This window comes from Microtus pennsylvanicus, chromosome 15 (assembly GCF_037038515.1).
Source record: "Microtus pennsylvanicus isolate mMicPen1 chromosome 15, mMicPen1.hap1, whole genome shotgun sequence".
Taxonomy (NCBI): Eukaryota; Metazoa; Chordata; class Mammalia; order Rodentia; family Cricetidae; genus Microtus; species Microtus pennsylvanicus.
Window position 1 is genome coordinate 35,166,416 of NC_134593.1, and position 121,896 is coordinate 35,288,311.

Consider the following 121,896-nt stretch of genomic DNA (forward strand, 5'->3'; position numbering starts at 1 on the left):
AGAGGCAGGAGGATCTCTGTGAGTTCAAGTCCAGTGAGTGAGTTCCAGGACAGCCAGAGTTACACCGAGAAATCCTGACTCAAAACACCAAAAAAAAAAAAAAAAGAAAGAAAAAGAAAAAAGTTTGGTGTCTTGTGCAATATAGTAATAGTGTAGTATTAATTATCCTTAGTTGCTTTAAATAATGACAAGATTTTATAATTTTATTAATTTAGCAGTTTGATTTTTCCAGATTTACAGAAAATCCTGCCTTCTTTCTTCTGTCATCCTTAGCTGCATTCAGATAGACTCGCCAGGGTCTTGTGCAAATTCACTAGTGTGGCCTCATTCATTAACGTTGCCATCAGCATTTGGTTAGTGTTTGTTGCTACTCTGCTTATCCTTAAGCCATTGTTGTAAGCTGAACATTTATAAGTTTGGAAAGTTTCCACGTAGGGTAAATAATTGATGAAGAGTTTTTAAGATATCAACAATAAAATGAGAACATTTTTAATACAAAATAGAAAAATTGGCACCCCTCCAATGACAGGAAATTCATTCGACTCCGCTACACCGGAGGAAGAGAGACAAGAACCTCTTAGGCATACTTTGCTGCTTGCCCTTTTCTCCTTGGATCTGAAGATTGTTACAGCAAAAGATATGCAAGTGGACACACAGCCCCTAAAACTAATGCTTTGGTTTCAACTGCTGGGTCCTGCTCCTGCGTTTCCCTTACCAAATCAAATGGTGCTGATCTGGGTTCATCTTCCGTAAAGACAAGAGCACAGGTCATTCTTCATTTTACACAATTCTTATAACCCATATTAACCCACAACTGTCTTTTATTTCCAGCTGCTGTTTGTTTGTTTGTTGTTGGTTTATTGCTCTCTTTGTTAATGTAAACCAGTTTGACTTCTTAAATCTCATGGTAAAAGTCTTGGATGGTAGACAAGGACATACCACTAATGAAATGTTGCCAACTACAGTTCCCAGGACCCCCCGGGTACACACTGGATGCCGGCGGTTACAAATAGAAGCATCTCTGGTCTCCTCGCTCTGTCTCGTGGCATTTGTGCTTGTCTCTTCTCCTTGCTGTGGCAGGACCAAGAAACTTCTGGCTAAGAAACAAAGCAAAACCATTCAACTTTAAATTGAAAACAGATAATGAAACTAGAAATAGCAGGCATGGTGGTACAAGTCAGTAACCCAGCATCCAGGAGGCAGAGGACAAATCTGGAATTTAAGGTCAGCCTGGGCTATATGAATCTCCATAAAAAAAGAAAGAACAAACAAAAGTCAGTTATAATCCAGTCAGTGAATGAGAGCCAAGTTGGCTTTAGAAGGGATTGCATGAAAGGCACCCGTTAAAGCCACATTAAAATCATTATCATCATCATCAAAAAGAAAGAAAGAAAAAAAGAAAGAAAGAAAAATAGAAAAAAAGCCAGGCAGTGGTGGTGCACGCCTTTAATCCCAGCACTTGGGAGGCAGAGGCAGAGGCAGGCGGATCTCTGTGAGTTTGAGGCCAACCTGGTCTACAAGAGCTAGTTCCAGACCAGGCACCAAAGCTATAGAGAAACCCTGTCTCGAAAATTTAAAAGAAGAAAAAAAAGATCAGTATCATCTTACCATATAAAGCTGAAAATGCCACCTCTGGACATTTGGATGTGTTGAACTGGGAGTTTGGTTTTCCTTATCTATGATCTGTACTCCCAGGTTGGTTCAGTAATAAATACACGAAAAATCTTAAAAACCAAAAGTAATACTGGATATCAATCTTTAGAGTTCAAAACTTCTGCCTGATGATAGCACCTTCTGTGGGTTCAGAACTACAGTGTCATCAAGCACAACAGCCACCAAGTCCTCAATGAACAGAGTTTGATGACACATTGAAAACCTGAGCTGTTCTCAAGCGGCAATCCCAGCAGTGGATAGTATGTCTACTAAACTAATACTAAGCTCTTAAGTTCTATTGTGGGAAACAATTAGAAAATAAGAATAAATAATTAAAAGCCAGAAGATGTGAGAACAAGACACACCCTTTCCCGTAAATAGTCCTTGAACTTCTACACAGAAAAGGGTGAGGAGAAACAGATGTGGGCGGGGACAGATGACCTCATCAGCTTACATCAAGTGTCTGATTGGCACAGACCGGGGTCTTGTGCTGGACCACGCACACAGCATCAGTGCCAAGCCTCTGGTTCATAATGACTTCACTGCTCTCTAAGCAGGACTTAATGAAAGACAATGACCCCCCCCTCCCTGCCAGAGCCTATTGGACCCTTTCATTTGGATGCCTCAACTCAGCAGTGGGAGGGCCATCAGGAACCTAAATTGTGTCCCACCAAGTGGTACCCAGGGGCCCCATTCTTGACGACAATTCATACCAGACCACTAGGTTTACTATTTCCCTACTTTCTTTTTTCTAGGTTTTTTTCTCAGCCGACTACTGGTTTTACTAGTTTAGTTTTTACCTGAACCTCAAATAACTTTAACTGCTTGACATTCCTTATTTTCAATGTGCTTTTTTGGACTTTAAACCTAGCATCCCTGAAAGTGAACAGGGAAGAGCGTGTCTCTGCTCTGAAGAAGGAAAAGAAGAACGTGGAATAACAAATACGGACTGCAAAAGAGGAAGGGACAATAAAAAACTCACTTCTTTATAAGCTGAATTTGGGAGGTTTTCTGTCTTTCCTCAGACATGAACTCATGCTCCTGAGTCTTCCAGGAAGGTCTATTATCTTATGGAGGTGCATGGGAATTGCATTCCATCTGAAAATGCTAGAAAAGAAAGAGATGGATTCCATGTAGGTACAACATTAAATGGAGAGCAAAACACAGAATAGAAATACTTCACTTTCAGTTGACTTGCTCAAATAAAATTATTACTATTATTATTATTAGGGTTTTTTTTTTCGAGACAGGGTTTCTCTGTATAGCCTTAGCTGTCCTGGGAACAGCTATCTGTAGACCAGTCTGGCCTCGAACTCACAGAGATCTGCCTGCCTCTGCCTCCCAAGTGCTGGGATTCAGGCATGCACCACCACTACCCAGCAACAAAAGTTATTTTTATGAAATATTTTTTCAACCGAATTAATTCATCATTCCATAAAAGTAATTATAATCTGACCATTTGGTTTTCAAGTCCCATGATATGATGATTAAAGAATGATAATTTGTTGCAATGTAAAATAGGGTAATTTTGTCATTAAAGCCCACCACATGTGAGAGGTAAACACAAAACCTCAGCAAGGTTGCTGAGAAACAGTATCAGCCAAATTAATAGAGGCCAATGAGTACACATGCCTCATGGTACACAAAGTAACCATAATAATATTTTTCAGTGAGCTTATAAAGCTCATTCTTGAGATGATATCTTTTCTTCAAGAATTCACAGCAAGGCAAAGAGAATTTTACTTTAACACAGTTTTTTGGTTGTTATTTAATTTTTGAAACAGGGTTCTGCTATGTAGGCCAAGCTGGACTTGAACTTGCAATTCCCCTGCTTTTCTTAGCCTTTTGAGGGCTCCCACTTGAAAGAAATCGTGTGTTTGTGTCTGTTTTGCCTTTTTTTTGCCTGGTTACAATTTATTATTCTCAGAATAATCCTTTAAATATTTACATGATAATCACTTTCTGTCACGCTAATTTTGATCTTTCTGCGTCTGTATCTTTTGTTTCTTGGAAGCACTATATATATTGTTAGGATTTGTTTTGCTATCCATTCCTCAAAATTTCACAAAAGATTTACTTTTTATCTTATGTGTATGCATGTTTATTCACGTGTATCCAGTATGTGCATGCCTGGTGTCCTCCAACCCTTCCTAGGCATCCTTCCTCTCAAAGTTACGGTCTCCTTCTTTCACTATTATTGTTACACACACATGGATGGAGAGTGAGATGCACAAATATGTAACTACAACCTGTCAGCTCATTTTTGTGGTTTGTGACCACTTTAAATGGGTACCCAGTTGAAGGGTTCATTCCTGGGATAAGCTAATTCTCCATCACTCAGCAGTCATTAGCTGCTTAGTGTAATTCTTTGTCTAGGGATGGGACCTGGCGAGCTTTTTCTCCTTCTGCGTTACCACGTCTATTGATACTGTCATTTCTCCCATCTTGTTTAGGCAACCGTTTCTAGTAAACAGTCTCATAGCTGACTTCCTAGTCTTTTGGCTCATAAGACCTTCCTCCCTCCTCTTCGACGATGCTCCCTAAACCTTAGGTACAGATCTGGGGGCTGTGCTCCGCATGGTCTGCTGACCTCTCTACTGTGTCCAGGTATTGGTTTCCACTGGCTGTAAAGAAAGCGTCTATGATGCTAGACTTCAGAAAAGAGGATTTCAGGTTAGAACCAGTTCAAAGCATCCAAATCCTGGGTCCTAAGTGTGTTTCTAATCATCAGGATTAGAAACTTATATTTAACCTTGGGAGGCAACCATGGGAAACAGCAATAGCCTTTATTATTTGGGGAGTCACTTAGATTACCTAGATCAACAACTTGAAAGGGGGTTGCTCATGCGTGGTACCAGGGTTTTTGTTAGTCTCTGGCTCCTGCGGGGAGCATTATCAGCCCAAGTGTCATAACTTAGCATGATCTGAATCTCAAATACTACTCACAGACTAAATCATATAGTGCCTAAATCATTCACGTGTATTATTTCAATCTGCAAAGATCTTCCATGTGAAACTATATACAATTAAATCTTCCCAGCAGACTTGTAAGGTGGCTCAGTGGGTAAATGTGCTCGTAATGCAACCTGGCAATTTGAGTTCAATCCTCAGAGCCCACAGAACCCATATGAGTGTAGAGAGAGAACCTACTCCACAAAGCCGCACACATGTATGCCTACACACACACACACACACACACACACACACACACACGAGTTTGTCACCAAGCAAAACCATGTTTCTTTTCCTTACACAAGTATAGAGCTATGACCTCTTTAATAAAATCCTCTTTGGCTATGTGTTAGTTTGCCCTGAATCCCAGACTTATCAACCACATATCTCCAGTGACTTCAACTTGACTGGTAATACTTTCCTTAATTAATTCATTTCTATATTACATTGTATGAGTGCCATTATCCATAGACCTTAACGAGTATTTGATTTTGGTTGATGCAGTCCCTGTTTTCTCCACTGTATCTCTCCCAGGGAGTTTAGCAGGGGTGGGCATAATAGATGTTCATTCAGTATTTGTTAAAAAAAAAAAAGAAAGACTTTAGCCAGGCCTGGTGGAGCAGGCCTGTGATTCCAGCTACTTGGGAGACTAATGCCGAGAGTATCACAAGTTCCAGATCTGCCTGGGTCACAGAGTTAGGTCAAGGCTTGGCCAACAAAGAGAAAAAAAATGCATAAGATGAGGATGGTTGTTGAGTTTTGTGCTACTACTTAAAAAATAGTTCATTAGCGCGCGCGCTGTGTGTGTGTGTGTGTGTGTGTGTGTGTGTGTGTAGGGGAGAGGGGGAGGAGGAAGGAGAGGGGCTGGGGTGTATCTGTGGGTATGAGTGATAGAGTGGACAAGTGGAGGTCAGAAGACAACTCTGTAGACATGATTCTCCCTTCCTATCTACACATCAGTTTGAGGGCTCTAACTCTTGTCACCCAGCCTGTGAGGTTGAGCCTCGGAACCATCCTATCGGCCCTTACTTCTTATTCACTGCCGTTGCCCAGCAGCCAGCTTCTTTCAGTTGTAACATCTGTTTGGCTGTCATCTGATGGACCTGCTGTTCACATGGCCATCTTCCCTCCAGCCCAGGGAAGAGGAATTCACTTTATTTAACCCAGTTAGGTGCTGTCTTCCGGAGGCATTTATTCTGTACGGGTCTGGTATTCATGGTATGAGACCTACGTGAAACGCCTCATCTCCCTTCCAAGTGTCAGTTCTTCAGCCTTCTCTTCAGTCTCTTGCACCTCCTATAACTGGCCCAATAAGTGTCCCTGCTTAGGTCTACAGCTACTGCAGCTTGCAACCCAAAAGTTAACTGATACATCTAAGGGAAATAACTTGGGATAGATGCAAAATAAGGCTTGGGATGAGATCCATTGAGAATATATTTTCAGTTCCAAAGACAGCCACGGAGAACAAACAATTCCAGTTTAACCCTGAATCAAAATGCAAATTAGCATTCAATCATCTCAGCACACATCTAGGGGTAAAAATAATCATGCCATAAGGCGGCAGAGGACTTCCAAAGACAAGAGTAATATTCCTTTTCAAGAAGAACTTGCTGGGAGTGGCAGTTCAAACCTGTAATCCCAGTACTAGAGTTTGAGGCAGGAAGATTACCAAGAGTGCCTAGACAGGTTGGGTTATAGGACAAGACAGTTTCATAAAAATAAAATAAATAAACCCACAGCAAAGGTTATTGCAGCATTTATAATCACATCTTTAGGTTCCAAGGAATAAAATCTGTTTCCTGCAAGGCAGAACTTTTGCTCTGTTTATACAACATAAATGCCCATTTCTTTGATAATTACACATCTTTGGCATAGCTAAAGGATTTTCAGTTTGAATTAAATCCCTCCAACTTGTCTAGTCTCTCTCCTTTCCCTACTGATTTGACCCTTTGGGATTCTTTCTTTTCACTGCCAAGGATTAGCTTCTCTGTGAAAGCCTTGAAGGCAATAGATATCTGTCCAGAAAAATGAGATACAAAACTGTCCAAAGAGAGAAAAGCAATGCCAAGGCTAACACGAGAAAATAATTCGACTCTCATTCACACTGGGACAAAGTCTGGTTTCAAACTGAGTTTCTTATTGACTTTTTGGGTCATCAAAAGAATCATCATTTATGTCTAACAAGAAACTGTTACTCTTCCTTTGAAAGAAGATCCCAAAGTTTGGCATATTTAAGTACCAAACAAACATCTCCATAGAGAATGGCTTGCTGCCAATATCTGGTATGTCCAGGAATCCTAAATGATGTCATCCAAGGCTCAACCGAACATGCTAGACTTTTCATATATTGGAACAACGAACATGATTTAACCTATTGTCTAAATGTTTTTTAAAGTCAAAGCAAATGAAAACGTGGAAGTGGGTGGCTGTTGGTTCTTACATTCACTGCACAGTGAAGATGTCTGTTTGCCCCACCATGAGCATGAAGCAGTCTCCACGGTATGATCCACCTGCTGCTGGCTGGTTTGACAGTTTAGCTGGTAAGTGACTTCAGCCATTCTTGGCTGAGTTAGAATTCAGCCTTAATTCTGCCTGTGGGTCTGGCTTTATTGACTTCTATCTTGTTGGTGAGAGCTGACTCCACGTTCTCTCCACACACCAGTGACACCAGTGTTGGTGTTGTGCAGACATGAGATGTGTTGAGCTTAAAGACGATCAAACCACAGTGTATGGCTGCTTCTTTACCCTTTACCCTTCACTCTCAGACATGCACTGTTTTCCAAATTTTATTTACTCATAATTGGTGCGTGGAGTTCTGAGCTGTACCAAAGGAAACGATGGCCCATTTAGACTTCATGACGAGGCAGGTCATGCTGGAGTGATCAAATTGTATCATTTCAACTTTAATCAGCTATTAGGTCTATTGGTCCAAAAGAGTGTGGGAAGCCAGAGGCTGAATTTGGGGGAATATGGTTTGATGGACAGGAATTGAACTCTGGCTGTTAGCTCTTGTAAAATGAGCTCCTTGGAAATATCCTATATATATATATAATACATGTATGTATTAATTTGCTATGTGGAATGACATCAAATTTTTCTGTTCAAGGAAATGTAGCTTGAGGGGAAACCACCTAGGTCAAGGCTCCCTTCAGTGAGAAAAGTTTTGGGGGTCCTTTGCTTTTCTTAAAATTGCTTGGGCCTCCATTCTACAAAAGCAATTATAAACATCACCTTATGAAATGACTCATTAATAGTTGATGAATGATTCCATGTTATGGACCAAAATGGTCACATCCGTAAAGTTTCTCAGCTATGCCAGATTGCATTCACATGGGATAAACACGAAACAAACTTTGAAAGACGACTGTAATTCCCTTCTTTTGTTTTATTTCCCAGAAAGAAGAGCAATGGGTAAGTTCGGAGGGAAAGTTAAGATAAAAGGCCATGCAACACACACACACACACGCACACGCACACACACGAACACGAACACAGACATGTGTACACCTGCATGTAGTACAAATTCTAATTGGTCTTAATAACAAAAACCCAGACTCAGCTATCATGGGCAAATGCTGAAAGATCAGAGAAGCAGAGGAGCCAGTCACTAGTTCTTAGCACTATGTTTGCTATTCACTGTGTAGCATAGGCCAGCTTCCTGGCAATGCCCTTACTTCAGTCTCCTGAGTCCTAGATTACAGGACTCATATAGGCTGATAACTGTTTTAACTTGAAAGCCCAGTAGTGCTATGGAGTTTGTGGCCTCTGGGATAAGAACATAGACTCAGTCAGGATTAGAATTTGTTAACTTTACTGATACTACTAGCCGGAAAACAATCTCTGATCCAAACTTGAGACTGCTGTATGAAGGGGGAGGGACAGTTGAGGGAAGAATTGTTAGAAGTAAAAACCACAAGAAGACCTTGAGCATCAAACCAGCCAAGAGCTGTTTTGCTCTGAGAAGGCTAGGTAGTCAAGGTGACCTCAATATACTCCTTCAAGGTTGGTATAAGCACTTTACAGAAGCCAAAAGGCAGTCAGTCAGCTATATCATGACAAGCAGATAGTTGCCAGGTGGTGGTGGTGCATGTCTTTAATCCCAGCACTTGGAAGGCAGAGGCAGGCAGAGCTCTGGGGGTTCGAGGCCAGCCTAGTCTACAGAGTGATTTCCAGGACAGCTAGGACTGTTACACAGAAAAACCTGGTCTCGAAAAACAAAACAAACAAACAATTAAAAAAAAGCCAAAAAAAAAAACCAAATAGATGCTCACAGCTACACATTTCTGAGTCGGGGGGGGGGGTCACTGGATCAGAGTTACTGGGAACTAGAGTGAGAGATAAATGGCTAATGGGTACCAAGCTGAATGTCTAGCATAAAATGGAGTTTCTTTAGCCATCACAGTAGATGCTGAATACTAGAAGTAATGTCTAGAAATTAGTAAGTCCTGATGCACCAAAAAGTCAAAGAGAAAGTGTTGTAGAATATTAGTTGAAGATGTGTTACATTAGTTTATACTGTGAAACACTTGTTTCAATGATACAAAGATGTGTTGCATTCTTTTATTTTGAATTTGTTTAACTCTGTGAAGCTGTGTTACTTTGCCTGTCTAAAACACCTGATTGGTCTGAGTAAATAACTGAATAGTCAATAGCAGGCAGGAGAAAGGATTGGTGGGGCTGGCAGGCAGAGAGAATAAATAGAACGAGAAATCTGGGAAGAGAAGATGGGGGAGTGAGAAAAGGAGGAGGATGCTGAAGCCCAGGCACCCAGTCACAGTCAGACATGGAATAAGAAGGAAAAAAGAGATACAGAAATAGAGAAAGGTAAAAGACCAGAGGCCAAAAGTAGACAGGATAATTTAAGTAAGGAAAAGCTGTCTAGAACAAGCCAAGCTAAGGCCGGGCATTCAAAAGAAAGAATAAGCCACCAAGTATTTATTTGGGAGCTGGGTGGCTCCCAAAGAAAGAGTAAAGAGTAAAAGCAACTAACTACAAGAAAGTTGTTTCAAGACACCCTGAGAAAGAATCAGGCACATATGAGGAACACAAACGACAGTGTTAATGAAAATGTGGAACTCTAGGTTCAGTGGGTTAAAGACAAGGACCCTGGGTTTCAGAAAGCTCCCAGATAGGAAAAGAATATGAACTAAGCAAGGGGGGGCACATCACAAGTAGAAGAGCAATTGGAAGAGTTTATATTTTCAAGTTACATGTGTTGGGGACTGCAGACCCTCAGACCCTGAATTTTCTATGACCCCTTGCCTTTCGGTGTAAACAGCTTGTCTTCCTGTGCTTACAGCTGCTCTGGGCACGAGACCCTCATGAGTTCCTGATGGCAGCAGAGTGGATTCTGGTAGGCTTGCAGCTGAGAAATCCCAAGAGCTGGAACGGGGCCATTAGTCAAGGGGACTCCTATATAAGCTGCCCTGGAACACAATTTAAAGTTGGCATTCTTGTTTGAAGGATGACCCAAATCTCTCTCTCTCTCTCTCTCTCTCTCTCTCTCTCTCTCTCTCTCTCTCTCTCTCTCTCTCTCTCTGTGTGTGTGTGTGTGTGTGTGTATGTTTCAATCTTTAGCCCCATTGCCCGACTCGCGAACCGTCCTGTGGTAGGCAGGTGGGACTATACACATGTGTTCTATACAAAATTTTGAGCAAGAATTTGGTTACTCTCAACTTTAATTTTTTTGTTTTGTTTTGTTTTTTTCGAGACAGGGTTTCTCTGTGGCTTTGGAGCCTGTCCTGGAACTAGCTCTGTAGACCAGCATGGTCTCGAACTCACAAAGATCTGCCTGCCTCTGCCTCCCCAGTGCTGGGATTAAAGGCGTGTGCCACCACCGCCTGGCCTCAACTTTAATTTCTTTACCCGTAAAATAGAACGCTGGGCTCTCAAACAAAAACAGAAAGTCTCATATGGAATTCCCAGACTCGAGAAAGATTATAGCAGAAATTGCAAACTACTTTTACTTGGATATTAAATAGAAACTTGTGGGTTAGGAAGACAACAGTAATTATTGGTAATTAAAATTAAATACATAAGGGTACATGAACTCATTTTAAACATAAGACAAATTGAAAATAATGAGCTGCATAAGAAATTCAAACGTCAGAAGCAGATGTGGTGGGTTGTGCCTTTAATCTTACTTCTGGAGAGGCCAAGGCAGAACTGTCATGAGTCTAAAGTTAGTCTAGGCTACATAGTGAGTTCCAGGCCAGGCTGGGCTTCAAAATGAGACTCTGTCTCTAACCAGCAGCACTGTGCGTGGTGCGGCACGTCTGGAATCCCAGCACCCAGGAGACAGAAGCAGGAAAGCCACTGCAAGCTTGGGGCCAGCCTGGGCTACACAGTGAGTTCCAGGTTAGCCGGGACACTGTCTCAAAAGCAGAACAAAACCAAGCAAACCCCACAGCAAAGGAACAAAACGAATAGAAAAGGAAAATCATGGAATCTATAGTGGGGACTATGGACACAGAAAAAAATACTAGAAACTCAGATAATCAACAAACCTGAAAGTAGTATATGAAAAATCCTAGAAAGAAGATTATGAACTAATTTTGATGGTGAATTTTGATGTACAATTTTAAATTTGAGTACTACAAAAAAAAAAACAAACAAACCATGTAGTTCCAGCTACATCTGTCATTCAAATCACCCAATGGTCTTTCAGGTCTTCAGGTCATGGTTATTAGGAAATCAGCTTGGGCCTCCATGGCAGACAACAGAGATGTAAGATTATGTTCAGGAGTCCGAGTACACCTAGGCTTTGTGTTTAGTTTATGAAGGCACGGTTGTGTTCCCCTGAATTAAAACAACAACCAGTCAAGCCAGGGAACTTTAACTATGAAGGGGTTTGTGTTGACCAAGGTGGATCTTCTTCCATTTCCACAGCCTTTAGGACAATCAAATGAGTTGTTTTAACCTTAAATACTATGCCCAAGGGAGCATTTCCTGAAGGTAGTCAGTTCCACAGCTCACCCTCTTGGCTCAGTCTAGGTGTCTGCTGGTTGCATAAGCATAGAAGAGCCTAAGGAAGTGTAAGGCTCTCGCCATCTTATAATGATCTCCAACAAAGTCTGTAGGCACAAGCAGTTTTCTGTTCCACGTTAAAAATGAGCTACATTTTGTCAAGTCCTTAGTAAAAGTCTGATGACAGAGAACCCTCAGGACAATGCCAAATCAACTCTTTGTTTACTTTACTATTAGAATAAAACATTCATGGAGTTTTCCTAAAATGGGGTTAAGCTATAATAGAATTTGAAATAAATTTACTGGATTCATTCTTACTCAATGGATTTGCTTGCCTAAACCTTTTCTTTGGGTCTAGATCATACTTGGAATGATTCCACATTCTTTGCGTGCACATAGCATGTGATGGGGGGGATGGGGGACCCGACTGGTACAGAGAGCTTCAACGTGTCTGGTGTGAACTGCCCATGGGGAGTTGACATTCAGAGACTGAGGTTGTGGTCTATGCTAGTTAGTTTGTTAGTTGACACAAACCTAGACATATCTGGGAAGAGGGAATCTCAGTTGAACAGTTGTCTCAATCAGATTACTTTGTGGACAACTCATGGACAACTCTGGGCATTTTCTTGGTTACTATTAGGATGTGGGAGGGCTTGGTCCACTGTGAGTGGTCCCACTGTGGGCCAGAGTACTGGGTGATATGAGAAAGCAAGCTGAGTAAGTCCTGGAGCAAGCCTGTAAGTGGCATTCCTCCTTGGCCTCTGCTTCAGTTCTTATCTGCAGGTTCCTGCTTGAGTTCCTGCCCTAAATTCCAGCACGGATGGATTACATAGGTATCCAAACAACCTCCCTTCCCCCAAATTGCTTTGTGTTAGTGTTTTATCACAACAGTAGAAAGTAGACTAGGCCGCGCTTGTCTCCAAAATGCAGATGAAAATGGAGCTGAGTTGAGTTTGTTCAAATGCTCTGATCTCTTCCTGGACTGCCTTGGTGAGCCCAGTCAATGTCACAGGGCTTTCCTTAAGAGAACAAATGGGTCTGAACATCTCTGATGGCCCCGTCCCTGTTGAGATTGGAGGAAGACTTCAATCCAGTGCTTTAAAAATGCGGTTGATAACTTAAGAGTAACTTGTAAACATATCCCACTTTCTCCTTATGGAACATTCTCTCATTAAACAAAAAATACTTTGCCATGGAATAAAATTGGTGATTGCCTATACGAAAAGGATATGATTTTATTCTCTGCACAGTTGTATATTGTCCTGACATTTAGCAGCCTCGACTGTCCTGAGTCCTTCAGTGGCTGTCAGTGGCTCTGTTTCCTACTATGTGTTATGTAGTTTCCTGGTGTTACAATATCGTTACATTTAGTTACATCACAAACAGAATCTTCTCTTGGGGTTTTCTCCTCCCGGGTCATCAGCAAGCGAAGAGTGAAACAGCACAGGGTGACAGCTAACAGACTCACCCACCGGCTCGGACTCTCGAGTCTTCCTAAGCTGTACCAGACTCTCCCGTTTGCGCACTCCCTAGCAGACCTGTGCACCGATGAGGTCTCAGCATCATGGTCTTAAACAGAGTTGCTATTGTTTCCCATTAAAACTAACCCCATCTAATTTCCAAAGATCTGTATTGTACGAGTAGGCGATTAGCAACTCTAGGGTTTGTGACGACTTGCCAGTCTCCCATTGCTTGCAAGAAAAAAAAAATGTCTTGGGGGCAACTTGAACCAAATCATTCTCCTGCTGTTTTCTGTTTGCCCTGTATTTACAATAAGTTTGTGCAAATTTTGGGGGTGGACCAAGAAGGCTGCCTCCACGGTACATATATATTAAAATAAAACAAATCGCCGGGCGGTGGTGGCGCATGCCTTTAATCCCAGCACTCGGGAGGCAGAGGTAGGTGAATCTCTGTGAGTTCGAGGCCAGCCTGGTCTACAAGAGCTAGTTCCAGGACAACCTCTAAAGCTACAGAGAAACCCTGTCTCGAAAAACCAAAAAATAAATAAATAAATAAATAAATAAATAAATAAATAAAACAAATCATGGACACAACTACCAAACAAGTCAGCAGATGCTATGATTTAATAAAATAAAAATTCGATCCATCTTATCAGTCCTATTCAGGAGTTTTATAAAGAGAATCAAGTTGTGTATTTCCCATCTTCTAATCTTATTTATGTAGCAGCACACAGATTATTATATATTTTTGGCTAATTCAACTGACTTTGCACTGGGGGGAACATATTGTAACCTAATAAAGTAAAATAGCTCCTGCAATCTGATTCAGATGAGATCAGCCAGTGCTGTCAACATGTAGTTTGGAGACGTTTAATGTTCTTTTCAATAATTAATACATGTCCTTTCATGTTTTCCTCCCCCATGCTTCTGCGGCAGTACCATTCTTGAAACACAAGTGATGTCAGCCATCGTGGACCGCAGCTCAGCGCGCACCTCCGATGAGCAGCCTGGCGAACGGCGTCGGAGGTTGAGTGCCGTGGCACAACCAGCACAAGGCAGGAAAGAAAGTACTACTGTTCTGGGGTTTTGTCAACATGAAAACTGTTCTGACCTCAAATTTGGAGGTAGAGTGAGGGAAATTACAAGGAAGGGAGTGGTGTGTACAGCAAGTCAATGGGAAGCAGAGCAAAGTGGGGGCTTGAACTGCCTCTCCTAAAATCTTAAAAATTTAACATCCAGAGGACTGCGTCTAAGCAAGTGGTTTTCAACCTTCCCAATACTGTAACCCCTTAATATAGTTCTCCATGTAGTGGTGACCCCCAACCATAAAATTATTTCATTGCTAATTCATAACTAATTTTGCTACTGTTATGAATCATGATGTAAATATCTTACATGCAAGAGATCCGACATGCAACCCCAAGAGGGGTCATGACCCCTCTGAGAACTAAATTCTAAGCTGTTTGTAAGCATATTAGCAGTTAGGTGTTCAATGAGCTACAATTCAGTACAAGTAGTAGTAAGATGAACGCTGAATTAATGTGTTCCTAGAACAGAGTCCTGATAACAGGGTCAAATGCCATTATTCTGTTTTGACTTTTTTTAGTAATTCCGAGCAGGGCAGAAACAGTGATTTGCTTCCTTTGGATCTTCTACATATCTAGGAGGTAGTTTCTTTAGTCTAACTTTAGTTGTATAATAGAAAGTAGTTTACAATATTTCCTTTAAAATTTACATTTATGCATTGTTGTGTGCGTGTGTGTGTGTGTGCATGTACGTGCATGCATGCCTGTGCATGTAACTTCCACAGTGGTATGGATGTGTGTGTGTGTGTGCACACGCGCATGTATGCCTGTGCGTGTAACTTCCACAGTGGTATGGAGGTGAGAGGAGAACCGTTAGGAGTCGTTGTCCAATACCATCATGTCGGTTAGAGGACTGAATTCAGATCATCAGGCTTGCTGACAACTGTCTTCACCTGCTAAGCCACCTTGCTGGCCCCAAAGTGGTTTTTATTGCACTGATCATAAATGACATACAAAAAGTTCTCCTGTGAAAACGAAACGAAAAATAACAGCAGAAACTTCATTTGGTAACACTACACAATGGGACTTTTGCCCCGCAAACAGGTGGTAAAAGGTGGTAAAGGCTTTAGACATGGTGACTAAGTCATTCTTCTCTAGTGAGCCACTGCATCTGCAATCACTGTTTCTTGTGGGCTTCTTGTGATAGGTATGACTAGCCACAACAAAGATTACGGAGGGCGGGGTAGCACACACCTTTAATCCCAGCACTCAGGAAGGCAGAGGCAAGAGCATCCCTGTGAGTTCAAGGCCAGCCTGGTCTACACAACGAGTCAACTCCTTGCTCAAGATGCTTTGCATTATAAGTGTTTCAAAACTTCGCTTTTATTTACCCATCAGTTAGGATCGACACTGGGGCAGCAGAGAATGTTGCCCCTTCTCCACCCAAAGTAAACACTGAGGTCACTGTAACCTAGCTTTTGTATCTCACTTAGAGTCAAGCAGTTCTTTGAAGACATCAGCATTAAACCCTTGGGTGGGAATTACCACGTGCGATCGGACTCATCTATTCCTAATGGGGGCAAGGCAACTGGGCTTTCCCCGCTAGTTTTTGACGGAAAGCTTTGCTGGCATTTTGCAATTAACTTTAACTCAGTGAAGAGACTGAGTCAGTCTGACACCTAGTTTTCTTGCACTTGACAGGTATCTTTATGTTGCATATAATGTTGTTGAGCGTTTCTTCCTAAATCTTGCAGTTTCTTCAGAAATTTCGGCATTTTATGAACTCTAATTTATCATTCATATAGAAAGACATTATATAAATCGCCTGCGTGTGAAATAGAAGTTACCTCGAAATGTTAGTGATATTAACAGAATTTTATTGTATGCTTCTGACTGCAATTTAGCTTGCATATATTTAAGGTATTTTAAAACTTATTTATTGGAGGAGTGTAGCACACTGTGTGTGTGTGTGTGTCTATGTGTGTGTGTATGTGTGTGTATGTGTGTGTGTGTGTGTGTGTTTGAGTAAGAGGACAGCTTGCAGGAGTCCATTTTCTCTTTCCATTACGTGAATCCTGGAGATCAAATTTAGGTCCTCAGGCTTGCGGCAAATGCCTTTTCCCTCTAAGTAATGTTGCTTAGTTGTTTTGTCCACCATCTTTTTCTTTTTGAGACAGGACCTTCCTTTGTCTCCTCCGCTGGCCTGGGAACTTTGTAGCCAGGTCTCAGACTCTTAGTGATCCTCCTGCCTCAGTATTCAGAATACTAGGATTACAGATATGAGCCACTTTATTTGATTTAAGATTTTCTTTACCTTTTAAAGGCATTAAAACAAACAGACAAACTATTCTGGCCCTTAAGACTACTGATTTTCTATTTTTCTACTACAACAAAATTAAATGAAAACAATAATTTGAATATGCTACTTAAAACCTTATCAATCTTCTTCTGAAAGTTAGGTTAGAGCTGAGGAGAAAATGAGTGACCGAAAGGCAATTCCTAAGCATATAACATCATCTTCTTACTCCTCCCCCTTACTGCCCTCCCTAACTCCTTTTTGGAGACAGGGTATCTCTGGCTATCCTGGAACTCACTAGTAGACCAGGCTGGCCGCGAACTCAGAGAGATCACCTGCTTCTGCCTCCCAAGTGCTGGGATCGAAGGTGTGCACTACTACACCCGGCAATATCCATTCTTGAGGGTTGAGATTGATGATGAACTTTGGTGTTTGAGAAGATGATTACTGTCATGGTTGCTTTGGATTATTTGTGGTGCTTGGACCCACTTTTTGTTCATATTGGGCAGGGTCTTGTTAGAATCATGATACAAGCAAGTATGATGCATGCGTTTCTGTAGTTAAAAAGACACACAAATATAAATGGATCCTTTGTTTTTGTTTTTTTGTTTGTTTTTTTTTGGTTTTTCGAGACAGGGTTTCTCTGTGGTTTTGGAGCCTGTCCTGGAACTAGCTCTTGTAGACCAGGCTGGTCTCAAACTCACAGAGATCCGCCTGCCTCTGCCTCCCGAGTGCTGGGATTAAAGGCGTGCGCCACCGCCGCCCGGCTTAAATGGATCCTTTGAAAGAACATGTAAGGACGACACGATTACATCTCTTCTATAGGCTCTTATGAGAATCAGAATGCTAAGTGCTCAAATAAAAAGGCATTTATCTTGTCCTATACAGAAAATATTTCACTTATGAGCAACATCTTTCTTCCATGCATTTGACACCTGCTTTGATCAGAAAATAATCATTCAACTTAATCAAATTATTGTTCTGCTCATTTATGCCCAATTCCTATGTGGCCACGGTAGGTCCCTACAGGAGAGGCATCCTTTCCTGGAATGCCTCTGCACAAGGAGAAAACAGTGCTTGGAGATTCTTTGGAGATGTCTGGTTAGAAAAATTCATACACGGGTCTCTAGCGAGTTGACAGGATCCTGAATTACGTGTTGGTGGTAGGTTATGCCAGGGCGGTGGACTCCTGGGGTTTTCATCTTGGCCTGGCGACTAGCCAAGCTAGAAGACCACAACTTCTCCGAACTCACTTTCCTCATTTGTCAGATGGGGACAATTACAGCTCCTATTTTATACTACTGTGGGGGTTAAGTGAGCTAAAACTCTTAACACAGAGAACAATGGTGTGGTTATAGTGAGCCATAAGCATGAGCTATTATTATTGGTGAGACCTGGAGGGCTATTGGAGTAAGCACTTGTTTTTAATCTTTATATCTGTGGTTTTAGGGATTGCATCCAGAGCTTTCTGTACAGTACAGAAGTGCTCTACCAAGGAGCTACATCCCTATGCCAGGATTAAAGCCTTAAAAAAAATTGTCATTTTTTGGTGGTGGTGGGGGAAGGTCTCACTCAACAGTCCAGGTTGGCCTGGATTTCACTATGTAGTCCAGGTTGTTCATAAACTTGGGCACTCCTGCGTTGGTCTCCTTAGTACTGGGATTATATGCATGGGATACCATCTCAGCTCTGGACTTAACATAGTGTTTCTTTTTTTTCCATGTTATTTAATAGGTGTGTAACTGACATAGGAATAACAAGGTCTTACTATGTAGCCCTGGCTGGCCTGGAACTCCTTATGTAGACTAGACTGACCTTAAACTCAGAGATCCGCCTGCCTCTGCCTCTTGAGTGCTGGGATTAAAGGCATGTGCCACCACACCCAGTTAAACATGCAGACAGAAGTTTCTGTCCCACCAGGTCCCACAGCCATTCAGTCCCAAATAAACACACAGAAGCTTATATTAATTATAAACTGTTTGACCTATTGTTTAGGCTTATTACTAACTACCTCTAACAACTTACATCAACCCATAATTCTTATCTATGTTTAGCCATGTGGCATTCTCATCTTGCTTCCTCTGCTTTTGGATGATTGGCATCTCTGCCTTTCCTCTTCCCAGAATTCTCCTAGTCTCGCCCCCCCACCCCCACCTATATTTCCTGCCTGGCTACTGGCCAATCAACATTTTATTAAATCCATATGAGTGACAAATTTTTACCATGTACGATACCATTATCCCACAGCATAAACGTCTTTAATTTTCTTTTTTAAAATATTTATTTATTTATTATGTATACAATGTTCTGTCTGTGTGTACACCTGCAGGCCAGAAGAGGGCACCAGACCTCATTACAGATGGTTGTGAGCCACCATGTGGTTGCTGGCAATTGAACTCAGGACCTTTAGAAGAGCAGGCAATGTTCTTAACCACTGAGCCATCTCTCCAGCCCTTTAATTTTCTTTTTAAACATTTCTTCTGAAAGGAATTCCTCTTCCCAAGCCGATCACAACCCAGCCCACTGCTGGATGATCAGAATGAGTTCTGCTTCTGATAGGGCCCTTTCTACAAGGTTTCCATTTTGCCAACTTTGCATAGAACGTTCATGACTTTATTTTACGTTTTAGCGCTATTATCAAAATAACAGTAGGCGTTACAAAAGCCAAGGGGTGACAAACTGCCCTTTGCCATTTAAAGCTTTGGCTTGAGGCAACGTTTTGAGATACCAGGGACATTTTCTTCCTCACTACCGTCCAAAGAAACAGCTTTCTGTCAGTCTGCGTCCTCTTGCAGTTTCAAGCCATTAGGACAGCTTCTATTTTCTATTAAAAAAAATTGCTGAGAAAGCATGCCCAGTATGTACTTCAGAAACTGGTGAGTCACTTGCACCAAAAGCCGCTGGGGGTTATGTCCACGAACACAGGTGACATCCAAATAGGGCGCTTCAAAAGATTTTCTTTGTTTACAGACTCAATCTCCCTATGTAGCTCAGGCTGCCCTGGGACTCAAGACCCTCCTGCCACTACCTCCTCAGCACTGGCGTTACAAGAGTTATCTCGCCACACTCAGTGCAATGATTATTTTTGTAAAATACTCCGATGGCCTCAGCTGTCTGAAAATACAGGTACTCACATACTAATTAGAAGACAAACCCAGTCTCTTCCCCCCATCCCCGAATTACCTATCAGGGTCTATTACTTTCAGAATTTGTGAGCACATACTTTGTACTTAGCCCAGAGCCCTTTACATTAGCAAGTAGGCACGCTGGTGAGGGCTTGTAATTACAGCACTTAGGAAACCGTGGCAGGGATACAAGGGGTTTAAGGTCACCTTCGGCTTCAGGAGACCCAGTCTCACTTAGAAAGAAAAAAGTAGTAACAACGTGAATCTTAGGTGACAGTCAGGATTTTCATGTATAGACTGAGGGGTGCCAAGCTAAAAGAAAACCGAAGGTAACAGTTTTTTTTTTTTGGTGTTAACCTCCCAATATTAGATGGGTAATTTCCTGACTGGGGGGTCTATCTTGCAAACAATCTGTATCCCCCACCTAAGTTAGAACAGAAATAAACCGGTTCTCAAACGACTCTTTTCACATTTACTTGCTTAAAAAAAAATTCTAGGTTAGAAGCAAAGCCATGTTTAGAGAGGTTTACCATGTAATACTTAACAGAAGACTACCTCCAAGCACACCTAAACCTAACTACTTTACATTCAGGAAACGTAGTTTTAGTTTAGTGGGGTTTTTTTGTTTGTTTGTTTGTTTTTGTTTTATTTTAAAGAGGGAATTTCAGCTGGCCCTTTCCCTTTTCTAATCCTAAAAGGCATTCTTCACTAAATTCCAGCAAGACCTCGCCTTTACCCCAGAGGGCCACGGTGTGGACACAAAAAGACAATGAATGGCTGGAGGGAAGCCCCACCTGTTGGTTAGCTGGCTGGCCCAGCAGGGTGGCTTCTTCCCTCCAGGTACCGAGGGACAGAAAGGACCACTCCCTCAGGAGCGAGCCTTCCCCCGAAGGGGCTCGGGCGGATCCCGTTCAAGAACCGCAACCTCAGCTAGCAGCCTCGCCCCTCCAGTCCGTCGAAGGGCGAGGGTCCCTGCGGTAGCCACCACCGCTCTGCACAAAAGGTACCACTGGCTTGGGGTGGGCTGGGGGAGTCAGTCCTGGGGGATCCGCAGCCCGGGCATCCCCGGAAGAGGCGAGGGCGGTGCGGGTTGAGGGGGGAGCCCAGGTGCGGCAGGGAAGAGGAGATGGAGGAGGAGGAGGATCTGCCACACGCCGGGGAAGAAAGCCTGACTCATGTGGCAGCAGCGGAGGGCTCCTGGGAGCTGCAACTCGTGATGCTGTTGCTGAGGAGAAAAGCCTCATTAGCCATTCTGCAGGCCGGGGGATACCGCCCCGGGGCGCGCACGCCCGAGACCTAGCACTCCTCACCCGCCTCGCTCGCTCGTTCCCTTGCTCACTCGCTCGGGTCGCGTGGGAGCCGGGAGCGGACACGCCTAACCCGCGCGCGCGCGCCGCGTGGCCCCCCGCGCCCCACCCCGGACTCTCCACGCGACCCGGATTCGCTCGCGCGCGCGCGCCCGCGTGCCCCACCCCCACCGCCCTCAGGCGTCGGCGGCTCCGCCGGCCTTCGGCAATTTCCGTCGTAGCCCCAGTCGGGAGCTCGGCGGGGCCCGAAGACAGGCCGCCTCTCCCTAGTCAGACCCGGCTTTATGTCTGCAGCGCCGGCGCGCAGGCGCAGACGCCATCTTCCCTCCTCTCCTCCGCGACCCCTCCCCCCCGCCGCCTTCTCCTCCTCCTTCTCGGTCGGCGCTCGCTCGACCCTCCTCCTTTTGCGTTGGGGCGCTGGTCCCTCCTCTCTTGGTGCCGCGAGAGACGGGGGATACTGAGCAGCTCGGGAAGAGCACTAGTAACAACCACCACAGCCCCCTCCTCGCCCGACGCCCTCCCACTCCCCCGCCCCGCGCCGCCACCGACCAACCCCACCTCCCATTTCTTTGAACGGCGTCGGCTGCAGTCGCTGCACCAGCCCCGTCTGGCCGCCGCCGCCACCGCGAAAGGAGCTGCCACCACCACCGCCGCCGCCGCCGCCCGCGGCCCCCTCCCTCCCTTCCTCCCTCCCGGCCGCGGGAGCGGCGCTGTGCCGAGGCAGCCGGCGGGCTGAGAAGAGGACGCGAGCTCGCCCCTCGGCTCCCGCGCACGTCCCCGTCGCCCGCCGGAGCGGCCCGGGCGCCGGCGCCCTCTTCCTCCCCGAGGACGTGTGCCTAACCGAGCGCCTGCCCCGAGGGAGGAAAATGCTCGGGCTCCATGGCTGCCAGTGATGGAGCGGTCCCTGGGCTCCCGCTGCCGCCGCCGCCGCTGCCACCACCACCGCCGCCGCCGCGCCCCGGCCGCGCTCCGCGAGGACCCGGCGTCTCTGCGCGCCCGCCCGCGCCTCGTTGCTGGGTTCACCGTACCGGGCGCCCCGCCGCCGCCGTCGCCGCCTCCTCCTCCCCGCTCGCAGCCGCGCCGCCCGGGTCCCAGCCGCGGCCAGTCTTTGCTCCCGGAGCAGCCGTCGCGAGCCCAGGGGGTTTGAGAGGGGCCGCGGGCCGCGGGGGGAGGCCCGAGTGGGGCCGGCCGCGCCGGCAGGGGAGGTTGGAGCGACGCTGAGCTCGGGGCTCGCCGGCGGCCGCGGCGCCGGGGGTGGCTAGGGCCGGCCGACCGCTCGCTCCGCGCTGCCTCGGTGCAGGGCGAGCGGCGAGGCTTTGCAGTGGCCGCCGCCGCGGGAGGAGGGGGCTGAGCTGGCTCCGGAGTTGGCCAAAGAAGGTGGGCATTTCTCGCTTCTCCTCGCCTCCCCCGCCCCCTCCTGGGTTCCCCTCCCTCCCTCCTCCCGCCCCGCACCCCACGTGAAGCGGAATATAAAGGGGGGTGTGTGACTGGAGGGGAAAGTGAATGGCGAAGGACTGAAGGGGTCCCCCTTCGGTTCTCCAGCCACCTGGTTCACCCGGTTCATCCTCCCTTCCCGAAGCTAGCCCTCGAAGGCAGGAGCAGCCGGCGCCTTCGGCCGAGGAGGAGGAGGAGGAATCGCGTCGGGCGGAGCTTCAGGTCCTGTTCTCCTCTCCGGCTTCTCCATACAAAGATTACGGTGCAGAAGGAAATTGCACTCGCCTCCTCCGCCTCCCGGTACCCAGCACAATGCACCAGCCGCCGGAGTCCACCGCCGCGGCCGCCGCCGCCGCAGACATTAGTACTAGGAAGATGGCGCACCCGGCGATGTTCCCTCGAAGGGGCAGCAGTGGCGGCGGCGCCTCTGCACTCAGTGCAGCAGGTACCGTCGTCAGTGGTGCTGCTCCATCTTCTGAGGATTTTCCTCCTCCTTCGCTGCTCCAGCCGCCGCCTCCTGCTGCATCTTCCACGCAGGGACCTCAGCCTCCGCCTCCACAAAGCCTGAACCTCCTCTCACAGGCTCCGCTGCAGGCACAGCCTCTTGCGCCGGGCGGAACTCAGATGAAAAAGAAAAGTGGCTTCCAGATAACTAGCGTTACTCCGGCTCAGATCTCTGCCAGCATCAGCTCGAACAACAGCATAGCGGAGGACACCGAGAGCTACGACGATCTGGACGAGTCTCACACGGAGGACCTGTCTTCTTCCGAGATCCTTGACGTGTCTCTTTCCAGGGCCACTGACTTGGGCGAGCCTGAACGCAGCTCCTCGGAAGAGACTCTGAATAACTTCCAGGAAGCCGAAACACCTGGGGCAGTCTCTCCTAACCAGCCACACCTTCCTCAGCCTCATTTGCCTCACCTCCCACCACAAAACGTTGTGATCAATGGGAACGCTCATCCCCACCACCTCCATCACCACCATCACCTTCATCACGGGCACCACCTTCACCATGGACACCACCATTCGTCCCATGCTGCTGTGGCCACTCCGTCCATTCCTGGAGGGCCACCCTCGAGCCCAGTGTCCCGAAAACTCTCTACAACTGGAAGTTCTGATGGCGCTGTGCCGGTTGCCCCTGCTTCTGCTGTATCATCCAGCGGCTTACCTGCGTCCGGGATGCCGAACCTCCGTGCTCCAAGTACTGCAGGCAGCATAGGTATAAATTCTGTGCCTGGCACGAATGCGACGAATAATGTTAGTGTTGCTGCTGCTGCTGCTGCTGCGGGTAGTTTCAGTCCTCAGGTGACAAGCGGCGTGCATGGTAATGCTAATATAAGTACAAGCAATATTCCTAGTGCTGCTAGTAGTGTAGGGCCTGGAGTTAGCAGTGGTGTTAATGTGAGTGCCCTGAGTGGCATGGGCAATGGTACTGTCTCTTCCTCTCCTGTTGCTAACAGTGTCCTTAATGCAGCTGCAGGTATCACTGTGGGAGTGGTTTCAAGTCAGCAGCAGCAACCAACAGTTAACACGTCAAGGTTCAGAGTTGTGAAGTTAGACTCTACTTCTGAACCCTTTAAAAAAGGTAGATGGACTTGCACCGAGTTCTATGAAAAAGAGAATGCCCTGCCGGCCGCAGAAGGCGTGGCCATAAACAAGGTGGTGGAGACCGTGAAGCAAACCCCCACGGAAGTGTCTTCGGAGAGGGAGAGCACTAGTGGGAGTTCTGTGAGCAGTAGCGTCAGCACACTGAGCCACTACACGGACAGTGTGGGAAGCGGCGAGATGGGGGCCCCTGCTGTGGTGGCGCAGCAGCCGCAGGCGCCACCACCGCCACAGCCAGTTCTTCCAGGTGTGGCCCTCCAGCAGATGGATTTCAGTAGCCCCGGGCCACAGAGTATTGCAGCAGCTAGTATACCGCAGAGTATTTCTCAGCCACAGATGTCACAAGTTCAATTACAGCCTCAAGAATTGAGCTTTCAGCAGAAGCCGGGTCTTCAGCCTGTACCTCTGCAAGCCGCTAGGAGCGCAGCCGGTATCCAGCCTTCGTCTGTGAACGTGGTCGGTGTACCAGCAGCTGGAGGTCAGCAGCCCTCCATTTCCAGCTTGGTTCAACCTCAGCTGCCGTACACACAGACAGCTCCTCCAGTGCAAACTCCTCTTCCAGGGCCGCCACCCCAACAGTTACCGTATGGGCAACAGCAACCAATGGTTTCTACACAGCTAGCTCCAGGCCACGGCCAGTCGATGACTCAAAACCCTTCGTCAGAATACGTACAGCAGCAGCCAATTCTTCAAGCAGCGATGCCCTCTGGACAGGCCAGTTCCGCAGGATCGGGAGCAGGACCATCCGTGATTCCTGTGGCCCAGCCACAGGGGATCCAGCTGCCAGTGCAGCCCACAGCAGTACAAGCACAACCTGCAGGGGCATCTGGGCAGCCCATTGGCCAGGCTCCAACAGCAGTGTCTGCTGTCCCAGCTGGCAGTCAAATTGCAAATCTTGGTCACCAGGCCAACATGCCCACTGCAGCACAGCAGCCATCCACCCAAGTTACACCTTCAGTTATCCAGCAAGGTGCTCCTCCATCTTCACAAGTAGTCCTACCTGCTCCGACTGGGATCATTCATCAGGGAGTTCAAACTAGTGCTTCAGGCCTTCCTCCACAACTGGTTATCGCACCCCAGAGTACCTTGTTAACTGTGCCTCCCCAGCCACAGGGAGTAGAAACTGTGGCCCCAGGAGTTGTTACCCAGCAGATGCCCGCAGGTAGCTCTTTGCCCTCCGCTAGTAGTATTTGTGTTCCAAGTCAGGTTAGTTCAGCTGCTCCTTCTGGAATGCCTTCCGCCCCGACAAACTTAGTTCCACCACAGAATATAGCACAACCCCCGGCTACCCAAAATGGCAATTTGGTTCAAAGTGTTAGTCAATCCCCCTTGATAGCCACTAACATAAATTTGCCTCTGGCACAGCAGATACCACTCAGTTCTACACAGTTCTCTACACAATCATTAGCTCAGGCCATTGGAAGCCAAATGGAAGATGCCAGGCGCCCAGCGGAGCCCTCCGTAGTCGGCTTACCTCAGACTCTCAGTGGTGACAGTGGGGGAATGTCAGCAGTTTCAGATGGGAGTAGCAGCAGCCTAGCAGCCTCTGCTTCTCTCTTCCCGTTGAAGGTGCTACCGCTGACAACACCCCTGGTGGATGGCGAAGACGAGAGGTAAGATCACGGGTTGCTGTAGAACTGAGCAGTTCAGAGTCAATCTCTCTAGCGGCAGTGTGCGGGTACCGTTAGTCTAAAGCATCAGACCTTTGCATTTGTATGGCAAAAAGTGCATATGCATGGTAAGTTCTCTAGAGTCAGTGTTAAGGAACGGCTTCAGAGAAGGTGGGGAGTAGAGTAGATTATGAAAATAGTGTTCACAACAGCTACAGTGTGTATGTTACAGATAGGTTTGGCTGTCAGGTAGATTTTATTGTTCATAAAATGCTTTTGAAAAGATAATTTATGAAAAGCAGCCTACATTTTGTTACTCCACGAAAGTGTTAAGCACTTCTCTTGAGCTCCTAAAATCTTTATGATCATTTTTTTTGCCGGGTGTTGTGGTTCCCACGTTTGTTCCTGCCCTACAGCCCTTTTCTGTTCTGGGATGTTTGATCTTAGGCTGTTAAAGATCCTGTTACCTGCTTGTCCTCCCAAGGCACTGTGGGAAAGATGACCTAATCTGGGTGATATAGGTTGCCCTCATGCTGTTAGTAACCAACTCTTATAGACTTAATGTAACGGTTACTTTATTTGAACAAAAGAACAATCCAAGTTCAACAGCATGTATTTCAAGGGCAAGATACCTGGATTTATGCTTGGTAGTGAGGAATGCTGTAGAGTTTTTCTTTTGCTAGGGAGACGAAGGTGGTAGCCATTTTAAGGAGTGAAATCAGTCTTAAAGGGCTGATTTTAACAGGCTAATCTGTCCCACCTGTTTGTATTCTCGCCAAAATACAGAAAGTCTAAAAGTTAGTCAGTACTAAGCCAGCATTTTCTTTTCCATTTATATTGGCGATAATATGCTGATCACACCTAGTGAATGAGTCTGGCTAGAAAAACTGTTTCTACATTGCTTTAAGATTAAGGGTTTGTTTTGTTATTTAGAGGAATGTTCTTTTTGCAAGTTTGCCAGTATTTACAGCGATCAGAAGTATAGGAGTTGTAAAAAGACTTCTTTTTCACTGGAGTTTTGAAAAAGCATTAAGATACTTAAGTATTTTAGTATCTTTTGGAGATTTGACATTTTCATTATTCCAATTGAAGTGTTTATATGTGTATTTGTGGGTTCATTTTGAAAAAACTGAGAATATTGCAAAAGAATTTTATAAAAAGAAAACAAGGCCAATTGTGTCAGTGAAATTTTCATGATTTTTTTTTCCCCGTGAGTTTAAAAGATAAAAGGTTGTGATATTGAAACATGTGAAAATACTTTTTCAGGGTTTTTGTTTTTCTGATAGTCATATATTTAAATTTTGTTACTAACAGTAGTTCTTAATCATTGTACAAAACTACCTCACAAGATGGATTTCTAAGAGGTAGTTTTCTGTAATAGTCCAATTATAATTATTGTTCAGCCTTTAATTTTGTCTTTATCATTCCGATCCTCACCCGTACTTTCAATTTAAGGAATTATTTACCCTGATTTTTGTTTCCTAAGTCAAAAGGGTAGGAACGGAGTGAAGTTCTGTTAAAATAATGTACAGTGTAGATGCTGACTTAAGAACAGTGAAAGACAGGTGCCAGAAATGAAAACCGCACACTGATTACCAACCCGTGAAGGTTTTCTTAATTACTGTTTGTGGGCTCCTGGGAGGACTTTCTTTGTTTTCCTCCTCTCAGTGGGGAGGGTGGCAGGCCTTTGAAAGGCTGGCTGTCACACAGTTAAGTCAGGGTGCCGCCTGCACACTAGCTCAGTCATCGCAGGTGGCGATGCTGCAGAGCCATTTTCCTTGTAGACAGACTAACTGAGATAAAGGTAGACCAGGCTCCTGTGATGGAGAGTTATGTTCTGGGAAAGCACAAGAATGAATATAAAATATTTCTCTCCATTATTATCATAAGTTATCTTCAGATGGCATTTGAATTTTATCCCACAAACTTGTGTTAATTGACGTCACTGTTGAGTCATCAAAACCGGACACACTTTTTTCCAGGTCTCCTTCAGTTTCACTGAGGTCTGAGTCTGCTACTAAAGCACATGCAAGACCAATCAGTGAGGTCTGTTTTAATTGTGTTTTATTGCAGGGTTTTTGAGTTGTTTTTTTTTATCTCAATGTAGTTTGGTTTAGAAAAAAATGTTGAAATTTGCCTCTGGGAGATAATTGGGATACCTACAAGAGAAAAAAGGGAATAAATATCACGTTTACCTTTCTTCATGCCAGCCTCTGTGTCCTTGCATCTTCCAGGCTTTTCACCATCCATCTCCTCTGGAAGAAAGGGTTGTGCCCTCATTTAAGTTTATGACCCAGGAAGTACGTTAGCATAACATTTTTGGTGGCAGAAGAGAGATCACCCTTGCATATATATTGCGATGTACTGTCGCTCTTTAGATCTAAATGCCTGCTTAGTACTCGGGGAGAGTGCTTTCTCTTGCCCTCTTGTCGTCTGTAAAGCAGAGAGACGATAAACATTACATATAAATAAACATAAAAATAAGGACCGAGGTATTAAGATTATATGACTTCCTTTTTTATAGATCATTTTTATTATAAAGATCTCAATGTCTTGGCCTTTAATGTGAACTTAACCTTTACAGGAATGGGGACATACAGTTACTTTATTATAATGTTTTGTGCTTGTTATCAAAGTATTATGTGAATTTCTATTCTCTTGTTTTTAGGCAAAGCTCAGATGTTCCCTCTGAAAGATTTTTCTTCCCCAGGGGGTGTTTCCTTAGCACGTCTTACTGTCCCTCTATTTAAGTACTGTATATTTGGTGATAATTATGTTTACCAGTCTTTCCCACAAGGGGAGGAACTAAATATATTTTTTAACAAACTTTGTGAGCAGATCCTTTTCTGTTTTCCTATCATGACACAGTTCATTCTGTCATCTTAAGCGCACAGAAATGCAGGTGCTAAAATTTCTCTAACAAATGGAAATAGCAATATGACTTGGTTAGCTTCCTGCTCCTTAAGGTGACATGGCATTAACCTTCTAAAGAGTGTCTGCTTTGCAGTAAGTTCTCAAGTATCATATGTTTTTGCTTTCATGTTTATTTTTGTGTGTTGCATGTGTGCATGTGAATATGGACATCAGAGATCAGTTTCAGGTGTCTTCCTCAGTTGTGCCCACCTTATTTTTTGAGACAGGATCTCACTGAATTGGAGCTCACTCTATTGGCTGGACTGGATAGCCAGTGAGCTTCAGGGATGCACCTGTCTCCGCTTCTGTGCCTCTGCATCAGGTTTTTATGTGGGTTCTGGGGTCCAGACTCCGATTCACGTGCTATGTATAATACACATAGCAAGTCATCTCCAGCCTGGAATTGAGTGTTTTGCAAAAGAAGGAACAATACTTGTCTTACTTATCTACTGAGAATGGTAGGATGCATGGGTTAAAATAATGCAAAATACTTTTAAATGCAAATGTCTTTTAAAAGGTTTTTGTTTTGAGACAGGTCTCTCTCTCTAGCCCTGGCTGGCCTTGAACTCAGAGACCTTAGTCTGCTTCTGCCTTCCGAGTGCTGGGGCTAGAGGTGTGCGCCATCACACCCGACTTGAAATATTTATTTTTTTACCTGCACAATTTAAAGAATCAAAGTCTGTACTTGCTGCCTTCTTCCTTCCCAGGTTTTCTTTCTAGAATCCCTCTAATCTCTTGTAGATGATTCCTCTTTGACAAGCCAGTCTTTCTACTGGACAGGCAACAGGAGCAACTCTCAGCTTTTCTTTTCTCTGTCCTCAGCTCCTTTCATGGGACTTTGGGCTTTTTAATTTGCTTTTGCCTCAGTTTCCTCATCTGAAAACAGTGAAGGCAATAGCGTTTTTCACAGAATTGTTACGTGAATTAAATAAACTTAGGAAACTCTCAGAACTTAACTCACTGTGCTCCTAAGAGTTTATAATAATAAAACAGTCCTCCCTTGGTTTTTGCTTGTGTTTTTAAATTCCTTGGATGAAATGGATCTGCCCTGCTGGTTGCCCTTGTTCCGATATTCCTTTCTTCCAGTAGTTATATCACTCTTGAATATTCATAAGTCTTGTAAGAGTATGCCTTCTGTCCACCCACAGTACCGTGTCCTGTGGCTGCCTTGCTCCTCTCCTTGTCCCTGGCTATTTAGTATATTGAAAGGGGTGGGTCAGCCCCCCTCCTCCCCTGAATTCCTTTATCAGCTCAGTGTCTTTTCTCCAGGTTAACTGTCCCGGTCCGGTCCCGTCCCCACCTTGATAGAGTCCTTCCTCAACTCTGGTGATTTCGAGGTTCTGTGCAGTCCCTGGGGACTAGAGAGCCGCTTAGAACGTTGGGCTTCGTTCCCATCACGCCCTGTATTTAGGTTCCTCTTCGTTATCACTAATGTTCTGGATCATCCGCCTCTTCATCAACCTCAGGGTATTAATTAGTTACTAAGATTAATTTTCGAGGAAGCCTAGTATCACCCCGGCCTCTCTTCTGGACCGTGGCCTGGTCTTCCACTCATTTGTTACTCTAGGATCCCCTTTTTAATTTTCCCCAGTGGTCCGTCTTCGTTTTCCACTGCCAGTGTTGACTTCATTCTTGATTTACTTGCTATTTTTAAGTGGTGTCAGCTTACCTTGCACTCAGTTGATTCTTTGTTTAGGTAAAGGCTACCAGGCTGTAAAAATCGTTCTCTTGCAACTCTGCCACCACTTGGTAGCTTCTATATTGCTTTTGAGGATTCTGTAGCCACATTGGTTTCTCAAGCCGATTTGTGTTTGCTTGCTTTCTCTCTCATTTTTAAAATCTATGAAAGCTTTTAAGTTGCTTCCATTGTTTTAAATTTTACACGGATTGCACGCATGCGTGTGGTTGGGGGAGGATAGGGGGGTGGAACCTGCTTTTACTCAAGCTTTTGATGGGTGTTGTTTCTGCCTGGAAAGTTTGTGATGCTGAGACTGAACCCAGGTCTCATATAGCCTTGGCAAACACTCTGCCAAAGAGCTCCTCCTCAAACTTACCTGCATCACGGGCCTCCTTGGCTGATCTTCTGACTTCCTTCGTTTTCATCTCTTTTTCTTTGCTCTGTTTCTATTGATTTTTTCTTGTAATTTCCAAGAGCTTTTTTTTTTTTTCTGGTCTTTCGTTCTTGTTAGCTGTGTATTGCCCTAGTTTAGCAATAGTGGAATAGTGGTGCTTTCTCTTAGCGCTGCGAGCACATTAGACTTGGTTGTCTTATGCTCTCTGTAGTCCAGGCTGGCCTTGAACTTGCCATCCTCCAGCCCTAATAGTATGTTTTTCATGGGTAGCTTGAGCAGTTTTCTTTCTGTGCACTCTGTTTTCTCTAGATCCTGCTTCCTTTCTTGCCTTGATCCTTTCTCTTTCACGTTCTATTCCTTTACATAGTTGGCAGCTGTATGGTAGAGTAAGGGGTGGAAATACTGGTTACAGATTCTCAGTCAAGTTTCTTAGCCATTGGTCTCCCTGAATGGTAACCTGACTGGGCTGGTTGTCTTTGTATTGCCCTTTAGTTGAGTTAGCTCCCTGTCAGGAGGGTCTTCTGTGATTAGACAGAAAGGCTTGTCAGCAAGGGCTCCAGGAAGGGAGAGGGAAGTGAGGAATGAGAAGTCTTGCAAGTCTTGGGCTTCCCGGAGCTTGTCTTCCTTCAGCTGTGTTTCTGTTCTCCCTCTTGCCCTCCTCAGACTGCAGGTTTGGGCTGGCTGGTCTTGGGTGAGGAGCAGGCCTGGAGAACTGGTGAAGCCTGTCTTCTTCAGTCCTGGGCCTTTGGGGCCTTGCGAAGTTTAAATTGGGCTTGCTCTTGGCTTTCTCTGCTGTTTGCCAAGTCATTTGTCACTCAACATCTGCTCTCTAGCTTCCAGATTTGTGCTACTGTTGTCTTCCTGGCTTACGTCTTTATACCTTTCCTTTCATTTATACGAGATAGGGCCTTAAAATTTTATTTTGATAGCAAAAGAGTAGATGTGATTTCTTGTTTAGAAACTTAACTTTAAAACATGAAACTGAAAAGACCTGGTCTTGGAGCTTCCTTCAGAGTCCTGTGCTGGGTTTATTAGTCACTGTCAAGACTGGACAGCCTAGTAGAATACTGCTTGCTGTTTTGTGTAGCAGAGACTAGCCTGTGGCAATTCTCCTGCCTCAGCCTTCCAAATGCTGGGATTCCTGGTTAGGCCTACCACACGTGGCTTCAACGTATCTTTTAATGTCTCTTTAAAAGGAAGGTACAGGAGAAGGAAAAAGAACTAAAGCTTCTTTACCCACTTGTAAAATAATGGTTTATGATCTCACGTACAGAAATGCCTTTTCTTGCCAACACTTCTTCCTTTCCAGTCAGCTTGACCAGAAAGCTGTCTTAGACTCCTTCCGCTGGCTGACCGAGCTTCCTCCTCAAGCGCTCTGGCTATCTGTGCCGCCCTCCTTTGTTTTTTGTTCTTCTGTTTTGTTTTGTTTCCTACTTTTCTTGTCGTTCTGTGCTGGTCACTTTGAGATCGTTCTCTGCCAGACTGTCAGCGGCAGCTTTCCTAGCATTTCTCGTTCTCACAGGCTTCTTGGCCTCAAGCTTGAGGGAGACAGTTGTCCTGCCTCAGCCTCCCAAGTGCTGTCATCACAGGCCTGAGCTGCTGTGCCGGCTACAGCTTTCTGTCTACCAAGGCCTTCAGATTGCCCTCTGACACCTAGAGTCACGTTCTCCGTATGTCTTCTTCCTCACCGAATTTTACATCCTGAATGTAGCGTTCCTCTTTATCTCCCATCCTTTCTCTGCGGGCACAATTCTAGTCTAAGATAAAACAGCCCTGACTTAAAAAGTGTGGTGTGCGGTAGCTTTCTCCCTGGGTCTTCTGCACACGGCCTGACTTTCCCTGGTACTCTGTGATAGATAGTCTTAACGTGGGAGTCTTTTATGTAACTCACCTGCCCAGATCCCCTTAAAGCCATTTGCTGTAAGGCAATCCCTTCATCTCAGCTCATTCCTGGCCTCCTATCAGACTCCCATTCCCCTAGGAAAGGTTTCTTTTGGCTCCTGGTTTCAGAAGGTTCTGTCCTTGGTTGTTTGGCCTCATGCGCTCGGTGGTGGGAGCATGTGGCAAGGGCTTGCTGTTCTTGGCAGACAAGAAACAGATAAAAGGGAAAAGTAAATTCTCTCTTCTTTTAGTGCTGGGCAGAGAGCCTAAAGCCTCAAGCATGTCAGTCAAGGACTCTGCCACCCAGCCAGGTCCCCAGGCTTCCACCCACTCCCCTCCTTTCTGAAGTCCTGATGACATTGACCTTCCAGAAACTGTCACCTGTCATCTACCTCTGGGCATTTGCACCTTGTTCTTGAACATAAACATGCCCACAGTCACCTCCCTAACCCTTCCTTAAACTTTAATTGTCAAATTTTTTTTCTTCTTGTTTTGAGACATGGTCTTGCTATGTAGCCTAGGCCAACCTTGAACTAGCTACATAGCCCAACGTGGCCTTGAATTTTCGGTCCTCCTGCGTCAGCCCCTCGAATCCTGGGATTACAGGTATGTACCACTACACCTGGCTAAAGTGCTCCCATTTTGAGAGGCCTCTGGCATAACGGTTTAAATTTAGGTTGTTTGCTAAAACTGATTGAAAGCATCTTGTTGTTGTGTTTATAATGCTTGCTACAGTTTATTAGTTTTGTGATTATGTGATAAAACATAATAATATTTGGGATTTACTAAGTATCTAAACCTATTTCAGTGTTTATAGAAATGGTAAAAGTTTGTTCAATGAAGAAAATCTGTTATTAATTGTGACATAAGATCTGACAAGTGAAATGTATCCTTTTAGAAAATAGAATTTCAGTTCTTTATAGGTTATCATGACATCAGTTTCTCCCTTAATGGATATATGATTGACACTTGGTTTACTTTTGGCTGCTTGGGAGGTGGCTGTTCTCTAAACAAGCCTTTTGTTTTATTATGTATTCACTTAAGATTATGCCATTAAGAATTCTTAGATCTTACTTCCTAATTGGAATGATCAGTATTTTTTTTTCCTGCTTTTGACCAGAATAGTATTTTCCATAAAAGCAATTCTAAAATACCTAGGTATTATCTTGGAAATCTTTTGATTCAACCTCAACTGTTCAAAACAGGCTTTGAGCTTATAGACCGCCACTCATTCTGTTGGGGTTTTTTTTCCTGCTAACCAGTTTATTGACTGTTTACAATTTCTGTGACCTGTATTAGTTGTGGTCATTATCAGCTGCCTGTTATCCAAAATAGGAAAGCAGGGATAATAATACTAACAATAGCACCACCAGAAAGAAACATTTAACGGAGTGGTCACCATCATCTCTGGGAACCTACTGTGGTCAACGTGGTTGCCTGCCCGAGAGCTGTTTTGTGTTGACTGGGGAGACTTACTGTCACTGGTTTCATACAGGACTCATGGTGCATGGCATGGCTTTGCTCATCCATGGAGCCACAGAGCAGAGGAACTCATAGCATTATGTGGTTAAGATAGATGAAGCAATGACTTGCTTTCTTCCCAAGGCTTTCAGATTGTTTTTGCAGTAACATCTGACTGCTTAGTTTGGGGAATTCTTGATATCCGATTACATTCCTGAGGATTCTTTGATGAGTTACTTACAAATTCAAGTTGTTCATTGTTGGTAAGACTTAATTCTCTTATATCTTGTTCAGGTTATTCAATTACCCTTTTTGTCGTTTTCTTTCCTATTGTGTGTATACATACTAACAGAGTATTGGCTAGTTAGGAGTGCTTTGAAAGTGTGCACATACAGTTATAATGATATTTGCCATTAAAATCACCATGAGATCATGTTGTATCTTAGTGCTGATAGTTATAAGGTTACTTTTCATATGCTTTTTAATTTGCTTTTGACTAAATCTAACTTTGAATTAGATTACGCTCTCTTGAGGCTTGCTCCTGTCTTGTAGGTGGTAGTTTTTCTCTGGTCGCTTCATGAAGAAGTGACAGGTTCACTTGTCCAGTCTAAAATGAGACATCACAGTTCTGCTGTGTGGTGGGTGTCGCTAGCACGGTCAGACCGCAGTGATGTCCTTGGCGGTGTCTGAGTAGAGTACTTGAGAATCAGCACAGCTGCTCCAAGTGGTTCTGAGCATAGAACTCATTCTGGATTGAGTACCATTATCCTCATTTACAAGTGAGGAAACTGAGGACGGAGACTGGGCTCTTTATTCAAGGTCACCTACCTGTTAGGTGGGGTTTGGGATCAAAATAGGAAATTCTGGTTTCAGAGTTTGGACTTTGGCTTGACTGCCGCAGAAAAACTGACAGAAACAGTTGAGGGGTTGCTGGTGAGTAGGGCTGAGGCTTCTCAGTTCAGGTCCCCACTTGATTCTAGGAACCCTCTCATGCCTTAAGACTGTGTTCCATGGTCATCTAAACCTGAAGATGAACTATCACACTTCCGTGGCCTGGGGCCGGAACTAGAATGTCCCCCTTCCTCGAGTTAAAGTACACTGTGAGGTGCTGGGCCTTAGTCCTTCTGTTATCACAGGAGAGTTACTAATAAAGATATTTTGATGTAATAGAGGTGCCCTTAGGTTTTTCTTCTTCTGTGATTTGCTGTGTTGACGAGGGTGGCTAGTGAACATCTTTCAGATACCCTCTCACACTTTAGTCTTTTAAATAAACGAAGATTCCAGTTAACTTTTTTCATAAGGAAGTGTTGTTTGCTTTCTTAACTGTGCTCTCTGGATAATTTTGTTGTATTTTTGATAGTTACACATCGTTATCTTTTGAGTATAGTCCTATTTTAAAATTTACTTTAAAAGATGGTATCTGATGGTTACTTAATAAATATAGCTTTTAAAATATGCCAAGTGAGCATTTTGCCTTAAATGTTTATGTGATTGCATGTTTCTTCAAGTATACTCCTTTGGGGACAAAGATAAGGAACTAGTTGACACACTCCTGGTTTTGTGTGCGTTAATTCCACAGCCCAGGTACATGAGCGCCAGTGACGGGAAGCTTTCTTCCAGTACTTTGAACAGGCCTTCTGGTCACATCGCACCACGTTTCTCAGGTTCAGCTTGGCGCTTGGCTTCCCATTAGACTCTCAGCTGATGGTCGGGCAGCATTTTGATCATCTCCATTCCTTTCCCCTCTCTCCCGCACACACCCAAGCTGCCGTCTTTACTGTTCTCTTCCGTTGTGGAGATCCACCGTGGCACACCCATCAGTCACTCTCTGAAGCAGGCTGTGCGCCTTTGTACAAGCTGTGATATCTGTAACGTTTGTTTTTCACTAGCACTTGCACCAGTTTTGAAGGTCCAGGCCAAAAGGGTGGGTTGAGAACCAGGAGGTGTGAAAGTAAGAAGCCCTTTGTCTTTACTTCCACCATACGCCTGTCATGACAGACATCACCACCCCACACTCTGGTCCTTTTAGCTTCTTCTCTTGACAGAATTGTTCATTGATGATACATTCGTAAGGGCCGTGGATGCCTGAGAAGGGACAGTGATGACACGCCCTTTGCTGTGGTTAGCATTTCCACGTTCATAGCTCAGTATTCAACTTTGAAGTTGGGATTGTGTGGGGCACTGGAAGACACAGTTTTGTGCCATGAACGATCAGTAAATGAGGTTGGTAGCCGTCTGTGGGTCTCAGAGATAAGCTTATGGTATTTTCTTTAAGCTCAGTATATAAATTACATTAAAATACTTTTAAATGCAGAAATCTCATTCTAATTAATTGAATCATAATAGCATGTTTATGACTCAGGTCTTTAATTTTGAGTTGTTGCAACTTATATTCGTATCACATGTTTGTTACTGGAATGCAGAATTGCTAATTTATATGAGTGTTTAATATGCAGCTGAAAAATAGAATTTATGATTTGCTCCTTCATTTTGGAATGTGAATTTTTTTTGTTGGAACGGTTTCATTAATTATCAGTTACTCAAAAGTTGTTGCAGAAGTTCATTTGTTCATTTTCATAATGAACATTGGAGCTGGGGTGTTTGGGGTGTGATGGTGCAGCCCTGAAAAGAAGCGAGTCCTTGCGTCATCTCTGGATAGCGGTTACCTCTTACCTGGGTCCCCAGTCCCCACTGTCACCAGTGGGAGGGAGCTACAGCTGCTCAGTTTACTTCTGCATGTGGACTGCTGCTAGACTTGCTGTCTCTAGGCCAGCAGTTGCACAAGAATGTTTTAATGAGGTAATTTTGTGGACGTTAAGGCTCCTTTTAGATTTTTTCTTAAGAGTTTCCATTATTTTCCTAGTGGTACTTGGAGCCTAAGCGACTTTACAGCGGCTTAGTATAAATAGATGCAGTGTGTAAGAGGTGGTCTGCTCTAACAGAGCCAAGTGTGCTCTGTTTGAGCCTTCGAATGGGACACTTAAATACCGTTAGTACTGCCAGGCCGAGTTAGGGCATCATCAGCACGTGGCTAGGAGATGAACAGACAAACAGGGAAGCAGGGTGGATAAACTGTCGTAGAGGGTGGGAGAGAAAGAAACAGGTGTGATAGTGGGTAATTGTGGAAAAGCTTGGTATAGCCCACTCTCCAGGGGTACTTTCTCCTCATTGCCTACATTTAGAGATCCACCCTTGGGAAGTAAAGAGGATGCCAGCTAGCTTAAGGAATTGTCTGTCTCGGAAGCTCTTTACAGTACTCTCCGTGGAGAGATGTACTTGTTTCAGAATATCGAATGCTTGATACATACCTAGGGTTTAGCAGAAGTGCTAAGGATATGGGGGGGGGCGGGTTAAGATCTTCATGCGTTTTGAGCGTAGTAGATCTTGATGGCGTCCAGGTTAAGTATATACTCAGGTGTTGTTCCGTTAGAGTGTGCATGACAGCTTTGGCATTCAGATTAGTTGATGGATCACAGCTTTCAGTGCTCCCAGCATATAATGAGATAGATTTTTACTGAGAACCAGTTTTGACTTCAGACCTGGTATCTCACCTGTTTCTTCCACCTCTTAATTGCATGACTTCTGTATGTTAAGCTTCTACGTCCAGTTTCCTTGCCTGTTCTGTAGAGAGACCACACCCAAGTACTGTTTGGGAAGATTAACGGAGACAGCAGCCGGCTCAGTTCTTTGTAGCTGTGTATGATAGGTGCTCATACTGTGCCAAATAAGAAGCCCCCCTTGTAACATTGTAAATTAAAGAAGAAAGATTGCCTGCCAGGGTGAGACTCCTGCACCCCCACAGCCTGTTGAGAAGATGGTTCTTGGTCTTTGTGATGTTTGGTATAGTCCGCATCATCAGGATTATATGAAAGAACTTCTAATTTCTACAGTATAGGTCTATTGAATGCCTCCATTCTATTAAAAAAAAAAACCAACCAACCTCATTCTGTTCAATGGAGACAATGGGGTTGATTCTTTTCCTGATTCCATTCGCAAAGGACTATCCTATAACTTAGTAGGAGCTCGGGAAAAGTTCATAAAAGCCAAAGTTGTTACAAAACATGCCTTCCATTTTTCCTAATGGGAGCGAAGGGTGGGGGGAACCCAGAGAAATACAGTGTCATGTGGCAGTTTAATACTCCAAAGTAGAGTCATGTTCCAGACGAAGCGATCTGAAACTTTGTAAAGATTGTTTAGATGGGCACAGTGCCCTGACGACCATCTGTTCCGTTCTCAGCCCCATATGGGACGGTAAACCATCTCACAGAATGAATGGAACCAATCAGTTTGGCTTAATAAGATAATGAGTCAGTATCAGGCGTTTGCAGGTTCACAGATTCATTGAACTGAACTTTGATGTTCTCTATAAACTTTCAAAATGAGTGTTTTTGTAATACTAGTTTGTCACATGGGAAAAGGAAAGTTCTAGAGCACAGGGCTTTTGCCAAATGCTTTTTATATCTCTGAGCCCATTTCGGTCTACATTTATTATCCCACCGTAATAGTTGGCTTGCTTTCTATCCTGCTTTTGTAAGTATCCGTTCGTATCACTGTTGCCATGAGAACGCACCAAAGACGTGTTTGCCAGGGGCTTGGGAACATGCTTCCGGAAGGTGCTTCGTCGACACACCTTTGTAAACAGTCTGCAGTCATTAGGGATGGAATCTGTATGTGGTACTGTATTCTTGAGGAAAAGCCAAATTAGGTTACAAGGAGCTAGCTGATAATAAACAGAGATAAAAGAAAGCATTTTATTAACTTGATGTCCTTGGCTCATCATACTGCAGGTGGTGTTAGCTGAGCAAAGAGGGTATTGAATCTGTCTGTCAGTTTCCTCGTGCGTTCATTTGAGAACTGGAATACAAGACAGATACAAGAAAGGAGATCAGATTCTTACTTTTACTGTTTTTTGTTGTTTATTTTCTTGGTCTAACCTGGTCATACTACTCGTTTCTATAGCTCAGACTATATGAAGTACTTGCCGTGTGGTTCAGGCTAGCCTCCTGCAATGATCCTCCTGATGCAGCCTTCTAAGCAGGGAATTAGAGGCTCGAGTCACCATGTGTGGTTTAAGAATGCCAAATTTGGGGGATAAAAATTGAAGTCCTTTTTGACCTGAGAGATTTTAAAGAGGGGAAGAATTTATCATGGAAGATGTTTTGTGAAGGTAAAAGTTCCTCCGTGTTCAGTAGCATATATCCTGGGCTACCATAAAACTGAGATCTCCGGCCTTAAAGCATTAGGTGAACTCAAAATTGGAGGACAGAATGGATTTCTTTTTCTTCTTAGAAATGCCACAGTTTGGTACTACTCCTGAATAGTATACAGTCAGTGACTTTCCAGAACGTGTGAAGGATGCCAGATCGCTTCATTTTATTTTTTTTTAATTTTTTTTATTTTTAAATTATGTGCATGTGTACATTTACCTGAGGGCAGAAGAGTTTCAGTTCCCTAGGGTTGGAGTTGCAGGAAATTTTGGTAAACTCCAGATGGAGGTGCTGGGACCTGAATCAGGTCCTCTGGAAGAGCAGACGGTGCTCTTAGCTGCTGAGCTATCTTTCCAGCACCACACTGTTTCTTTATGGACATTTAGCTCTTGTCCTTGGTAAATGTGAAGAAAATGAGCTTGTGTAGCAAGGATTGAAACCAATAGCTCACGTGACTTGAAATTTTACTGGTAGCTGACACACTGAGAACTAAAAAGTTGGCCGGTCTGTTTTTGTTTTTGCTTTGTCTCCTGTATCAAGACTGGCCTTGAACATCTAATCTTCCTGTTCCTATCCTCACAAGTGTTGTGAACCTCCCTCCCTTTTTGTTTTTCTGAGACAGTGTCTCAGTGTAACAGTCCTGGCTGCCCTGGAACTCGCTTTGTAGAACAGGCTGGCCCGGAACTCACAGATCTGCCTGCCTCTGCCTCCCGAGTGCTGGGATTAAAGGTGTGCATGTGTGCTACCAGCCCAGCTGCCTCTTTTTTAAAAACGGCTTTTCACTATGTAGGCCTGGCTGGCCTTGAACTCACTAAGGACTGCTTTCCTCTGCCTCTGAGTGCTGGTATTGAAGATGTAGTCTATCACAAAAGCCCTAAATCGTATTTCTGGAGTTGTGGACTTGATGGTAATAGTGTTTTTTTCACCGTATTCTTTTTTGGCAGTATTTTCCTTTTTAGACATTAATTGTTAGCATCAAAATTTTGTTCTCAAAATGTTTGAAAAGTAGAAACAGATATGAAAGCTTTGAATAGTTAGCTTTGAATGGGATTTTAAATACAGAAAATCAGGTTGGATGTTTTTAGTGTGTGGGGGTGTTGCAGTCTGAATGCTGTGTAGGAGTCTATCTTGGTGAGCAGTAGGCAAACACAGACTTCTTTTAGTTTGTTATTGTGGACTTTCACGGTTCACAATGACATACTGTTGCTATTTCCATTAGGATTAGCTTTTACAGAAATAATGGACGAAATTATTCTGAAAAAAATTATACCTGAAAAAATTGATTTTTTTTTCTAGTGAGAATTACATGGGTATAGAAACTGGTTCAGGATTTTTGTTTTGTTTTGTCTTTTAATTTTAGCCTTTTGTTTTGAAACTGGAGGAGTGAAAAGCCTTTTCAAAAACTCCTATCCAGCTTTCCTTGTTATTTCTCTTTTACACAGCCTTACACTAATTTAGAAATTAGGAAGTTGGAACCAGTCTGTAAGATGGCCTTGAACTTTGACATAATGTTTATTCTGCTCTTTGTAGGTTTCAGTCTAGATTCCCATTGTACTTGGTAGTCATGTCTCTGGGATGTGCTTCCTCCCATGTTGGGTGTCATTGCCCATGATGTGTACCAACTCATTCGATGGGCTTTTGCTTTCTGTTCACCTGCTGTGTTCCTAGGATCAGATGGGGCAGAGTGTTGGTGCCAGGAACGGGAGGTGCATGCTTGCCCTCTGGCTTTACTGCTGAGTTGTTAAGTATTCTATTACTTGTCCTACTGTCTTTTGATTTCAGTGCCTTTGGCATCCTTGCTGCATCAGGGCATTTTAAGTTTTATTCTTCATCTTTTGTTGCTGTTGTTGACTAATGGCAGTTTTTGACGTAAATGGATAAAGATACCAAAGGAATTGATGTAAATGTAATTAATGAAACAAGACTATTACACGTTGTCTTTTTTTTTTCACTTTTTCTGCGTGTATTCATATAGTGTACAACCCAGGCTCCTAGGATAAAAAGAATATAGTAGAAGAGGTGCTTTATCTTAAAGTAATATATATTTCCAAGTCTCCTGACATCCTAAGGACAAAGCCAATACATTTATACTAAAAAAACATGCAGACATAGGAGCTGTTGGACAAGGAAAAGGTAGGCTAATTATAAAAGTCACAGTTGGGTAACTTGATCTAAAATGACTTTTAATTATTAGGGTGGATCCAATAGCCAGTTTTTATTGGTTTATTTTTTGGGGTTTTTTGAGACGGTGTTTCTCTGTGTAGCAGCCTTGGCTGGCCTGGAACTCACTTTGTAGAGCAGGCTGGTTTTGAACTCAAAGAGATCTTCCTGCCTCTCCCTCCCAAGTGCTCAGATCAAATGTGTGTGCTACCACTACCTGGAAAAACACGCTTTCATTTAAAAGAGTCAGACAAATTTAAGTATGTTTGTTTTGTCTTTCCTTTGACGTTGCCTTTTACTATTGGTTGGTAGAATTTAACGGTTTGTGATTGCTTTTTGCCTTTCATTCTGTAGTAAGTTGGCTGCTGTAAATATATCTCATGTTATGGATTGTTTATCTCTTTTCTTTTAATAGAACTTGGCATTTACATCTAGTGATCTGACTTCAGTCCCAGTAACATTTTGGACGGTAACTTGTTCAAAACGATGAGAAAATATAATGGGATTTTGTTAGGTGTTGAGGGGGTTTTGTTTTTTGGTAGGTGGTTTGTTTTGAGTTGGAGTCTATTTAGCCTGTCTGGTTTGGCACTTGGTAGGTAGCCCCGTCTGGTCTCACCTTCTGTCTCAACTCTGATACTTTGGATAAAGTCGTTTCCACTGGAATTAAAGCTGAACTATGTGCTGTCTACCTGTATGTTAGCCAGGAAACCCGGTGCTCACTTTCTTACTGTTTCAGCAAGCTTCGTTTGGAAAGCATTTACTGAATTACATATTCAGAGTGCCACACACTTTTCTACGGGCCGGAAAGACAGAGATAGTGCTTTTGTTTTTTTTTTTTTTTTTAAATACTCTTTTCTTCTGACAGCCAACCACGACTGTTTGTCCAATGGACAGAGGAATCTGGGAAGTTCATTTTCAGATAGAAGTTCTTTTGAACCAGTAAGAATCAGTGATAAAGTACGTAAGGCAGGCTACTAACTCGTTTCTGTTTTATTTTATAAATTACACATTTGTAAGCAGTGGTTTAAATTTAGGTCAGCCATGGTCCAAGTCTTTTCGGTCAAATCTCTCTCTTGGACTGGGAAGGACTGTGTGTGTTCCTAGCAGTAGGGAGGCAGAGGTAGGAAGATGAAGGCCATCCTGAGCTATGTGAGGCCCTAGCTCAAAAACAACAGAAATCATGTTATTTTAGTTCACTGTTTATAATTAACTAGGTATAGAAATGTTTAAAACGAATAAGCTCTATATCCTCATTATTTAATAATTTCGTACTGAGGACAAATTTCACAAATAACCTCATTTGATAGGCATTTCAACAGAGTTTCTCTTTCTCGGGGGTATGTGTGAATGTATATAACAATAAATAAGTAAGCATTTCTTTTTGATTGGACCATAGCTGGGTTTTTTGGGTTTGTGAGAGTCTTTAGAAGCGTAGATGGTTGCAGAGTACACTGACCACTTAGCCTGCTGGTGGAGACCTCCCGCCCCCATTTGCAGTCACATCGCAGCACCGTGGGTCTGGTTGCCTTTGCTTTAAAATTTATTCTCTAGTGATTACATTTGGTTCTGGCAGAATACTTAGTTCTCTCCCATTGAAGCAGCACATAGAGTAGCGGTTCTCAACCTGTGGGTCGCTACCCCTTTCGGGTCAAGCTGACCTTTCACCAGGGTGAAGGGTATCAGATATCCTTCATTGTCAGGTATTTACATTACGATTCATACAGTAGCAAAACAACAGTTACGAAGTGGCAACGAAAAGTCTTATGGTTGGGGGTCATCACAACATGAGGGTTTCAGCATTAGGGTTGAGAACCACTGTCCTGAGGAATGCTGTTGGGGAAAGCAGAGCGAGACTGTCTTCTGATGAGCTATAACATTGGTGCTCTTAACTCATGACCTTGTTTTGAAACTGTACATTTGATAAAATCATCAAATCCAAATTTTTAACTTGTAGCACTTTAAAGATCGCCAGGTTCCTCGAATGTTTCAAGTTTTTATTTAGCAAAATCTGTGTGTTTACTGATTGCCGAGTAAGTCTACTGAAGGCCTGATACCACAGGCAAAATAAAGAAGCATTCTGAATGGAATCTCACGTTGGGAAGTTTACAGATTGCTTGATTTCTTGAGCCAAGTCATACTGACCTTGCTTTGTAACCTAACGTAAAGGTTTATGGTTTTCTTTTCTTTGGCTTTGTTGTTTTGAAGCTAAGAACGTGTATTCTGGAAGGTACAAAAAATAAAGCTTTAGAGATTGTTAGTTTAAAGTTCCTGCTGAAGTTGTAAACTTAACCTAATGCTAAGCTGAACAAGTTGGTTCTAAACTTAAAAAGATTGTTGTGTGTTTGTTCAAAAGGCCCTTTACCTTTTTCTAGTTCTCACCCAGCTGTGTGTTAGGATTGGTTATTATTTGACAATTGGGGAGAAATTTGGAAAAATCTCAACCTTTGTTTATATTTCCAAATAATTTTTTAAAAAACATTTAAAAATTTTTTGATTGTTACAGTTAAATTTACTTCGATTTCAGTAATGTAGAATTCTTAAATAATTTTCAGTTTATATTGAAACAGTATCACAAAAGAGGGTTTGCCCATAAAATTAGTTAGAAAAAATTAGAGGGTTATTGTCCCGTAATGTTTGCTGCATATTTCTCTAGCACCTAGCTTGCGTTGCAGAGGTAGAAGGGGGGGTATGAGGCAGCTCTCTGACATGCTGTCCTCATAAGTTACCAGGAAGGTAACGCATGTGAGTAAGCTGTGGGATACTTTTTCTTATTCCTAAGACCTACCTAACCTAGAGTACGTTTGAGATATTCCACACTCAGGTCTTGGTTTTAACTCACTCCTTTGCTGTCGTCGTGCCCGGTCTCCCACCCCAGCGTAGTAATGGGACAGCACTGTTTAGAGCTCCCTGGTACAGATCCAGCTGCTGGGCTCTAAGGGAGGACGGGGTTTTGCCACCTGACTCATGGAGTGCTCTGTGGTTGTTTATCCCATGTGTCTTTCCTGGGTGGCAACTCTACCTTCTCTGTTACTTTCATTTTTTTTTTTTCATTTCTTTTAACTTTTAGGTAATTATAGGTTGGTTGGTTAAATTCATCACAGGTTTCTTTTTCCTGGGCCAGATTGTTTTATTTCTCATTTGTGCAGAGATTTGGATATGTTCCTAAGGAGAAGGGCTCAGCTTTCTCTTTATCGTCAGGCTTTTAAAATTCATTCTGAATGTTGTTAGATAATGGAGTAACCATTCCTTTTCAGCTTTGGTTTGTTTCCAAACTGGCTGCCAGAGCCAGGAGGAAGTGAAGGCAGTGTCACTAACTGTTGGTTACTACCTCCTTAATGCTGAGACTATACCCCTTGTTGGTTTGGTAGAGAACAGGAGAGAGCACAGTCCTCGTTCCACTAACAGGTAAGGAGCCCCTGTGATCATCACTAGTCCACACGAGAGGGAAATAACTTAGTAGAATTCTCCCCTTTCATTTACCCAAAATATAGCATGCCCCAGAAGTAGGACCCCTTGCTGACTAATCAGAGAGCAAGGACGAATGGCACCTTTATAGTCAGCGGAAGATCTTCAGATTCAACAGGAACTTATCACTCTGTACCACAAAGATGATTGGTCGTTTCCCCCAAGGCAAACTATTTAATCCCTATAACTTTAAATGCCTGCCTGCCTGCCTCTCTGGTTCTCCTTTCAGCTTCTCCTTGATCAGATGCTATGTGCTTTAACTTCTGTCCTACAGTAAAGCTATTTTCCAGGGTCTTCAGCATCATCTACTGTTTGCTGTGCTTTGATGCTTTAATTCCTATATTATGGCCACTAATGATTTATTCCTGGTTCCTCTTGGCTCCAAACAAAATGATCATGCATTTGAAAACTTTAAGTATCTGTTATCTATGAGCATTATCCTGCCCTCCAGTTACAAAGATGAATGCTGGAAAAGAAACCCTTGTCAGAGCTTTGAAATTTAACCTTTTTTGGCCATAATTTTGACCTATAGTGTGGATCAATCTCTCTAAAGTACTGGAATTTAAACGGTTAAATTGAACTTTTTAGATATTCCTGAAGTGTAGTATTCTGTTACTGTGATTATTCTGTTTCTCCTTTCTGATCCATCTTCTTCTCTTTGATGGAAGAATTAACAGGGTCTTTGATGTATCTGAGGTTGACTGCCTTCTCCCTGTCCCTTTAAGACAATTATGATCTTATTTCCCATCATAATATATGATTTTTTTTTTTTTGCTTCTATCTTCTATTTGAAGTTGAGTGGTTTGTCACAGAGTATGTTATGGCTTAGACCAGTACAGGTCCCTTCTTAATAGCTACTAAGGTATTAATCATTGTGGTAACAGACTTCTAAAATTCAAATTAAGATGGTACTCAAGAAAGTTTGTCCCAAGCTAGCTCCTTTTTGTCCTGAGGATAAGCCATTGCAAACTCAAAATGACCAGAGTATGTAATTTTTTAATAAGAATTTTTTCTTAAATCTATATTCAGCTCTATTCCAGTGCTTCTCTCCTCCCAGAGGTGCAAGGAGTGATCCTAGAGCCACAGATACAGCCAAGACCACGGAGAGCTTTTGACGTCAGGGGTCCACTTTCTCCACTGAACCCTTGGAGACAGAATATCCAGCTTCTGGAGAGAGTGGGAAAGGATAAGAAACAAGTGGGTGCTTTCCGTTGTTTACTTGGGTGTATGTAGAGTGGAGTGTCCTTAACGTTGCCCATTTTAATCTGTTGGTAATCTCCTTGGCTCCTTACGAGAACCAGATGGGACTGCAATCTTGGTTTTTCTGAGAGTACTATCTAGTGCCCATTCAAAAGACAAACTAAAATTGATTTAATTTCTCTCCAGATAATTAAACCAGTGGCTAATCTGGGGCAGATACATTATTTGGTCTATGCCTGTGTAGTTCACAGGAATTTAAGAAAAGCGGTAACTTCCCGCTTTGGCCTTTATGGTAACAGTGGACTGGATAGAGTTCTCTTAGAGTCCAGAAATTGAAATTCCTGTCCTTCGTCTTTGGGTGAGGTGAACATCTGAGATCTCCTAAGTTATACAGTTGAATGTCCAGGTGTCACCCTGCCCTGTTAGTGAGGACGTCTTGGTCTTTTCCTACTGTACATGTTAGGCCCTTCCCACTCAGTCTCTTAGGGGATGGAATGATAGTACTGTTGTGGCTTTACTGTCAAATGTAGGCTTCATTCTTTAATAAAGTAAATATGAAGGAACATAAGTTCTAAGATTTAATGTTCCTGAAAGTTATATGTAATACACTCCCAAGTAGTTTTCTAGTCCCTAGGAATGACTAGGGCATTAAGATGGTTCTTTCTTAGTCTCTTTGATGCCAGGGGTAGGGTGTGAGTCCAGGCAGTTCTCACCATCTACAGTGGGTAGAATGTGAAGTTGAAGTTGGTGCTTTGGCAAGTTTTCATTGTTTCCTTGGTGGCTTCCTTCTGTGACTCCAGGTATCTTGATAATGGGAGACCGGTTTATTTGTTCTCTAATTGCCCAGATTTCTTTCAACTGGTAAAACATCATACCTCTTCAGCAAAAGGAACTCTTCTAGCAGAGCCCTCCTGGATGGTGTGTCACACATGCCAGGACCTGCAGTGTGGAAGGCAGTGGTGAATGGACCCATGCATATGTCTACAAGACACAAGGATGAGCAGCACCCCATCTTGTTGCTTACAAACTTCTTAAGAGTCACTCTGCTTTATTTTTGGTCTGAAAATGGAAAGGCTCAAAGTGAAGTAATCTTTCATTAATTAGAGTTTTATATGGCCATAAAAATATTTCTTATTCTAAAGACTGAAATAGAGGAAGCTTGAGAGTCTTGTCTTTCAGAGCAGCTCTCTGTATCTGTTTCACTTCAAAAATTTGTGGGACTGAAAACCATTTTAATCAAGTAGGCGACCCCCACTTTAAAAAGAAGCAGAAAAAATATAAAAAGCGTGATAGGCCCTCTCCACCTCCTCCTCTTTGTTACCCAATGCTAAAGGGGACTAGCAAATAAAGGATGAACCCAGCTCAGCTCTTCAAGAGTCTGTTAATGTTAAGATGTACTCTTAGCTCATCTCTTGCTGGTCCTGAGCCTTATCTTATTGTAATCTGTCAGACTATAACAAAGTCTAGAGCTGTCTCAGACCAATGGAATCCTGTCTGTGTTCCTAAGTAGTAAGTGCCTGTTAGGTCTCCTCTGCACTGACGGCATAGACACGTGGATGAGGCAGAGCATTGGTGTGGGACCCAGCTAATCCAGAGTTCTGAGCCTGCCGGTGGGAACGAAATCACCTGTTGACAGGAGCTTTCAAAAGGCTGGTTTCTTTGGTTATCTACTAACTCTAGAAACCAGTCAGAGCTATTAAGGAAGACTCTTTAACAGTCACCTGATGCTGCCAGTTCCTTTTAATTTGGAGTAAGTTTTATAAGAAGAGAAATTGTAGAGTTAATAATAGAAAAACAACCGAGATGTTAGGCTCTCAAAGTATAATAGCTACATTTGCTAAAAATATAATCTGTTCTTAGTCTTTCTTGACTATAAGAACTATTTTTTCTTAGATATTATAAATCATTTTTCGAAAGTATAATCCTTAAAAGTACATGTTAAAGATAATTTTGAACGGAAAATTTCCCCCAGAGAACTCTGAATTCCCTTGAATGATTACAGTTTTGTATTCCTGACTTAATAAAATACTTTATAAGTACATATAAACAAAAACCAAATTACCTGACATTTTAGTAAGAACTCAGGGAACTGAAAGTGACATTTGCCTAGAAATTTAGTTGCATTCTTTAAACCACTGTAGAAACAATTTTATGGCCTTTTGTCTCAGCACTGAAGACAAAAAGTGGTTTAAGCTCGGGATCTCAAGCTTGAGTTAAGTTCACTCTGTTCTTAAGTATGCAAAAGAGATGTCAGTGCGGTTCCATTACCTCATGCACGGCAAGCTATTGCAAAGTGAAACTTTTTGTATGTTACTGTGTACTGATTTGTTGGAAATTTTAATTTTGATGCATTTTCCTTTCAGATTTTAAAGAACAATTTCGTGTTACAATATGCAATCTTATATCATTTCCGTGTTTATTTTATGAATATTAATATAAGTTATTTTTCTAGAATGATTAATTGTGTAATATTTGTATTATGTGATCATTTGAAAACTAATAAATATTTTCTCCATGGAAAAATGCACTTACTGATAAATGGCTGATTTTTGTTTCAGGAATAGAAAGTGAAAATTGCAATCATATTTTTAAGTGTAATTTAATGTGTCTTTTGCTAAGTATTTCTAATTTATATTGTCTTCCGTCTAACTTTTTTTGATAAAAAATTCCTCTAATTGTTAAGATTCTAGAGTCAGTATGATAAATAACAGGAGTAATTTAGTCAAATTTCTCAGATTAAATTGATCAAAATATAACCCCTTACAAAATAGTATACATAAATAGTCATAAATAGTCCGCTCAGAGCAGAAACCATTTGAAAATGAAGGCCGATCGGAGAACTACCCAAGTCATGAGTCATTCCCAAGAAAGGTGTTTTCTGTTTCCTGTTCGGCTTGAACAAATACCAGCTCCTGACTTCACAGTCTGTTGCTTTTAACCTTATCTAGACAGCGTGGATGATACACTCACTCACCTGAAGCTGGCCGCCAGAGCAGTCACCCCTTCACGTGCAGAGTCTGTCAGAACGAGGTTGCCTTTAGATTTGAAGTGCAGTTCAGAGCGTGGACTCCAGCAGTTTAAAATCACATAAGATGGAGCCCACCCCAGAAATAAAGCTCGAGACTCGACAGCCAGGGACTTTGGGCCTCCCAAGGAAGCAATACTCTGAACAAAATGAGTGCTATAAATGGATATTTTAATTTGGAATAGCTCTTACTTTGGGGCAGGGGAAATGAAGCCAAGTTTTTTTGGTTTTGTTCACCTGGTAAGTTTGGAAAAAAATGAGTCAAAGTTTGTACTAAAGTGCAAAGTTCCTAATGCTGGGATTAAATTGTTGTAAGGTTCACAGCCCGGTTCCAGCAGAAGGCTGTGTTTTCTCCACACAATCTTTTCTATGTGCATTGGAAATTTCAAAACCATTGTAAAAACAGTGGTGCAACAAGAGCTTTACATGCTTCTTTTACATGAGCTCTTCCTTCAAATACAACATTGCACAGTGGGAATGTTTACCGATATCTCCAGGATTCAGGCACGAGCTATGGCTTCACCACCACTGATGAGCTTAGCCGTAGTGCAAACATGATTTTATTTATTTATTTTTTTCCTTTTTGTCTGATGAAATAAAGGTTGGGTTTTTGGTTATTTGTTTTTGTTTTTTTTGGTTTTTTTTTTGTTTTTGTTTTTTTGAGGGGGATGGGTCTTTGGAAGCTGCTTTCCTATGAAAAGTCACAAGCCAGTGACTGGAAAGTACTGACCTTTGAACTCACAGCAGATGTGCGCACCTCTCATTTTCCTGTGCTTTGCCGAGCAGTGTGGATGCTCGAATGCCCCAAGCAAGGTCTTTTTTCATTCAGTTATTTTTGTCACCTGTGAAGATTTCATATTAATTGGGTTCTAAATGTGAAAAATTCCTGTTTCAAAGTGGTCACACAGGTGTCCTGGAGTTTTTCCACTAATACATACACCTAAGGCAAATTAGATTCTTAGGAGTGAAAGTTCTACAGAAGTTTGAAATGTGCCCTGGAGTTTTCAGACATTCTGGTGAAAGGGATTCCCAGCACAAGAGGTAAGGCACGGTCCAGATAGAGGAACCTTCAGGATGCGGACAGTGCAGTGGCTGCAGGTGACGTAAGCCTACCAGGTTGGCTGCTCTGCAGACAGGTAAAGAGGTAGGAAAGCAATCTTCCCAGAAACTTTTCCAGACTACAGAAATAGACAAGCCACAAATTTGCCTTTACATATTTGGGGTTTATTGAGAACTATATCAGACATTGTGTCTTCTTTTGTGCACACATAGCTTCTAATCTCATAAGGTACCAAGGCAGCTTCTGCCTTTTCCTCTGTCAGTGTTTATGATCCATATTTAATGTAGTGGGTTTTATTTGAGACACAGCCTTCCTGTGTGACACAGGCCATCCTCAGCTTGTGATCCTCCTGCCTCAGCCTCCTGAGGACATTACAGGTGTGTTTCACTGTTCCTGGCCTTTGATGTAGGGTTTTGCATCCTGTGGGACTGGGAAGGTCCTGCACCTGGCATGGGAGCTTCAGTATTCCTCCATTATTGCCTGGCTTCAGTCTGCCTGTGTCTTCCTGGTTCTCTTGCTTCACACTTACGATTCAGAAAAATACTAAGTCTTTATTTTGGTTGATAAATTAAGGGGTTTTACAAGAATTCACTTAAAGTAACTTGGGAATCCTTTATTTCCAAGATTAAGAAATAATATCTAATATATAAGAATAACTGAAAGGAGAAAGTTATGCCATTACATTCTTTAAGGACAGCTAAATAGGCTCAAAAATTTGAATGTTATTACAGTACTTAGTATATCTGAGAAATTAATTCTCACCTATGGATGAGATGGGAAAACAGGTTAGACTTTTTCTTAAGATCTCCAGTCAGTGTCATTGACTCATGAGGTACTATAGAAAACAACATGATCTTACATCGCATTTGAGTTTTCTTAGGAATTCCAGCTTGTTGACATTTTGTTTCTACTTAAAAGGATTTTTTTTTTGTTCTACTTTGAATGTAAACCAGAATAATTGCTGATAAAATCAGTCACCATTTCATGGCTCTGGTTTAGAAATAGTTTGGGAAAAAACTTGACCCAGAATTTGCTCCTGTGTACTTTTTAAGCTTGACCTTCAAATTGACCAATTTATCACCTCTCTACAGGCTTCTTGACTGATATATAGAAACAGTATATATAGCATTTCTAATTCCACACCATTGATAAATAATAAATGTGTGGAAGACTCGGCTACAGCTGGGACGTAGGTGTCGTATTACCAGGTCTTGTCCCGCTTCTGGATAACAAAACAGGTTTGGTCCTTTTCATACACGGCAGTCTTGTACATCCCCTGTCGTCTGAGCCCCCTTTCCACTAGATCAACCCCTACTCGTGAAGCATGTTTGAGAGTCTTAAGTATAGCTCTGAACATGATTTGTTTTTCCTCATTGTTTCTCAGTGTTTATCCCATCACAGCATAGATGTGTCTGACTTTTAAAACCTGACCTTGTTTGTCCACAGGCTCCTCTTGTTTCCTTGCTCTGACACTTAATTTCATTAGCTAAGGCTTTCCTAAGCAGATAATGTTTATAGTGATGCACAAGGAAATTATTCTGTTTGTAAGAACCAGGTCAGTAGTCAAAGACTGTACAAGGTGCATAATTTATTAAAAGAAGAAAGTTCAGGTGACAGCTAAGACCTTGGAAAATCAGATTACAAAGTATAATCTCCATTTAAGGTCTTTTTGGTTTGCTTGCTTAGTTCTGACATCAATAACTGAATTATGTATTAAGTGACCTATATAATATAAAAACGTTACTTTTCAGGGTGTCCTTGCAGACTTAAAGGTTAATCAGGCCTTTTGGATCCAAACTGTTGTTACATCCCTGGCATTGAGAAGAAGTTAGGCTTGTGTTTAGTAAGAGAATTACAAGTGAGAAGCGGTGCTTCCCTGGGACAGTTTGGGAAGTGTACCAAAGCCCTGAAGATGGTGAAGAAGGAGACATGGAAACCTGAGCTCCAGTGCAAATGCAGTCCTATGCAGCATACCGAAGCGGGCCTTGATGCTCCACAGGGCAGCATCCTTGGAGCCTAACAGTATTTGTAGTTGCCAGTTAGAATAGTTTTCCACCAGAATAAAAAGTGACCTCCAGGAAGACACACGGCACTTACCAGTCTCGGGAGTACAAGTGGGTGCCCAGATCCACGGATGCTCAAGTGCCTTTTATAAAATGACAAATGTGTGTGTAACCACCCGCATTGTCCCATGTGTTAGAGATCGTCTCTAGCTGATACACTGTCGGTGTTGAAACCCATAGATTCTTAGGAATAACAACAGAACAGGACCACACGTGTACAGCGAGACACTGTTTGCCCTCTAGTGTTTTCAGTCTGAAGCCTTGGAGCCATGGGTACAGAGGAGGCCTGTGTCCTACTTTAAGGGAGATAGAATTTTGGAGAAAAGAAGAATACTGTTTAGGTACAGGTGACACCCTTTTTGGGTCCTTCACCGATGCTTAGCCAACAGTTCAGCTAACCTGTGAGAGTTAGTATTGCCATTTTATATGCCAAGCAACTCCGAGGTTACAAAACCTGTCCAAGAGCATGCCGTCCGTGGGCAAAGGAGATGGCATTTGAAAGCAATCTGTTAATCTAAAGAATTCTAATGTCTTTGTTTACCAAAAATCTTTGCCCCTAAAAGGCCAATTCTCAGGACAATTTTCAGTTAGAACTGTAGTACCAGGTCTAAAAAGGTGCACTTAGACTTTCAAGAGCTATTTTGGAATAGTAGGAAAATGTACCAGACCATGAAGTGGCCATCTCCTCTGTACTGCCCTTCCCATCTTATATCAATGTGGCACACTTAAAACTGATGAACCAACTTGGGCACCTTGTTAACAGTCTACGTTCCTGCCCCTGCTGTGTCCCTTGCCCTATTGCACAATGTCACAGATGGACTGACAGCATCAGAAGAACTTCACTGCCTTAGGAGCCTCCTGGGCTCTCCTGCTCACGGTGTGACTGGGTCTTATGGTAAGCCTTGCTCAGCTCCATCCTACACAAAGTGCCAGACTGTTCCCAGGCAGGCGCTTAACTGACTGGGCTAGCCCCCAACCCAGGAAGGATTTTATCTATACTGATAGTTTTTGCCTTCACCAGCAGTGACTGTGTTGTGCAGCCCCACCTAGGTGGTGTCTGGTTCTGGCTGTTCTAGGGGTGCGGTAGTATCTCACTGTTTCAGTTCATAGTTTGCTAGAAATATTCCATAAGGTCCTTTTCATCTCTGTTAGCTTCTTTGGTCTTAGGTATCCAAAGGGTTTTGCCTCCTGGAAAGTCAGCTAATTGATTTTGCCAAGTGTCTGGTGTGTTTTGCATACCAGTCCTTCATCAGATGTATGTTTGGCAAAATTTATCCCCAGTTCTGTGGCTTGTCTTCAGTCTCTTTGATGATGTTCTTTGCAAAGGGGTGTTTCCTTTGTATTTGTTTTAAGGAAAGTCCATCCTGACACTTTCCCTTCAATGAGTCATGATTTGGTAGTGTTTATAAAACTTTGTTGTAAATCTGTTCACATAGATGTTTTTCCTCTTGGGTATCTCCCCAGAGTTTGGCATTTTACAAATGTGAGGCTTTTCTCCCTGAGTTGCCCTTGTTGCTGTCCCTGGTTTCTTCTCTTACCTTGCTGCTTTGTCCCTGGTGCTCTGCTACCACCTTCGTCTCAGTACTGACGCCTCAGGGAAGATTGGGAGCCATGGTGGTGCTAGCGTTTGCTTATCTGCGGCCTGGCTCTATTTTCCGTCTTTGCTTTTCCAGGCCAGGCCTCATAACCTTTCAAATCTCGTAGTCTCCACCCACAAAATAACCTGAAGAATTTGATTGGCTGTGTTGGATCTAGTGTCAGTTTGGGATGAGCTCATATCCTGAACAGCTTCAGTCTCCCTTCCATGAAGATGGGACCTATCTCCGTTTTCATTTTTCCTTGGCACTTTTTTAGTCTTTGCCCAGGTCTTATATGAGATAGCGTTTTACAAGATTCAATTCTCATTTTAGAAAACGAGACAAGGTCTTGTTAGGTAGCTCAGACTAGCCTCAAATTCAGCCTTCTGCTGTAGCCTCTTGAGGTCCTTGATAGATGTGTACCGCCCATTTTTACTTTGTTTTAATGTAACAGTGAAGCGATTTCTTTTTAAAAAAATTTCAATGGCTCATTGCTTGAAGTGCTGTCTTGTCTTGTTCTCTCGCTCTGCACTCTTGCTGCAGTGACTTGCAGAGTTGAGCTCCCTCCCCCCATGTTCTCAGGGACTTTCAACGTGTGGAGTGGTATCTGGGGACAAAGACAAGTGTGATTTGTTCCTCTTGAATCTACCTTTCTTTTCTTTTACCCATCGCCCTAGTTAAGACTTCCATCTGATGCTGGATAAGTGGGAGAGATGTCCTTGTCTTAGTGTTAGGGAAGGCGTTTTGAGGTTAGCCGTAGGGTTTTGTAGGCACTCTTAGTGATTGACTTGCTCCCCGTTCCAGTTTCACCCGTGCTTTTAATCCTGAGTTGATGTTGAATCTTGACAAATGCATAAGAAGCATTTGTTAAAGGGGCTGGAGAGATGACTTAGGGGTTTAATAATGCCCTTGCTACTTTTCCAGAGGAACCAAGTTTGGGTTCCAGCTTAAAACTGTCTCTAACTTCAGCTCTAGAGGACCAAATGCCCTCTTATGGTCTCCAAAGGCTCCCACATACTAGTTACACATAACACAGAGACACACAGATTAAAAAGCCATAAAAAGCACATCTTTGAAATAATGAATACCTGTTCTGTGACTGATTTTTCTGCTGTTTCTTTTTCCCATTAGTTCTCTTCATTGGCATCTGAGTTGAGCCAGCCTTGCATACATCAGATGGCAATAAATCTCATTTGCCATGGGTTATAGTTCCCTTTATGTGTTGTCAGATTTCATTTGTCAGGGATTTTTGCCTCATTCTTGGTAATTTCCCTTCTTGTGTTACCTGTGTTTTAGATGCTAATGTCACACTTAGCATCTAACAGGTAGCAGTTTCTACCTGTTTCGTCTTTTTGAAGAGACTGCGTGAGTACACGTGGGCACACCACACATGTCCACAAGCCAAACAAACGGTAGAGAATATTGTTCCTTAAAGATTTGGTTGGGTACAGGTGTACAGTTTTCAGTATCTAGTGCTTGCTTCTGTTTGGGAAAGTTACTAATTACTGCCTTCCTTTCTTTAGTAGGCACGGGTCTGTCCATTTAGAAACATTTCCCCTGTGTGTTAGTATGTTGTGTCATTTGATCTATTTCATCTAAGTTGCCAAAGGAATAGCTTACCAATGCTCTCTGTCCTTTTCGTGTCTGTGGGATCATGTGGTCTCAGGTGTGTTGCTAGTGTGTTTTCTCGTCCCTTGTTGGTGACAGTCAGTGCATTGATCTAAGAACTAGACTTGGGTTTTGTTGATTTTCTTGATTTTGGGTTGTTGGATTTCTGATCAAAAAATTTTACCTGCCTTTTGCTTTAGGTTTACCTTCCTTTTCTGTATCTAGTTTTCCTAAGATGGAAGTTTAGATTATTGAATCTTTTTCCACATGAACATTCAGCACTATAAATTTCCTTAGGTATTATTTTTGTTGCACTGATCCAGAGGTCTTGATGAATTGGTTGGCATTTTTTTTAAAAAGATTTCTTTATTAGGTATCCAGTGTTCTGCCTGCATGTATGCCTGCATGCCATAAGAGGGCACCAGATCTCAATATTGATGGTGTGACCCACCATGGGGTTGCTGGGAATTGAACTCAATGCTCTTAATCTCTGAGCCATCTTTCCAGCCCAGTTTGAAACATTTTTGAGAAGTTTTGTTTATATTGATGTGTGTTCAGAGAACGGCTTTCTGGAGTTGGTTTTCTGGGTCCACCTCAGATCCCCAGGTTTGTCCAGTCGGAGTCTTGACATGCCGAGTCATCCTGTCAGCCCCTAGTTTGAAACAGTTTTTCTTGAGACCACTTCTTTGACCTTTGAATTCATGTTGAGTTGCCAAGTACTTGAGCTGACTGGAAATTAGTGGTGAGTGTTACCTTGCCTTAGGTTAATTTCATCAAAGAAAACATTTGAATTCTTTTGCGTTTGTTGCATGTTTTACTGCTCAGGATGTATGTGGGCTGGGTGGACGTACCATGCTACAGAGGAACTTCAGTTCTTCCTCTGGGTGGAGTGGCCTGTAGCTGTCATTTCGGTCCTGCCGGTTGATGGTGCTGTTAGGTTGTGTCTTTACTCTCTGATAGGTCTACTAGTGACTTAATTCATGTAAGTCTTTCATGGTTATCGAGGATTTGCTTGTTTTTCCTAATATTTCTATCAGCTTTTTCTTAAGTATTCTCATGTTTTTAGTCAGGCACATATATACTACAGATGTTTGCATCTTAGACTGCGACCTTTTTAATCAGTGATACGTAGCTATATCTTGACTCTTTTTCTGTCCTCCAACCTACTTTGAAGTGAATATAGCTACTTCCACATTCTCAGGTTTTCTTTTTAAAAAGATTTTTTTTTTATTATGTGTATGTGAGAGTCTGCGTGTGGTTTGGGCATGTGGATGCAGGCACCTATGGAAGACTTTGGGTGCCCAGGAGCTGGTCTTGAGGCAGTTGTGAGTCACCTGACTTGGGTGCTAGGAGCCAAACTAGGGTTTTCTGGAAGAACAGTGAGTTTTTAACCACTGAGGCAGCTCTCTAGCCCTTAAAGTTCCTTTTGTATTGGATGGTTGGCCTTAAGCTCAATGTGTAGTCATTGATGACCTTGATCTTGTGACGCCATACTTGGTCTATGTGAAGTTGGGGCACAAACTCTGGGCTTCGTGTGTGATCAGCAAGGCTTTCCGCCAACTGAGCTACGTCCCCAGCTCCCCAATTTCTTTTGATTAGTGTGAGCATGGTATCATACTATCTTTCCTCTACTTTAAAAAGTGTGTTTCTGAGCGTAGGCGCACATCTTGGGGCATGTTTGGAAATCAGAGGACAGTGTTCGGGCATCAGCTGTCCCCTTTTATTTTCTGTTGAGCTGCATGCTTTAGGCTAAGTAGCTACTCTTGAACTTGGCGATTCTGTCTCTACCTGCCACCCCCCCACCCCCCCATGGGGATGCTGAGACTACAGATATAGAACGCTGCATCCACCTCACTCAGAGGGGCCTTTTACCCTATCTCTCCAGCCCCACCCTTCCCCCTGCCTTCTGTGTAGGAGCTCACTTTGTAGTCCCAGGCTAGCCTCGAACTCAAGATCCCTGGCGCTACAAGTATGCACTGCTATGCCTCCCTCTTACCGCTCAATTCCTAGTCTGTGCGTGCTTTTGAATTCAAAATGTCTTGTAGATCGCACATATTTGGATCTTTGTACTTGTTTTCCTGGGAGCATTTGTCCTTAAGGGGCTTACTTACACAGCACTTGCAATGATGGCTGAAATAACTTTTTATTTTTTTTATGTTCTTTCCATATTACTCTGCCACCCCCTTCTTCTGTAGTAATCAAACATTTTATGAAATTCTACGTATCTTTTCTGCTAGCCTTATCCTTCCAGGTTTTAGTCCTTGAATTTACAGTTCCGTGGATGGCAAATCCACCTCAGGTAACTGACTCTTCACATCCTGAGCCCTGCAGCTGCCTTATCGTGGACGGCACGCCGTCTTGCGTTCACTTTTCCATAGTGGTGCCGTCGCCATTTCACAACGACTCAGACCAGCCGAGAACGGTAGAAATAACTTACATCGTCTCACTGTCTCTAAGCTCTCCTTTCTCTGTGGAGATGTTTGTCGCTCTCCTTTTACAGGGCTTTTCACATTCTCAGGCACATTTTTGTGGCCATTTCTCCGTCTCTTCTTGTCTGCCAAAGTGTTGTTTGACTTTTCAAGGGCAGTTTGGCTGGACCCAGAATCGTGGGTTCCTACTTTCTGTTCAGCCTCTTAAAGAATATTTCACGGCAATCACCCTGCTCGTGTGGCCCCTGGAGAAATGCCTGCCACTCCCAGTTTCATATCTTCAGCCTTTTCACAGAATCACGGAAGCATCCATCAGCTAGTTAGTGTTAGAATCGAGCTACACTGTGTGGGTTGAGCCCATGCTGGCTGGCGTCTGGACAAACCCTTTCCCCTCTCGTCGCCATAGGGAATCTTCACTGAGTGGGGAGGCTATTCTGGGAACGTAGCTGTGGTGATTTTTCCTTCTCCAGAAGCCTGAATTTTGTATGTTCTTTACCACCAGAACCTGGACGTGTTTCTGCCATTAATGATCATGTAGGTGTGAGTTCCCCACAGGGCTGTGCTAGGGTTTTTTCTCTCCTAGTCCCTACTAGCTACTCTCTCGTGCCCTGGTCTGCACCAGCTGTGAAGGTAGGCAGCGGTTGCCGCTTCTGCATTTGCCTGTTCAACTTGGTTGAGCTGGAAACCCAGAGTCAGAACCCTGGTTGAGCTTGCCTTGACTCTTATTTGGTCCCCAGCGTGTAGGAGAGCTGCTTCACCTTGGCAAGTCACCACTGTGACTGAATTTATTTAGTCTTTCCTGAGCATCCTCCCTCTATCCCATGTGCCTTTCCAAGAACATGAGAGGCCGAGCTGCTTTCCTCCCCATCCTCCTCTTTCCAGAGCTCCAATCCTTGTTCTCTGCACTTCAGCTCTGACTCTTGTTATTCTACTATCAGATTGCCCTCTCTGATAGATATTTGCTATGAGTATCTATTTAAAAACTATGTGTTTTTAATTTTTTAACTCTCTCCCTCTCCCCGCCCCTTTGTGTGTGTGTGTGTGTGTGTGTGTGTGTGTGTGTGTGTACGTGTGCAAGCATGCACCAGTGAAGTGCCTCACGGAGGCCAGAAGGGGTCGTAGAGCTGGAGTTACAGACAGTATCAACCATCCGCTGTGGGTGCTGTGTTCTGCTCTGTAAGAGCAGTCTGCGCTCTTCGCCGCCACGCCATCTCTCCAGGCCCACGAGTGTCTTTGTGCCTTCATAACCACATTTTAATAAGGCAGGCGTATTTAGCCTGAGGGTTAGGAAATGAGTGGAAACCACAGGCGCTAATAACTCTGACAGTGTCCCTCGGAGAGAACGTCTCATGTGAATTGTTGAGTCTGGTTGGCTGGTTCCACCTGTGATTGGGACCAGAGGGTGGTACAAAGCAGCTCACCTTATAGTGGACTTGAAGCAGAAAGCCAGGCGCCATCTAAAGAAAAGAAACCAGTGCGACCTTTCCCTCTCCACCAGTGTCTCCGGTCTCTGCCCTTTGCTCTTTGGTTCCCCAGAATCTGTTTGTGCTGTCACAGTTTTCCAGATTCTGTTTCCTCTTCGGTGTGTTCCATCCTGGCTGTAGCTTCCTGCACCACTGACCACTCTTGTTAAAGTCATCAAGGTTCCGTGGCCCCCAGCCCACCCCACGCCAAACACAGGAGAAAACGGCCTGCTCCTACTCTGTGTCTGACCTCGTACGAGCCCAGCCCTCTGCTGAATGACCACGTCTACCTTCTGAGGTGCACGTTCTTGGCTTCTGGAACTGCATTTTCTCCCCAACTCTTACTAGTGTCTTTCCGGTTGTCCTTGTTATCCCACCCCGTCCAGAGTGTACCTCAGCTCGTGGTGTTCTCTGTTCTCTCTGCATCTATAATGGCTTTACCCAATCTGGTGGTTCCCTTCTGCTAGCCATCCATCAGTTTTTAATCTGCCCTTCTGAAATCCTCACTCAGGGGAGAAAGGTGATGTCTAGCTAGCCCTTGGCTGTTTTCTGGAAGTCTGCCTCATCTCAGAGTAGCTCCTAAGCCCTTCTCGGCTGTTGCCCCGTTACTCTCTTGTCTGAGGTGGCATATTTGTTCCAGCTAGTGAAGCAGTTCTGTACACAGACAAGTAAGTTGCGCGATAAAGTTGAAAATACATGTTAGTCACCCCGCTGTGACTCTGACTCCCATTGGTCACCTTACTGTCTCTAGTCTCTAATTTTGCCTGACTTGAGTGAGGGGCAGACTGGCTGTTTTTATGACCATAAGGCTGCTGGCTGCATTTTGTGGCAGATAACTCCTTTCTATCATGCCACGGTTTGTTTGTGTATTGGATGACATCTTGGTTGTTCCCGGTTTGGGGCTGATAAGACTAAAACCTACATGAATATTCGTATCCTGCTTTCTTTATGAGGCCCCAAGTCTCAGTTCGTGTGGGGAAGTGCCCGTTCTTGACTTTGACTCTATAGCACCGTCTGCCACCATCTTGTAAAGTGGCCATTTTCCCCGTGTCCAGCCCGATTTGTCTATACATACTTGGAGGGGGGAGGTGAGGACTAAGAAAAAAAAACGGACAAGAGACAGCAGATGAATCAGGCAGGCGTCCGGTGAGTATGGCAATCCGCCCACGTTTATTTCTTATAGCCATTATGTGCCCCTGTCCAAATGGGGAGAAGGCAGGAGACTTGCAGAAGCCCACACCATCTCTTTCTGCCTTCTTGCCAGCTGTGGCCTCCAGTTCTGTCGCTTGACGTTGTCACCATCATCTGGCAGGGCCAGTGTGCGATCCTGTCAGCCCGGGCTGTCATGTGGCCTTTAGCCATTTCAATCTGCAGTTCCCTGGTCCATACTGGAATCTCTGTCAAAGTCTTGTCTCCCTCTCTTTGGTGAGATATTTATAACTTTTTAAATAAGTTGTTTTCTTAGCGACTCCGAAGAGTCCTAGTTCAGCGCTGCTTCTTTACCTGATGGCTGATACTTCCTCCCATCCTGTGGCTTGTTCTGTCATTCACTCCGCAGAGCCTGGTAGAAGAGAGGGGTTTAAGTTTAAATGAGCTGTGCCTCATCAGACTTCTCTTTAATGCACCATGAGTTTGATTGTTTCTATTAAAGTAACAACAACAAAAAATTAGCTTCCAAATTCAAGGGTCCCAGCATTGTCAGTATTGCCTGACTTCCTAAAGCCCAGAATGTTGTCAGGCTTATCTTTGTCTAATAACTTAGCTTGAAGATGGTTTATATGTGTGTATGTGTATGTATATATACATATTTTATATATGTGTGTGTGTGTGTTTCTGCCTGCCTGTATGTGCACCCTGTGTTTGTAGTTACCTGTGGAGTCTAGAAGGCTTCAGATTCTATGGATCTGTAGCTAGAGGTGATTGTGCGCTGCCCCATGTGGGTGCTGGGAACTGAACTTGGGGTCCTTGCAAGAGCAGCAAGTGCTCTTAACCATTGGGCCACCTCTCCATCTTGAAAAAGTTTTCTCTAGAACTGTGGCTCCCCCAAACCCCTCTTCTCTCCAGTTACTGGTATACACACGCATGTATATACACATGTATGTATGTACATATATGTGTGTGTGTATAATCTGGGTGTTTTCTTTTTCAAGACTCTTGGCATCTTAAGAAAGTGATTAGCACTTTTTAATATTTCCATTTTTCAAATTTTCTAGAACTGAAAATCTAGACTTGTTTCTAACAGAAAGGAAAGTATCCAAACTAGATTGGTGGGTTTGGCTGTCGTGTGTCAACTGTAGGCTGGGATGGTTGTTACCTGGCAAGCTGGTAAGGTATTTTTGATGAAAAGCCTTGTACGTTCAGGTGAGCCTGTGACTCCCACATGCTTCCCTGACTCACTCTCCCTCCCCCTAGTGCTTTTGATTTAGAAATAAGATCATTGTCGTATTTGTATTTTCTCTGCTGTGCTCCAGCCCTGGGGGTGACAGTGGAGAGTCGCTGCAGTTACAGCTGTAGAGTTCCCAAAGAAACATAAAAACTCCTTTGGAGCCTTTAGGGCGACCTTCTTGCTAGGAACCTGTGTGACAGAATCTCTTGGTAGTCTCACATTTAATAATTTGGAGTCAATCCCTTCAGCCTTTTTCAATCACTTAAAATACGCATGGCGTGAGTCATGGTTTTGACGTCATCTACATTGTAGCTCTTTTGTTTTTCTTGCTTGAATTGTCTTGCTATGTGGAGCAGTTTTGTGACAATTGTGAGTTTAATGTGTTAAACCCCCCCCCACACACAACTGAATAATATATATTTCTAGAGCACAAACTGCGTTCTAACTGATAATCTTGTCTGCAAGGCATCCCTGGGAGAACACAGTGTAGGTTGAAGTCTAGTACTGTCCCGTATTCAGGCACAGACAAGTTTATTTTAGGGAAAAAAAAATATCTATAAAAGTGGTTAATAGGTCTCTGATCCTTTCCAGCTTTTTGGAAAACTTTTAAATATGTCTTTTTTTTTTTTCTTACTAAAGTTAGAGAGAGGCACATTTATTTTTACACTGAGGAAAATTTCTGTGCAAAATAGGTTGTTACATGTTTCCTAAAATTTCTAATCACAAGGCAGTTAGTTTTCCCTAAGTACTTGTTAGGGAAATGGAAATATCTTAAGTATGTACTTCCCCAGACTTGAAGTTCCCCAGCCCAACCTTCCGCCAGCGTTTACCTGTCGCTTGTCTCTTTTTCCATGGAAAATGTGAGTGTGATAATAAGGGACTGGTTTTTCATCAGTTTTGTTTTTTTGTTTCCTTTTTTGGTTTCTCAAGACAGGGTTTCTCTGTGTAGCCCTGGCTGGCCTGGAGCTCACTCTGTAGACCAGACTGGTCTCGAACTCACAGAGAAGTCCACCACCTCTGCCTCCCAAGTGCTGGGAATTAAGGCGTGGGCCACCACACCTGGCCTTTCATCAGTGTTTTAATAACAGTCCTGTGGTGATTGGGTTTTCTCATGTGAGCTAATAGCCCAGCTAGCATTCCTTTCTCGGATGACTGTTTCTAGTAGGATGTGGTTTATTCCCATTTTCTAATTAGCATACCCTTCCACAATCCAGCTCAGCTCCATCGCCCTCCGTGGATGAACTAGGTGGGTAGCACGGCTTTGTGTTTAGATTGTCGTCTTCACCCACTCCACTGAGAAGGTCAAGTTATTCAGAGATTATGCTCAATGAATTGTGTCCCTTGAGAGCTCTATTAAAAATGAACAGGTTTATATAAATTAAACTCAATCTTCCAGTGAAAAATTAGATGCTACTTATTGGATGTACTTTGGGCATCACCTTCATGTTTTTAATTTTTTGGGGGGGAGGGGGGGAGCTGTTTGTTTTTCAAGACGGTTTCTCTGTAGCTTTGGAGCCTCTCCTGAAACTAGCTCTGGTAGACCAGGCTGGCCTCGAACTCACAGAGATCCGCCTGCCTCTGCCTCCCGAGTGCTGGGATTAAAGTCATGTGCCACCACTGCCCAGCCTCATGTTTTTAATTGTTAGAGAACCAGATTTGTTCCCTAGATTCATTTTTACTGCTGTGTGTGTGTGTGACTTGGATTTTTTTTTTTTTTTTAAAGCTCACCACTCATATTGTCTGAGCAGACATCAGGGACTTTCTCTTGTCACTCTGACATCTCAGTACAAAACAGAGACAAATGGCATTTTTAAATACTCATTTATATATAACGTTTGAATTAAAGTAATTTTATGAGGAAGTGGCAGTATGGTTTGTGGCCCTCCGAGCCCGGTGGCACCGAGCGTGCACCTCAGCTATCCAAGGTTTGTGTGAGGTGCATTTCTCTGCTCTGACTCCAGTTTGCTCTCCCTCCCAATCTGAAAATCTTAAGTTTCCATCATCTTAAGAGATAAAACCCTAGCCCGGGGAGAGAACTCAGTATGTGCGGCCAAGCCTGCTGGCTGACCTGCGCTCCTTCCCTAGTACACAGGGAAGGAGAGAACCGGTTCCTAGAACTTGTCCTCTGACCTCCTCACACTTAAACTTAGAAATAAGGGTCTAAAACATTTTTCTTTAAAGAAATAAAAGCCTAATATGAATGGGTTCATAAAGCAGTTTAAAATTCTAATTTTGACTTTGGAGTATTCAGATGAGGTTTTAAGAATTACCTCTTTGGTGTGTTTAATACAAATCCCCTTTATTATTATTTTCGAGACAGGGTTTCTCTGTAGCTTTTTGGTTCCTGTCCTGGAACTAGCTCTTGTAGACCAGGCTGGCCTCGAACTTCCAGAGATCCGCCTGCCTCTGCCTCCCGAGTGCTGGGATTAAAGGCGTGTGCCACCACCGCCCGGCTTGATGCTTATGTTTTAAAGCATCTATTCTTAAAGATCTCTTGGCAATAAAATGCTAGAGGAGCACTTACCCCTGAACTGTTGAAGCATTTTCTTTACAAAGGGGTTAACAGCATGCTGTTAAGATTTATGCTGTGTAAGAGAAAAACCAATAGCCTAGCTTTTATTAATTTATTTTTTTATTATTTTTACGTGCATTGGTTTCTTGTCTGTGGGTATGTCTGCATGAGTGTCAGGTCCCCTGGAACTGGAGTTACAAGCAGGTGAGCAGCCATGTGGGTGCTGGGAATTGAACCCTGGTCCTCTGGAAGAGCAACCAGTGCTCCTAACTGCTGAGTCATCTCTCCAGGCTCTAGCCCTGGCTTTTACATCACACAGTCTTTTCAAGTTATTTACACTACGTGACTGGTGAACTATAGAAGAGAGGAACTTTCAGCTCCGTCCTCTCACTTAAAATGTCCTCAAGATTCCTCTGTTTAAAGGTCTCCCGCATGCATGTGCACAGATCTGTGTCTGTCAACGACATGATGGGTTCCTGGACCATGGCACCTGTCTCGGGCTTCTCTGCTCAGTGACGTGTATATGGCTCAGTGAGTCCCCGGGTACTTATAGTGGCTCTCTGTAAGGTTTCAGGGAATCACTTCAAGTTAAAGTGGAAGTTACAGGTACACAGTGTTTCTGTAAAAGGAGGAGTTGTTAGTGAGTTTCTATCAGTAAAAGTTGTCCCCATCACTTACATACACACTGTTTAGTCTACTTTAAAAACAACGTAGCAAATGCCAAAGGCCGTGCTATCTAAGAAATAGGTCTTAGTTTTCCATTAGGCCCTTTTTGCAACCTGGGTTAGTGTGCCCCCTCCCTCCACCCCCTACCGCTTTGGGTTGGGGGTGATTACAGGTTGCAGGGTCACATTCAGGCCCTTGTACCTTCTGTATAGCCCACCTCCTGTGTCTCCCAGTTGTCTGTTTCCGGGAACACTTCATCTATGTTTGCTGATAAGCAATTGCATTTTAGTGTCGGTGGGATGTTTTGTATAAACAAACAGCAAGTTTCCCCGCAGTGTTAGTACTATTTAGCACGTACTTGAAAATGCTAAGCTAACTGCATTGAGTATTGTGTGGCTTTAGTGGAGCGCGTCTGTATAACTTGGATGTTCAGCTTTTAGGGCTTGTTGATTGTGATGCTTGTAGCATCTGAAGACTGGGCTTAGGACTGAGTATCATTTCATTAGCCGGGCGATACGTGTTTCGTATAGAATGCTTGACGGTTTGACGTTCTTGTTGTCTTCATTAGCTGCTGAGGCGAACAGGGAACTGGGGCCTGATGTGTTCCTTTAATATTTCCAGCCCGACCTTAGTGACCCTGACCCTGTGTCGCTGCTTCCTCATTAACACCTCGGACAGGTGCCCACCAAGTGTGAGCCAGGAAAGTTGTGTGTTTATGCATTACACCTACCAGAAAGGGCTCCTGGAGATCCTACACCCTGGTGAGGCCACTGGGGAAACCAGCTTGGACAGGACTTGTGGTTAGGAGACCAGACAGAGGATGGACCAAGAGTGCAGTGCCGGTTTGTGCCGGTTTTCGTATTAATAGCACAGCGTTATTTATTTTTCTTTATTTCTTTTGTCCTTTTGATTCTTTATTTTTCCCCCCTCGGAAAAATAAAGGTTACCGAATAGAAACACCACAACCTCAGCTTGTCAGTGACTCTCCAGCCGAACTGGCTAAACCTAGGCAAACACACTTTGCATGGCAGTCTCCTGGGCTTCTTGTGACCTGTCTTTGAACATCCCCGTGAAGTTCACTGAACTTGAACTGTAAATGATTTGGTGGATGTAGGAGGACGTCCACATTCCCGCTTTATATCGGAAGAGCAGGGAGCTGGGCCATTTACTGTGCTGACATAGGAAGGAAAGTATCTGTCGGCTCCTCCCAGCCTGCAGCAGCAAGTGCAGTGCTCCCCTGCTGCCCCAGGCATGTCGCTCTGTTCTAGGTGGCTGGGCTCTTGGCAACATTTGGGGTTTTCTTTCATACAGTCCTTCAAAGTCAAAATGATTTGTATATCAAAATTAATTCCAGCCTTACTCGTCCATAATGTTTGCTATCATCTTAATGCCATGATTTAAAAAATAAAAACAAATCCAAAAACAGGGTTAGATAACTCTCTTGAATTATAAAATATTAGGTAAATATTCAAGCAAGTATCGTGGGCATCCTCATTAGGGTCTTTAGTTATGCCTCTACATAAAAATGAATCAAGGCAGCTTGTTTTTAACTTTGTCCTTTTTAAAAACTTTTTTTGAATTTTTTTTGTTTGTTTTTGCTTTTTATTTCTCAAGACAGGGTTTCCCTGTGTAATAACCCTGACTGTCCTTGAACTTGCTTTGTAGACCAGACTGGCCTCTGACTCACAGAGATTCCCTGCTTCTGGCTCCCAAGTGCTGGGACTAAAGGGGCGCCGCCACTACTCCCAGCTCTTTAACGTTGTCCCTTTTGAGGGGACACCTGGGATCTCATGGGAAAAGCTATTTGTAAGTTAATACAGAACCCAGTCGTCTCCGCTTGGGCAGAAAAGATTTTTTTGTTGTTTTTTCTTTGTGTTTTGTGAGACATGGCCTCACTCATGGCCCAAGCTGTCCTCATTTAAGATTCTCCTGCCTCAACCTCTTTTGTTCTGGGATGGCAGGTGTGTGTGTTACCACATTTGGGTTGCAGGAACTTCTCACTTTTTTAAAAAACGTATGTGTCATTGATAAATGTTCCATTTGCGGCATTAGGCTGCCGAGCGAGGTGCGCATAGGTAAAGGGATAGTGTGTCTGCATTTCCAGCTATAAAGGTAAACCATGCTCTATGATGTCGCTTCCCAGGAACTTTCTGCTCCTGTCTCCTGGTCATTTTCTCTATTTTTGCTAATATTTAATGAAAAGGGGGTAGTTTTTTTAAGTGGCAATGGTTGTCATAATTTTCCTGAGTTCTGGGTTTACTGAGCACAGATAAATAGTGAAACCAGGCCACAGACCAGTCTGCACACATACATATACATACACTCTATCAAATGCCTGTGTTTGTACGCACATGGGTTTACACACACACACACACACACACACACACACACACACACACACACTCCATCCCAGGTCAGAAGGGGTATGCTGGACCCGACAGCTGCCATTGCCAGTTGCTTTTTATAGCGTGATGGGCATGGTAGAGCTCGGAGATCAGGAGGTGGCAGGAAGAAGAGGAGGGTGACAAATCTCTGCACAGACTCGCGGGAGACTGCTGTCCCAACCCCCTCCTCCTTCAGGTCATGGAGCAGCCTGATCCTACGTGTTCTGTTTTCTGCTCTGAGACGCTGCTGTTGATAGTGGTATTGCTGTCTCTAAAGAGGAAATCGATAATGGGAAGGCTGACTTAGAGGGAGGAAGCTGTCGGAGTCCTGGCCAAATCTTCCCTTAGTGGGTTTTTGCTGAGGGCCTTTCTCGGGTGGCTCTGTACATGCTGAGAGTGTTTCCACAGACAGAAATGAGGTGGCATTTCACTTGGGACTATTGCTCCTCGTGACAAGGAAGAATATCTTTATTGTTATAACGTAGCCATAGGTGGAGGGTGGCCCAGTTGTGTTTGAGGTCTGATACCCTGGCTTGTAATCTGCTGACTGCCAGGTGAATGGCACTTGTCACCCGCCCAGCTCCACACCTGCAAGAGCCTGAGTTCAAGTCCTTGGTACTTTTCCTTGGGACATTAAGAGACCTTTTAAAGTCGGGCAGCTAGAGTGAAGGAAGATTGTCTGTGTAGAGGAGAAATGGAAGTGTGTGCCGGCCTATTTCTAGTACCTTCCAAAATTCTTGGGCACACTAATGATGTTCAGCATGAAATTGATCTTGTTTTTAATTAATTTTTCTAGGAGTATAAATGCCAACATTCTGTAGGCTGGGTAAACACACACTGCATACTAGCTGAAGTGTTTAGAAACTACTTTTGAGAAATGGGGCTTTTTTTTGTACATCTTTAGAACCGGCCTTAATTTTAGCCACTTGCTGATGGCGTACGCCTTTAATCTCAGCACCCGGGAGGCAGAGGCAGGCAGCTCTCCATGAGTTTGAGGCCAGCATGATATAAGAGTTAGTTGCAGGACAGGCTCAAAAGCTACAGAGAAACCCTGTCTCAAAAGAAAAGAAAAGAAAAGAAAAGAAAAGAAAAGAAAAGACCTATTGTAGAGCGAGTCCATGAGAAGTGTTTGGCTACTGTGTGTTGTTGGGTTGTTTTCTGTCCACACTCCAGCATTTAGCAATCCGTAGGCTTTCATCTAACAACTGTACACAAACGATAGCATAGCACATTCGTCATTCTGCCCCCTCCCTAGTCTTCACGTATGGCTTTTGGGGCAGCCTTTACCGATATCGAATAGCTGCTTAATTAGTTTTCGTTGTGCAGCCTCGGCTGGCCTGGAAGTTGCAGCGATGATCCTGCTTCTCTGCCTGTCCTGTCCAAGAATTCGAGCATGCCCCTTCACAGCTGGCTCTTCCTGGCTCTTCACGGTTGCTAGTCCTGCACGGGCCATGTGTGTTCCTAACCACCCTCTCATAGTTAGACCATCTTTTCCATTGCTGCCATAGTTCTCCGATGAATAACTTCATACACGCCATTCGCTGACTGTGTGCATATCTTTACAAGTTAGGTTCCCAGGAGAACGGATGGCCCTTGGTACACTGCCCTTGGCGAGGGTTGTAGCTTACTCCGGCGCTGGCAGTGCACGAGAGAGAATCCATTGAAACTCTCTGTAGAGTGTGTATTGTATGTTCCTTAGTAAATGGTCAAGTTCTTTTTATATGCATAACTTTTGTGTTGCCAGGATTTTTGTTGGTGTTGGCCCTTTTAACTTGATAGAAAGAGTAGGAAATATCCCTCCCTGTTTGACAGTTTACCGTCGTACGTTTATGGTGGGCGCTGTGTTTTGGATGTGCAGGTTTTGGGTTTTTTTATATAGTAAAGTTTATCCACGTTTTCTCTGATGGTTGGGGTTTAGAGTCGGGAAAACTTACTTGAAGGATATAAAGATTACTTTGAGCATATAAGGAAATTATCTTGTTGTTTTCCTGTATAAATCTTTGGCCCATTTGGGGTTCACCTTGCTACAAACTCTCTCTCTCTCTCCCACTCCTCAGGGATTATCTACCAAACCATTTTGTAATTGATCTCTGTAGTTGTTCCGGCTTTGTCATCTGCGTCTGCGGCACGTGGCCCTTGCTAGCAAACCCCAGCTCTGAGAAGCGGGTAGAGGAGGCGAGAGGGTCCCTGCCATGGCTCCTCACGGCACTGGTTGATTCGTGGAGACTGGAGTTGCGTCTCTTGATAGCCATTGTGGTTTCCAGCGGTTTGCACAACTTCGGGATCAAAATGAGACGGACAAGCAGCGTGGCTTCTGAGATGGCCTCTCTTCTAGCCAGTTTATGTTGCTGGCGGGCTGTCTGGTTACCTCTAGGTTTGTGACCTGTGAAGACCTATTTCTTGTGTTGAACCAGTTACAGTTCTGTGTCTTCCATGCAGTGGCTAAAAGATGCATGACACACATTGCTCTCAGTGAGATTTTAGTTGGTAGACAAAAAAACATGTGCATCCATTTGAAAATATAAATAGGCTTGTGGTTGAGGTTTACGGAGTGAGGCCTCTCAAACTGCCAATCACGCATGATCAGTGGCTCTCAACCTTCCTCGTGCTGCGACCCTTTCATTAGGTCCTCATGCTATGCTGACCCCTAACCGTAAAATTGCTCATTTCTACTTCGTAACTGTAATTTTGCTGCTGTTACGAATTGTAATGTAAACATCTGTGTTTTCCAGTGGTCTTAGGTGACCCCTGTGAAAAGGTCATTTGACCCCAAAGGGATCGTGACCCACAGGCTGAGAACGACTGTGTTAGATCTTGACCAATGAGCCATTTTAACCAAGACCTTGGGGAGTAAAGGGGTTTTCCGTGTGCTGAAGCCTACTTCTTAGGAGTGTTGGGGGTGGGTGGTGGAGGAACACTGTGTGATCCACGTCAAGTCTAGCCTGCTCTGGAAAATGAGAAGACCTTTTTTGTTAAAAAAAAAATTATTTATTTATTATGTATACAATATTCTGTCTATGTGTATGCCTGCAGGCCAAAAGAGGGCACCAGACCTCATTACAGATGGTTGTGAGCCACTATGTGGTTGCTGGGAATTGAACTCAGGATCTTTGGAAGAGCAGGCAATGCTCTTAACCTCTGAGCCATCTCTCCAGCCCGAGAAGACCTTTCTGAGAAGGCCATTGCTATTGTGAAGTTGGTTCCTGAGGAGGGTTGGTGAGGATTAGGACTGGAGCAAGATCAGCTAGCGGGCAGTTCTGGGGTTCTTGGAAAATATCAGCCTTGCACTAGGCTAGGGTTTAAGTATAGAAGCGAACCTAACTTCAGAGTACTCTGACTTCCTAAGACTTATCAATGGATGTAGATGAAGTGAAGGGGCTAAGAAGGACCTGGTTTTCTGTATGGGAACTTGGTTCTGTTTCATAGAAATTGAGGGCCCGGGAAGAATCAGTTTCCAGAAGGAATACTAAATCCATGTTGAGTGCATTGAATTTGAAACATCCGCGTAGAGAAGGTTGAAGGGCATTCAGATTTGAGCCCCAAGTTCGAGGTAAGAATTTGGAATGAAGGCGTGTGGTTTGGGAACTGTCATCTTAACGGTGATAATTCTTACAGTGAGAAGATAGACATGTGGCTGCCCAGGCCGCACGTGGAGAAGGCAGGGGGTGGAACTCCAGGCTGCCGAGAGGAGGCTGCTGCTGAGAGCTGCAGCCAGGACCGTCTTTATCGGAATTTCCTTCCAGGCTCTGTACCCAGTAGATCAGGTCTGCCCCGAGTGTTTAGAGCCCGTGCCCGTTGTGTGGCTGCGTTCGCCTTTTCAGGACGCTTTCGCAAAGGGCACATAGGGGAGTCAGCCCTGGCTTTTAATGACCAACTCTACTTCCCACAAAAGAGTTTCGACTTGGCAGGCTTGTTCCCGACTGTTTAAAAAAAGCATTTGTGTGTATTTTTGCTTAGAAAGCTGGCTGCGTGAGGGGGCGTGTGTTTGCACATAGTCACGTCGGACAACTCCTGCTGGCTGTGCGTTAGATGTTAGAGAAATCCCATTTCATGCTAACCTTACTGTACCAACAGCTTAGTGATAAAAACAAAGAGCTGACGGATAGTTTACAAAGTTCCTAGCTTCCCTTTTCTCCTCCCAAATATAAGTTGAACTTGATTGTTAAATTCACTGCACCCCCCCACCCCTACCCCATGGCGGTTATGTGAGCTCAGCTGTAGAAACTCAGAACACTGGGCGAAGATTTTGTGCGTGTTGTTTGGAAATGTTTGAAAGTACGCTTGGCATATACAACTCTGCAGAATTTTTTTTTTAGCCTAAAAAAATGTCTCGGTGTTATCATCGCAAGTTCCTCGGAAACATTTTTACTTGCTACTTGCTGCATAAAAACATATGGATGCTCCAGCGTTGTGTTCGCTGGTGCCAAGCGTTGATCTCATTTTTCACTCCTTCCCTATGCCGCGTGCCGTAATGAACACCCAGCGCTCATGCGTTTGTCTGCGGACGCTGTCAGGTTTGCCTCCTTCGGTGAACTTGTGGAGACGGGCGGGAGACCATGACCGTGTCCTGTGGCCGTGATCCTTTTATCGAAGACTCTTGGCTTACCAACCAGGTTCCTTTCAGACGCCCTAGGGTCACCTGCCCTGAGTTTTAGCTTCAGCGACCCATCCTCTCTGTTGCTGTTTGTTTCTGATAACCTTGCAGACTGATGTGGGGCGGAAATGCCATTGTCTTAGTTTATATTGATTGGGTCTGGAGCTGCTGCAATACTTTAGAAACCTTTGTTCGGGGACCATGACTTGCTGATTTTATTTTTCCTGCCTTCTTTGGCACGTCTGGCCAAGGTTGTCCATTTGTAACCTCGTGCTTTGGACGTGGGTCTCCTGGGGCTTTCTGTGGTTTCTTGTTGGGTTTGAGGAGACTCCTCGTTCTCAGAATTGTATCAGAGGTCGGAGGCTGTGTCCGTCTCCCCTTCTGTAGAGGAGAAAGCCCAGGAGAGACAAGGGCTGTGTTGGAGGAAGGAAGTAGATTTGCTCAGGGTGCAGAAGCGAGGCCAGGGTGGCTGGAGCTAAGAGCCAGTGACTGAGCCAGCGTGGCAGAGGCAGGAGGCAGGAGGGCCATATGCAGAGATAGGGTCCCTGTGCTTGCTGGAACCCTGCTGAGGACTCTGAGAGCAGCTAGGAGTGGAGGCAACAGTCCGTCAAGGTCTTTTGTTTGTTTGTTTTGTTTCTTAAGAATCCGGCTGCCGAGTTGGAGACAGTAATCGTTGACAGTAATCGTAGAAGCTGGGAGCTATGTTGGAAAGTGACCTCTGTTGCCTTGGTGACAGGGTTATGCTGATCTAGTCACCTCTCCTCCACTTTTAGCTAGACTCCCATTGTGACCAGCCACAGCGTAATTGAAGATGACTGCCAGGTTTGCTCCATGGAAAAATAAAGCTTACCAAATAGAAACCCTGCAACCTCAGCCTGGCAGTGACTCTCCAGCCTAACTGGCTAAACCTAGGCGAACACACTTTGCTTGTCAGTCTCAGGGGCTTCTTGTGACCTGTCTTTGAACATCCCCGTGAAGTTAACGGAACTTGAACTGTAAATGATTTGGTGAATGTAGGAAGACGTCCACATTCCTGCTTTATATCGGAAGAGCAGGGAGCTGGGCCATTTACTGTGCCCACATAGGAAGGAAAGTATCTGTCGGCTCCTCCCAGCCTGCAGCCCCATTTTATCAACGTCAGACGCCGAATCTCTCCACATCTGTTGTAACTTCAGTCCGTAGATGAGCTCAGAGTGCTTGACGTACGTTTTGCTCTGTGTTATTGTGACAACTTCATGTATTTACCTGACTCCCAGGGCACAGGGACAGGCTCTGCACTGGTACTGTCACAAGCCCTGTGTGGTCCCCTGTGAGCAGCCACCACTCTCGGTTACATGGTGCTCCCAGGACAGAGATGACGTTGGCAGAAAGTGTGAGCCCAGGGAGACTTGGGGCGGCACACCTGGAGAGACTCAGGCAAGACTGTGATGTCTTCGAAGGCTTGTGATCCGTTTATTTCATTCTGTCACAGGTGCATCTTTTGTGGGGAGCACAGGGGTCCCCGTTTCCGAAATGGAGAGTTTTGAAGTTCTATAGAGTTCTGGTTTCTTTTAAGTTGGCATCCAATTACTGAGCTTTGAAAGTTTAAAAAAAAATACAATTTCATGTAAGGCATTTAAGTTGAATTTTAAACAATTCAATTCTTGATTCTTTCATCCTGGTCTTCTTTGATCCAGACCAGGTCTCTCTGAGCTTGGCCTTTCTTGCCTCATCTGGGCTTTGCGCTGCTGTAGCTCCCTTCTTGGCTGTTTACCTCTCTCCATACACTCTTTCTTTTCGTTTTGTTTTTCAAGACACGGTTTCTCTGTGTAACAGCCTTAGCTGTCCTGGAACTAGTGCTGTAGACCAGCTTGGTCTTGAACTCACAGAGATCCGCCTACCTCTGCTGGGATTAATGGCATTGACCACCATCACCCCGTGAAGAAATGTTTCTTAATCTAGATGGGGGGGGATCACATATCAGATCTCTCCATTATGATTCATTTGTGGGTGTCATTCCCATAGTTCAGTGTCTTTTCTTCACCCCCTGTACTGCATGGATGCCCCCAACCCTTTTCCTTTGCCTCTGCCGCGTCTGCCCCATGGCCCTGCTCTCAGGAGATTACTCTCTGCCTCCTGGTGCCTCGGCTCCTCCCCCAGGGGTAGCTCCTCCCCTACCTGTAGCTCCTCCCCCACGCCTGCCTTCCTCTCATGATTGCCCTGGTTTTCCAGTCACCCGCGCCCAGCAGCCTGCTCACCTCTGCCTCCGTTTTCACTTGCCTCCAGCGGGCTTGTTCCCCAGCCGCTGCACCGGGACACAGTAGGCAGTACGCAGGGCCCCAGTTTCGTAACTGTTCCGACGGGTTGGCTTTTGCCTTCTCAGCTCTTTACCTACTGTCTCTGAAGGGAGAGCACAAAGGCTTCTGATCAGCTAGGGCCAAGGCCACTTTCCTCCTTCCCAGCTGTGGCATTAATCTTATTAAAACACTCTCCCGGTACCCAGTTCAGACAGTGGTAATGGCGCCCCGCCGTCCCCTCTTACTCACATCTGACACACCCCCTCAGCGCAACCCTTTCTCTCATCCCCTTTGCCCAGAACCCCCCCCCCCTGCACCCGCCTCCCTCTTGGGGACCATTTTGAGGTTCTGCCCACTGATGTGCCATCTTCCTTTGAAACCAACCATGGCGTCTATTATTGCTGCACTTTGAACTAGTTCCACCCACGCTGCTTCATATTGGTCTCTCCGCATTTTCCACCCTAGGCCCACCTCTTGCCAGTGCTGGGCCCTCAGCTGCTTATCCAACCTCTCTGGGCCTTGATTTCCTCAGCACTGAGTTGGGAGCAGTAATAATACTTATCTCTGGGCTTTTGTGGGGATTCAATAGTTTAATAAATACTTGAGCCACCACTCAGCAGTAGGGAACTGTTTGCATTGTTATTACCCTCCCGTGGCTGTGCAGGTGTGTGTGTGTATGCATGTGCACAGATGTGCGCATGTGGAGGCAGAGGAGGATCATATATGACCTCGTTTAGGAGCCCCTACTTAGCGTTTTGAGACGGCTTGCTGATAGGCCAGCCATCAGTTTGCATCCCATCACCGGGATCATGGGTGCCAACCACCACACCCAGCTTTTTCCCAGGGTGCTGGAGGCCAAAGGGCCTGTCCCTGTGCTCAGGTTTTTGAGTGGATGCTGGAGATCTGAGCTCAGATCCTCTCTTGTGCAGTAAGCACTGTATTGATGGAGATGTCTTCCTAGGTCCCTTATGACATGCTGGAAAGCAAAGGGACAGGGAGGTGCTCGCTGTCCTGGGGAGAGCCCTATAGAATCATGCATGGTGCCTTATACGTAGACGGGATATCATGAAGTATCTTTTGAATCAAATTGAAATTTATCAGAAAGCCTAGTTACCCAACAACAGCGACTAAGCGTGTTTTGAAATCCAGTCATTTAAGCCAGTACGGAGTAGTTTCGTCAGTCAGAGTGAGGTCACTGAAGTTTTCCAGGACAGTTTAACACAGAGCGTATGATTTCCTTGTTTAATTGTATGGTTTGGATGAAACGAACCTAATGTCATTTAAAAAGTACGTGTTTTAACCGAAATCATACAAAGATGATTAATGATTGGAACTCTGAACGCTGAAATAACACACAGTTTTATTGTTTGGAAAATGCCCCAAACTCTGGGACTCTCAACAGGTTGACTGTTTCTGTGTGGGACCCAGCCTTGTGCGGGCATGTACGCAGGGCACAAGTGCCCAGTATCCGTGTGTGACTCTCTTCAAGGATAGCGATTTCCAGCCCCCTCCTTTTCTAACCGTCAACTAGAGTGTTTGAGAAGGCATTTATTTCCAGGGTTAAGGTTTGCCACTGACCTCGATGCTAAATTTGTGTGACACTTCAGATTTAAATTTGGGTATCGGTTTTGTTTTCTATGATTTTAAAGAGATGATAGGCATTGTCATTGGGGTAGATTATTTTTTTTTAGCAGCTCAATACTTTGAATAGGGACTTCTGGAAGCTTTGAAACTAGGTGATGGGTGAAAAATACTGTTAGTTTTTCCTGGAGAAGAATTTTCACCAGTAAGCAAAAACCTGATGAAATGTTCTAGGCGGTTTTTTTTTCCTCTTTTGAACAATATCAGGTTACAACATACGCCCCCTTCCAGCCTGGAGGTTTTCCACGCTCTTGGAAGCACTTGCATGAACTACCAGCAGGGGGCGCTATTTTACACTGTTCCGGATCCCTAAGTGAAGTGGTTGTCCTGAAACACTATGTTTATATTAATATAAACTCTGTTAGAACTGACTCTAATTCTACTTTTTCCAGGATAGTATTGAAGTACTTTTAATGGTGAAGCGACCCCAAGTGTTTCTAATTGAAATAAAAAAAAAAAGCTGTATCTAGGAGTCCAAAGCTGTATTTGCAGTAGAGCTGTGTGTGTTCTGGTAGCAGGAGGGAGGGAGAGGATCGAGTGACGGCGACGGGATACTTACGACCCACTTAATCTGCTTGCCAACTCTGCTCCTGTTTCCTGTCTTTACCACCTTTGTCTTAGGAGCTAAGATGTCTCCACTGCAAACACTCGTGTCTTCCCTGCATTAGAAGTACAGAGAGAGTTCATATTGTAGATTTTATCTTCACCCTCTTTTCTCAAAGTGACGAAATCTTGGGGCATCGGGATGATTTGCAAACCTATTAGCAACGACCACTGTGTGAAAATTGAAAGGTATTTGCGTACGGCTTTCTGTAGTTTGGGTAGACACCAAGAAAACTAGGTTTATCGATTCCGTAAGGTTTCCAGAGGCTTTGTCTTTGTGTTCTCTGCTTTAGTTGGTTTCTTATCTGCAAGGGAGCATTCGAGGTGAAGCTTATGTGCTAGCAACCTTTGTACTGTGTTCCTGTAACTTGAAAAGGATTGAGTATGGATATTTGTGGTGTGCGGCCTGTCCAGATCTCTGCAAGCTCCAGGGTGTTCCCTTGTATCCATTAGTGCTCCCGGTGGCTGACTTCACCTGAGGAGTGCTTAGGTCCTAAGCCCTGCCTGTCTGGTCTCACTCACTTTCCTGTAACTGTTATTAGTCGCAATGATCAATCAGGCCAGTCCTGAATGCCCTTTGTAAGCCCAGAACTGTGGGAATCCAGGGGAATCTTATTTTCTTCTTTACATGTCTGGTGTTTTACAGTGAACCCAAATTTGCAGAAGTTAATTAATAAAGATTTGAAAAGAACAGATTTTTTTTACAGCCTAGGCCAGAAAGTCTCTGCGTGGAGGAAAGGCTGCTTGGTTTCATAGAAGCAGAAGGACCTTTGCAGCAAGGGCTCTAGAGCTGGGTTAAATTTGCATATTGGTCCCGTGTGCTTGGCCTGTGAGCTGGATCCTGTAACTCAACCTCTGCCTCAGTTTTCTTGGTTATCAAATGGGGCGTTTGGGTGGGGAGAGCTAGACTCTTGTTTCCTAACAAAGAAGACCCCAACACAGCTTAACTCTGTCGGTGCTTGTCCCTGTGATGCTTACACTGGTTTGGGAGCTTTGTAAGAGTAGGATTTTATACAGCATCTGTTTCAGTTTCGCTCGTGGCCTGTGTGCCTCCGTGGTCCTCTGTGAATACACAGCCTTAGCTCTGTGACCGCACAGGTGTCCGGTCTTCTCTCGCTGGCCTCGGAATATGACTCGTCTCCAGGTCTCTCTCTGTCCTGGGTGAGCACCGCTCCTATAAACATTTTCATGACAGGAGACTCAGTGTTTGCAGCGGAGCCAAGTAGCGGATGGCGGGAGGTGCTCTCAGCTTGGCTGGACGATGACAAGTTGATTTCCACTTGTTGTCCTGATTTACCTCTCTCCGGTAACACATCAAATAACCCCACTGACTGCCGCTGTTGCCAGCATTGGGCGTCGTCCAGCTACTTGGAGCATGTAAATATTAGGCGGTTGTGGTTTTGTGGTTAAGTGCTTTCTTATGTGTGTGAACCATTGTGTTTCTCCTGGGAAATTCCTTTTCCTATTCCTTACGGATTGTCTACTTGTTCTTGCTGAATCGTATGTGAGAGTCACTCCTGTTGCTGAGATTCCCACAGCTGTATACGCCATCGTATGAATGCACTATTGTTCGTGACTTTCTGTTTGTGTTTGTCTTCTCGATAGACATCTAGCTTGTTTCCCGTGTGTTCATCTTTGCTCGATGTCGCCAGGTCTTAAAGCAGCTGTCCCTGTTTCCATCTGCTAGGTGTGTGTAGCATGTTCGGCTCTGTTTCCAGCCGCCATTAAAGCTTAAACCCTCTTGAGAGTATTTCTATCTTTAACTATGTTGGTAGGTGATCTAGTGGTTTTAAATTGGATCCCCTACGACCAATGGAATTTAAGCCCAGATAGAATTAAGACAGGTGAGACAGGTGCCATATTTGCAGGTATTATTTTGTAGCATGCGCATTTACTACCAGGCCATCTTTTCTCTTACTGGTTTTAGGCATCCCTGAGACAAGCTCTGGGATGTGCTGCAAATCCCCAGTCTGTGTCACCACGTCATTACTGGGAGGACCACACATCCTTCTCTCCCTAACGTTGCCTTTATCATAAGTCCATGTAGATGTGGCTTGATTCATCATTCTGTGCTTTTAGTGTGTTATTGTTTGTTAGACATTTTCATGTCTGGGGGTGGGGAGCTGAGTACACCTTTTTCCTCGATGCATTGACTACAGTGGTCTTTGCAATTCTGTAATTTTTAAAGTTTATTTTAGTGCATACATATGTGTGGTTCATGTGTGCTCGTGCGTATGTGTGCTCATGGCACAGTGAACTCACGGAACTCAGAGGATGATTTTGGGGAATCAGTTCTCTCTACCATGAATCTTGGGATTAGCGTCACATCTTCAGGTTTTGTGGCAGATGCCATTTACCCAGTGAGCCATCTCTCTGGCCCTCCGTAAACAGAGACTGCACCTACCTTTTTCCTGGCCACCCAGACCTGAATAATCACACAAAAACTATATTAATTACAACACTGTTTAGCCTAGCTCAGACTATTCCTCTCTAGCTCTTACATCTTAAATTAGCCCATCCATTTCTATTATTTTATATTTTACCATGAGGCTCATGGTTTGTTACCTCACATCTTGCTTCTTGGGTGTCTACATGGCATCTCCCTGACTCTGCCTTCTTCCCTCCTATCTCTGCTTGGATTTCCTGCCTTGCTGTAGGCCAAAGCAGCTTCTTTATTAGCCAATGACAATAAAACATATTCATAGCATACACAGAGGACTGTGAATTGGCACCCTTACCGTGAGTTTATCCACAAATAAATAAACTTTTGTTATACTTCATTCTGGGCTACTGTGGAACTCTTTGATATGCCTATAGCCCTTCCTGTAAATTTTGTGATAGTTCATAAAATCATTTTGAGATTAATTTTGGGGTTCATGAATTTGCCTCTCACTGTTGATTTGGTTCTCTTTAATATAGTTAGTGAAGTTGCATGCGTCTCTTCCTTGTGCTTCAGCTCGTTTTGCTTCTTATAAATGGTGACCTTCTGAGGCTTTGCTTTATCAGGGTTGCTGTTTTTAGAGTACACTTGCCCCTTGTTGGGCCTTCCTGTTGATTATAATAAATATTTGCATATGATGTTTGGTTATGGAGTGTCCTAGAATTGTTTCCCATGCGGCATTCATTCTTTCTGTTTCTGTGAACCTGACTTATGTAAAATAAATGCCAATAAAAAGACACATGTCATATTAAAAATGAAAAGGATGAGCCAGGTGTTGGTGGCACACACCTTTAATCCCAGCACTGGGGAGACAGAGGCAGGTGGATCTCTGAGTTCTGGGTCAGTCCGGTCTATAGGGTGAGTTTCAGGACAGCCAGGGCTACTTAATGAGGAGATCTTGTCTAGAAAACAAAACAAAACCAAAAAGAAAAGAAAAGGACAATCATACTGTGTATATTTTTATTAATTTTGAAACAGATACTTCTGATACATGTACATTATGAAGAATTTGCTCTGTGGGTTTTGGTAACGATCATCTGTGTGCTTAATCTTTTTTTGTAAAGTTTATTAGACGTTTTCCTATTAATATCATATTGAATTATACTTATTATTAATAATTAGTTACTGTTGGTTTTGGATTTTTAAAAGGTTATTATCCTCCTCCTCATCTCATTTGCTTCTTTGTGTGTGTGTGGGCACATATATGTGCCATGAGGCACATGTGGAGGTCAGAGAACAGTTGCTAGAAGTCAGCTCTCTCCTTCTACATGTGGGTCCCGGAATGGAACCCAGGTCATCAGCCTGGGTGGAAATGCCTCTGCCCACCCAGCCACCTCACCAGCCCGAGACAGGTTCTCTAACTGAGTCTTGAGTCCCAGCATTCCTTCCTCAGCTGCCTGAGTTCTGGGATTACAGACGTGCACCACCCAGCCTCCACCTTTTATTTCTTGGGGTGATTTATTCTTTCTTTTGTTGATCTGATATGATGTATAAAGTTTATAATATAGAGCCACTCCAGTAATGCTATAACCCAACCCAGCGTTACGTACTACTAGTTTTGCTGTTATTTCCTACTATTGTGCGTGAGGGTTGGGGACAAAGCACTCACCCCTTGGTGTGCATGAGGCGGTCAGCGCAGCAAGCAGGGACAGCTCCCCCTTCCACCTTCCATGGGTCCTGGAGATCAGGGTCAGGTCAGAGGCTTGTGTAACAAGCACCTACCTATTGAGTCCGTCTTACCTGGATCCTAGATTTGGGGTTTTTTGTTTGTTGTTTTTTTTTTTTTAAGGGATTTTACCACTGTTCCTAAAGGGCAACCAGCTCGTGGTGTTCTTAAACTGTGCATTTCTGGCTATTTTTCAAGGATTTACTAGCTTCTTAAATTAAGTTTTAGCTTAAAACAAAGTCTCTCCGTGTGTAAGATCTCTGGATGGTGTTTAGAGCAGTGTTGTTCTCCTTGGGCAGTTATCAGGGTTGGGCGTGTGGCCTCCTGCCTGTAGGTCCTATGTGTCCTCAGGTTTATAAGCATCTATATTTTTCTTCCATAGATATATTTCCCCAGGTATCTGTTTTCGCTTCTCAGTTTCTTCATTAAACGTTTCAGGAAATCCACCTTTCTTTCTTTGCTAGTCTTTAATTTTTAAATCGCCACATAAAACTCTACATGTCTGTGTAGTAGCAGACGATGTTTCGGAACAGGTAGGTGCACCCTGAGTAATGTTGAGGATGCGCCCGTCTCTCTCCCCAAGCGTTTTCCCTTTCCTATCCTTTGGCCTTCTGGACATACACATTCTATTGTGGAGAACCCACTTCTCCTGTCTGGCCACCACTGAGTTCTTTGCTCCGCCGCTCCCGGTCACATGCCCTTTCCTCCCGGCCTCTGCTAACTGCTTTTTTGTATTAGGATTTTCAAAAAGCCGAATCTGACTTGAAAACATTATATCCTGTTCTAAAGCTCACTTTAAAAAATACTTCTTATCTCCATCACTCGGCATTTTGTTTATTGCCGTTCCTTTTCTAGTGGATTCAGCTGTTAGCCCATTGCACTTCACGCTTTCTTAGGATGTGTTTAAAGGCTCTAGAATTTCTTCTGGGCTGGAGAGATGTTGGGATTAGAAGCGTGCACCACCACCGCCCAGCAAGTTTGCTTACTTTCTTAACGAAATGTCTTGGGTTTCTGCAGCGAGTGTCCAATGGCAGGTGGATTTCATTTTGTGCCTACCCGTTCCACTCCAGCTCTCTGAATACTTAGGTCCCCTTCTCTGGCTCCGAAAGTTACCCTCATTAGCTATTCCCTCTGAAGCAGCAGGGTGTTTTTGAGATATCTTTTAGGAAAAGTAATCAGAAATCTAATAATCGCTATGTACAGCTTTGAAGTTTTGTTGTCTTTTTAACTAGAAGAGCACTCAGTAGTCTCTGGAATATTTGTAGGGTACTGGCAGAATTACTGAGCACTGAGAGCCTGAAATAACTCGAGCTTTCCACATGCACATAATGGCTGTCTGGTGGCTGTGAATCTAAGGACGGTGGTCACCTCTCTTGCATATGGCAAGTTGTTTGGAACTTTCATACAAATGTATGTATGTCAGTGTATCTAGACCATATCCACCCTCCATGTCTCCCCAGGATCCCTCCACATGTTCATGCCGTAGTTTTGTAATTTTTAATTCATTAACATTTTTAAACCCACTGAGTCCAGTTAGTACCCTCCCTGTGTACATAGGTGTGGGGTCCTCCTCTGGAGAATGGGGGTACCTGCCCATGACCATACTCTAGAGAAAAGTGACTCTCCCTCCCTTAACAGCCATCATGGTCAGTAGCGCCCCCCAGGCTGAGTGGGGCCTTGGGAGCCCCTCCCCCTTCACAGTGGACTTCATATTGGCTTGATCTCTTTGTAGTTCTCGTTGTTTTAATCTGGAAAAAATTCCCTCCTGCAAATAGACCTAATATGTCTTTAAGAGAAGATACGTGCGCGTTTCTGCGCGCGCGCACACACACCCACACACGCACCCAGGTATACATGCACAAAGAAACCTTGTTTCCCCGTGGACCTTACAGTTGAATACACGTGCGGGTAGCTACAGCTCCTGTGAGTTCAGATGTACAACAGCCATCCATGTCTGGCGGACTCTAGCCTGGCCTCTGGTTCTTGCATTCTTTCCGCCTCCTCTCCCACGGTGTTCTCTGATCCCTGGCGGGAATATAGATGTCCTATCCGTGACCGCGCGCTTGCGTGACTGGCACTTTCAAGGGCAGTGCGACAAAGAGTCTGCGCCTTAGCCTCTACCCTCTGCAATCAGAAGCTTTCCAGACCAAGGTTGGGAGCGCACCAGTCAATGGACAGACAAATCTAGATGGCAGTCCAGTGAAGTGACCATTTAGAAAAAAACAACACAACACCCCCCCCCCCCAACATCCATCGGTTCTTCCTCTTCTGTTATTTCCCTAGGCTTACAGTATCAGGTGTGAATTGCCTCCTGCAGAGCAGGGCTCAGAAGCCCACAAAAGAGCAGTCTTGCCCCTACTCCAACCCTCGGATCGGATACCTCTTCCTGGCGGGTGACTACCACAGCCTGAGGGTCCAGCACCAAGTAGAGAGCACGGGATGTCCTCTCTCCCCAGCAGCCTGCCTAGCACTTCCAGCACTGTGAAAGTTAGTCACAGTGAAAGATGTGTCCTGTAAGCAGAGCGTGTGGACCTTCACTGTGATGGGTAGCTAAGAGCATTGGAGGTAGCCCGTGTTGTTTTGGGTGCCCTGGGACCCGTCTGACCAATAACTGTTAGGTAACACCTGCCTGGCACCGAGATGGTCATTCAATAACTCAAGTCCTAGGAGCAGTGTTTACCAATATAGGAACTTCTGTTCAAATTTTCCTGTTTAAAAAAAGAGAAGATTCTATTTTAAATCAGGTTACCAACTAGTAGGGTTTCAGAAGGCTTCTATGAAGTGGGCAGGATATTGAGAGCTAAAGGTTTAAGCAGGAATGGGGATGGGGCAGAGGTGAGGGACGGGTTAACTTTTGGTTCCTATTTGTATGACCCCTCATCTTTTTTTCCCCCAGAAAACATGTACCATACTTTTTCTTGATGACAAACAGGCGGTTTCTTCCCATTTTTCTAAAATCATGTTTTCTGTCTGTCGTCTTGGCTGAAGTCCAGATAAGTGGAGCTATGCCGTTATTTCTGTCTGCTCCTTGTGACCTCTGCCGTATGGGGAGGACCCGGAAGGAGCTCAGCCGCGCACCCGCCTCCCCTTTCACTCCTGTCCCCTTCCTTCCGTGGGACTCCCTATTGCTATCGTGTGTAACTCCTGAGATAGAACAATTGTGTGTTGTCTGCAACCACAAGTCGGATTCCCCCTGGCAAGCAGACCTCTGTTGCCTTAACGCCCACGTGAGGAAGCCTCTCGCCCAGCACTGCTGTCTGTGGCGGGCAGCAGCCTACACTTGGGAGTGACTTAAAACCGTGTGTAGATACCTTATGCTGTACATACTTGGTTCTGTTTGTCACGATTATTAGCTACGGGTTTAGCCATTTCTGTCAGTAGCCACCTTCCCAAAACTCAGCCGCCGTCCTAGACTAATTTAACAAGAAATAAACGGTTAGGCGCGTTTCCTGTCGCAGACCAGTTAAAGTACCATCCACTGCTGCATTCAGAGACTTTCTTGGCATCCAGGTTGGAAGCCCTCTGGATGGGTTAGTTGGGGAAGGGAACAAAGGACGGTGCTCTCTAGTTTGCCTCATGAGCTCATGTGGAAATGAAATTCTTATTGTAGGCACTCAGGTTTAAAAGAAGATTTTTAACATTTCTATAATTGACAGTGGCAATATTTTCAGACTTTGAGGCTAAATAAACTTATGTGCATTTATATGCTATTGCTTTTCTTTTCTTCATTGTCTCTTTTTGATTTGTTTTACTCTATATGAATTTTTAAAAATAAGTTTTAAATTAACAAGGTTTTGTATCATTTTGGACTTAGCATGCATAGATGTATAATAAAAGTGATCTCAGAAATAAAATTATGAACTATCACATGAATAAAATGATTAGGTAGCCAGGGTTTTATATATGAAAATATTGTCAAGGACGTGGTGTGTTAGCGCCATCTACTGTTCGGTAAGAATAATTACCTTTTGTGTACACTGGAGGTTTTTCTGAAGACTTGTTTCAAAACTGGCGCATTGCTGTGGGGCTTTTCATTTAGCCGCTGCTCTGTGGAATCTAGGTTTTTGGCCACTCTAATGATAGTGTCTGTTCAAGGCTGGAAAGTATTTGGAGTTCTGGCTTCAGAGTCATCAAAGGAACGTTCTTGATAACTTTATAACTTACTGGTAATGTTATTTTCCACAGCATTCTTGTTTGAAATTACGCTAACCAATCGTTCTGACAAAGACTACTGGATAAAATTGCAGTTGAGCAACACTATTCTGAGTTTCTTGATTTAGCTTAGCAATGCTGCCTTTTCCCACTTCCCATAATTAATATTTCCATGTCCTTCCATATGTTTTGGTTTATAGGAATAGTCTCAAATTCTCAGGCTAACTGAATCTCAGAACTATAATGTATGATTTATGTAAAATTTCATCAGCCTGTTCTAGTCTTATTTTTTAAATTCTCATGATGCTATATTATGTTTCTTGTATTTCTTAACACATTTTATGATTTTATTTGTGCCAGTGTGCTGCTTGTTATTAAAAGGATGACTGGGTGTCCAGAGCTACCCAGTGCTGTATTAACTATGTACCCAGTACACGGGCAATTGTGGGGAAAATTGTGTCTAAAGCTATAGTTGTTATTTTTATTGTTTTGGAATTTCATTTCTTAATAGAAAGGCTATATAAAAATAATTTCATGCATTACACTAAGTAAGAGCCTAAGCTTAAAAGTCAGACCCCCGAGTTTTATTGATCTTATTTATTATTTAGGGTGTGTCGAGTATTAGGCGGTGCGAGTAGGTTTGCTCTCCTCATGGAGGTCTCCAGGTATCAGCTCAGGTCTGAGGCACTGGCTTTTCCAGTGATTGCATTTGTGGCCTGGAGACCTCCAGCCTTAGCTTCTCTGGGCCTCAGTTTTTGTCTCCTGTAAATGAAAGGAGAGCATCAATAATAATTGCTATAATTTATTGTCATTATTAATATTTGTTATCCATTCTCACATTTTCTGCTTCTTAGGATTATTACTTTTATTACTGGTTTTTTGAGACAGGGTTTCTCTGTATAAATTTGGAATCTGTCCTGGAACTCACTCTGTAGCCCAGGCTGGTCTTGAACTCACAGAGATCCTCCTGCTCTACCTCCTGAGTGCTGGGATTAAAGGCATGCGCCACCACTGCCTGGTGCGTCTTAGGATTATTATGAAAATTAGTGAAATCCATCTAAAGCACTTAGCCAAGTGTCTGGCACTTTTTGTTTTTAGGTAGGGTTTCAGGGCTGGCCACAAACATGCTACATAGTAGAGGGAGGCCTTGAACTCCTGATGTTCCTATGTCCACCTCCCAACTCCCAAGATTCTAGGCTTGTGCCACCATGCTCAGCCTGCTTCCGTGAGCTCTCAGTAAATGTTAGCTGCTATAACTTATATTTGTTGTTGGAACCCGCTTGTTCATTCCCGGCTGCCCAGACTTGAAATAACCACATAGAAACTATTAATCACTGCTTGGCCTATTAGCACTAGCTTCTTACTGGCTAGCTTTTACATCTTAATTTAACCCATTTCTGTTCATCTGTGTATGGCCACATGGCTGTGGCTTACCTGCAAGGTTCAGTCCAGCATCTGTCTCCAGCAGAGCTACATGGCTTCTCCTGACTCCGCCTTCTTTCTCCCAGCATACTGTCTTTGAAATTTCCTGCTTTGTGGAAAAGTCTGCTGCATATTATGGGCCAGTAGGCTGAAGATGGATGCTCCAGTGTTACAGAAGAACTTTGGGTGACTGTCCAGGCAGCGGGTATCTCTGTCAATTCTAGAGTTTTGGAAGTTGTTTACAATGCACTTCCTGTTTACTTAGGTAATATTATATCCTTCTGGAGTTTTTGATGGAGTTGAAGAATAGATAGTTATAATTATAGTTTTCCTTAGTTATAATAAAAGATAAAGTAGATATAAATATTGTAACTATAATTATTGCTTGATACCTGTTTGTTACTTATAATTTTAATAAGCCAAAGTTAAAACCTTCCTTTTTATTTAAACAGAAAAGGGGAAATGGTGTAGGAAGTCCTTCTGCATATTGTATATGTGTTGCTTTTATTGGTTAATAAAGAAGCTGCTTTTGGCCAATGACTTAACAGAACATAGCCAGGCTGGAAAAGATATATATAGAGAGAGTAGGTAGAGTCACGGGAGATCATATAGCTGCCAAAGGGGAAAGATGCGAGCTGCCAGGTGGAACCTTGCCAGCAGGCCATAAGCCTCATGGTAAAATATAAAATAATAGAAATAGGTTAACCAAAGATATAAGAGTTAGCTAGCAATACACTTAAGTGATTGGCCAAGTCGTGATTTAAATAATATAGTTTCTGAATGGTTATTTTGGGGCTGAACAGCTGGGAAGGAATGAGCGGCCTCCTCCCTCCTACAACAGACTGTCATCGTTTCTATTTGTTCTTCATATCCAGCATTTAACATTTCAATAAATATATCCCAGTTGCAGTAACTGATCCCTTTCTTACAGTGACCTAGAATGTCCGTGTGCACCTCCAGATTATCAATGTGCGGGATGTCTACTGATTCTTTCTGCACATCTTTTAGAGGAAGTTTGGCAGGGGCATGCATCTGGCCTCGGTCTCAGGGTGACTGCTAGCCGCAGAAGCTCGATTTTGTGAGTTGTCTGGAGGATGAAATCCTTCCTAATAGGGAGTCTGTGACAGTTCAAAGTGCAGACACCACAAAAATCGAACTTGGTGAGCCAATGAATTTTGAGGGAACTTCTGGGAACATGGGTGAGGGGTTACTTACAGGAGCATAAACCACTCATAGGCAGCTGCACCGAACCCCACCCCAGCACGGGTGACAGCCCACAAAGCTGGGAACCCGGAGCACACTGCACATGCGCAGCCTGCAGGCGGCTCCCAGGCTGGAGAGAGTCCTTCCCAGGGGCTGTGTTGGTGTGAGCCCCTCCGGCTGGTTTCTGCATCTTTCAGGCTGCTGGTGTCGTGGCTTGGCTTGCCCAGGTCTTTGAAGCTCAGACTAGCTCTTCTGAGGAGGACTCTGCTTTTTTTGCTCACTCTGGCAGGGAGGGGCCTAGTGAATCAGGTCAGTTTCAGGGACTTCCTGGAGCTGTTTTGAGTTGTTTACCTTCCTGTTTATGCAGCTTCCCTGTAATACAAGGGGAGGAGCGAGTGTGTACTCACTTCATAATGTCTGTCGCCTGTTAGAGATGAACGGACTTCCTCGGGGTAAGGATATCTGCAGCACTAAATAGGGGCAAACGTAGTGTACTTGGTGGTTACTGGTCCCTTCCTAGTCACTTGCGGCTTTTCTGACTCTGGTGGGCTGCCTACCTCTTTCTCTCCTGCCTCCCTCTCCCTCCTCCCTCTCCTCTTCCTTCTGTTGCTGCTCCTTTTCCCTCCTCCTCTCCTTCTCCATGTCCCTTCTCTCTCTCTCTCCTGTGTCTACTGCCTCCTCTCCCTCCTGCCTCTCTTCTCTGCCTCTCTTTCTTCCCCGTCTTCAAGGTCTTACTATGTACCCTAGGCTGGCCTTAAACTATCCAGTTCTTGCATCTCTACCTCCTGAGTGCCCAAACTAGCTTATTTTCATTATATAAAGAATTGTCTGATGATATGGAGAGGCAGTTCTCCTGGGAACCGTGTCTGGAAGGACAGGAACTTCTGGCTGGGAGACTCAGCGGGCCTGAATGGTCAGCATAGCAGGGCACATGTTGCAGGCAGTTATACCTTTCCTGCCCAGAGATACACAGAAGCCTTTATTCTACACGAGGGCTTGTCTGGTATTTCAAGAATAAAACAAAGTCTTATATTTTTCAGTGATGTTATTTTTATGCTCCTTCTGAGAAAATACATGTAATCTTAGAAATCTTAACTTTTTTTACATTGATCAGTTAATGAGGATTAATTTCTTAGTAAGATGTATATAAGAAAATATTAAGGTATTGATTTTTACTGTTATTTATCATTATTAAATATTAAAATTATATTTTTCCATTGGCTATATTTTTTAAAGATTGTCTTTAATTTTTTTAAAGATTGTCTTTAATTATAAGCCTTCTATTATTTGCTTTGCTTTCTCCGTGTGTGTGTGTGTGTGTGTGTGTGTGTGTGTGTGTGTGTGTGTGTTATAGTCTAGACTGGCCTAGGACTTATGATCCTTCCACCTCAACCTTCCAAGTGTTGGGCTGATAGGTGTACAGTACACAAGTCAGGCATTTATTCATAATAATGGATGTGTCAGGTTGTGTAGTTATGGATACTCTTGGTCCCCTTTCCTTTTGTAATAAATGGAGTATTTGGCAAGGGGGTAGTGCAGAGCATGCGACATAGACACCAGAACCTGCGTTTAGCTTTCCTGCACCTGCGTAAAAGATGGGGGAGGCAGTGCTGAGAGTGGAGACCGCCAGGTCCAAAATGGTGAGCTCCAGGCACAGTATCCCTCTCTCAAAAAATTAAGGTGGAGACCTAGCCGTGGTAACGCACACCTTTAATCCCAGCACTCGGGAAGCAGAGGCAGGCGATCTCAGTGAGTTCGAGGCCAGCCTGGTCTACAGAGCGAGTTCCAGGACAGCTAGGGCTGTTAACACAGAGAAACCAATAATAAAATAACAATAACAATAATAATAATTTAATTAAGGTGGACTGTGGTGGGAAAATGGGTAGAGTTGATGTCTGTTCTTCCCACAACACACACAGGGTGAGTGTACTCATGCATACTGTGCCTACACACCACACACACAAATTTAAAATAAAAAATAGAGCACATAGGCTGGGCGGTGGTGGTGCGCGAGGAAGCAGAGGCAGGTGGGTCTCTGTGAGTTCAAGGCCAGCCTGGGCTATAGAGCAAGTTCCAAGCTCTATACTATTGAGAAACCCTATCTTGAAAAACCAAAAAAAAAAGCACATGGTCATTATTTTTGCATATTGATAAATTTTAGGTAAGAATCAACAAGAGTCAATTTTAGCAGCTAACTACATATTATGTTACATATTTATAGTTTGTCAGCTGATGTAGAACTAATGCCTCTGTTTTCTCATAATTCTGTTGTAGTCTTTGCTCTTGGCTCTACGGTTTGCACACAGCTTCTGCAGTTGCTGAGGCGGGCAGCTGGGTAGACACTAACACCTGCTCTCCTGTTGCGGCGCACTGCAGTTAGTTTTGGAGACTCTGAATCTGTTTTGTTAGAATATTAATTTTCAGTGAGTGTTATGATCTATGTTTTGGTGGCAGTTGCAAATTATCTTCTAACTTGGGGTACTGGGTCCTTTTCTTTCCTCCCCTCAGCTCCTCCCTTCTTCCTTCCCTCAGCTCCTCCCTTCTTCCTTCCTCTTCTCCCCCTTCCTTCCTCCCCCCTTCTTCTCCCTCTCCACTCCTCCCTCCTTCTCTGTTACCCTTTCTCTTCAAGTCTTCCTTCCATCCCCAAACCCTTTTGTTGTTGTTGATTGCTAGTTTCCTTCTCACTGTAGAGATGTGTTTCAGGACCCGGGGAAGCTTCCACCGAACTGTCCCTGGTCTAGGGTTAGGTCAACAGAGGTCATAACAGTTGTTAACTTCAGGACAATGCTATAACTAAAGAAAACACATCCATACACACACACACACACAAAAAAAAAAAAAACCAAACTAATAGAATTCTTATACTCAAAGACAGTCTTTATAATTAAAACTAACAAAAAAATCAACATTTTATATTGTTTTGATATCTAAATATTAGATCCTGTGCTCCGTTTTCCTTTTATAGTTTAATTTTGCGTGTGTGTGGGTATGTGTGTGCACGGTATGTGTAGGTACGCTCACTCTGTGTGTGTGTTTTCTGTGCCTTTTTAAACCCTTTAAACACACCACATCACTGTATCACACATTAGGGCATCTTTCTATAGTAATGCGTCATTGTAAATAAATTAGGTCGCTTCCCCTTTAAGTAGAAACTGCCTCGAGGGACGGATGGAACTCCAGAACCTTTCTCTGAAGCACTTGTTGGTCCTCCAGGAGTGTCAGTTGGGCTTGGGTGGGGGGAGTGGGGAGAGAGGAAGGCTTGGAGGACGGCCACCATTGTGTCTACACATGAAACCTTTACCGTGACCTGGTGATAAAGCCGCCGTGAGGCTGTGAGTACCAACCAGGGCTCTAATAAGGGGGGAATTGGCTCTCCCCCTCCCCAGCACTGATTTTTACCTGGAGAGGCAGTTGGCTCCTGCCCTTCTCGGAGGCCTGCTTTGAGTCTGGTTCAGCCATTTTGTGTCATTTGTCCTAGTTAAGAAATCTTGAGAGCCACTTTTAGGCGACCTGGCGGACCGTGTGGCGGTCGTGACAGGAGGAATCTTTTCCTTTGGTTGACAGATGAATCGTGTGAGATGTAAGCCCTAGCTCGATGGTAACCGGTCAGTGAGTGGTCCCTACACCTTGGAAGCAGAGGTGGAGGGCTGGGGGCTTGAGGATGGCTTGTTCTATGTAGCCCGGCCAGCCAGCGCTGTAGTCAGACCCTATCTTGCTCTCCTCCCTCCCTTCCTCCGTCTTAAAGACAGGGTTTCTCACTACATAGCTCTCCTTGCTATCTAGACCAGACTGGCCTCAAACTTAGAGAGATCCACTTGCCTCTGCCTCCCCTGGTGCCACCACTCCCAGTGGGACACCCTATCTTTAAAGAAAAAGGAAAAGAAATTGAATAATATGATTAGCTCTTAAATTTGATGCCTCAGTTGAAACCATTCTGAATTAACACAAAATAATTTGGAGTTCTTTTTTTCTTTTATTAACATTTTTTGGGAATTTCTTCCAGGAGTAGTGTGTTTACATAAGAGCTTTATGCTGAGCCTTTTTGTCAGAACATACTGGCTTAACTTATCTATATTTGGATAATGGTGTTAGCTATTCTTTATATATAAATATATATATATATATATAATTTACTTTTAAATTTTTATATGCATTGGTGTTTTGCTCTCATTTGGGTCTATGTGAGGGTGTCAAATCCCCTAGAACTGGAGTCACAGACAGTTGTGAGCTGTCACACGGGTGCTGGGAATTGAACCCTGGTCCTCTGGAAGAGCAGTCAGTGCTTTTAACCACTGAGCCATCTCTCCGGCCTGATGTTAACTATTCGTACTACATTTAGAAACAGCTGCTTCAACAGGCTTGTTATTTGGAAATGTTCAAAACTTTCGTGACTCCTTTCAGAGGGGGCTGAGATTGTTAATAACTTAAAAATTATGTACGTAGTAGGAGGTCTTCTGTCTGTGCAGGTTCTTTGAATTCTACCAGTTTCCCATCAGAAATATCTCAGAAGGAAGCAGTTAGTGTCCGCACTGCAGGCACAGACTTTTTTCTTGTCACTGTGCCCGAAATAGTAGAGGCTCACAGCTATTTGTGTATCATTTTCAATGTAGCAGGTGTTCTGCATAATCTAGAGTTGGCTTAAAGTATTTGCAAGGTTATACACAGTATACGCGTATACATTACTATTGTCTATAAGGGGCTGGAGCGTCCTGTGATTTCAGTATCTGCTAGAGAGTGGGGTATCCTACACAGTCTCCCGAAGATAGCAAGGGCCGGTAATAAGCAGTGTACCATCTCTGTCATTTTAACTGATTTGAATGTTGACAGATATACATAGCTAATTCTATACTTCCAGATAAATTTAAAACACTTCACGATAGTTTTATCTTAATTCTTCAGATTAAGAATTCATCAGGATTGGCATGGTGGCTGTCATTGCAGCAGTCAGAAAATTGAGGCAGGAGGATCAGGAGTTTAAGATCATCTTCAGCCACATACTGAGTTCAAGGCCAACCTGAACTATTTTTGAGACCTCTGTCTTAACAACAGCAACAAAAAAGCATCAGTTTGAGTAAAAGATACAGATTACATCATTTCTGAAGTTGCCAATGGGAAAGTTTCTGCTTAGTAGCATTGTAGAGAGAGATGAAAAGATTTTTTTTTAAAAAGTATCATTAAAGTAATTTAGATTTTACTTTTTTTTTTTTAGTATACACCTAGGATTTAAGGCTTTAAAAAACTGCTGCGGTAGTTTTTATTATTTACTGTGCAGGGTGGGTGGAGGTCAGTGGATAACTCAGGAGTCAGTTCTCTCTTCTCACCATGGATGTTGGTTTTGAGACGGGCGCACGTTGTGAGGCTTGGTGGCAGGTGCCTTTACCCACTGAGGCCTCTCATTGGTCCTGTGGTCATTTTTAAAGGATACTCTTGTTATACCTAGTAGAGCTTGTGAGTCACAAATGTCTCCCTTAAGTGAGTGACTGTCTGAAATAATTTTAAGCACAGTACTCCGAGTGACAAGAAACTTGTTCTGACTAGTGTGTGCTCCTCCCTGTTTAATATGACTTCTCTGATCATGGACACTGGAAGTAACTTGATATTTTACAAGTACTTTTACATGGGTTTTCTCATCTGGACCATTCATAAATTGCGAGAGAGAGAAGGCAGATATTTTTATCCTTATTTTGGGAGTGAAGAAATACATGTCAGGAAACTGTTAGATGCTTCCTAGACCAGTTCCTAGTCTCTTTACTTCACATTTTGTGCTTTGTAGTATATAAAAAGCATGTTCAATAAATATTTAGTGAATAATTAGAAGTTTTTTGTTTGTTTTTCGAGACTGGGTTTCTTTGTGTAACAGCCCTAGCTGTCCTGAAACTTGATCTGTAGACCAGGCTGGGGTCGAACTCATAGAGATCCACCTTCCTCTGCAATCTCCCAAGTCCTGGGGTGGCTAAAGGTTTTTAATTTTGTTTAGTTTTTAATTTTTTTTGTTATGCATACAGCGTTCTGCCTGCATATATGCCTGCATGCCAGAAGAGGGCACCAGATCTCACTGTAGATGGTTGTGAGCCACCGTGTGGTTTCCAGGAATTGAACTCAGGACCTCTGGAAGAGCCAGCTAGTGCTCTTAACCTCTGAGCCATCTCTCCAGTGAATAAAAAAATTTAAAGTAACATGTTTATTAAAGACTTAATGAGGATTTACTTAATTGGACATTTAGAATGTATAAGAAATTCTAAAACTTTTGAGTAAATGTCTACCCAAGATACTGGATTGTCGATTGCCTTTGGGGTGGGCTACTCAGTCTAGGGTTAGTAACCCACCCAGCAGTCAGTTATTCCAGGGTCCCGGAGAGGCACTATCTGGAAGATATGAGATAGGAGACAAGAAGGAGGCTAAGCGGGGGTTCCTGTCAAAGCCTCCGTTTATTAGAGGTGGGGTACAGCTTATATATGGTAAAGAGTTGGGGGATGGGCACAGGGGCCTGGGCTCTTGCTGCGTGGTTCATGTCGGTCACAAGGTCCGAGTTGGTCAAGTAGGCCAGGAGGTTACCTTCGGTCAGGTCACCTAGGCCAGGAAGTCACGAGTTGACACACCTAGTTCTCTAGATAGTTTGGAATGTGGGGTGGGTTCTGCTAACAGATAGCTCTTCATTAACAGCCAATTTGGGTGTGGGGTAGGCTCTGTCAATAGAAGGATTCCTAACACAATTAGGGGTGTGGGGTTCTCTGCAGACTCCCCAGGGTGATGGTTCCTGTAATGATTTTAGGAGGAAATTGGCTCCTGACAGATCCCCCTTTCTTTTATAAAGACAGGCAGCTATTAAGTGGAGGGCATCAGGTCAGAGTCCAACCATGGTGTCAGATCTAAAGGAGAAGAGAAGGGACTGGGACAAGGAGAAACCCTCCTCTCGAATGGTGAATCAATTTACCTCTCCTGGGAACAGAGGGGTGCCTTATGATTCTTAGGTCGAGTGAGGACCAGGTCTTTTTCTCCCCTTACCCGTCCTAGGATTCCCAGTATCCTGTCTTAGGTTGGGGCATGTCCTGCCACAAAATTACCTTGTGTGTTTATATCAGATGTGTGTGATTATAATGTATATATCCATGTCATTTTGTACTTGTACATTCAAGGTATGTGGTATAGTGGATTATGTACATACATCTGTTTTAGACCGAAACCTTTGCTTTTCTGGGTACAACTGAGTAAAATCCTTTTCCAGCAGAATGTATATCATGTTTCAGGGATGGAGAAACTTAAGCCATTTTTTATCAAGTTTTTTAACCAAGAAATTTGGGAGGCTAGGTTGGAGGCTTTAGAGGGTAAAACTGATGCCCTATTGACACAGGGGGGCTCAGAGCAGATCTCCCTTCGCATGGCTGTTTCTGGAAAGTCCTTTGATTTCAGATGCTACTGTGTTTGCTTGTGGAATCCACAGGTAGTACTGCTCCCTGGAGTTCTCCTGTGGTTATTTAGTTATGGAATCCACAGGTAGTACTGCTCTCTGGAGTTCTCCTGTGGTTATTTAGGAGGCTATCTGGGCATCTTAATTTAAAGAAAAAGAGTGCCAGAAGAAGTCATTTGCATAATCACACTCCCTGCTACAATTTTGCCCTGTGCTTTTTTTCTCTTTTGAAGGCAATTGTTATGCCCAGATCACAGGGTTCCCCCCCAAAACTAACTAGGAGACTTTATTTAAAAAGTCTGTATGTAAAAGCAAAGAGACTTTATTCTTACACAAGTTTATAAACTCAGTCTCTCCATGTGTCCAATGTATTGGGGTGATTGGAGAGCCCCAGAGCTCAGTTGGGGTTGGGTTTTTGTAGCAGCATAGGTAGGGGTGAGGGATTTCTAAGGTTCATGGTCCCTGATTGGCTGACATTTGTCTAGGGGTGTCCTGATGAAAAGCGATGGGTGTGTGCTAGCAGGTGACCCTATCTCCAAAGGTTGGAATGTTAGGAATTTCCTTTGAATGGTCTGTTCCCGGGTGGTGCCTGGTCAGTCTCAGTTTGTGGTCTTTCTTAGAACCAGGGTACAATACTGGGACTCAGGCCTCTATTGAGCTTGTCGTGGCTGGGTCCTACAGGTCTAACCCCCTGTAGCTGCAGGCTTTGGGCTGTAAACACAGACTTTGCCAAGTCGTACGATTAAGTATATAGCTTATTTGGAGAATGAGTTGGAATAGTACAAGGAGACAAAAAGGTTCAAGGCAGAACGTCCAGCCCCTCCTTCAGGGTGAGTCAAACTGCCTGCGTGTTCTGAAGTGCTTTAACAAAGTCTCCATGGCTCCCTGCTGCGCTCACAGTCGCAGGGTCTCAAGACCTGGTTTTTAGGTATTTGTTGAGTGTGAGGGGGTAAGAGATGTCAGATAAGCCTTTGGTGTTGCGTGTCTGAGGGTCTGTACCGAAAGCAGGATGAGAAATGCTGACTCATGGGGAGGGAATGCTGACTCACTGGCTAGGGAGAGAGGAGCTCTTCTTCAGGCGGGACATGAGGAGGTGGCCGGTGTTTGTTGAAGAGCTTCTTTCAATGACACTGTAGAACAGAACGATGTAACAATCTCTTCACTTCTACAATTGTTGTGGTTAAAAAGGAAGCAGAACAGAAAAACACTTGGGAGTGGTCATCGAATGAAAGGGGGAAATATTCGCCAGAAGATTGAATTCCTAGTCTTTTCAAAAGCATTTTCAATGGATGTTTCGTTTTTATCTCTTAGCTGCCTGTCCTGTCCGGTTTGGTTACTAAATCCTAGGAAAGAGGAAGTGCATTGGCTCTGGTCTAAGGCTTTGTCAGTGCTATTGGGATCCACGGCTCCCTGCTCTCCAAGGCCTGGGAAAGGACCTGAGACGGGGGCATAGGGAGCTCTCGGGAGCACTTGGAGCTGTGCACAGATAGCCACTTGACTTACAGTTCTTGGAGCTTGGTGTCTTGTCATTTCTGTAATTGGTAGCTCACGTTCTCCCAGGATCCACTGCCAACCCTCAGCCTGTCAAGGGAGGCTCAGGCTCCATCATTGACTGTTTCCTAAAGAATTCATTACTGCAACTAGTACTCTGAAAATGGCCATGGTTCTGTATTGTTATCAATTAATTAAGATCCAACTCTTTCTTAGCAATTTGATATCAAGAAATAATGAATAGATTCTTTGGAGAGTCTGGATTAATTACAGTCTAATTATAAAATAGTAAGGATCCTATAGGAATTCTCCTTCATAGTTGAAGTGGCCCAGTGGTGCTGTCCGGTGGCTGTGACATTGTGGTTCTGTCCTGTGGCTGTGACATTGTGGTGCTGTTTATTAAGTGCAGGCGGTGGCTGTTTTAACTGTCAGCATGAGACACCAAGTTTCCTCTTTGTTTACAGAACTTTTAGTTTGACCTCAGATTATTTCATTAAACAAAACATTAATAACAACAAATTTAATGGGGGTGGGCGAACCTAAACATCAATACTTAATGTTTTAAAATAAATGTTATCTGAATGGGTTTCAGTATATTAAAAAGATTTAGCTTAGAGGTTGTAATTTTGAGTATGTTCCACAAGGTGGCAGGGTTGTCCGTCCGTAGGTTCCCTTGGCGTCCATGCACAGCAAGCGCTTGCAGTTTTTCTGTGTGGTTAAACAGTAAATGTTTTATATGCCAGAATCTTACATTCTAACCTTTGTGATAGAATGCTTTCCAAACTGCAGTCCATGATTTCCTAGTGTGTTGGGCAGTAAAATGTAGCTCAGCTGTTTCCAGTCACCCCTCTGGATAGCAGTGACTGGGTAGACCAAGGACTAAGATGGAGCAGTAGATAGACGTGGATGGAAGGGACAGAGAGGCCCTGGCCAGGGAGTGGGCCTTTGCTCTTAAACACTGCCGGATACCAGCTTTGTCTGGGTGGAAGTTCCGTCCCAAGCCCCCTCCCCTGGGCGTGGCGTCCTGTGGCTTGTGGAGAAGCATCCTGTAGATGTGAGGTCTGATAGTCTAAAGCAATGTTAAGGATTCTTTCCTGTAATTCTTGAGTGTCCAGACTGTCAACTGTTTGTGTGCCGGAGATGATATTGATTAACTTTATAAATCGCACTGAGCAAGCTTTGGCTTGTTGTCTGTCCCGATTGAACTCTTTTCAGAAAGCGCTCGCCTGTTCATGCGTCCTGCAATGTGTTCCCCGTGGTTTTCTCTAGCAGAACCAGAGTTCCAGTCACACACTGAAGTCAGTTATCAACTTTGAGTTGATTTCTTTGCACCGAGTTAGAGACAGATGTGAATTTAATTCCTTCACACGTGGATATCCTATTCCCCCTAAATCTTATGTTAAAAATATGTCTTTTCTCCAATGTATGCTTTTGACAGCTTTGCCAAATATTAGTTAGTTGTGGCTGCTGCCACGTAATGGACACTATAACTGTTTCTTCGAAAGGCAGTTCCATCTTTCTGTCAAGCCAGCTGCTTCTGGATGGTGGGGAGCCTGGTAAAACCAGTGGACTCCACGATCGTGGGCCACTGCCACACTTCTCTTCCTGTGAAGTGAGTTCCCTGGTAAGAAGCAATACCGTGTAGAATACCATGACAGCGGATCAGGCGTTCTGTAAGTCCACAGGTGGAGGTTTTGGCAGAAGCATTACGTGCCGGAGAGGCAAATCCATAACCAGAATAAGTTTCGACTGCAGTGAGGGCAAAGCACTGTCCTTCCCACGGAGAACGTGGTCCAGTGGAGTCCTTCACGGATTGGCACTTGTTGATCTTTGCCTCCCCAGAACGAAACCACTTATCTCTGTGTGTACACATGTGCTTGTTTATCTGCAGACTCAAGTGCGTGTACCACATACACATACCGTGCAAAACACATACATGCATACACACACACACACCTTTTTCTTCCTTCCTTAACTCTCTTCTGTGGTCCTGGCTTGGACTTGAACTGCCTTATTTTGTGCTTACCTTGGAATGATCTTATTTCTCTATCAGTTTTAGAAGGTGAGATTTTCTGTATATAACCATTTCACCTGAAAGTTATTTACTTTCAGAACTTGAAGTAGAGCTCAGTGCTTTTCTGAGCTTTAGGGTTTCTGTTGCAATGTCCAGTGTTATTTTGATGTGTTTGCTTTCCCAAGTTAGTTGGGGTTATTATTTTTTTTCTTAGTCTTTTTAATACTGGTTCTTAGTTTTGTGCTTTTGGCATCTTGACTGCAGTGTGATGGAGAGGCTCATCTTTGCTCGTGTCTATTTGGAATTCTAGATTCCTCTGGGGCTTAGATGCCCGTTCCTTTTTGCAAAGTTCAGAAATGCTTGTAATTTTATTGGATAGATTTCTGTTACTTCAGTTTTTCCCCAGATTCTTGTTCTATGCCATGGATTCTTAGGTTTGTTCTCTTGCTCTTATCACAGGATTCTTGAGATTTGTGATCATACCCTCTTCAGTATTGATGTATGAGTGAAGTGTTTACTCATTCTGGTCCCCCAGACCCGACAACCTTTTTCTATTGGTTGATCTGTTGGTTTCTGTTAGATTCATTGAGTTCTTTCATTCCGCTGTTCCTTTTTTTTTCTTTCAAAAACCTCAGTTTCTTGACTGAATTTGTGTTTCTTATTGCTGACTTTTTAAGTTCATAAGTTTCTATTTTTCTCATCCATTTGCCCCTCTCTCACCTGTGTCGCTGACTTTCTCCTCTGGGTCCTGAAACGATTGGGTTACTTTATTCATCCCACTTGTTTGCTGGGGGAGGAGTCCTTGTTTTTACAAAGTCTCAAAATCTTCATCCTCCTACATTTTACTCATTTCTGTCTCTTCGGATTCCGTAGTTGGGGTCTCTTAGAGGAGTCACATTTCTGTGCTTGTTTGTGCTCTCTAGGTTCCCGTCCTATGGTTTGTACATGTCTTGGTGCACATAGCTCTCTGTGGTATTTGGTTCTCTTCTGAAGGAAGGTAAATCCCTAACGCCACCCAGAGAGGAACAGACTGATACAGAATAGATTTAGGATTGATTACAACCTGCTAATCATTACCAGTGGGTGTAGACCAGAAAACCCCACAGTTGGGGCCGAGAAGGTAAAAATTGACCAGGGCAAGTATAGAGATGATGGCTCTGAAAAGCAAGATGAGGGGGCAGGTGAGAAGAGTCAGGTTCTACGAAAGAAGGGAGCAGAGAGAAGAATGCTGCCACGTGAGAAAGACAAATAGGCAAAAAAAATAAGATGGCCTAGCTGTGGAAAAATGCAGAAACAAAATTAAATGAATATATGAAGAAGAGCAGAAAGTAAAGCAGGGAAGCTTTTGTGAGATCAATACAGTAAACGTACTGTGTAATGGGGGAAGGGCTGGCACGGGGCATTGTGGGAGATTGGAGCCTCGCAGGTGCATGCAGTGGGGCGAGGCCCAGGTGATCATGCTGGTGCAGGGCCTGTACCCCATGTGAATGCCCTTCTCACTGTCTTCGCTTTCGAAGCTTTTCTTCTTTGCCTAGGAAGGGCCTAGTTTTGTTGTTTGTGGGCTGGCGGATTCTTTCGGGGTCAGGATGTCCCCAGTTCCTACCTCCTGTTGCAGGTGCTGCTGTGGCTGTGAGGTGTCCCCAAATGTAGACAAACGTGGCATGGAAATGTGCCCACAGACCCGCCTGCTTGAGACCTGAAAGTCAAAGCATACTTAGCCCTAGTAATCCTGCTGGAGAGATGTAGCGATGTGTGTCAGCGCCCACCCCTCCCCCCACGTCACCCCTCCAGCCTCGGATTTCCCAGGCTTTACAGGTAGATGCCTTCAGATCTACCCACCAACCTCAGGTGCAGGGCTGTCCACCCCAGAGCTGTTTTCAGTGATAGGTTCTGCTCTCCCCCAGGGAGGGTGAGACTACTTTTTCTGGACTTTTCTTTGCCTGTGTCAAGCCTCTGCCTGTGATATGCTATGTCAGGCCTTCCCACTCACAGCAGTCTCCCCTGGCTGTCTCCCCTGCTGTGGCTGTGGGGCTTGAGTTCTGGGACCTGACTTGTGATAATGGTTCATGTTCTTGGACCCCAGGGAGCTTCCATTATATGTGGCCTCTCCGGATGGGTCTAGCCAGAGCCCTGTGGTCATAGAGAAGTGATTCCTGTCCTCTGCGGACTTCGCCTCCAGGGGAGACAGTCTCACCGATGTCTGAACTGGACTTAAGGTTTTGGAAGCTGCTGGCCATATGCCCCTTCTGTTTTTCAGGGTTGTAGACTTGTCCTCTGAGGAGGACTGCTGTGTCCCTGGCTTTGTGTTTTGGGGCCAGCTACTTTTTGGATAAAGTGTCTCTACCTCTCTCCTGCCATAGAGCAGCAGCTGGAGTCTGTTCTGCCTGGCTTCACACTGAAATCACCTGGGGAGCCCATCGCCTGCCAATCACTGACATTGGAGTCACTGAGAGGCAGGCGTGAGTATCTGTCGTCTATAAAAGCTTCCTGCCTTATTCCGAAGTTCATCCACGGGAGAGAGCCGCTGAATCGGGCTCATCCCTGCCGTAGCGCTCCCGTCTCTGCTTCTACACAGATTTTGTCTCCGTGTTAAGTCCATAGAACTTCCTAGGCTGCTGAGGTCTTCTGCGTGGGCGAGGAGAGAGCTCATGATAAAGTTCTCGGGGTAAGGAGAAAGCTCCCCCTTAAACCTACTCTGTGCTCCTTCCTCGTGACTGTCTTTATATCTTATGTTCACACTTTAAAAATAAGAGAGTGGTGACTTAAAACTGTGTGGCGACCAACAACTCGAGAGCACTGGGCAGAGAGAATGCTGATACCAGCTCGGGATAGCTACAGGCTATGAGGGTAGCTATAAAAAAATCCACAAAAGATAGTGAAATGCCAGCAGCATGGTAATGGGGCAGAGGTGGCGGGTGGCCCCGAGGAAGTTGGGTAGGGACCCTGGGTGGCAATGCCTGCTTTGAAGTTTGGTTGAATACATTGAAAGGGTTGCTGCCGCGTGCTGCTCTGGGTGGTATTGTGAAGGGAGAGGCCCTGCAGGGCTTCTAAAACTCTTTCCACTTCCACCCCCACCCAGAGGAGATTTTTGTATGACCCCAGATATATATTCATTTTTTTTTTAAATATTTATTATTTATTTATTATGTATACAATATTCTGTCTGTGTATATGCCTGAAGGCCAGAAGAGGGCACCAGACTTCATTACAGATGGTTGTGAGCCACCATGTGGTTGCTGGGAATTGAACTCAGGACCTTTGGAAGAGCAGGCAATGCTCTCAACCGCTGAGCCATCTCTCCAGCCCCCAGATATATATTCATATAGAATTCCTGAAGTCCTCTAACCAAAGACCACACGTCAAAATGGGTGCTGTAAAAACGCCATCCGGAGAGGAAACTTTGCCTGTAGTGGGATTCAGCAGTTAGCTGGTTGCTTTTGCACTGACCCAGCTCTGAGGTCAGGTGTGTATGCGCTGCTTGTGGGCTGTTTGCCGCTTCACCCCTAATTCAGAGCCTGGCGCAGCTTAGGGCTGCTCTTCTGTGGTCCTGCTTAGATGGCAGAGCAAATACCAGATTTTTTTTTTTTTATATCATCTACTCTTTTATTTTGTAGTTAGGATTCAGATTAATTTAGATGAGGGAGGGCTAAAACATTGCTAAGTGATCTCTCTCTTCTCTCTTTTCTCTCTCTCTCTCTCACACACACACGCATACACACGCACATCTTACTATGTAGCCCAGGCTGGCCTTGAGTACACCATTTTGCCCAGGCTGTCTTCAACTTTTGGTGGCAATCCTCCTGTTTGAGCCTCCTCCGTACTGAGGTTAAAGGTGTGTGCCACCATGTCTGTTTTAGGGGTTATTGTTTAGGGTGGGGCGTGTGTGTGTGTGTGTGTGTGTCCCCATGTGTACAAGAGCATGCTCTGTGCTGGGCCTCTAAATGTTACGTGCTCATTTTGTCGTGGAAATAGAACCTGTATCAAGAACTTGGAAACACCTGGGTGAACGCTCCAGGCCTACCTCGTACGTAGATCGCAGAGTGGGTTCTTCGGTCGGTCTGTGTATCATGGTGTAGCATAAGGTTCACTCTGTTTAGCTTGTGCGGCGCTCTTGTCTGTGGCCGTGTGCAACCATGTGGATGGTGTATGATGGTCCGTCTAACCGAAAGTCACATGGGCCAGTATGTATCTCGGATGTCTGCTGTAAAGCGATCTCTGTGGAGGGCGTGGAAGGCTTTTAGACATGTCCTTAGTGCTTTGTTGGGCAGTCTGTTTGCTCGTCCATTGTGGGAAAATCAAATGACTGAGATGTTGTTACAAACAGCAGCTTCCCTTTCGCTGAAGACTCAAGTCAGCTGGATAGTTCGGTAATGGTTTGGTGTTCCGAAAGCTGTAACACGTGTAAAGGTGAATGGTATAGTTGACAAGAGAAGGGGAATCTGTAACAATTTTATGTATTGAGAACTCTGAAGAAGCTTTCTACTTGTAAAAGTATGTGGGGAGATGTGTAAGTTTCTTCAATAACCCCAATTACCACTGTACCCAGGTAGCTCGGAACACAAGGTCATAGCTGGAATTCCCATGGAAAATGCCAGATTCCTGCGTCATCTCTTTTAGTTGTTAGAGTAAAATTATAAAATATGATAGCCCCATTTTACACAAGAAAAAAATGATTTGGGGAAATTTAAATTAGGGTCTGACTTCAGAGCCCCAAATCTGACTGTGTACACAAAGGTGTGTTCTCAAACCTGTCAGTATTGTCTGCCAGGTGGTGCCGCAGGGAGAGAGGATCCACGGTTACAAACTGCCCTTTGACCTCCACGCACATACTATAACATTTGAGATACACATGCACACGAGTGCGCTGGTATGTGTGTACACACACAAATAAAAATTAGTATCAGCCAGGAAGGTTTACAATTGCATCTGAACTTAAATGTCTAAAACAAGTCACAGTGCTTTTAAAGTCTGTCTGTCCGAAGGCGATACTTTGGGACTAAAGTGGAGAAATTGATGTAGCTTCAGCTTACTACCCAAGGCCATGTAGAATTGTGCTGTTAGGAGAACATAAGATATGTGCAAGTATAATAGGTCATCTCTTTGATTAAGAATTGATTACATTTGATTAAATTGCAATTTTGGCCGGGGGGTAGTGGCGCACACCTGGTGGCCAGCACTTGGGAGGCAGAGGCAGGTGGATCTGAGTTTGAGGCCGGCCTGGTCTACAAAGCAAGCTCCAGGACAGCTGGAGCTGTTAACAGAAAAACCCTGTCTCGGGGAGCGAGAGGGAGAATCGAAATTTTGGTCTAGCCTTCTTCAGTTAACGTCTCGGTCGCTGGTGGGCCTTCTCGCGCTGTTCTCTTCTGTTTGACTCTGTGCCTGACAGCTCTGGAAACTGTAAAGATGTTTGAAACTGCTAATCAGCCAGCACTAGCATGAAAAAGAGTCACGCACTGGCAATTTCTGCTCTTTATGTAGATGATTCTCTCTGATGGTGGAAAAGGCCATTTCCGGTTGATTTCTGTATTCAGTGCTATCTACTCTATGTAGTTCTAGTCTACACGTTCTTTCTAGTCGTTCTGTTTCTCATTGTCCGTAATGACACTGCAACGCTTGACACTGTGCTCATTGCGGGGGAGTTCTGTCTCTCTGTGTCTGTCTGCCTGTCTGCCTGTCTGTCTGTCTGCCTGCCTGTCTGTCTCTCTCTCTCTCTCTCTCTCTCTCTCTCTCTCTCTCTCTCTCTCTCTCTCTCGTGTGTGTGTGTGTGTGTGAGTGTGTGAGATGCACAAGGCATGGATTCCTTTCTGCCTCTTCCAAAGACGATGTCTCATCCTCTCATCACTGGCTTCTCCTCAATTCTTAAGTTATCCTCTGATGCTAAAGACTGAGCGACTGGCCAGCTCTAGGATGTTGAATCAATGCTTTTACACGTGTATAGAAATTTGCAGAAGAGTGAAGATGTCCTTGTGAGATAGCAGGTGTGGCCTGAGGCAGCGCGTGTTGCCTTGGTGCAGCTGCTTGCAGTCTTCTTTGCTACTGAAATCCACACCAGGTATGAAACAGGCATTATGCCCATGCTCTCCAGATTCATTTTTAAAAGCCTCATCTATATTTCTAGAAAATTCTGCAGATGATTTTATGATACTTAGCCCAGTGTTCTTCTGACACGTCTCATGAAGGTGTTGGCTCTTCTAGGTAGCTATTTTCTCTTCCCTCCCTGTGTTCCCTTCTAGTTTGGGAGATGTTTTTCTAACACTTCATCCATTTTGTGGTTGTTTGCAACATCAGCTTTTCAAAGTTCAGCTCTTCCCATTCGGGTCTCATCCTTGTTTAACTTGTGCCGTCTTCTGAGACTTCCGAAGCCTCTTCCGTTTCCCACGCTGCATTTGTTTCCCCCAGGATCCCCATCACTACTGACCATGGCTTACGCTGGAGGGGTGTGGGCAGCTGCAGGCATTGCTCGTGTTGAGAGTGGGCAGCTGTGTTCTGCGGAGACGCCACTCACTGGTGCCTTGCACTACCTGGACTCTGGGTTGTGAACATGGGGCTCACTGATGCCTGTCAGCCGCTTTCTCACGTTCCTTGCATAGGCCTTGATACGATAAATGGCCTTTTCCCTCCTTCTTTGAAAAACGGATGAAGTTGAAGTCTTTACCGTACTTTTGTCTTTATGTAGGTAAAGCTGCATTCCTTTTTTCTCTGGCAGTGTGCAAGTCAGTCTACCAAACTTGGTCAGAAGTAGTTAACACTCTCTAGCCATGTGAATTCCTGATAAGAATCACATGGGTTCATGAAATCATCTAAATCAGGCTTTAAAAAGAGCTACCCCATGCGTGTAGATGGAGGCAGATAGTTCTGTGATTGGGGAACATTACTTATTACTTACTGTGGCAGGAAAGTGTTTTTCTGAGAATTTTGCGAGAATTCTCCCAAAATGATTCTTGAAAAAGCTAGCTTAGACAATGAGGTCTATAATACCCGTTGCTAATAAATGAGCATGTCAGCCGTACATCCCTCTACTTAGAAGAGCCAGTCCTCAGAATATCCAGATCAAAGAGCAAGACAGACCATTTGTACCACACATTGGTTACTGTGCATTCCCATGATGCTTTGTGCTGGCTTGGCTTTGTCCTGGGGTCCGTGCCCTAAGCTCCCCGTGCTCTCTGACCTTGCACACTTCAGCTCCGCCCCTTGTCTTCTCAGTACTTAACGCTAGGTCGTGCACCACCTTGGGTCCTGTTTATGGGACTTGCTTTTCAACCCCCCTGCAAAGTGAGTTCCCTCAGCACAGAGCTCTGCCCACCTGATTCCTGCTGGATGATAATCAGCTGTCTTTAAGGGAGGTGTGTAGACCTAGTCAGCTGAGAAGTCTCTGCCCCTGAGGGAGTGCCTCTATGTGGCAGATAATCTGATCATTACCATAAGCTCTGTCTTTGGGGATCTCCTCCCCTTGGCCCTAGAGCCAGGCTGCGCCACAGTCTGTAATTCTCTTAACTTTTCTGATACCGTGGGCTGTGTTGATCCTTCAGACTCCTGCAGCAGCGCATAGCTTCTTAGTGTCTGTCGGTGCGCAGCTCTCCTGGAGGCCTATGTCAAGATGTTTGGGACAGAGAAGGGAGGACCGGTCTGCCTCCTGCCTCTTGACGTGACCTCCTTAGCAGTGACATCCTTCTTGGAAGCCCTTAGTGATCTGGCAAGGCTAGGCTGAGCCCTATGAGGTCCTTCCTGTCCCTTCCCAGTCAGGGTGCCCCTCAGCTGGTGGTTTTCTACTTCACTCTTCTGTAGGGGGGGGGAGTGTTGTGTCTTCACCCCCTGGAGAGAAATACATCTCCTGGCTTGATTTCTTCTGATTACTGCTGCTAATTGTGCCTGTTGAATGACCCTTTCACAATGGTAGCAGGCTTATTTATAAGCCTGTCAAACCATTTCCATCACTTCCAATACCTTTCGGGTATTTTAATTGTCAGTCATTGTTGAGAAAAAGCAGCAGCTGGGTTCTTTGCATTGTGAAGCGGTCCTCCCTCTCGCCCACTCTTCCCCACAGAGGAAAAGATTGATCTGGATCCCCACCCGCAGTTGGGCCTTGTTTGCCTCCTGCTTTCCCTCCCTCTTAGCAGGTAGTGCCGCTAACATGCAGGCGTCGGAAGAACAGAGGCGGAATGTTCTCTGCAGCGTTGATTGCCGCTGCTCCAGTCTACATCTGTCCATGGACTGATCAGTCCTTAGTGAGCGCGCCCACAGGACCCCTTTGGTAGAGGGCACTTAGGCCACTGTTACCGTGAATGTGACTTGTCTCTTTGCCCTCCACTGCCAGGTCATCTCTGTCATTTTGGTTTCCTCACTCAAGATACTGCTGCTATCTGAGTTTTCTGTCCTGCCCAGTTCCCACAATTAAGTCCCAAAGAAATCACGCAGTGGTCTACATTAGTTATAAACTAATTGGCCTAGTAGCTCAGACTTCTTATTAACTCTTATAACTTATATTAGCCTATTATTCTTGTCTGTGTTAGCCACGTGGCTCGGTAACTTATTCAGTGGGGCAGTCACATCTTTCTTTTGTGTCTGAGCCAGGACTGCGGACCAAGCTTTCCTCTTCCCAGAATACTCCTGTTCTCATTGACCCGACTCTACTTCCTGTCTGGTTGTCCCACCTATACTTCCTGCCTGGCTACTGGCCAATCAGCCTTTTATTAACATACAATGGCCAGAATACAGACCATTGTCCCACACCAGACTGCTCTCCTAGACAAGGATCTTAAAAAATGGCATAAGCCCCGCCACCTTTTGTCTTGTCCACTAGACTGGCAGAAAGCTCAGGTGTCTGCCAAATGATTGCCCTCGTGACATGTGACCCTTCAGCTCCACTCTCATGGACATTTTTGCCACCTCACAACTTCAAACGTTTTTCTTAGGCCCACCCTCTCCTAAGTTCCCAACACTGGCTGCCATGTCCAACCAATCACCATCTTTTCCAGAACCAGTTTCTCTCTCCAGCTAACGCATCTGATTGGCTAACACATCTGATTGGTTAATGACATCACCTCACCCATTCCCACAACCTGGAGAGCTGAGGGTCATCCTGCCTGCTTTACTTGGCACCAGCTGTCCCCTCCCTCGTGGTATCCCTCTTTGATTCCTGCCTCTTCTCCTGGAGTCTGCACCATTGGTGACCTTACTAAGGCGCACATCCCATTGCATTCCAGGCTGCCAGGAACTCCATCCCGCATCTCCTGCCAGGCCCGGGCCTGTTTCACCCCTCCCCCGCTTTGATGGCTTCTCTCTGCACCTCCTGCCACAACCTCCATCCTCCTGCAGCCACTTAGTTCCTGAATGGCAGTGACACTTGGCATGGCTGCTTCATGATCCAATCCACACACGTTCTCCCCCTGGTACCGTGTAAATGCCTGGTTTTCAGTTCCTCTCAACCATCATGCTGGATGTGTTTCCTGTTATGTGACATAGGCATGCCCTCCCACCCCTGCCCCCGAGTCGCCAAGAGCAGGGCCTCTGACACATTCATCTTTATAACTTAGTTCCTAGCCTGTCCGTCTTATTAACTAAGAATGGATGGGTGAAAGAATGCCCAAAGAGAACTTGTGAAAGTTCTAGTTTGTATCCTTCTAGCCAAAACATACTCTATTGGTCCTTTAGAAACATAGCAAATATTTTAACTTAGTGTGTGTATAGTGTGTGGGCTAGGGTCACACACGCACAGCGCATGTATGGAAGTGAGGACGACTTTATGGAGTCGCTCTCTCCTTTCACCCGCATGCAGGGCATGCAGGTTGGGGGGTGTTGAATTCACTGTCAGGCTGACTTTGTCTGGTAGCAAATGCCTTTCCTGCTGAGTCACCACCCTGGCAGTACTGGCAGCCAGCGAGCTGAAGTGTTAAATGATCTCCAACTCTCTTTCATCGGCCAAGGCCCACTCAGTTCCTTCTTCCCTTTGTCCTGTTGTCCCCTCTCCCTCACTGAGTGGTCACTAGTGGAGACTGTAACGAGGTCCGAATCGCACAGAGACAATGTGTAAGGAGATTGGGACCCATGGGAGTACTGGGACACCACAGACTTACCGCAGGGACACACTGCCAGCCATTCTCTTAGCCTGGCCACATGCCTTAGAGACATAGCCTCCCTTCAACACTTACAAAGTATCATTCCCTCTGTCCACTCGACTCCCTCAGGCCTTTCTCACAGCTCCAGAGGGCTCTGGGAAGAGCTTGTGGGGCTTGTGACATCACCGTTTGAACATCTTTCTTGGACACGTCTGTACTGCCGTGTGCCAGCCTGCAGCCGTGGTGAGCCTTGCTCTGCCAGGACTTTGTCCCAAGGCCTGAAGAGACTGCAGAGCTTGCTACCTCTGGGACTGTAAGTGTCTGATCAGCCTGTCCTGCCTGCTGCAGAAGGCTGGGAGGGTCGCTCTCCACCCTAGACTAGACACCCTGCACCTGCCTGTAGGCTTGAGTGCCACATCTGGGCAGTGGTGTGGGTTTCTGGTCTCATAGGTGCTTTCCTCACCTGTAAAAAGGGTGGGTTTAGATGTCGACTAAGCTTCTACTGAATTGGACAGTGGTTCTTTGCCTCTGACCTCTTTCCCATCCTAGCGTTCTTACCCTCTCACCCACTGCTTTAGATCTCTGTACTTGATTCAGGAATTTCTGGTCTGTACTTCTAACACTTAATCCACTGAGAAGCCGTTTCTGTGCTCATCCTCCAATTGCGTAAATCCTACACCCAGCATGTCTTTAGCCTTGATTTCTAAACCTACAGAATAAGGCTATCAAAACAAAAACAATCTATAAAGAGTGTTCCTCTCTAAAATTCTGACTAGTTCATAGCGTTCTAGAGGAAACTCCCAGGTGAAGCTGCACAACTAGTGTCCAGAGAGGCCATCGTCCCGACGTGTGTCCTTCGTCAAAGCAGAAGCGTTCACGGAACCCAGGAAGGTGGCACGGTGTTGCCTTCCCCGGTGCCCTGACTAGCCTGAGTCCCCGCTACAGCAGGATTAGATAAACCCTCTAGTTTATCTTTGTAGCTAAAACTGTTTAGTTGAGCTTTATCTTGGAAGGTCAGCAAGGGACTTACTGATTCTGTATCGAGGGAGAATGGACTGATCTGGTCCCCCACTTCACCTCTCTGCTGCTTCCACTCTTGCCCTCAGGAATTTATCATGAAATATTAGATTTTTTTTTAAGGTATAAAAGGAGCTCTGACCACCATTTCCACGACTGCATAAAAGTAAAAATAAATACTGTTCATTTTTGATAGGCGATGTGCGTGAAATTCTTGAAATAGAAGCATAATCAGGACGACTTTTCACTTCAGATGTTTGTTACGGAATGTCATTTAGCTGCTAAATCTGGGGTGCCGTTTTCGTCTCTGGCTCCTGATTTTCATAATCTACCACCATTTAGCAGAAGTGGTATTTATGAAGAAATTTGGCTTTGGAATGATTATTCTTACAAACATGAAAAAGACGGTTAACCATTTGTGTCGTACTGCCTAGAGGCTTTGAGGGAGCTCCCCCTGCATGGGTCCTTTGGATGGAGCCTTACCACCTTCCCTTCCTCGGCCAGCTGCCTGCTGTCCCTACTGTCCCACCTTCCCTAGGGTGTCATATAAATGGGACCGTGTGTTTTGCAGCCTTTTGCGTTCGGCATCTTCCACTTACTGTGTTATATTGGACATTCATTTATGCAGTTAGTAGTAGCTTGGTTCTCTTTACTGCTGAGTGGTAGACCCCTGTTAGCTGGGACATGGTTATCTGTTCTCCAGTGACATTTATGGTGCTTACTGTAAAGCCACATACAGATTTGAATTCATAATTTGAGCTGGGATTACTGATCTTGATGGAAAGTGTGTGTCTGTTGAGAGGCAGTTGTGCCATTATACATTCCCACTGCCAATAGATGAGTGGCCTATTGCACCACCTAACTGTTGGTGCCGGCATTTTCAGGCCAAAGGCAGTAAAGTTTTATTTTAACAGTGCTAATACGTATATTATATAATGGCATCTCATGGCTTTGGTTTGCATTTTTTTAATGACTGGTGGTGCTTAGTGTTTTTCCATTTGTTTATTTTTTAAATATCTTTCTCTTGAATATTTTTCTTTATTTTGTGTTGGTATTTTGGCTGCATGTGTGTTTATGTGAAGATGTCAGATCTCAGAACTTGTTTACTTTTTAAAAACTCTATCTCTTTGGTGTTCTTTCCTTGACTGTTGAGTTCTGAGTTCCTGATTCATTACCTTGAAGCTGCTCGCATTATTCTTGTCGCACTGACTTTGGAGAAGAAACTGCATCTCAGCAGGGCCCAGCTGCCAGCTTTTTCTCCTTTGTGATGATTTTAGGGTCTTATCTAAGAAGCATTTGCTAACCCAGGAGTGAACAGTTTCTCCTAGGATTTTTAGATGAGGATTTTACATTTACACTATCTGTGATATATTTGATTATGTTTCATGTGTGAGGAATAGTTTGAGGTGCTTTGCTTTGTTTTCCTTTTTCCGCTCTTAAATTTTGACTTTATCCAATTAGCCCAGGACCATAGGAACATTTTTTTGAAAAGCTACTGTTTCTTCATTGAATTCTTATGTTCATGTGGAAAATCAACTTGCTGTTATTTTCTGACTTTTCCCTTCATAACCATAATATATTGCTGGAACTGTCTCCTGACATTGTTTCCAAGCAGAAGGCCAGCTGGAAACTGGTCCCTCTCTGTGTGGCGGAATTGCTCTCTGTGGCAGTTTAAGATTTTCTCTTTGCAGCTGGACTTAGGCACTGGCTCTGTCCTATCACAGGGTTCCTTGCCTCGGGGTTTGTGTGGATTCGTTGGGTCAGTGTTGTGATGCAGTTTGGGGGAAGCTGCCGTTACTTCTAATGTAGTTGTCCTTCTTGACCTGTTTTCTAGGGAGCCATTACTGCGGTTGTCCCCACACACTGCTCTGTCGTGGCCAGTGCTCCCCCTCCCGCCTTTCTTTTTGTCCTTACAGTCTTTCCTCTGACTCACTTTGAATAGTGCCTGCTGTTCACACGGCATCGTGTCTGCCATCAGATCTGCGCTGTCGTCCCATCTAGCGCATCTTCTCAAACGCCGTTGTCTTCCATAGTGTTTCTGCTCCTGTCTTTAATTCCTCCGCCTACCCTTTGAACACATAGCATAGCTAAGTCTCGAATATAATATCCTTGCCTACGGGTTCCATCGCCTTTGTCACCTGTGGTCATTTAGGTGATGTTTCTTGCATTGCGAGTCCTGTCTTCCTGTTTGTGTATCTGCTATTTTTTATCGGGTGCTGATGTTGGAGAGTAGTTTTTCCAGAGGAACAAAGCCCAGCTCGATCTGGGACTAACGGCCACCTTACACACACAGACAGACCACAGAAACACACAGAGACAGACACGTATGCATGCGCGCGCGCGCACACACACACACACACACACACACACACACACACACCTTCCCCCAGAATTCGACAGTGTCCTCTGGGCATTCACTACCCTAGACTTGGATTTTTTCCGCTCAGGCTTTCATAGCCCTCACCACTCAAATCTTGTAAGATTTCTTGCTCTTGTTCTGCTCTTCGGCCATGGCTCTCTCCAGTCTGAGGTAGATCTCATAGATGCCTGCAGGTAGTCAGATACCTGTGTTTGCATTCTTCCCTTTTACTTTTAAAAGATTCTCTTAATCCAAGCAGTTCATACATATAACTGAAGAATGATAAACTGAGTGTCAAAACACTTAGCATCCCCCCCACTCCATATCTGTTTCTCTGGTGCAGCTATTTTTAAATGTTTAGGTTTTTTTCCCTTCTACTTTGCCTCCATATTTCTGTGATTTTTTTTTTGTTTTGAGCATTATTTGATCAAATTGAGATAAATATAGATGCAGCTTAGCTCTTTAAAGCTGTTCACACACTACATGTATTTCTACCACCTCAGTAAATGTAATGGTAAAACAGTAAGTTTTAATCTCTAAAATGATGGTCATCCAGATGGGAGGTGTTTAGAACTAACTTTGCATTTGTAGATTCTCTGGGAGCTGCACACACCTACCTAGCAACATCTGCTCACCCTGCGAACCTGACTCTTCTCACCCTCTTTCTGCTGGAGCCTCCGTCTACCGCCAGCCCACCCAGGCACCAAGCAGCTGCTGTGTGGGCCGGCCAAGCAGCCTTTCCTGAGGTCACAATCTTCTGGCCTGTCAATTCCCTGTCCCAGGCTCTGACCTCTATGGCTCTGGCTGTGGCAGCCCCTGCCCACCGTTTTTCTCGATTTCGGTCTCCGTCTTATTGTATAAAGAAGTATCTAGAAAATGTTTTTCTAGCTTTTTACTAGAGAGATAATATGGCCCAGTGAAAACTCCAAACAATGAAGCCGTTTCTCTCAGAACTGTAAAGACCTTGGCCCATGGTCTTCTGGCAGCTGTAAGCACTACTTTTCCTGATAACCACTTTCTGTTTGCAACCTGCCCTTTCTGTGAGCGTTGGGACTTGCTGCTCCATCCCTAGCTGTCTTGTGTTTTGTGATGGACTTTGATTTGTTTGGTTTTGGTTTTTTTACCATTTTGGGAATTTAGTTGTTTGTCTGGAGACTTGTGCTGTTCAGGTTCTCCGGCCATTCCCTTCTCAGCATCCTCAGGACGCATCCTGTTTGCATGTTGGCCCTGCAGATCCGTTCTCTACATCTCTGGTTCTCATTCTTTCCTCCTTTGGTTCGATTTTTCAGCCCTATCTTCTAACCCAAAAGAGCAGGTTGAATTTTGCAGCTTTATCGTCTTCTGATGACATTATGTCTTGTTCTGACAGTGAGCAGGGAAGGTAGAATTAGCAGCTTTTCTGTCTTTTGGTGACACGATGTCTTGTTCTGGCAGTGAGTGCAGGAAGTCACTAAAGCATTACTCATTGTTTCTGTCCCTTTTTAATGTATTTCTATTTATTTGAAATAATACTGCTTTAAATTGACAGGCAAAATTGCGCGCAGTGGTATTTAACATTGTTTTCATACATTCCTAGAAATAATGTAAGCTAGTTTAATGTGGTTCACTTACAAATGCATTGCTTCACACGCTCTCGGTTTTGTGACAAGAACACTCAGCATCCACTCTTGTTTAAAGGGTACGGTATATCCGCGGTAACTGAAGCTACTATGCTAGTCAACAGGTTTCTTGGCTTATTCTTTCTGAGAGTATGTATCTTTTGACCAGCATCCCTTCATTCACCTCTTCATCCACCACTGTTGCCTTGGTAACCACTGTTCTGCCCTCTTCAGTGAGATCAACGTCTTTAGACAAGAGGCCAGGTGGTTGTCTTTGACTGCCTGAACTCTTTAAGATAATCTCTGTGTTCAATTCTGTATTCCATCCATGTTATAGCCATGATAGGATTTTATTTTAGTGGACAAGTAGTATTTTTGCCCCTGTTCCCCTCTCCGCCCTGTCTGTGTGTGTGGTTATCTCATCTTTGGCTATGAAGTCTGTGGTTTTGTTAGGCTTGTCATTCTACTTCCAGTTTCTAGGAACCTGGGAAAGTGAGGTGCTCAGGGGTTCCTAGACAAAAGCAGTTTCGTCAGGTTACAGGGTGCATGCATACCTTGCCTGCTTTCTTGGCAGTCCCCATAGCGTCCTAAGGAGCCTAGATGGTGAACCTTTGCTTCAGTCAGTGTTGGTTAAAGTGTGATCACCGTAGACCCTCAGAGTCTGCCTGTGCTCCTCTTCACCATTCCCCATGTTTGATACCAACAGCCAGAGGTCACTGGTCTGGAGTCTGTGAAAAGGCTCATGCAGACTGCAGTAGCAAGCTTAATGTTCGTGCCTTTTTCTATACTTAGAGGTGATCTCTGAGGCTGCCTCGTGTGGCCCACGCCTTTGGGAGTCTCTCCTGCAGAGCTGTTGCATTTCCCCTGGACAATCTCAGCGGGCCTCTGGTGGTCAAGAGATGGGCTAGACTCACAGATACTTGTCTGGTAGATGGAAGAACTTTATTTTATTGAGCTATACATTTTTCTCTGCTTCTCTCCCCTCTTCTATTCTCTCCCATGGTCCCCATGCTCCAAATATACTCAGGAAATCTTGTCTTTTTCTACATCCCATGTAGTTTAGATCTATGTATGTCTCTCCTAGGGTCCTCATTATTGTCTAGGTTCTCTGGGATTCTGAATTGTAGGCTGGTTTTGCTTTGATTTATGTCTAAAAGCCACTTATGAGTGAGTGCATGTGCTATTTGTCTTTTTGGGTCTGGGTTACTTAATATGATTTATTTTTTTTTTGAAATATTTATTTATTTATTTATTATTTATACAATATTCTGTCTGTGTATATGCCTGCAGGCCAGAAGAGGGCACCAGACCTCATTACAGATGGTTATGAGCCACCATGTGGTTGCTGGGAATTGAACTCAGGACCTTTGGAAGAGCAGGCAATGCTCTTAACCTCTGTGCCATCTCTCCAGCCCCCCTTAATATGATTTCTAGCTCCATCCATTTGCCTGCAAATTTCAAGATGTCATTATTTTCTGCTGTGTAGTACTACATTGTGTAAATGTGCCACATTTTCCTTATCCATTCTTCAGTTATGAACATAGTTGAGTACATGTACTTGTGATATGATTGAGCATCCTTTGGATATATACCCAAAAGTGGTGTTGCTGGGTCTTGAGGAAGGTTGTTTCCTAATTTTCTGAGAAATCACCATAGTGATATCCAAAGTGGCTGTACCAGCTTGCGCTCCCACCAGCAATGCAGAAGTGTCCCCTTTACCCTACATCCTCTCCAGCAAAAGTTGTCATCAGTGTTTTTGATCTTGGACATTCTTGCAGGTGTAAGATGGAATCTCAGAGTTGTTTTGATTTGCATTTCTCTGATGGCTAAGAATGTTGAGCCTTAAGTGTCTTTCAGCCATTTTAGATTCCTCTGTTGAGAGTTCTCTGTTTAGTCTGTACTCCATTTTTTACTGGACCAATTTCTTAAGTTCTTTGTATATTTTATAGATCAGACCTCTGATGTGGGGTTGGTGAAGATCGGTTCCCATTCTGTAGTCTGTCGTTTTTGTCTTGTTGACCCTGTCCTTTGTTTTACAGAAGCTTCCTCGGTTTCAGGAGGTCCCATTTATTGTTTCTCTCAGTGTCTGTGCTACTGGGGTTATATTTAGGAAGTAGTCCATGTGTTCAAGTGTATTTCCCACTTTCTCTTCTATGAGGTTCAGTATGATTGGCTTTACGTTGAGGTCTTTGACCCATTTGGACTTGAGTCTTGTGCATGGTGATAGATATGGATCTATTTTTTTAATTAATTTATTTATTAAAGATTTCTGCCTCCCGGCCACTGCCTCCCATTTCCCCCCCCTCCCCCCATCAAGTCCCCCTCCCTCATCAGCCCGAAGAGCAATCAGGGTTCCCTGACGTGTGGGAAGTTCAAGGACCACCCACTTCCATCCAGGTCTAGTAAGGTGAGCATCCAAACTACCTAGGCTCCCCCAAAGCCAGTACGTGCAGTAGGATCAAAAACCCATTGCCATTGTTCTTGAGTTCTCAGTAGTCCTCATTGTCTGCTATGTTCAGCAAGTCCGGTTTTATATGGATCTATTTTCATTCTTCATGTTAAGATGGAAAAATTTTTAGGGGAAATTCTCAGACATTCCACTCCAATGTTTTAGCTCATGAAGATTTCCTCTTATTTCCTTTGCCTTCGTTTTCAAGTTAGATATTCCTCTCATAGATATCCAGTGTCAAGGGAATGCTTGTAGGAGGGACATCTGTAGGAGAAAGATAAAGGGACATCTGTAGGAGAAAGATAAAGATCTGATTTCTTCATATTCCTTGATTCATTCGTTTCTCCAGAAGCACACACACACACACACACACACACACACACACACACACACACGTTTCTTTTTTTTTTTAGATTTATTTATTTATTATGTATACAATATTCTCAGTACTCTGCAAGCCAGAAGAGGGCACAGATCTCATTACAGATGGTTGTGAGCCACCATGTGGTTGCCGGGAATTGAACTCAGGACCTTCGGAAGAGCAGGCGGTGCTCTTAACCACTGAGCCATCTCTCCAGCCCCCCTCCCACACGTTTCTTGTCAGTTATTTAAAATGGAAAGTGCTGGAGGAACATAACACCCCTTGGGGATGTGAATTAGAGAGGCTGACTGTTCATATCTGCTTTTTTGGCTAATACAGCAGGTAGTTATTCAGCTAAAACGATAGAAAACAGATCCTACTTAGCTCTTTTATTTCTGTTCACGAACAACATGAATAAATAAAATGGTGTGATCCTTTTCAATTCCAGCTGGGGATTTGTACTTCATTTCTTTATATGGCCTTAGAGGGTTTGGTGTCTGTTTTTAGCTCCTTTACATTTAAGGTGTTTTTCTATAATACCCTTTCCTCTGGAGTTGGTGTTCTGTTAAAATATTTAAAAGTATACAGATTGAGTTATAGTTTTAATTCTTCAAATTTTTCAAGGACAGAAACTACAAAGAACTAATAACAATCCCGCTTGGCATTCATGGGTTACTGTGATTAATCAGCTTCACTTAAATAGTTCCTTTTACTGAAAACCGGTGCCTTCCAAGAATGTACATTATAAACTACAGATGGCCTTTGCTTCTGAATAAAAAAGTTAGCATAATATGAAACATAATAAAAGGAATATTCTCTTGTGGCCACACCCGTTTTTAACACAGAAGAGACCGTTTGCTTGTGCCGTATTCAATATATTTGATATTTAAGTGCCTTATGGTTTCTGAAACCAAATACCCCCCTGCCAGCCTTGGGTGTCCAGCCTTGGGTGTCCAGCCTTGGGTGTCCAGCCTTGGGTGTCCAGCCTTGGGTGTCCAGCCTTGGGTGTCCAGCCTTGGGTGTCCAGCCTTGGGTGTCCAGCCTTGGACCAACTTTAGCAGTTGTCTAAGTCTCTGGAAGTTTCAGGAAAGGATGCTCCTTGAGGGAAAAGGGATTCGTGCTGCATGTGAGTGTAGTGTATTTACGTTTCACTATCAAACTTTATAGGACTTGTGATGGATACAACACTTGCCTATGATTTAGAGAGGTTCCAAGCTGTCGGTAGTAGTTCTTGTTTTTATAGTTTTCTGCCATTAGAGGGCAGTATTGTAGAGGTTAAAATTTTCTCAAACATACTGCAAACGGTATATAAATAACATGTAATAATCAAACTTATTTCTTACAGTATATTATAGTCTTCATGGACGTGTCTTCACAGATATTTAAATTATTGGAGATGTTTTTGCCCCTGGTTAAGCTAATTCACACCCTTATCTAACGACCATGATTTGGTGGCGTTAACCAGCTCGCTTTGACTCTGGAAAGTCGTGGTGAGCCTGCAGCGTCTCTTTTGACTGCTGGACTATTTTTAACCACCATCGGATTTTCTCTAAATTTCTACTGGTTCTAGACACACTGGGAATGAGCAAAGGCTACATATAAGGAATTGTATGCTTTTTGGAAAACGTCCTTGACAATCTTTCAATCCCTCTGTTGTAAGAAAACTAAGGATTAAGTCTTGGCGGAATTGCCATCTCACTTCGAAAACCCTTTGCCTTAGGGACTAGCTGAAAATAGATCTGTTCGGGATTGGACCTGTAGATTGACTTTTCTAGCTATAAATGGAAGAAAGCGTAATTACTGGTGCAGTTAGGGTGATGCAATTTTAAGGCTTGCTACTCTGGAGACATTTGGGGAAGGTTCCCTGTATTTCATCTTGTGGATACCTTTGACTTTATTTGCCTCGCAAAGAAAAATGCAATATTGTTTTCTACACGTAACTGATAAAAATTTATGTGAAACTATCTCCCACTAAAAAGGCAAATGTAATATTCTTTTTAATTCATTAGCATTAAGAATTCCTAGCATTAAGAAAGAATTCCTACAACAGGGTTATTATCTTTGTACATAACACAGCCTCTAAAATCTCCCGTTACTGCTTCTTGTAAGAACCCAATAATTGAAACCGAGACGCTGGCGTTCCCGAGCCTTAGTGGGGACTGAGCATGCCCAGTAGCTCGGCCGGGTCTGCTCGCAAATAGCAAGCTTGCAGGGTTCAGCGCCGCGGGAACCGGCTGCTCTGGAGACGGGGTCTGACTCCTTTAGACGTAAGCTTGCAGCATGCGGGCACGGGGTGCTTTCGGGGACCCTGACGCGGCCCTCAGAGGCTGAGCCCACCCCACCCAACCCCCCCTTTCCGCCCCCTCCGCGCCGCCCGCCACGGGCACCGGGAGGGACCGCAGCCCGGGAGCGCGCTGGGCGGGCCTATGGCGCGACCAATCGGCGCGGAGCCTCGCCGCCTATATGTGGCGCTGGGGCCGGGCGGCCTCCTCTAGAGGAGTGGAGCCGGCTGTCGGGTCGCTGCGAGCCGCCAGCCACCGTGCACGCCGCCGCTTCCCTCTTGCCTGAGCTGCCCTGCCATTCTCACGCCCCGGGCTGCAGACAGCAAGGAGGCTTTCTCTAGTTTCAACCAGGCTGCCGGTGCTCCCTCCCTCTCTTTTTTTTTCCACGAGGGTGTTTTTGGCTGCAATTGCATGAAATCCCAATGGTGTAGACCAGTGGCGATGGATCTAGGAGTTTACCAACTGAGACATTTTTCAATTTCTTTCTTGTCGTCTTTGCTGGGAACTGAAAACGCTTCTGTGAGACTTGACAATAGGTAAATGTCATATGGGATAGTTGGTTTAAATTGACTCGGAGTAAATTGACTTGCCGGGAATGCAGGTACAGGATAGTCGTGCGAATTCCTTTGTCCATGCCGAGGGTTACTGTGACATAGATGGTGCTTTTTGAACTGGTCAGAAGATCCTTATTTTCAGACCTGGCTCGAGAACAGGCTTTCTCTCATTATGTAATTTAGCCCTTTGTGGCTCCCTAAAATAGGGAAATGCCTGGATATTCGATAGTGGCTGGTATTTTCTGGAGTATGATGCATTTTTGTAGCATTAGAGAATACTCATATGATACTAGTAAACTCGTTTGAGTTCGGAGATCTATCCTTATCCTGGATTGTTAAAAGATCAATCCCATTTACCGATTTTTTTTTATCCTCTCTTCCAGCTCTGGTACAAGTGTGGTAGCTATCGACAACAAAATCGAGCAAGCTATGGTATGTATTGGTTAAAAATTGCTTGTACTCAGTGTGGGCACAGCACAAAACCCGAGATGTCTTGGAAGGACCAGTGCATCCCTTAGCTAAATCCAGATGGTGCTGGTTGCTGTCGAACAGAATACAGTCAGGAATGCCAGTGCTAGCTCCAGCCAATGTGGAGACCAGCCACGTATCCCCCGGAGGGAGAAGGGCCCTGAGGTTTCTGAGCAGGGTCCCTGCCCTGGACCCATTTCTTTTAACGCCGGGCTAAGGAGGCAGCAGTTCAGCTTCCTTTGGTCGCCCTGGGAACACCTTCAGCGATGTGGCTTTACTGGGCACCCTGAGATTTTACAGGGGAGCTGGGGGGGGGGGGAGTCGCCGCCGAGGGGATCAGGGGATGGGGTCCCTAAAGCATACCAGAATCTCCCCTGCAGTGGGCGAATGGGAGAAAAGTTTTGTTTTCTTGGCCTGCTCCTGGATTTCTCCTATTTTTTATTTCCGCCTTTGGTCGTTCTTTGTTATTGGAGCAGCGCCTGTGGCTCTTCTCACGGGATTCTCTGCCCACTGTTGCTAGGCAAACTCTGAACCTTTAATTCAGAGCTATAAATAACTCGGGCTCTCATTGGCTACGACGTCTGCCCAGGTTTCTGTGATGTCAGCTTAATCGCTGGGGGGGGGGTTGGAGGGGGGGAGTAGAGGTGGAGGGAAGAAAATGCGGCAGCGTGCTCTGTAGGAACTGGCTGCAGCCGGTGCCGAGGGAGGGAGAGAGGGAGGGAGGAGGCCCTCCCTATGCTGGGAGGGCCTGGGGGCGGGGAAGCGGCCGCTGGGCCTCAGGCCTGGATGCAAACGCAGGGCTGGAATGGAGCCCCGGTGCCTTTTGCCATCTTGTATTGGAAACTGGACTGTAGGCATCTTTGGCTAATGTCTGCAAAAAAAAAAGTCTAGAGACTTTTGGAACGCTTGATCGCTTATACATTAAACTTAAGTTTTGTGCGGCTGTGATTATGCGCAGATTTCCACAAGTGTGCTTTATTGCTCTCTGGTGCTAGGGAGAGCTAAGAAAGGCCTTCAGAAAGCCAAAGGCCAGGACACAGTGAGCTGAACCTTTTCTTCTTCCCCCTTCCGTTTAGGATCTGGTGAAAAGCCATCTGATGTATGCAGTTCGGGAGGAAGTGGAGGTTCTGAAGGAGCAGATCAAAGAACTAATAGAGAAGAACTCCCAGCTGGAGCAGGAGAACAATCTGCTGAAGACCCTGGCCAGTCCGGAGCAGCTCGCCCAGTTTCAGGCCCAGCTGCAGACTGGCTCCCCTCCGGCCACCACGCAGCCACAGGGGACCACACAGCCCCCTGCGCAGCCAGCGTCCCAGGGCTCAGGATCAACCGCATAGCCCGCTATGCCCCTACAGAACTGGCTGCTGCTGTCTGAACTGAACAGACCGAAGAGATGTGCTAGTGAGAACCCACCTCCAGCCACCCATTTCATCGCTCTCTACGGAAGAGACGTGAGACTCACACATGCCGTTCTCGCTTTCTCCCCAGTATTAAGCACTCATATGCTTTTGGCTTGAAGAAATGTGCTAGTTGAGTGAATTAAAGGTTAATCAGAGAATGAGCATGGATGTACCCTGTGCAACTTGGCAGATGTCTGAGGGATGGTTTAATTGATGCTGAGGAGCTGTGTGCCTTTTCAACCCTTCCCAGCCGCCCACCCTGCTTCCAAGAGCTCTCGGGCTTGCCTGCATGACGCTCGGAAGGTGGGCTGCTCCTGGATTTTGTTCTCTCCGTCCCCTCGAGGAACTCGAAAGAGAGGACAGAAACAAGACTGCAATGGGTGGGGAGGGGTTCGGTCATTTTACAAACCGACAACTGTCACCAAAGTTTCTAAGACAATAGTACTGTCCCTCTTTTCTGAAACATCGAAGACACAAAACTATTAGAAAAACGGTGACAGGTAGCTGGGACCTAGGCTATCTCATTATGAAGGTTGTTTTTGCTTACTGTATATTTGTGTATGTAGTGTAACGAATTTGTACAATAGAGAGCCGTAACTGCTGTTTAGGTTGTACAGATTGGAATTTAGATGTTACATTGGGTGTCTGGAAGGTGTGGATTATCCTTTGTAGAGAGAGAGGGAGACCTCCATTAAAAACTGACAAAAACCACACCTGACGAAACGTTAAGAATTTGGCACAGTTAGTCACTTGGTGTAGTCCGAAATCTAGCTGCTGAATCTCACGAAGTGAATCCCTGCTCGCCGACGTCTTGGGCGAGCTGGTTGACTACTTGGAGAAATGGATTTCCCAGTAGGGGTTTGCGCATATCACCTGTATAGTAGTTGGATGCGTAGGTTACCGGGCATGTTCTCTCCAGTTACCACTGTATTTAACTGTTGTACTTGTCACCTTTCAATAAAGCATATAAAATGTTGATAAACAAGGGTTTCATGTGACAGTGTCAATATGATTGCACCAGGGTTCCAGCAGTTCAGTGAAATGTGAAAGGGAGCGGAAGGGTTGGCCAAAGTAGGCTAGGCACACCAGTGGTTGGCTGTAGAAGTGACGGGAATTGCAGGCTTACTGGCACTGTGTTGTTTGGCTAAGCCAGAGCCAGCGAAGGAGGGGCCCTGTTCTCGTGTGTCCTGGATAAGCCACTTCATCCCCGTGGACGACTAGGATAGTATCTTCAGATCCCCCGTTTAAAATTCTAAGCCTTTGTGTAGAACTTAATCACATGTAGGACCAAAGGTAGGAGTGGGAACTCTTACTGTGAAGCAGGCCATCTTTCCTACAGGGGTGGGATAAATGTACTGGGCTCAAGGCAGGTAGGGCCTGGTACTTCAATCCCTCTTGGATGATGTGTAAAGTAGCTCAGAATAAACACGGAGCCGAAAGCGGGAGTAAGCAGGGTCCTGGAGACAACAGGGTAGGCTTGG

The 121,896-nt window shown here is 44.4% G+C and overlaps 1 protein-coding gene and 1 long non-coding RNA gene across 6 annotated transcripts; both read left to right on the forward strand.

Annotated features, from left to right (window-relative positions):
- The first annotated feature begins 21,672 nt into the window (after positions 1-21,672).
- On the forward strand, positions 21,673-121,400 carry Tsc22d1 (TSC22 domain family member 1). 5 transcript variants are annotated; one of them, XM_075949975.1, is made up of 4 exons: positions 21,673-22,161; positions 22,327-25,436; positions 118,934-118,982; positions 120,095-121,400. In XM_075949975.1, the coding sequence occupies exons 2-4, from the start codon at positions 22,531-22,533 to the stop codon at positions 120,350-120,352; spliced, it is 3,213 nt and encodes a 1,070-aa protein (XP_075806090.1). In that variant the 5' UTR covers positions 21,673-22,161; positions 22,327-22,530; the 3' UTR covers positions 120,353-121,400. The 5 variants fall into 5 exon arrangements, with proteins under 5 accessions (XP_075806090.1, XP_075806093.1, XP_075806092.1 ...); XM_075949978.1 differs by having other exon boundaries at positions 22,364-25,436; XM_075949977.1 differs by having other exon boundaries at positions 22,368-25,436.
- LOC142835870 (uncharacterized) lies at positions 37,140-48,319 on the forward strand. The gene is made up of 3 exons (XR_012907949.1): positions 37,140-44,532; positions 45,622-45,789; positions 46,593-48,319. It is a non-coding gene; the product is annotated as an uncharacterized LOC142835870 (long non-coding RNA).
- Positions 121,401-121,896: the final 496 nt, after the last annotated feature.

Coding starts and splice junctions, on each gene's coding strand:
- Tsc22d1 (XM_075949975.1), top strand. CDS start 22,531: ATGCACCAGCCGCCGGAGTCCACCGCCGCGGCCGCCGCCGCCGCAGAC. Junction 25,437..118,933: donor GTGGATGGCGAAGACGAGAG/GTAAGATCACGG, acceptor CCTCTCTTCCAG/CTCTGGTACAAGTGTGGTAG. Junction 118,983..120,094: donor ACAAAATCGAGCAAGCTATG/GTATGTATTGGT, acceptor CCTTCCGTTTAG/GATCTGGTGAAAAGCCATCT.